This window comes from Nothobranchius furzeri, chromosome 11 (assembly GCF_043380555.1).
Source record: "Nothobranchius furzeri strain GRZ-AD chromosome 11, NfurGRZ-RIMD1, whole genome shotgun sequence".
Taxonomy (NCBI): Eukaryota; Metazoa; Chordata; class Actinopteri; order Cyprinodontiformes; family Nothobranchiidae; genus Nothobranchius; species Nothobranchius furzeri.
This window is the reverse complement of record NC_091751.1, coordinates 52,089,662-52,233,840: the sequence shown is the minus strand read 5'-3', so window position 1 is coordinate 52,233,840 and position 144,179 is coordinate 52,089,662. Positions and strand designations below refer to the sequence as shown.

Sequence of the window (144,179 nt, the reverse complement as noted above, 5' to 3'; positions counted from 1 at the left end):
GGCGGGGGGGGGGGGGGGGGGGGGATGGGGGGGGGACTACCGGTGCATCAGTTCTCAGGCCTAAAGGTTGCCCACATCACAGCTGAGATTCAGACGGCAGGTTTTGCCCCGGATTGGATAACCGAAACACTACCACTGACTTGAACTGTGGATGTTTTAACACAAATAATAAGCCTGGAAGAGCTTCTGCCATGTGCTGAAGTCGCTAATGCTAATGGTTAGCTTAAACTAGCTGAGACGTCCACAGCTGATTCCCAGACATTAAATCAACAACAGCCTTCCCCTGTCAGTGAGTTCATGAACGCTAATTCAATGTAACATAGATCTGTGACAATCAAAAGCGAATGCAGGAGATCAGGGACGAAATTTTGATTTCAGAAGTGGGGGGGACACAGCAGGCTTGTGCGGATTTGGGGTGGGGGGTGTTATGTAAAGACCCCTTGACACGTCACGTGCCCATCTCAATAATTTTTCCATCCTCTATATATATATATATATATATATATATATATATCAAAGTTAAAAAATGTACAACTCTATTATTATTTTTATTTATTATCATTATTGAAGTGCAGTTTTGGCTGTTGACAATGGATAGGCCATTGTATTTATTGTTTTGGGTCTTTTTTATTGTTTTTGGTGCAACATTTTCTAACAGGGAGTGAGATTCCTTTTTTATTCAATTTTTTTATTCATTTAGAAGTTCTGGTTCTGGACATTTCAATGTTAAATGAAGGTTTATTTGTTGCATTTTAAAGGGTGTACTTGCATTATTATGATATATTAACATTATATTAGTGGTTATTTTGGTCTAGATAATGTTGACAATATCGTTATCATCAACAATTTGTTGGACAAAATATCGTCCAGCAAAATGTGTTACTTTCCCAGGCCTAGTCAAAAGTATAAAAATTATTTATAAATAAATGGTCCTCCTGAGATCTGGCCGTTTGTTCATTTGCTGTGTTAGAGGACATGCTGAACTAATGTTTTACACATGATCATCACCCTAACATTTGAGTGTATAAAAACATATTAAATATGTTTTTTCCCTTAAAAGTGTTTAAACAGTTGTTGCATTTCAACACACAAAAAATAAATGGAAAAAATAAGATAAATCTAATGAAAAGTGTACATCTTTGACATTAAGCTTAAAAAAATCTGTTGACGATGATGATACTGTTCATTTTTCAGAGCTTTTTAATGTGAAAATATACATTGCAATAGATAAGTTTACAATAAAGTTAAATGATAAAAGTTTTGAAGTTACACTTCTACTACTACTAGTAATAATAATTATGATGATAATAGTAATAATAAAAAATAATTATTATAATAATACGAACAAATTGTGTCTGAGGAGTCAGTTATGTGGAGGAGATGAGTTTGTAAAAGTTAGTTTTGAGTATGTGTGTGAAGGAGGAGGTGAGTCTGAGCTTAATGCAGGGGTGTCACATGTCCAACTTACGTTTTGACTTTGAAAGAAGTCTCTTATATCCACTTTTCGTTTTCTTGACATGCTGCCTCCTGGCTGTGCCTAACTACCAAAGACTCACAAATGAACACTTATTCAAATGTTATGTAGCGTCTAGTTGACGATGTGACTCAGTACCGGTGTTCCCTAGCGGCTCCAAACTAGCAAAACAACGTGAGCACGTTCTGACTGTTTACAACTTGAGTGACAGCAGCAACAGCCAATAATACGTTAGCAAGTATCAGCAGAGCCAATAGATTAGCTTTTGGGCGGGTCTAATAGTAAACCGGTTTCCGTTTCGGTCCTAGTGCTCAACCAAATCCATTTAATGGAGCGTAACATTGATTTTGGACAGAAAAAAGTGCAGGGGACCAAAACTGCCTTTTGAAAAAGTGGGGGGGACATGTCCCACCCGTCCCCCCCCCAAAATTACGTCCCAGCAGGAGATAGATGTTGGAGACTATTTTCATGTAGCTCAGGAGGTAGAGCGAGTTGTCCAGTAATCGAAAAGATTGCTGGTTGGTTCCCGGCTTTGACCAGAGAATGCTGCTGTTGTGTCCTTGGGCAAGACACTTAACCAGCCTTGCCTGCTGTTTGTCAGAGGGACCAGTGGTGCCAGTGTTCGGCAGGCCTCGTCTCTGTCAGTGTGGCTACAATGTACCTCATCTCCAGCAGTGTGTGAATGTGTGTGAATGGGTGAATGACTGATTGTGTTGTGAAGTGCCTTGGGGGGTTGCAGAACCCTAAGAAGGCATTATACAAATACAGGCCATTTACCTTTTTGCCATGTTCAGCCTGCTTGAAAAACTTAGAGTGACCGATTACAATCAGAAAAAACATTTTTTTTTTAGTCAACCACACCTTTAGCACATCCATGCCTTCATGGAAGTGCATACGCATTTAAAAAGTATTTGTTCAGTCTAGAGTCTAATTAGAATATTTATTTAAAGATCCAAGTGAATAAAACATCAATAATAAACAATAAAAGTTCAATTTTAGTGGAGCAAACTCTGAGTCAGCCCAGCTGAGAGTGAGATGCAACACTCTGTGATCTAACTGACAGGTAGTCACATGATTCATGTAGCCGTCAACATTTTCAAACACAGCTCTGTGCTGTCAAGCTGCTGAAATGGTTTCAAGCCAAATGCACAGCGGGAGAAGCAGCCTTTTGCTGCAATCTTCGGTAAATATTAACCAATAATCTGTAAGAAATATCATGTTACATTTATTCTGTTTCCTATAGAAGCTGCAACAGTTTTTGATTAAAATGTAACTAGCGTGCAATTTAACCAGCTGTGCCTTCACAAATAGAAAAAAATATATACTGACCATTTTTTTACATCAAGTCAAATATGTTTCAAAACACATGAGAAAGTCTACTAAGGTTCATCCATATTTTAAAGCCTTTGCTTCAGCTTTTTTTAACGTGGTCAGGGTGGATGTTCTCCTCTGTCCTGTTTAACCACTGGCTTATTTATGAAGTGATCTGTCTTCACCCCTCCTAACAGATCTGCACATGACAAGCAGAAGATATCATTGTCTCTGCTCCCAGGGCATGTTTCTGTTGTCTGAAGTGGTCCTGATGCCTGGACTGAACTGGGAGAAATGAGAGTCAGAGATTCTGGCCTCTGTGTCTGGAATCAGATGCAACATTCAGCACCAGTGACACAAAAGCAATTATATATTTTAATAAATTCATTTATAGTTTTAAATATTTCAAATGTGTGTAAGTTTCAACTAATTTAAAAAATAGTAGCATGCAATCAGTTGATCAGCATCCTGGGAAAGACCAATGACTATAAAGAGTCTAAAAATTGGTCGTTTGCACAAAAAAAACTGGACATTTTGTTTTTGAAAGTGACTTTGTTCTTCATCCCTTAAGACCTGCACATCCTTCTGAGAGATAAACAAATCATCTTTCTCTCTGGCACTTCTGTCGCTGCAGTAATCCTCCTCAGTTTGTGTGGTGTGATCAGACACTAAACAAGTACTAATTGCTCCAACCTGCTACACTTCATGAGCATGTTTGCGCCAGCATTGCATTAGCACTGCTTGCTTTGTGAATCTGACACTGAAAAGGCGCAGATAGCGGAAGGAAGAAAGGAGCGACCTGCTCTTGCAGGGAATTCACTTTAGAGAGTCCTGAAGGCAATGAGAGAAAAACTGTGTTATGGGAGATCTGAAGACGCCTCACAATAATTTCAATCACACAATTATTGCTCTAAATGTCACAAATAGTCATTTGATGCTCGCATAATGTAGCAGATGGAGAATAAACATAAATTTTGCAGATTAACCAATGTGATGCCAGAACTGTAAACCTAATTATATTCCATATAAATTTATAGCATAAAAAACCAATGCAAAAGGTCCAGTGCCAAATAAATGACAAGAAAAAGAAACACAAAAAACACCTTTACTAAACAAAAATCAACAGACCGTGATATAAAACTAACCATAAATCAAAGAGAACATCCAATCACAAAAACAACAAAACACAACTCTAAACACCATCAGGGTCAAACGCCCGTTTATGTAAACAAGTACACAACACATGACATAGCAATATTTCATAAAACAGCAAGGTTTATTGATTTTATTTTTTTGCAATTCCAGGAGTTGGATCTCTTGCTTAAGAGTGATAATGTCTCACTGCTTTAAGTGTCTTATTTTCATCTTCTGTTTATTGGGTTTTGCCTGTAGGTTCATCTTTTTGTTGTTTTACTTTGTTTAAAAACTGAGCTGTACCTATTGCCGATATTTAGAGCTGAGCCATTTTTATTTGCAACCATTCAACCTATAAACCTGTTTAATTTACGAATCAGTCATATTGGGGCAGCAGTAGCTCAGGAAGTAGAGCCGGTTGTCCAGTAATTGGAAGGCTGCAGGTTTCATCCCGGCTCTGCAAGAGAATTCTGCTGTTGTGTCATTGGGCAAGACACTTAACCCACTTTGCCTGCTGGTGGTGGTCGGGACCGGTGGCGCCTGTGCTTGGAAAGCCTCGCCTCTGTCACTGTGCCCCAGGGTAGCTGTGGCTACACTGTAGCTCATCACCACCAAGGTGTAAATGTGTGTGTGTGTGTGTGAATGAATGATACATGATTCCCTTTCTGCACTTTATAAAACATCTAACTTATATCTAAAGAACAGTCAATATAATTTAATTATAACTCAGTTTCATATCTTACAGATGTACTAATATATGTTAATCAAAATACAATCAAGGACCTTCTTATGTTTTTCTTGTTAAATATGATAATTTTTATGAACAAACAGATTGAAGTTGGATACAAAAACCACGTCCCTCCACTCTAACACAGAGAAGTAATTATTAGAAACGATATATAATTCCTTGTATTAACTTACCTGGAACTGATCTCTGTAAGGAGGAAGAAACAAAATCGGTGTCTCAGAAATGTCCTTTTTTTATTTATATATATTTTTATATATATATATATATATATATATATATATATATATATATATATAATCCCACATTTACATTTTTGCATTAAAAAGGAGAATTACTTAAATTTGTACTTGTTTTCCCAAAAAGTGCCTAAAACAATAATTGATTGCAACTTTAGTGGCTTGTTTTTATAACATGGACAAAGATTAAATTAAATTACAATCAAGGGTCATGAAGATACATAAAATTAAGTCATACGTTTTATTAAAGCTTTTCCTGAAACTCAAAATTAATTTGTTTTCTATCTGTTGAGAAAAAAAACACTTGTTTGGTTGTTAGTTTCAATTTTCCAAGATTTAACACATCTTTTAACAGAAAAATCTGTTTACACCCTCATTACATTCACATGTGGCCGATCCTGTTTGTCACAGCAGTGTGTAGAAACAAATATTACGTCATAGACATCAAAACTACATGACCAGCGGCAGGTCTGCAAGGAGGAAATGGGGGGCAACCCCTGCTGTAGCTCCTTCAAGTGCACACATACACACCCACACACATGTGCACACCATTTTGAAGGTAAAATATTGCATGGCTGTGCAGTGGCACAGTAGTTAGAGCTGTTGCCTTGCAGCAAGAAGTCCCTGGGTTCGCTTCCCGGCCTGGGATCTTTCTGCATGGAGTTTGCATGTTCTCCCTGTGCATGCGTGGGTTCCCTCCGGGTACTCCGGCTTCCTCCCACAGTCCAAAAACATGACTGTTAGGTTGCTTGGTCTGTCTAAATTGTCCTTAGATGTGGTTGTGTGTGCATGATTGTTTGTCCTGTGTGTCTCTGTGTTGCCCTGCGATGGACTGGCTCTCTGTCCTGGGTGTACCCTGCCTGATTGCCCATTGACCGCTGGACATAGGTACCAGCCCCCCCGCAACCCTACGTGGACAAGCGGGTTCAGAAATTGGATGGATGGATGGATGAATATCACCATTGCAAAGCAGAGTCAGTAGTAGAGCTGCATTGATGTTGCCCAATCAGAGGTGAGCTATAATAACATCAGGAAACTGGCTAACTTCTAGTTCCTGAAAAAGGAGCGCCAGAGCAGAAAAAAAAAGAGTGAACTTGGTATCTAAAAGTATCAAAAAGTCACAATTTATTTTTAGAAGCAATTATGGTACAAATGAAAAAGATAGTTTTAAAGTGTTTTTGTGGCTGTTTGTTGACTCTTTACATATGGGCGCTGCAGCTATTTCCTAATGCTGTGATTTCTTGCACACATGGCAATAAAACCCTTCTGATTCTTATTCTGATGGGATTTCCAACCCCCTTCTCCACCCCATATGTAAAAATTTCCTGATACGCCACTGGCAGTGAACCAACTTTTAAGTTTATGATCAGGAGTAAAAGTACAGCTTTTTTATTTTTATTAATTTAACAACATATCCAAAATTTATATTTAAGATGTAATTTCAAGGAAATCAAGTGGAAGAACAGTTGAAGTATCTTAAAGCCTTCGGACCTGGTGGCTGCTGAAGTGGTAATCACTTCATCTGAACCCTAACAGACACTGATTATTTATTTTCTATCTGGCACTAGTTATTGCAGCTGCAGGCCCGTGCCTAATAACAACTGTCATGCCAAACCGTTTTCCTCTGATCACTAACGGTTAGTAGCATTGGGGGATTAAAGATATTACAGTTTTATTGAGCAATGAATAAATGAATTTTAATGCCAAAAATGTGTTTGTTTGAAAATTCAGGCTCTTCACTTAAGGATTTCTTTGAAAAGTCTTTGGGATTTTTGTAGCGTTCCCTTTCAATAACACAGCTCTACTTGTAGAGTCAGTCAGCAGTGTGAATTTTGGACACTGTTGAAAGTTCTTCTTTTCACTCTACTCCAGTCAAACTCTGTTGCTCCCTTTCACCTCCTAAATAAATTTGAATATCAGAGTTATGAAAATAAATGTTTTCATAAAAAAGTTTAAAACTTTGGCAACACTTCTAAGAGATTTGAAGATGATCTCCGGTTTCTTGTCAAAATCAGACAAGAAACCGTGAAACAGATTTTTCTGAAACAGGATGCAAGTTAATAAATGAGCTCTTTCAAAAGATGGAAGATGTGTTAATTGCAAAGCATGAAAAATGTTTCAATCTTTTTTTTCTTTTTCTTTTTTTTTGCCAGGAGCTTGCATATAAGTGCAGATCATAATTTTAGTGAAAACACCTTTTTTAACATTTGTAAATAAGTTTATTTATGTGTGATGCTAAGTTAACTGGCAGATGGAAGCAGTGAATGGAAAATGAGCTCTAAAGAAGCACACATTATTTCACTCACAGAGACAAATATGGATCAACCGTCGGAAATCGCAAACATTCCATAACACAACAACTTCCCTTGTTCATATTTTGCTGCTTAGTTTAACAAATCTTTGCAAATCTCAGGTGCATCAAGGACATCCTCCTCCTTGCAGAAGCTTGTTTCTTCTTCTTTTCTTATTTCATTGTGTCCCAGAATCTGCACATGGAGAACAATCGGAGCACATGGCGTGTTAGAAATCCGTTCTGGCACTAACTAAACTGTGAAAGTAGGACTGGCAGAGCAGCCATATGCTCCCTGCCAGAATTGTGCTTTATTTTACACAATTACGCACACAAATGCACCAATGTCCCTCAAGAGTGAAAATAATGTTTTTCCTGCCTTTATAACTTCCATTGTTACCTGCGCTCTAGCTTTAATGTCAAGAAAATCCTTAGGTTATAATGGATGGAAAACAATCAACATCTTTTCTCACAGCTGCTGTTTTACTGTGTAATATCAATGTCTAAGTCATGTGGGTCTAGACGAGGGGCAGATCTATACTTCATCTCCAGGTGCATAATTGCTGACATTTTAAATGACATGCCTGTTTTCTGCTCTTTGGTAGACAAATGTCCCTCAAGAGAAAGGGGACATTTTCTTATGAAAAAGCCACAATTTGTCTTCTTTTGGCTAAAATTGAAACCATATATGTTTTCTTAACATGTGCCCTCTTTGGCATATGATTCCTGTGCCATATATGCTTTCTGTGATGGATAAAGTCATTGAAAACAGCTAAAAAAGACACCAAGGAATGTTTCTAACTGCAGTTTATGTTTATCTATATATAGAGATGAACATAAACTGCATATATATATATATATATATATATATATATATATATATATATATATATATATTATATATATATATATATATATAACTGGTTTGTGAGATAAAATGAGAAATCTCCTTGTCGGTGTTGCCTGACTCCAAATAGAGCCATCCTCCAATCGGAGACAGAAAAATCCAGGTTCCAGTGACACCTGGGCAGTAAAACGGGCTGCATAATGATGGATTTATTTATGGTGTTAATGTATCTGAGAGGAGCTCATCTGTCACCATGTGTGCTTGACAGGAGAAGATAAAGATAAAGTTTTGGAGTCAATGTGACATTTTTTATCTGTCATTCCTCCTTCATTCTCATCTTCTGCTGTATTTTTCTCACACTGTTTTCACAGGGTGACCATGAACCTTTGGACAGGAGCAAAAATATAACACCTCCAAAAATATATATATATTTTTTTTTTGTTTTTTGGGATGGGGTGGACTGTTGTTTATCCAGGATGACTAAAAAATGAGTAAACGTTGTCACTATGCAAGCCTACGTCATCAGGTAAACTGAATAAAAAGCAAACTTTATGTAATTTACGTGTATATTTTCCATGTCATTTTTTTACATGAAGTCAGTAAAATATCCAATTTTAAGGTAACCTGTTCTCATGTTTATGTTTATTTTAGTTGTTACAGTTTTGATTCTAAAGATTTTAGTTCTATCTTACTTTTTTAATTCGGTGATTACCAGAGGTGTGACCAAGTCACTGCTTTGCAAGTTGCAAGTAAGTCACAAGTCTTTCCAGTCAAGTCTTGAGTCAAGTCCAAGTCAAAGACAACCAAGTCCAAGTTGAGTCCGAAGTCAATTATCTGGAAGTCCAAGTTCTGAACTTTGAATTTTCAAGTCATAAATCAAGTCATCTGTCCAGCTTCAATTTAATGACAGTGAAAATAACTAAATTCCAGAAATAAAGCTTCTCAAAGCTTCATTTATTTGCTCAAACAAGCAGAAAGTGCAACTGAAACTGATTATAAACAAAGTGCTGCTGCATTTAGCGGTACAATATCAAACCCAGAACGAAGAACGATTTATGATTTTTGTCCATGTCGTGTCACTTTTGTGCTAGCATATCAAATATGCTCAAGTCATCATCAAGTCAATAGATGCAAGTCGATTCAAGTCACAAGTCATTGGCGTTCAAGTCCGAGTCAAGTTGTAAGTCTTTATAGATTGTATCAAGTCTAGTCAGAAGTCATTAAAATAATGATTTGAGTCTGACTCAAGTCCAAGTCATGTGACTCGAGTCCACACCTCTGGTGATTACTATGACCGAGAATATTGTATTTTGAAAATTTTTTTTTTTTGGTGCACACCGTTTCTTTTTATTGTATTCAGCCCAAATGAAGTGCAAATAACACACGGGAGATTTGATGCCTCCTATAGTGACTTCTTTGAAAGTCGTAAAAACAAGATTTACTAAACATGCTTATTTCAGATAACATTATTTTTGGTTCTTCATCATACACAAATCAAAAATGGCTTGTTTTTATCGTTGCTGCCGCCTTGGTTGGAGCAACTGCTGATGTTGAAGGCGTCACTTCCGTTTATCTGCGAACAGCAGAGGACGATATCGCCCTCTACTGCCCGACTCTTCTCCATTGATCGCCAAGTCCCATGAGTGGTCCAGTGTTAAACCAAAAATTTAATTGGATAAAAAAAACACTGAACAACCATAACAAAGCTGCTTGTTTTATGTTTTGTATTGCCATTTAGATAAATTACAGATGTGATTTTATCATTTTAGTCAAATCTTTTGTAAAAGTTTTAGCTGGTGTTTAATGGGGCAATTTTTTTTGAGTTTATCATATAAAAAACATAAATGGCTACTGCAGTTTCTGTGCTTTAGCCTGTAATCCATAAATGTAAGAGCAGGCATGAAGAAGAGAATGACACCTCACCCCCCTGTTGCTTATAAGTGAGAAATTCTAAAGCACTAAAATGGCCCATTCGCAGCCAAAGACTTTGCTCTGTCTTTCATCACTCGTGCACCAAAGCTTTGACGTCTCATTTCTTCGCCTACGTCCATCATCTCTGTTGGTTTGCTTGGAGAGTTTTAGATTTTTCTTGGCAGGTTTTGCGTTATCTCGCTGACCAGCAGCCAGACAGACAAATAATTATTTCTGCGCATCACATTTCTCCTTGGCAGTCAAATAATCTAACACCCAAGGCAATAAAAAAGATAACAAGACACCCAATACATCAATGTTTACATTATGTCTTGGGGAGACTTATTTCTGTGACAGACTTTGGAAGATGAAGCCAAAATTAGATTTATAGCCCTAAACTCCTGCCAGACATGTAAGTAATGATTACCAACACTCTAACAGAATCTTGATCACTTATGAGTCTCTGTTATTAGCAACTCCAAGTTCACAGTTCTCCGCCTTGTTTGGCACATGGAGTCCATTGTTGATTTCCCTTTCTCTGTGGTCCCAGAGTTCAGTGCGAGACCGTTGGCTTGGAAATGACTGGGAGAGAAAGAGAGAGAGCTGTGACAGGCTTGAGCAAACAATCACAGGATGATCAAAGCTGGTGAGTTGAAGAGAACACTGGGTATGAAGGGTGGGGAGGTGCTGGAGGAGGGCGTTGTAAAAACACATCATCACAACACAATGTTTCTCTTACTCAGGGGAGGAAATGTGTATGTGTGGGGGAGGTGCAGTCATGATCCAATAATCAGACTTATACTGTACTAAAACAAGGAAATTGCTTTCTAATGTGTGCATAAATTCATAGTTTAGCTGTACCGCAACTGCTCCAGCCTTAAAGAGGCAGTTCTTTACTTATTATTTTAAAAAAGTATCGACTATGCAGGCTGAACACAAAAAATGGTGTCCTACACCTATTTCCTGCATTAGCTTCTGATAGAAAATGGACCGTGTGAAACGCTAGGATTTGAAAAGCCTACATCCCACCACACTGTCACTAAACATGAATAGACTCACCCATCTTAACTCGCGACGGGGAAGGCTGTTGTTGGTTTAGTGTCCAGGAAACAGCAGAGAACGTCTTGGTTAGTAGAAGCTAACCGTTAGCTTTAGCAACTTCACCACATGGCAGAACTCATTCAGGCTTGTGTTATTAGTCAAGATAAAACATCAGTGACAGAGTCAGTGGTAGAGTTGCATTGCTGTTAGCCAACTCAAGGCAAATCCTGTTGTCTGACGCTAATTTCTCCTCTAGCTGAATTCTCCATGCTGAAACAGGTGCACCGGAGCTTGTTTTCCCCAACTTAGAAGGCATTCACTCCTACTTTAGACCACTGCAAATGTATTAAAGACATAATGTTAGTGCATGAGGTGTGGCAGCTAGCAGCTAAATGTGTAACAATATTCCAAACTTTGCCATCCCTGCGGAGACTATTATGGGTGGGATCTGTATCCCTGTAGAGTAATATATATGTGTCATCATCAGTCAGTCTTGGGACTATGAGATGCAGAGAGAATTAGGCGGACAACTGTAACGGGTGCACATTGGAATGAAGAACTAACAAGAATGAGGCAGAATAATTAGAAGTGGCTGAGTTCTACATAAACATTGCTTTGTGTCTTCTTTGCAGTTTGTGCAGCTTGAGTCATTTTACCATTTTAGACTTATTCAATCTAAAGCAGTTACAGATTTTATTTTGGTTGGCTTTCCTTTTTTAACTCAGTTGACCTTAAACTTAACTTTCTAGAGGATTTATCTAATAACAATTAGACTACAGCTAAACAGCTGGATTTTTTTTATTATGTCTCTTGTTTAGAATTTGTGTACATTTGCTAAAAGTAATGGTCCTAAACCTAATCATAAATCTTGCTTTGAAAAACAAAATGTTTAGCTCTGTTGTTGAAGGTTTTGTACTATTCAAATGTTCATTTTCAAAATATATGGACTGTTACTCATCTAAGCAACGTTATGTATCTATGGAGCATAGCATTATATTCCTTTTCGGTTCATTCAGTTTTGGCTTGCTTTTAGCACCCCCTAGTGTCTGTTTGTACAACCGAAAGCAAAACCAATTTCCTCGCTGTGCGTTCATCTTTTTAACTCCTTAATCTAACAGCTGAAATGTCTCCCCAGCCTTTTATAGTGTCTACAGGAGTGATTCATCACTTAATTAAACAAATCAGCTTTTTTCATGATATAAAACATGCAGGAAAAGTTGTTGAACCAGACTGTGGCGCCAGTTATGTCACCTGCCAACAGAGCGGCCTGCCAATCCTAAATTGCAAGTGGAATATTCTGGCCACAGGGGGTGAATGGTGATGGGTATCCTTTCATTAACCCTGTAAAGGGTCATTTTAGCATATATTGGCTCAAGAAAACTATTTAAAAATATCAACGTGTTGCCAAGTATCCCTTTAATACAACACACATTATAATGGAAATTCTATTTTACGTGTCCCAATAAAAAAAAAATCCTCGCAATTCAACTCTCTCCTGGAAGAAAAATATCTCTCAATTCCCTTGTTTATGCTCTTATCCTTGTAAAAAAATCCCTTCTCCAGGGAAGGATCCCCAGACATCTAGGGGATTGTCATCCTGTCAATTTACATAAAGCCCCTTTTTTTTATACACTTGAAAGAAGTCCAGTTGTCTTTGTTTGAACTTGCTTGAACTGGAGTCAGAAAAATCAACATTAATAATTATAAAATAAAAATTTTGACTCACTCACATGAAAACAGTGATGGCTATAGTAACCTATTTATTGTATTTACTCCACTGCACATGTGGTATTGTACTCTATGAGAAATTTGTTATTATGCATAGAACTATCACTACAGGTTTTGTGATTTGCAAATAGAATTTGGTTAGGTTGGGTGTGACATCACTGCCAAATTTGATCCCCTTCTTCTGACGTAAAAGGAGCTCAGCCTTCTCTGCTATTTGAGCACAGATTTTTGTTTCACTGTGAGCACTAATCTAATTCAAGTGAAGCAGAAGTCTTGTGTTTGCTCTGAGGAGCAATCCCATCTGCCTGGGGATTGTCTATGCCAGAAGAGACTTGGTGAAACCTGAATTTTTTGTTTGTGTGTGTGTGTCACCAGCTTTGGTGATCAACTCTCGAATTCTCAGAGGTACTGTTGCATGTTAAGATTTCCAAAATCTTCAAGGTGAGGGGCCCAGCTCTGTTTGAGTCTGACTGCAATGGCTTTTTATCAGAGTTCTCTCTTGAATCTTGGCTGATTCATGAAAGCATCACTCTGAAGGCACCATCAGAATATCAGTTGGGACAATGAAATGCTGGACATTGTCTTTTACCTTTATGATTTGACGGGTAACAAATTATGCTTGGTCATCAACAAGCCTGGAGCTGGGGTTACACTGTTTTGGTCCTAAAGTTATTTTCCCCAATCTCTTTACCCAATCCCACAACCATGGGCATTAAAGACCCGTCTACACTCCCATGGAAGTACCACACATCTCACTGCTCCTTAACATGCTTTTAAACGTACCAACCATGTCCTTGGCAGAATCTGGATCCCGTTTTCCTTCGGGGAGAGTGAAATGACACCTCTTCTGAATGAGGTCAGAGTCAACACAAATTAAATTCTTTATCTGTCCGTGCTCTGGAGCATTTTCTGGGGCAGGCAAATGATAGCTGTGGTGGTGGAGCAGAGGCACCTGTGGCTGATCATTTTTGAGGTACCTTTCCTTTGGATGAACCCTTGTCTGCTGAGAGGCATTTGCTGGTGAAGTTTTAGACAGAACACAGCGATGTTGTGTGGCACGACCCCAAGATGTGGTGTAAGAACCATGTCTGCAGTACCACACCCCTCCCGTAAGAGGCAGTGTTACCTTTTATGATCCCATTTTGTAAACACTGTTGTGCTTTTCTAAAAGAAAGAAACTATGTCTTAATTTTTGTGCCAACGAATATGCACAAAGGACATTTCTGGGTCAATTCTTACCCCAATCCATTCCCTTAATGTACAATTAAAGTACCACTAAGGAGAAGTGTGCTCCAATTATATACTTCCAGTAAGTTCAAACCTTTTCAAAGTGTGCACTCCTCTCCCACTTCACATCTAAGTTTGGCTGACAGGTATTTGGAATAACTTGTCTGTGGAGCTTTTCAGAGTGCCCCAGATCCATCATTGCAGGACCATTGAGGCTCATTGTCTGCATCCATTAGCTGTATCTGTGGTGGACCCTTACAAAAGGGGCTGGTGTGAAGAGGTTCACTGGTGCATGGGTCCCAGTCATCATTAATCTGGTGCAGGCCAGAGCAGAAACTCTGTATGCTCAGCTATATCAGTGCTCTAATCACTGGTACCACTTTCAGGGTGGGACTGTGGGGAGTAAGTGTTTGATGGGGTTTAGGGGCAACAAAAGGCCAAAAGGTTCATGAAGCATTACTTATTTTCTTCTACAAGCTCAGAGCCCAACCAGCTCAAACTAATCATCAAGCTTTGTCTATTTTACATGAAGGTCAATTGGTTTTCTTTTACAGTGCACCTCTCTCATTCATTGAACGTGTTGATATTAATAGTCTTTTCCTCTCTCTCTCTTGCACAGTGTTAATATCCACATGAATAAATTATAGACTGCACAAAAGGGACGCTGGAGTTTGATTCCCTTTGCCTTCCCTTGAATGGATTACATTGTTCCTCATTACTGCTGTGGGTCAGTACCTGCTCTGTATCTCTTTGTTCATCTACAGGAAAACGTCGGGATTTAGAGAAAACTCAAATATGAATGCTCTTTTTCTGCAGATTTATGAGCATTTACATTTTGTTTATGGGCTGGAAATGAATATTATAGGGGGGGATGTGTCTCTTTGTGGTGATAAATATTAATTTCTCAACAGATGCTTGTTTTTACTGAACAATATATAGAATTTGTGGATTTTTGGGGTGCTCCCTGTGCATTAGTATTGCAGCACTAAATAAAACTACCTTCTAAAATAACTCTTCACTCTGTTTACATGAAAGTTTTGTCTGAAGACTGGAGTAGCAGTAGCTCAGGAGGCAGAGCAGGTTGTCCAGTAATCAGAAGGCTGTAGGTTTGATCACGGCTCCTGACAGAAAATCCTGCTGTTGTGTCCTTGTGCAAGTGACACAACACATCTTGCCTGCTAGTGGTGGTCGAAGGGACTGATGGGACCTGTTCTCAGAAGCCTCGTCACTGTCAGTGAGCACCAGGGCAACTGTGGCTACAATGTAGCTCATCATCACCAGTGTGTGTGAATGGATGAATGATACACTGTAGTTTAAAGCACTTTGGAGTTCTGATTCTGAAAGGCACTATGCAATTGCAGATCATTTATAAGACTGCAATATATAGCCTAGAATCTAGACCATCATTTGTCGAAGAAAAATAATTTAGCTTTGCATTTCGGTCTAGCCATGCTCTGTAGGGACCTTAACAAGCCCAGCCAGGATTGTGGCTGACCAATCACAGTGCATTTATTCAGAAAAAACATTTTATGTGTTTTTATGTTTTCTGTAGTTCTTCCACGATGAAATGGCAGACTGCCCTGTTGACTGACATCCCTAGCTTGTCATGATCTGAGGTAGATGTCTAACCCAAGACATGCAGAATCAGAGACGGAGACTAGATAAAGGGGAAAAAAATTCTTTATTTTTTATGAAGGAGAACTAAGGGCGCACTGGAGGTCCAGCGGATGGGGAGGAAAGGGGAAGCAGCGTCTAGAGGGAAACTGAGGTCAGTATTGGGAATTGTAGTTCTGAGAGGGATGTTTGAAGATGGGACTTATGATGCGGAAGTTCAGGAGGGGTATGGAGGGGGAATGAGCCGGGGTGATATCCAGAGCAGAATAAAAACGGTCCAAGAGGGTGAGTGGTGATGAGAGGTGATGAGGAATTAGATCCGAAGAGGGAGCGGGAGCGTGGTGGAGAGCGGGACGGCTGAGTGGAGATAGTGATCCAGGAAGCGAACCGGTGAGAAGTCCTTTACTGTGACGGAGGAGGATCCAGAGATGAAGCCAACCTGAGGTAAGTTATTCAGACAACAATCCAAGTTAAAATGAGGTTTCAATAACAAGCACAAGAGTCGAGACTAGAGACAAGAGAAATACGAAGGGCTAGAGACTACCAGTCAGTAGTAATCATCCGGCATCGAGTCATGATCACCATCCTCCTTTTAAAGCCGACCCGCTGATCACACTGATGAGGATCAGCTGTCGCTCTCTCTCCTGCAATCAGAAACACTCAGAGATGGTGAATGATGAGAGAAGTACTCTCCCCGGCTCATGACATAGCTGTCCAATCATAGTGCTCTATTGGTTCGGTGGGCCAATCACAGCGCTCTATCAGCCAGGTGGGCGGGATGTTACTGCAAACCAGGAGGGCCACAGCTCCGTAGCAGTCCAATCACAGCGCTCTATGTTATTGCAAACTAATATGGCCACGGCTCTCTAATTATAGGTCTCTATTGGTGTGGTGGGCCAATCACAGCACTTGGTAGGCGGGATATTACTGAAAAAACAAAGATGGTGGTGGCTCGTTTGAACTGGCTTTGCCTTCAAATTTGGACTATTGTGACTTGGGCTTCTCTTTGAGTCACGTGCAGATAGAGGTACTTACGTTTATTTAGAAAAATAATGACGTGTGTGAGTACATCACGTTGTTTGTTATCCAGTAGCATGATGGGACAGACAACTGCAGATCGCCCCAGGACTGAGAGTCATTCATGGACTGTGTCCAGACTATATATTTACATATATATTTAGGCTGACTTGCCAGACTGTGTAATTTATATAAAAAAAACTACAATTGTACCTGTGAAATATTTGCTTTGTTGCATTCTGATTGCTGAGCAGGATTCTTGGAAGCATTACCACTCGGATGCGAATGTCCTGCTAATTTGCATACAAGACCTTGAAGATCACCGAATCCACTTAGCTGTAAACATTGTATAAATTCTGAGAAAGCAGAACGTAAACTGATCCTTTAATCCCAATATCCAATATTTTTTCCCCTCATTTGACTGGCAAATGTTTTACATTTTTTTCTCTTTTGCCTTTTTCTCTTTTCTGTTCTCTTCCAGATCTGTAGGCATCTCAGCCAGAACATCTCCCACTGGATTTTGTGGGTGTCCTCTTGAGCAAAGCGAGCTCCTATTGGTCTTTCAACCACATTCTACCCACACACACACATCCAAAGGTTCTCGTCTCTTCTCCAATCGGTTCCTTTGAATTCTGGCAGTCAGTACAGTGTCTGAAACACAAAAGCAACATTCCTACCTTAATACTGTCCCCGGGTGCACAGAGATGAAGAGCTGGTATTGGCAAAAAAAGGAAGAGTGCCACTGCAGAAGCCCCTGTCCTCCTCTTTTCTTCACATGTTGAATGACGAAACCGCAAAGGAAGATTCAAGTCAAGTGTTTGGAAGCCAATAGCTTTTTTTTTTTTACTTTATCCAAACCCTGCAGGGTGACTGGTGGAATGAAGCCAGCGATTTTCTCACATCATCCAGATAATAGACCATGTGTAGTGTTTGATTTCTAATCATGCTTATTTATGAAGTGCTATAGGGTTTATTAATAAGCTAAAACTCAATATCAGGACAGAATATTGCCTGAGTCTTCTAAAATAACTTAAAATATGGTTCATTTGATCACATTTGCCTGATCTTTTTTAGATATTTGTTATTTGGAAAAAGAAGAGTTTAATGACATACTTATTCAGGTGCATTCAGTTTGTTGTTCTTTAATTTAGTAGACATAATTAACACGGTAACAATATAAAACGATTTTATCATCTCTATGAAACACATCAACCCTGTTTAATGTGACAATCTAAAGCATCATCGTGTTAGGGATTTTATCAATATGTTTATCAATAACCCATTTGCTGTAGTCGAAGAGAAAAGGAGACAATCAAACAAGGCAACCAGTTATAACTGTGGCATATGCATGAGGCAAAATGCCCCGAACATCTGGTCACAGACTTTATTTAAACAGAAAGATAAGAATGGGAGTGAGGTCATTGTGTGAGACAAGAATGTGTGTGTGTGTGTGTGTGTGTGTGCGTGCGTGCACGTGTGTGTGTGTGCGTGTGTGTGTGTATGTGTGTGTGTGTGTGTGTGTGTGTGTGTATGTGTGTGTGTGTGGGTATGTGTGTGTGTGGGGGGGGGGGGGGGGGAGAACAGTGTGTGGGTGTGTCTGAGTGTGAGAATGCTTCAGGACATTTGTTAACAGGATTAAAGCAATGAAATATGAAATTTCCATAACACATCCTCTCTGTGTATTACCTGGTATTTCATAAGAAATGCAGCAAATCAGATACATTTCAATTTACTGTAGGCCACCATCAGTCAATAAGTGCATGAGTTTCTGTTGTCTCACCTAATAGACAGATTAAAATCGACAGACCTTCAGGGCACAGGCATGCATGTGTGTATTTCTTGTGTGAGTTTGCCATTTTGATTATCATATATGTTGATTTGGTGTCTTTGCTGTCAATTTGCATCTCTTTATTTTTATGACCCATTTTGCATGTTTCGGTTGACATTTTTACATCATCATGTGGGTGTTTTGTTCTCAGCACTGTTTTGTAGCACTGTCATTTTGTCATTTTGTGTCTAACTTGGTTCATTTTGTGAGTCACTCTTGTTGAGTTTAGATCTGTTTTTATCTATTTTTTGCAACTGTGTTGATTCTTTGTGAAATTTGGGTCGTTTTACGTTTTAGTTGCGTTTTGTTTGTTTTTGCTAACTTAAAATTTTCATATTTGCCTCTTTAGCTTCTTCTGTAGATTGTTTTAATATCTTCCTTTTTGCCTTTTTTCTGAGAAAAGAAAATTTGTTGATAAGATACAAGAAATTTTATGCAAGAGTTTGACACAAAATTTTCCTTGACGTGCCTTTCCAGTGGATGCGTAAGCGTTGCACCCCAAAAGCACACAAATGCATTGCTTACACTTTAAGTCTATTCTTTTGTGCCACATTTCTTTAAAGCCATATTACACAACTTTCTTATGTTTTTAACCATCTAAGGCTCAAAATAAGTTTTGATGAAAGGACGAACAACTAAGTCCTTCAGGGGTACTTCTGAATTAAAAAATGTTCATGAAATACATATGTGGAGGAACCAGGTAGGTAGGTTTTAACGTTGCAAATCTGCAACCCTTGCCTCCAGAGGGTTAAATCTTTTTCTTGAGCCAATATGTGCTCAAATGTCCCTTTACTGGGTTAATGAAGACGTGGCCAGAATATTGCTCTTGCAATTTCAGAGTTGCCAGTCTGGTCCCTGTTGGACTTATTAAAGTGGAGCTGACGTGCCTGGTGCTGCAGTTTGCTTTCAGCATGTTTCCTGCATGAACACAGCTGACTCATTTGATATAGTGATGAATCACTCCGGTAGAAACTAATGAAGACTGGGGAGGCATTTCAGCTGTTAGATTAGGTGTTAAAAAGGCTATCGCACAGCAAAATGAGAAAGGCTGGGTTAAGTTTAATTTTTACCTCCAATTTAGTCTCCATAACGACTAAAAAGCATAATCATCAGTTCTAAGAGGGCTAAATTTACCATTGGTACTTTAATGAAAAGCCCTATCAGTAAAAGGACAGGAATTATTCTCAATAGAGAACTACCTGAGGAGCACTTTTGTGTTTCATGTGCTTTGACGTAAGTCTAGAACCTTCCAAAAAGCACAAATCATTTCAGTTTGTAGAGCATGTCACTCTTTTAAACATGCCGTTTTGGAGAGCAAACCCACTACGGCACGTTTTTGCCTGTTCTTCTCCTATCCAGGAGCAAAAGGCTAGTCATTTCTGGGTTCGGAAGAAAAAAAATCCAATTACGAGCACTCCAAATAATTTCCTGCACCTCTTTTTAAATTGGTTATTGGTGAGAGCTACAATAATGGAAAGACTCATTTTAACCCTGCAGTGATAATTCAAGACAATTGAAATCTTTTGAAATTCCTCTTTTGTTCTTTTGATACTGTTTTCTTTGCTGTAAAAATCCAAGTGACCTGTGATAGTACCATCAGTATCACATGAAGAGTGTGGAAGCTCCCATATGGTTGATTCTGAAGTACAAGAAGGAAACTTAACCCTGATGTTTACAGCTGTTCATCAACAAATGCACTATTTAATCTCATGTAAAGATGCATTTTGTTATTTTTACTTTAATCAGAAAAAAAATGCCTTATCCTACTCTTTGGAAGGTTTGAAAAGGTCTATGAGGTCTGATATATATTCTGCTTTATTTTTGTCTGAACGAAACAAGAAGATTATCAGAATTAAACTTTTTTTTCAATTTTTTGATTGATTTTATTTTTTCTGTAACATGCAAATTATTTCCATTTGCTTTGAGTGTGCCATGATTGAAACTTTGTGTTGTCACCAATGTGACCTGGATTATGTGGGGAAGAAAAACATCCATCCAGCCATCTTCATCCGCTTATCCGGAGTCAGGTCGCGGGGGCAGCAGCCTAAGTCGAGAGGCCCAGACTTTCCTCTCCCCAGCCACTTGGGCCAGCTCCTCCGGGGGAATCCCAAGGCGTTCCCTGGCCAGGTGAGAGACATAGTCTCTCCAACGTGTCCTGGGCCTACCTTTAGGTCTCCTCCCAGTTGAACGTGCCCCAAAAACCTCACCAGGGAGGCGTCCAGGAGGTATCCTGACCAGATGCCCGAGCCACCTCAACTGGCTCCTCTCGATGTCACATGACTATAGGTGAGGGTAAGAACGTAGATCGACCGGTAAATCGAGAGCTTCGCCTTCTGACTCAGCTCTCTCTTCACCACGACAGACCGGTATAACGCCCGCATCACTGCAGATGCAGCACCAATCCACCTATCGATCTCACGCTCCAGCTTTCCCTCACTAGTGAACAAGACCCCGATATACTTAAACTCCTCCACTTGGGGCAGGACCTCATCCCTGACCCGGAGAAGGCATTCTACCCTTTTCTGAATCAAGACCATGGTCTCAGATTTAGAGGAGCTGATTCTCATTCCAGCTGCTTCACACTCGGCTGTGAACCGCTCCAGCAAAAGCTGAAGATCACTTTCTGATGAAGCACACAGGACCACATCATCTGCAAAAGCAGAGACCTGATCCTCAGGCCACCAAAACGGATGCCCTCCGCACCTTGGCTGTGCCTAGAAATCCTGTCCATAAAGGTTATGAACAGAATCTGTGACAAAGGGCAGCCTTGGCAGAGTCCAAATCTCACTGGGAACGAGCCCGACTTACTGCTGGCAATGCGGACCAAGCTCTGACACCGGCCATACAGGGACCTAACAGCCCATATCAGAGGGCCTGGTACCCCATACTCCCAGAGTACCCCCACAGGGCCCCCTGAGGGTCACAGTCCAACGCCTTCTCCAAATCCACAAAACACATGTAGACTGGTTTGGCAACTTCCCATGCACCCCCAGGATCCCCCTATGGGTATGGAATAGACCTTACCAGGAAGGCTCAGGAGTGTGATCCCCCTGTAGTTGGAACACACCCTGCGGTCCCCCTTTTTAAATAAGGGGACCACCACCCCGGTCTGCCAGTCCAGTGGGACTGCCCCCGATGTCCACGCAATATTGCAGAGCCGCATCAGCCAACACAGCCCCACAACATCCAGAGCCTTAAGGAACTCCGGGCGGATCTCATCCACCCCTGGAGCCTTGCCACAGAGGAGCTTTTTAACCACCTCAGTGACCTCAGCACCAGAGATTTGAGAGGCCAACCCAAAGTCCCCAGACTCTGCTTCCTCACTGGAAGACGTTTCGGTGGGATCGAGGAGGTCTTCGAAGTATTCTGCCCACCGATCCACAAAGTCCTGAGTAGAGGTCAGCAGCACACCGTCCCCACTATAGATAGTGTTGGTAGCGCACTGCGTCCCCCACCTGAGGCGCTGGATGGTGGACCAGAATCTCCTCGAAGCCGTACGGAAGTCTTTCTCCATGGTCACACCGAACTCCTCCCATGCCCAGGTTTTTGCCTTGGCAACTACCTGAGCCACGTTCCGCTTGGACTGCCGGTACCCGTCAGCTGCCCCTGGAGTCCCACAGGCCAAAAAGACCTGATAGGGCTTTCTTCAGCTTGACAGCATCCCTAACCGCTGGTGTCCACCAGCAGGTTCGGGGGTTGCCACCACGACAGGCACCGACGATCCTGCGACCACAGCTCCGGTTGGCCTCCTCAACAATGGAGGCACGGAACATGGTCCATTCAGACTCAATGTCCCCTGCCTCCCCCTGCCTTCAAAAGAAAAACATTTGAATGTGAAAACACAACCTGATAAAATGAAATAAAAAACAAAGTAAATCTAGAATTGATCCTTCCAGAGAGTTCTCAGTCTGTCGGACTTAACCACGGAAGCTCCAGAGACACAACCTGGCAAACTATACCATATAAGTAAATAAATAATACGACCTCGACCCATGGATGGAAGTCAGCCGTGGAAAGCGTTAGGACCAATCAGAGCAACAAACATCAAGACGTACGTAGATCGATAAACGGAGCAGTATACACTCAAAGAAAGCTTTTACCTAAACCTTGTATTTTCTTATTTTTAACTCTAATTTGTAATCTTTCATCTGTTTATGAAATTTTATAATTTTATGACTTTATTTTTTCTGATGTTAATCTATTTCTGTTTAGAGATCATTATGATTTATGACTTTGTTTTATTTTGTTTTGATCTTTGTGAAGCACTTTGTGATTCTATGTCTGTGATAAGTTCTACATAAACAAAATTTACTTACTTACAAATTAAGTTATTATCAATATAAGTTACAAGCAGGTACAGAATCAATACACACAGAGGTCGTGCTACACCTTTTGTTCTCATTTTCTCTCGTCTTTTTCATGTCTCCAATAAAAATTCGCAATTTATTTTTCATTAATTTGTCATTAATATTTAGTCAAAACAAGCTCATCAGTGTGTCTAACAACATATTAATGTTAGAATTAAACTATTTCACTTAAAGTAGGAACATTTTACCAGCTGCGTTCTGGTTCTGCTGCTGGGCTGTGATAGCCTAGTGAACTAGACCAAATTCTTGCTTTGCAAATACATTTATTTAGTCTGGCTTGCCAGGCTAGGGCTGTGACCCACACACGCACTCTGAGCCGCTCTCCACAGCTCCTCAGCATGCCAATATAGAGCTGATCATGGTGTCCAAGTCTGAGATAATGCTCAGACAATCTGAAGTTATTTTATTATAACTATATTTAAGCTATCATGCCATACCATAAGTCTTATTTTGTGAAAAAGCATAATAAATGTGGGATGTTTTTAGTTTGGTAAGCACCTTCCTTGGGTAAGACCCATCCAAGACGGTGGCCGGTAACTACAGCAGCTCAAATACGCAGTTCCAGTCCACGTCACAGCCACGTAAATGATGTCTGTGGTCATGTCTCAAAGAAAAACTCAAGTTTAAATAGTCTAAAGTTTATGCCAAAGCCGATTCAAACAAGTCCCTTCCATGAGCCGACTCCATCTTTGCAGTTTTCTTCTGTCACAGCTCTGGTGCTAAGCCCACCCATTGGCTGTGTTCGAGATGAGCCAGTTCTACGCAGATTACATCAGCGGTGATCGGCGAGCAGTGCATGCCGGTTAGATTTGTGTCCGAATTGACGCCGACTTGTTCTGACGTCATGCATACGTAGGCAACGATAACCTCGTGAGATCAAGGCGGCCGCAGATTTTGGAGCAAGGCGCTGCAGTTGCTCTGCACCAGCTGCAAAACCTAGGGCATGACGGGAAACGCCTGGCTCTCACCTGATCTAAGATCTGATTGGTTCATATTCTGATCCAAACATCCGGTGGTAGAACATGAAATGTTAGTTTGGTCACATGTATTCTGTAAATCATGTTACGTTGATGATGACAACTATATAGGCCATAAAGAGAAATGTGTTTTGTGTTCTTTTGTCACGTTTCCTATGAGCACACTAAACCTACAGCTGATAACCTTTACTTATTATTACAGTCATGTCTTCATATACAATATATGATATCCACAAGCACGTGAGGATGTGTTTCAGCTGCTAACAGGCACCAGAATTGAAATTGAAAATAACCAAGTATGAACGCTAACGCGATTTCTTCATCCATCGTCTCCCGCGAGCAACACATGCAGGAAATTGTGTCCGACTTAAACGCCGGCTTTCAGCCACTCCCCCTGCTGCTTCTGTCTGCTCTCATCTGTTTTCCAGGGGAGGCGCAGCTCAACTCGAACACGGCCATTGCCTGTCTACAAACATAGAGTGCTGTGATTGGCTGGACCTAAAATTGTTTAGGCCAATGAGAGACCTGCTAGATCTCCAATGAAACAGCAAAACCAACCTGCAGAGGAAACTGTTTTGCTACCGCAACGGTTTGGCTATTTTTCTAGGCTACGAGAAACTGACATGAGAGCAACCTCATCTGACTGCTTTTGATGAAGAGGAGCCGCTGTTCTACCCCACACTTCCCCCGGATGAAAGCTTTTCCTGGCTATCCTACAAAGGAAGACTATTTCAGCAGCTTGTGTCCCAGATTCAAGCAGGGGATCGACAAAATGCTGAAAGACCTTTTTTGTATGAAGATTCTAGTCTTCTTAATCTCCAAAACTCATGTTTTAAAGCTTTATACTTTAGTAAAAAGGGATTAAGTAAACATAAATGGAAGATTTAGACCAAGATCTAACTCTTCAACTCCTCAGTCACCATTTTATTTTATATTTTTTTATGATGCATCCTGCTTTATAATCATAATTTCAGTATGCAAATAAACAGAGCTGGAAACAGAGCATGCTTGTTTGCGTTTGGTACTAATTTCAGGTTCAATCATGCATACAAGGAGTTTTATTGAGAAGTAATCTCATCCAGAGTAGTTTGCAGAATTCCACTCTGTGTATTCAGTAGGAGATAAGATTATCCTTAGTGGTGTACAATGGCTGCTTTTAGAGCCAGTGGAGATATTGTCAAAAGAGATTATATATGTAATCCCATTTCAGACTCTTCTTCTGTAAAATACACAAAATATACACATTTGTGTGCTGGAAAAATTGAGCAAACAGAAGATAATATTTAATCTTTGGCGTTTGGGAATCATATTGTATTCTCCTGCAGCTAAAGCTGTTGCATATCTGCATGCCACTCTAAATTAAAATATTTACAATGTTCATAAAAAATGAAGACCATTTTCCTGTTGCATTTTTTATTGAAAAAAGCTGAGTGGCATTCCACCTGCAGGCCTTTAGTTTAAAAAAATGCTTTAAAGTTACATTAAGCTGCACGGAGACAAGTCTGGGTCAAAATTTGACACGAGCATTGGTTAAAAAAATGCTGTTTGCAAGAATTCAAGAGCAACGCAGTGCAACCAGGCAGTAAAGTAACCCGTCCAAAAGAGAGGGGAGAGAGAGAGCGAGTCAAGCGTCCTTTTGCATTCTGGGTTGTGACTGTTCACAGCATCGTGCCATTAGTTGTGTTGGAGCTCAGATCGAGATGCCTGCACAACAAGGTCATTCTGCTACATTCGCGCTCTTCCTCTTGACAGAGTGGGAACATTCCCTGCCTCCATCTCGTTCTAAATCTTTTTGATTTAACCTGACTAATTGAAATTCTTTACCGCATCCAAATGCTGTGTTTTATGGGGTCATTTTGCATGTGAATGTTTAATGACTCTCCTGTAGCTGACGGTATACTGAGGAGTTACTGGCTTTGCTTAGCCAGTTTCATGACTAATGTGTCTTAATGACGTCTCTATGGTTCCTGTTTAAGACGCTAATGGGCAGTAACAGATCTCAAACTGTGGTGCGTTATATAAAATTAATTACTGATTCCAGCCTGTTGTGCAACTGGTGTCTCAGTCATTGGACACCTCGTTGTTGCCTGAGATAAGAAAATGCATTAGACTGTGCACCTTTGTGCAGGGTGTCAGGTCCTCATCACGCTCCACCCGCCGCAACACCTGCACATGACCTTCTCCCTGCCTCACCATTGGACAACAACCACAGTAAGACCAGTTAAATACTGCTTTCACTCACCACTCTGATGCTCAGTCATCGTCTCTCCACGATAGAGCTCCTGATCCGTGTGTTCATGTATCCACAAATCTCCAACCAACCATTCGCTTTACCAACCCGTTCCAGTTCCAGCCCAGGCTTAGCCTTCCTCCTCTCCTTCCATCCCTAGCTCCACTCGCGCTCACAGGACGCCATCCCATCCTCTCTGCCAGCTGATCCGCTCTCCCCTGCCCTCCTTTAGGTGTGGGTCTCACTGTCACTTCCCCGTTCCTCGCCTCATCGCCCTGCGACACTGACAGGGACACGCTAACATGCATTTTGATTAGGAAATTAGGCTAGCAAATCTTACTGAAGAAGAAAAAGTTGCATTGTATAGACATTGCAATTGATAGCTGCATTGAGAATTAATGATAATATAATTTATTAAGGAGAGAAATGCTATCCAGACAAATCTAATTCTATGCAAAATCAGCATCTAAATCTACATTTTTCATTTGTCTGCAATGGCAGTTTCGGAAAACTAATTAGCTTAAAACATTTTTCACACCTCTTAACAACGTTCTAACATAGTATCGCTATAAATATGGTTTGGAGAATTAAAAACAATAATAAAGTGGTTCTCTTTCATTTAAACCTCCACCAATAACACGTTTTGGACCAAAAGCCATTGGACCATCAGGTTGTCGGTCTTCCCGAACTGCCTCACTTCCCTTGGTCTTTCATTCATTACGGAATTGCATATTTAGCAAAAGAATACTAGCCTGGTAATCCAGATTAAATAAATATATCATTTAGTCTGACAACGCGCCATTGACGGCTCTGTTCGTGTGGCGGGTTCTACCATTGTCTTTCAACAATCTCCTCATGCGACTGGACAACGAACAACGTGATGTACTCACCGCAACGAATGTCGGTCAACGAGGCAGTCCGCTGTTTAAAAAGGCTATAATACATTCTTTTTCTAAGTAAAGGACTTAAATACACCCATCTGCTTCTGATTCTAATAAAGTCCAAGTCCAAATAGCTCAACATTTATGCAAAAACTGTTTCAAATATGCTGTCACCATCTTGTTCCACTCTGTTGCATCATCCTGCCAACCAAACCAATAGAGTTTCTTGATTGGCCCACAAAGCCAACAGAGGGCTGTGACTTGGCCCACCATTGTGGACCAACCACAGCGCTCTATCAGTTTGAAGCTCTGATAGAGAGCTGTTATTGGCCCACCAGAATGCTGCTAGGGGCCGCAAAGGTTCCAGTGGAACGTTTCTAGACCCAACCTTGCAAAGCAAGAGTTTGGTCTAGTTCTCTATGCTAACAAAACACTACTGGTGTGAGAGGCTCTCCGCTCAATAATAGAGGAAAACAAGACGGCTGCTACCACTTCAACTTTTGGACAAACTACTAGTGAACCAAAGACAAAAACTGTCACGGACATCAAACGACGTTTGAACCTAGAAAACAGGGACTTATGTTTAGAGCTCTCTTCTTTCATCTGGCATCATGGGTTTCTGGTTCTTACGGAAGATACTTGATTAGCACGTCCCCAACCACGGTTACTTCCTTCCCATTTGAACATCTCATTTAGGAGATGAAAAAACTACTTAGAGATGAGCAGAGAGACTCAGACTCATAGGCACCCATGGAAAATACACACTTTCTTGTCTAGAGTTGTATGCCACAAATGCATAGCAACATCACATCGCCATCTGTTTTTAGCTACTATTTACTATCATTAAAGGTGTGGAGCAAATATGTTCCCACTTGCTCTGCATCCATGTGGTTGTCTACCAGGTAACAATGTTGATTTACAGTTAAACTAATTATCAGATGGATAAAATCATTCATTCAAGCTCCTCCTTTCCCTCCTGTCTCTGGAGCTTTACTGTACAACACTGATGTTCAAGCTGCAAACACAACACTAGAAAAAATGCACATGATTAGACACGCAGACATTGTCTTTCCTTTGTCACATACTTTGTTATTGTTTGTGTGCATGGCCAAAACCATTTCCAGTATGCTGCACACACTGATAACAAAGTCATTTTGGATGTCTGCGTTCTGTGTTCGGGGCTTTAAAACCCATGAAGATGAATTATCCATCTTGGCAGGCGTGCATTTCTGCTTGTTTATAAACTGAGGAGTTTATGAGCTTCGTAGTTTTGGCAGCTCTGTCCTCATCTGTCTTTTTTGCTCTGCTTTTCTTTTACACAAGGCTGTGCCTGTGCATATAGGAAGGGACATCAAAACCAAGCCTCTGTGTGGTGTGTGTGTGTGTGTGTGTGTGTGTGTGTGTGTGTGTGTGTGTGTGTGTGTGTGTGTGTGTGTGTGTGTGTGTGTGCGTGTGTGCGTGTGTGTGTGTGTGTGTGTGTGTGTGTGTGTGTGTGTGTGTGTGTGTGTGTGTGTGTGTGTGTGTGTGTGTGTGTTTGATCTACCCCAATTTCAGCAAAGATTAAACCAGTTCGGTTGGCTGAGCATAACGATACAATAACATAAAGCAAAATAGATTTTAAAAAGTATTGCAGATAATTTGTATAGAAAGCAAAATGCAGTCTGAAATTTTCAAAAAGCAGGACATTTAATAAACGGTGCCACATGGGAAATGCAGGTCCTTAAAGCAAAATCCTCTTGGCATCCTTCACTGTCACGCCTCCTGCTTTTTATGGATGTTATTAGCCGACGAGACAGCATTTGCTCTCATATCAAATATTGCTGCAGTTGACGCATCAGAGTTTTTCCCACCAAAGGACACCTTGTGCAGAGATACCTCAGAGACACGACCAGCTGTGAGTGAGCAGCAGCATTCAATGCCCCTGGGAATGAGAGCAAGTTGGCCTTTAATGGCTTGAAAAATATCCTGAAAACAATGTTGTGGCTTTAGAGGCTTCTGACAGGCTGATTAACATCACTTCAGTAAACTGAAGTCAGCCTACAAATAGTCTGGTTCATCCTAGGGAGCTTTTTAAAAAAGTCTCAAGGTATCACAGACATCTGTGCAAACAGCAGATCTACACCACACAGCTGTCATTTGCTTATAATGTTCCTAAAGGTGCAGAATTCATTTGAAATTAAAGGATCTTCTGAAAATACTGAAAAGAAATGAAGTGAAACTCTGTTATAGCCGCAGGAGAGAACATTTTATATTAGTTTAAGCTAAAATGTTTCCTTAGGATGTCACTTGAGCTGAGATAGAAAAGACAGATTTGAGAACTCCACATGGAGTCAAAAAGTCTAAAAGTTTCAGGGTTTGGTAGATAAAAAATGGATACATTTACAGGTAATAAAACTAATAAATCTGATTATTTATTTCAATTAGGATGGTGTTTCAGTGAAGTGCACTTAAAAAGAGCTAAAACGGAAGAATAACGCTTCTAAAATTTCCAGTTTTAGATTAAAATCAGAATGTTTCTTTTCAGAATAGAATTCAACTGTCGAGAACTAAAAAACAATTAAACGTTAGCCTATTTGCTGCTTTTTGCAGATGATGTGGTCCTGTTGGCTTTATCAGACCGCCATTTCCAGCTGGAGCAGTTCGCAGCCGAGTGTGAAGTAGCTGGGATGAGAATCAGCCCCTCTAACTTCGAAACCGTGGTGTTGAGTGGGAAAAGGGTAGAATGCCTTCTCCAGGTCAGGGATGAGGTCTTGACTCAAGTGGGGAGAGGATCTTGGGGTTTTGTTGATGAGGAAAAGTTGGATCACTAGATCTATAGGTGGATTGGTGCTGCGTCTGCAGTGATGTGGGCATTGAACAGTCCTGTCGGGGTGAATAGAAAGCTGAGCTCGAGCTACATTCCTACCCTCACCTATGGTAATGAGCTTTGGGTAGTGACCGAAAGAATGAGATCGCGAACACAGTTGGCCAAAATGAGTTTTCTCCGCAGGGTGTCAGAGTGTCTCCGTTAGAGATAGGGTGAGAAGCTCGGCCATCAGGGAGGGGCTCGGAGTAGAGTCGTTGCTCCTCCACATCGAGAGGAGCCAATTCAGGTGGCTTGGGCTTCTAGTCAGGATGCTTCCTGGAGGCCTCCCTGGTGAGGTTTTCCAGGCACGTCCAACTGGGAGCAGACCTAAAGGAAAACCCAGGACACGCTGGAGGTAATACATCTCTCAGTTGGCCAGGAAATGCCTTTGGAAGAGCCGGCCCAAGTGGCTGGGGAGAGGGAAGTCTGGGTCTCCCTGCTTAGGCTACTGCTCCCGTGACCCGACCCAAGATAAGTGGATGAAAATGGATGGATCAAAGTTCTGCACTTGAATTTTTATGGATGAAACTTCAAAATCAAATACAAAATTTCCAAGAATAAATGTCAAAAAGTCTATGTCTAAAATAAGTTATCTTGTGGTTGTACAGTATTTCTTCCATAATTTTACTCCTACAGCAGTGCCTATAATTTAATTTTAGTCCAAATATAAACCCTGCTTTAAAGCTATTAGCTGTTGAAGAGAATTTTACTGTAACAGTCAGGAATATAATTGTCACCTATAACTAACTCAATCCCCTTATTAACAGTGAAGCACGGTAGTGGCAGCAGCATCATCATGTGGGCATAATCTGCAGCATGGAGAAATGTTAAAGTTCACACAATAGCTCACATCACAAGAAAATATGTCATTAAACTGAATAGAAAAGGAACAAATATTTCTCAAGTATCAATATAAAAACCGGGTTTTCCAAATGAGCGATAGCATATTATTAAAGTCACGATGAAACAGTTAAAAAACACCAACATCAAGCTGTTGAAATCACCTTCGTGGAGACTGCAATCTAAATAAAGATTCCTGGTGAGACCTGAGAAAGTACGTGAGTGCACAGAGTCCTGTGAACCTGATTAAGTTGCCTCCGTTCTGGCAGGAGGAAATGGACCAGGGAGAGAAGCTTTGTTGAATGCTAACTGAAATGTCTGACCTGGTGTTAAATAATTTAAAGGCAATGCTGCCAACTTTCAACAAAGCATGTGCAAACATCCAAATGGTGCCCAAAGGAAGGAGAGAAAAGCTGAATTGAATGGTACAATTAAAGTATTTAAATGGCAGGGAATATTTTTCACTGTGTGTTTAGATCTCATGAGTTAGGATCTTTACTCTAAAGAAACGTGTTGGAATCATGAGTTTTCCATGTTTGAGTGGACATGCCAGCTGCAGCAAACATGCCTAGAAGCCACCTCAGCTTTGTGGGTCAGGGCAGAATCTACTCCTACTAGCTCTATGTGTCTGTGTTTGCCCATAATACAATTATTCCATGGAATAAACACAAGTCTGGCAGTGTACAGTGTTTTTTTACATGGTGCAAGCCATGTCTGTTCTGTTTACTGTGAAAAACTGCTTGTGTGGATACAGAGCGAAGAATGGGGACATAAAATACATTTTCTAGGGCTGCACGCAGAGGCATGTTTTGAAACATTTAAATGTTGTGCAGCAGCCTACTGTCCTCATCGCCGCAGATACTGAAGGTTATTATGGCCATAATAAAAGAAAGAGATGTGTTTTAGAGAAGCAGCCCAGCTGATGACTTCCAGTCTTTATAACAACATAAATAAAGATCTCATCCAGATATCTTCCTTAACCAGAGACTCGAGGTTAATGTTCAAACCCGTGTGGCTCACCTGAAATCTCCCTTAAGTAAAAATCCACGTCTGCATTTTCTATTTCTAACCAGTGGTGGCTGGTGAAATAATTTTTTGGTGGGGCAAATTTTTGCAAGTCAGTTTTCAGATGCGCTTTAACCACATATTACCACTAGGGTACGCTAAAGTACTGCTCCTATTCATCACACAAGATTAAATTAGAGCAAAAATGTGATGTGTTTTCAGTAATATGGAACACCTGTCTGAGATCCAGGTTTGATCTGTGCCAGGCAGCTCAAAGACGAAGTGGGAGAAACCCAACAAACACCGGCGTTAGCCTAGCCTGCTAACCAGGTATCCTCTGTCCAGGAAAAAGGTGGACCGTGGAGGGCTTCTGGTTGAACTGTGACTCTGGTTATCTGTGCATGCTTCAGGTGCAAAATTCTGCACCCAAAGGCTCTCCTTTGTTTTCTAGGGAAAGGTGCATGAGCCAGTTAAAGGAAAGCTACAAATGTTTGCGCTCCAAAGAAATGTGGAATACATCACACAATCTCGGCCGCGGTAGAAGAGTAGTTCTTGCAGCTGATGAGTAAGAGAACATTTCTAAACTACACTTAAATGGGCTTTGTGAATATGAAGAAGGCATTCAATCGCATTCCTCAGGGGGTCATTTGGGGGGTACCCTGAAAGTATGGGGTACCAGGTCCTTTGATATCGGCTGTTAGGTCCCTGTACATAGCCGGCAGTGAGTTGGGCTTGTTTCTGACTTAAGTTCGACTCTGCCAAGGCTGCCTTTTGTCAATGATTCTGCTCATTACTTTCATGGACAGGATTTCTACGTGCAGCCAAGGTGTTGAGGGGATCCTTATTGGTGGCCTAAGGATCCCTGCTTTTTGCAGATGATGTGGTCCTGTTGGCTTCATCACAACATGATGGGTGAAGGTAGCCTAGTGAACTAGACCAAATTCTTGCTTTGCAAAGTTTGGTCTAGGCATGCTCCATTGGAACCTCAGCAGCTCCTACCAGGACTCTGGCTAGCCAATCACAACTCTCTAGAGGGGTTTCAAACACATAAAGAGCTGTGATTGGTCCATAATGGTGGGCCAATCATAGTGCTCTATCTGCTTAGTGAACAAATCACAGAGCTTTATCCGCTTTGTGGGCCAATCAGGGCACTCTATATGCCTGGTGGGTGGGATGATGCAACAGAGTGAAACAAGAGTATGTCACATTCATTGTCCAGTGGAATGCGGAGATCATTTGAAAGACAACGGTAGAACCCGCCCCACAACCGAGAGCCGTCAATGGAGCGTGGCCAGACTAAATAATACATTTATTTAGTCTGGCTTGCCAGGCTAGGGTGAAGGTGCTCTGATTAGATACCACGCTCCTCCACATCGAAAAAAGCCAGATGAGGTGGCTTGGACATCTAGTCAAGCCAGGCACACTGTGCGACTTTTTAACTCATAGAATTCAGCTCCATCTCAAATTGGACGACTTGAGTGATGTTCTCACACTGTAAGACCTGACTGCTCACACTGTACGTCTGGTAGCGACACATCGGACCTAAAAATATGCTAAAAATAGCAGTTTTTACACAACACACTGGACTTTTTATTGTGCTGTTATTGATGTCAGTTGTTCTTCGGGATCGCTGTAGGAGGACACGGGGATTCCAGGGGGTTGGAGGAGGACGAAAGAAAGTAAATCAATGTTTTATCAGTTTAATTTGACACAAACACACTTTCTTGACAATCCTTGCCATTGTGTGCAAAAGAAAAAAAATGTATAAATAAAAACAAATGTGTGTTAATAGGGAAATAGCTGGCGAGCTGTGTTGACGCATGCGCTGTGAGCGTTTCTGGTACTTTTTAGGTTGCAGCTGTTCTCAGTGCTATTTCAATAGTGAGAGACGAGCAAAATATCAAACACGCCATAAATCTGGAGAACTCACAATTGCTTATTGGGAGTTGGTCACAAGGTGTTAATCTCCTTTTGTAACCCCCTGTATACTACGCGATGCACTACACCAAACTTGCCCCCAAGCTGATTCGCACGAGGGGAAAATCGGCTTAACAAAAAACAAAAAGTCACACAGTGTTCGCCCGGCTAAAGGATGCCTCCCTGGTGAGGTTTTCCGGGCACGTCCAACCGGGAGGAGACCGAAAGGAAGACCCAGGACACGCTGGAGGGACTGTTTCTTGGCTGGCCAGGGAACACCTTGGTATTCCCCCTGAAGAGCTGGCCCAAGTGTCGGGGGAGAGGGAAGTCTGGGCTTCTCTGCTTATGCTGCTGCCCCAGCGAACCGACTCCGGATAAATGGAAGAGAATGGATGGATGGATGGATGGATGGATGGATGGATGGATGGATGGATGGATGGATGGATGGACTTCAATGCAGATTATACTGCATTTCTAGTCTGTAAAATGTATAGATCGTTCAGTTTAATTTTCTGTCAAAAGTTCTAACTGATAAAACTTTTCCCAGCAGGGACAAGCAAGTTCCTGTGTTGCTTTTGAAGAATCTTTTTGCCTTAGTCTTGATGCTAAAAGGTCAAAACAAAAGCAGCAGGTACTTTTGAGGTGGGAGAGAGAGAAAAAGGTGGTATTAGGAGGGAATTACTCAGCCAAAGGGGTGAAAGCTAATTTACCACCAATCCAGCTGCTGAGAGCAACCGGGGCAACGTCACAAGATAAAACCCAAAATTTAAACTATTTAATACATTGAGGTATTTGTATTATTTTGACCTTATAATATAAAAAAAACCACCACTAAAGGGGGCTTGTAATTTGGTGCTCTTTGACGCGTGTCAGAGCTGCTTCACAGTAATGTGCTGTTATTCATCCAATAACAGGCATTTTACACATGTCAACTAATAATACAGTGATTAATACATACTTAAACTGATGTGCACTCTCTTATATCTTTGACAGTGAAAACTGATGTTCTCTAGAGTTTTCTCACTCTTTCTCTCTCTGGCTGATGGCTTGTCACTCACACACTCAGCTCTCCTTACAGATGGCTGGATACAATCGAGTCAGTGGACAGGAAAGTCTGGGCCGACCCGGCGGCCTCTTTTCTCCTCCATATCAACAGTAATGTAACAACCCCATCGTACAATCAGCAGCACATTGATCTCAAGGCCATCTTGCCTTTAGCGCGTTTATAAATCACTGATCGTGGAAGTCCTTCACTGCCATCACTACCCAAGACCACAGAAACCAATTTGTGCTTGTTGGAGGAAATTATCCGGTTATTGTGAGAATTTGGCCGAGGGACCCAAAACCTTAATGACAGGAGGGTGATGGAATGTCAAGTGTTTAAAAGCATGAATAATTCTAAAAAACTCTTGAGGGATTGTTTTTTTTTTTTGTTTCCCATTATTCCCTTTTTCTGGTCTTCTTCCCAACTCACTTTTTGCATATTCTATTTCACAGGAGAATAAAAATCACAGCAGCACGTTACTGCTCCCCTTAGTCATCTCAGGAGGTGTTAAAGAAATGTTGAAGCATACGTGTGTGTGTGCGTGCGTGCGTGCGTGCGTGTGTGTGTGTGTGTGTGTGTGTGTGTGTGTGCAAAAAAATGACGTCTGGGTGATTTTCAATGCGTGTGGTTTATGATCACATGTCCTTTTGTGGAGCACGTCAAGCATTCATGCAAACGAAACCACGGCGAGATGAGAAATGCCTCTTGCACACTCCCAGGCAGCAGAAAGTGACATTGAATGCTTGCGTACAAGCTGAAAACCTCGTGCTCAGCTGATAGGCATATCAGGGAAGAAACAGCGATCATCATTTTTGTCTCACCCCTTTGTCGTTCTCCCCCCAACCCACCGCCAACCTCTTCTCTCCAGCTCCTCTGACCATGGCGGCGTGGACTGAGACTAATGGCAGCACGAAGAAACAAGAACTGATGAATCAGTGTCGCTAACAGAGAGAGGAGGACAATATCTGCTGAAACAGAAGGTGAGCTATTGAGGAGATATCAGCCTGAAGTCAGTGAGAAAACAAGGAGGCTGTAGATCAAGGTGTGGGTGCTATCACAAAAAAAAAAAAAAAGGGACGATACTGTGAGAGGAAACACAAACTCATCTGATGTTGCACTTAGAGGACAACTGTGCAGGAATCAAGTAGATTGATTTTACACAAGTGACTGCATCTGTACACAATTTTTTTACATGGTGGTTGTGCCCTGGTGTGCACTCTCTGTCATCCAGACTACTTACTTATTCATTCAAAGGTAGCGTGCAGGGGCTGGGGAATCATATAAAATATGCTCCTGCTGCTCAGGGCCAAGAAATTTCTATCGATAGCCTGAGTAGCATCCATCTTTCCAAAGTCCACCAAAGGTCAGGAGCAGCATAACTCAGAGGCTGGTTTGCATTGGGTTCTGGTTTGTATTCTGCATGTTTACTGGACCCACCCCTCCACCCCCCACACCGAGGCTAGCTGGCTCTGCGACACTTGCTCAGCCATCTACACACACACACACACACACACACACACACACACACACACACACACACACACACACACACACACACACACACACACACACACACACACACACACACACACACATGCCTGCACTCACACCACCAGGGAGCTGAGGAGGGCTGTCTTGTAAATCTGCTGCGGTGAGGAGGCGCTTGGTGGAAGCATTGTTTCATAGTCAATAAAAAGTGGCCCTGGGGTGCTTGTTAGAACAGCAATCTGCAGCCATTTTCCTGTGAAGACCATCCCCCGAAGAACCCGGAACATTATAAGTCAAGTTCCTCCTCCCGTTCTGAGTTTATACCATGCATAGAAGAATAACACTGAAATAATAATCCGCCAGCACCTACTGCAGCACCTAATGGAAAGCTGGGGGAGTCGCAACACGAGAGCCAGGAGAAACAACGCTTACAGGGCGAGCAGCTGATAACATGTTTATTATTTTGTGTTCACTTCTTTTTTTTCAGCTCACATGTAAAAGTGATTCATAGGAATTGGCAGATGAGACCGGTGTCATCTCTCGTCCAACTTAATTAGCTGTGCAAATAATTTTCTCCTGATTTATATTCCCAGTGTATGACTATTTTTATCCATTTGTCAGCTAGCTAAAATGTGTAAATGAGACACCGCTTTTCAGCAATTATTCCACCCAACCTCGGCTGGCGCCATCCCGCAATGCACGATGAAAATGTGCCTTTCACATAATAGTCATTAATTACTGCTCAGTCTGTCAATGTCAATGGCTATAATCTGAAAAACATGCATGTTGGCCTTTGATTCCACATCTAATGCATTCCAGCAGCACTCCCAACTCAAAGCAGCTTCTTTTACTTGATATTTTTTTGCAGTATTACCAGTGCATGTCTATAAATTGTGGAGGGTTGCATGTTTTTCAGTGTGGATTTTGAAGGAGCTGTGCAGCAGCTGCCTTTATGTCCTGGGCTCTCTCAGATTGCGAGTGTACAGTCGGGGATAATCCATGATGTTGTGAAATTGGAGTGGGGTGCTGGAATATCAATTCTTTTTTTTTCTCTCTCCCTGCTGAGGCTGGACAAAAGCAAAGAAGAAAGACACAGGACTTGAGGGCTTGGTGGATTTGAACCAGTTTGAGCAATCTCAGCAACGTAGTGGCAATACAGCAGGGTGGGAGTAATCCAGAGGTGAGTTAAAACCAGCGGCATTTTAAGCCAACAGCACGCAGAAGCAATGGTGCCTTTTTTGATTGTGTTTTTGGTAACTTCATACAAAAAGTTTGCAAAAATAAAAACTGTTGCAAAAAAAATGAATAGTTGGATTCCTATCCTTTAGAAAAAACTTCATGAAATGTGCTGATTGATCTGCCAGGGATGCATGACAGACTCTGTCCGGCTGCAGATGTGTATATTACGAGGATCAATCCAATTTCATTCCTCAAAAAAGAAAAAAAAAGGAAGCAAGTACATGTCCAAAAAAATGTCAAACTGTTCCTTTAATGATCAAAACCATGTTCTGCTTCAATGCCCACTTTGGAAACTTCTGAGCTACAAAATGAAGCCCTTTTAAGATGTTGAATCACTAAACACATGTCTGCTGGCTCCAGATCAAAGCAGTGAAAGTAGTTAGCTGAAAGTTAAGCCTTCTGAGAGAAGAGCAGAAACCAAAAAAAAGGAGCGACTGAGTCCAGCAGTTTGGTTTGGAAAGCTCTGGCAGAGCACATCTGCAGTTGGAACAACACCTGGAGGTCACACGGTTTGTTGTTTAACATTAAATCCAGCTCGGCGTGCTAACATTTTTGTGTTGATACTGGCAAATGGAGTGAAGAGGTATGCATACTCTGAGATAAGAGCAACCCACCACAAGGTCATTGCAAAACAAGTCTTCGGGTGTTCTTAACAGGGACAGGACCGGAAAATGAAAATCAAACAAGCTGCAAAGAAAAGCTGGCTGATCACTTCTAAGTTTCATTTGAAGACCAGGCGACCAAACGTGTCTCAGTCTATTTCAGCTGAATGTTAAACTTTACATGTGCATCTGTTTAACCTGGAAAATGTGAATAACAATCAGGCCTGGGTGGAACAGGTGAAGGGGGAATGCTCCCCACACAACAGCCGTGGTGTCACTCTGACTAATAACACATTCACAAGATCCCTAAAATCATAATTTTGTTCCTGGTGAGATGTTCAGGAGGAAGATGCTAGTTTGACATTTTGCTCTTTAAATGACCTCAGAGAAAATAAGATTAGTTTAGATAAGATTGATGAGCTAACGACTAGTCATACATGGGCACCAGTTCAAATCGAAGTTTTGTTATTCTGGCAAAAATGAAAAAAACACGTGAGTGACATTACTATGGATAGCTAGCTCTGGCACTAATCATCAGACTGCTGTCATGTAACCAATCTCAAAATGTACTTTTTCAGTTGAACTAAAGTGGTTTGTTTTGCAGTCATGCACATTTTTGTCTCAAAATTTATCAGGACGTATTTCAAAAACATTTTAGTTTGTTTACAATTAACTCCCAAGTTTGTTTATTAATAAATCTGCAATTGTTTTAAACAGAGAAGAATTGGATAATGTTAATAAATTGAGAGAAAACTAAAGAACTCAAATGGCCTGTATTTGACACATAGCACCATCTAGAGTCGTAGAACCCCCCAAGGCACTTTACAACACAGCCAGCCATTCACCCATGCACACACACACACACACACGTAGTGATGAGCTAGAATGTAGCCACAGCTGCCCTGAGGCACCCTGACAAAGCCGAGGCTGCCTAGTACTGGTGCCACTGGCCCCCGTGAACACCACCAGCAGGCCATGTGGGTTAAGTGTCTTGCTCAAGGACACAGCTGGGGCAGGTTTTGAACCAGCAACCTTCTGATTACAGGACAGACACTTAACTCCTTTGCCATCCTGACCCACATCAGTAATGAATCCAACCCAAGCAGCACAAGATACTGGGTTTAGATAGTGTTTCTGACTTTTTTCAACAAAATTAAATCCAAAATATCAAAATAAATGTGTTATTCTTCTCAACTTCTCACCCAGTTTTCAAGTACAGTACTCGGAACGAATCAGAAAACAAGTGCTGAATGGATTTGGGTGTTCCATGATGTTCAAGTTCAGCTCGGGGCAAAAAAAAACAAACATAAGATTTAATGTTTATTTGTGTGCAATATCTGAAGACAAATGAGCAAAGGAATAAATGATTTATTTTTCCCTCTGGCCAACAATTCTACACTGAATTACTTTTGTTTTAGTCTATGAAGCTATTGCTCTATCAGAATAAACGGTTCACAATCTAATTAAGCCTCTGCAGTAAAGCTGAGTTAGGTTAAAATAAATAAAGAGGCAGTGATTGCTCTTGTTTTAGCTCCAAAATATGCTTTTTATTTGGATGTTTGGGGTCAGAGATGTATAATTTGTGTTGCAGTACACATAGTTATCCACAAGGCTTCATTTCAACACCTTTAATCCAGTCTTAAAGCTGATTCATTCATTACTGCCACCATCCCACCCAACATCCCGGTTTGAATGATTTTTCCGTTTTTGGTACAAATTCAACAGTTGTGCTGACAAGATCACTAGTCCTCTATTTCACCGTGATTTTATGAATTTTATACAAAATACTCGTAACTTCTACACATTTATCACCCAGAATTTTATTTATTTATTTATTTATTTGTACTTTGTAAAGAAATTTGGGAAACAACATTTTTTTTTGTTTTCAAATTTTTGTTGTCATGAAAAGATAAAAACATGCAAAAAACTTGAATTTTGTTTGTTCAAATTTTACATTTACAAGTTTGGAACTTTGCACTTCTTTGTAACACTACATCAAAAGAAAAGAGAAAAAAAAAACTTATGTACACGCATCTTTTTACAGTGAAGAAAAACTCCAAAATATCAGACTAAGGCAAAAGAAGTGTACATAGATTAGACCAAAACAGGTTGCTGCTGTTGTAAAATATTAAATCACCTCAAATAAAAGTGAAAAAAGAAAAAAATAAAGAAAATCTGCTACAAAAATGTGATTTACAACTCCCTTTATTTGCAACCGGCTGCATAATTTTACGTATTTTCTTGTGTGTGAGAAAGTCTAAAAGTCTAGAATATTGTACAGTGCTGCTCTCGATCGTTTTTCTCCCCATCCAAGCTAACAGATGTTCTATCATCCTTAGATTTATTTAAATAATTTTCAAACAGGAGCATTGTGTAACAAAAAGGAAAAAAAAAAAAAGAAGAAACATGTAGAAGCATACCAGAGTGTAACATACTGTTTGAAATCACTCCAAAAGTCAGTACCATTAAAGCCTTGAACATAAAACTAATCATTTAGATCCAAAACAAATGTACAAAAAGGCACATTATATCCCAGTGCTTCTGTACTGTGAAATTCAAGTTTAACTGAGCGCATTCAACACCGCCAGTCCGAGTGGCGACAGTCCCCCAGCACCCACTCCAACATCCTCCTTAACTGGACCACAGCCTATGCCTAAGCTTTCAACAGCATATGTATGCGGAGACTACAACAATAAGCCTAGGTTGGTTGTTTTTGAAAGAAATTCTGAATCAATGTTTTATTATTTGTATCTTTTCAGTCACAGTTCTACCACTCTCAGGGAATATCAGAAGCTGTCCTTCAACAGGAAAATCTTTCCTTTTCTTCATGTGTTTTTTCCTGTTTAATCTTTTTATCCTTCGAGATGTGCCTAGTCGTCGCCTCCGCCGTACATGTCTGCCAGTTTTCTAAAGCGAGGGCCCCATTCGTTGAGATAATCGTAGTCCTGGTCGCCCCCGCTGCTGGAGGAGTTGAGTGAGCTTAGGGAGCCGGCTGTGGAGCCGCTGCCCTCGTAATCAAACACTAGCAGGGAGTCGTATGGAGGAGCAGTGGGGTCGTTGTCTGCTGCCTTCAGTCCCTGAGCACACAAAAAAAGCACAGTTAGATAAGATTAAACAGCATCTGCACCCTAAACTCCAAACTCCAGCAAGTAGGAAGCCACATAAACATCGCTCCCTTCCAAACAGGCTAATCTTCCCTAAAACCGTTCAAAGGGTCTCCCTCTGCTTGTTCAGGAAATGTGGTTCTCGTCCAGATTAATCAGGCTCCACTGTTCCTGTCTCCCTCTTAGTTGGGATCCTCCTGATGTTTCGAGAACATCGGATTATCTGCAACTCGATCAAAAGCCAAGGCTGAGCATGACTAGCATCCTTAGCGTGCCTCCCCTTCTCTTCCTAGCCCCTGCCCTCAGCTCTAGTACCATGTCAGCTACCATCTAGCTCAAAATATCTTTAATATGTTTCCAATTGTAAGCAGGGATGAGGTCATGCAGGTGTTTACCATCCATGCGCGCCTCTCGTGTTAGACATAAAAGCTTTGCCGTTCCGATGGGAGTGATTGGTTATTTGGGAGTTCGTACTTGACATTCCCAGAAACCCTCGTGGCGTCACGAGAGGTCTTTATGGATTCTTATAGATTTCCAGCCTCATTCACTAACAGGTCTCAGGAGACTTGATGGATTGCTAATCTAGGAGCTGAGATGTGCTTTGGCCATGAAGCACTTTTGGATCCAAGCCCAGTTTCTCTCTCATCGCTAGAACTGAGGACACTCACCAAATAATAAATGAATTAAAAGAGGTACAGGACCATAACACAGAAAGGAGACCTCAGCTCATTGAGAACCTGTCAAAGATTTATAGTTTCCTCTACACGGTGACAACGCTGCTGAAATGCTCTCAAATAAAAAGATGGATGGAATTAAAGTGCCTGGGCACTTAGCCATTATTTTCCACTTGTTAGCTTTGGTTAAGTATTTGCTCAGGGCCGCGATGCTGATCATTTGGTGGAAAATATGACAGATGGGTAGTTCATTTAAATTACAACCACATTAGCTCCGCCAGATGTAGCGTCCTCCATCTCGCAACTCAAAAACTCTGCTGGCAGTTTGAAAAGGTTGGGCCTTTTAATGAGCTCGGCATTTAAAAAATAACAGAAAACTTCTGAATAGCCGGGCGAGTCGTAAACTGATGAGCAGTCATCGCTTTTTTAGAGTGTCTCTGTCTTGGAGATAAAGCGGTGTAATCAAAGCTGCTGCTATCTCAGTCCACACACAAAAACCTTGTGAGGACTCAAACGAGCCATTGTGCACAACAATGAATGTAATCACTTCAGCCTCGTCTCCTCCAGTATCCACCTGCAGAGAGCAGAGGTCATGCCACATTGGTGCTAATGTCTTTAATGTAACCCCCGCTCCCTCCTTGTGAGAACAGGCCAGAAGTTGACTAATGGACCTTTATTTGTCCAACTATGGGGTTAATGTCCTTATGCTAAACCCGCGCCTGATTTTTTTCCCCCCTGTTCCTCTAATTTAATTAAGAGCCCCGAGCTCTGGGGGAATGTGCACAATTCAGGATGGAGATGAGACATGCTCCCTCCCCTCCCCTCCTCTCTGTCTCCGCTCTCTCCTGGCAGCGCGCCATATCAGTTAGGTCATTCTAACTCGATGTGCACGCTGCAGCTACCATGACTTCGCTTTCGCCGCAGTCAAATGTGGGACTACACACGGATCAATGCTGCCCGCTTCCAGGGAGCGTTTTCTGGGAATGATTGTCAAAAAAAGTCTCAACAGCATATGGAAATGACACCTAAGGACCGGTGAAGAAACACAGCGTACACTTAAACATATTCAATTTCGCCCCATGTCGGCTGTTCCGACAACTTTATCACCTGGTTTCATGACTCGTGATCAGATGAAAAGGAATGGCTCCCTGGGTGAGGGGATTGTGAGAGATAAACGGTGCAGCAGAGGAGCTGAAAGCGCAAGCTCGAACCTGAAAACAGGGGCACCATCCAAAACCAGGAGCAAACTTCATTTGTAATGCTGTGAAACTCTTGTCTGTTGGAGCTTGTGAAAAATATATGACTCCTCTTTTCATTTTACATTCTCCCTTCATGCTGGAGTCAATGATGGCCTCAGGCAAACGAGGGCACTCTGAGCGGCGCACGCCGATGGAAAGCCAATGCTCTGCTTCTCTCATCTTCCATTACTATGCTGACACATCTCCATTTCCGCTTTGGAGGAATGCAAGGAGGAAAACAATTATATCCGACTGAGTTAGTGTCATGTATATTCTTTGGGCTTCATACAAGTCAGAGAGGATATATGTGAAATTAGAAGAGTTGGTCCCTAGTGGGAAAACATGAAAACAAGTCTGTTCCCCCCCCACCACAAGGCAGGCAGAACTCCTTGATGCTCAGTCATAAAAGCCAAATATTTGATTTAGATGCATATTTTATTAAAAGATGCTCACACAACTTGAAAATAAAATATATAACTTCCAACTATGAATCTTTTATTTGATCTTTTGTGCAAGAATTTATGCAGCCGAGGCACCGACACAGGGCGCCCAGGGCGGGGGGGGGGGGGACCCCCACCTCCACCCAGGCTCACCTGGAAAGCACCCAGGCCGCCGCAGCCGACCACCGCCCCTGGGCAGAGGACTCCTCGCCCGTGTCACGTGGACCTCGGGGGATGGGCCGTCGGTCCTGCTCAGTGGTCGGCTTTCTTTGCGAGGTCACCCATGAGAACGGTGGGAGGGTTATAATCAGATTTCCATCTTTCATCATATATGTTCAGTTTTCCAAGAGTCTCATGGAAAACCGAGTGACATAAATAAAACTTGTATTTGTTTTGGTCAAAAAAAAAATAAAAAAAAGAATTTATGCTGAATTTTTTTCTTTTTACCTCATTGATGAAATCTCCGATGTCTCCAGGATGGGGTGCTGCTGTCCTCATCGGGTACTGTGGCTCAGGGTGGAGGGGTCTCTCGTCTAGACGCCGGATTCCCACCGGCTTGATGGCGTCGGGCTCTAGTGTGTCTGGCTGCTGAAGCTGACTCAGGTCGTAATCCTGAGAAACACGCAAACAGATGGGACTTAACAGAGCAGCGCGACAAGACCTCAACCCGTGTGCGATTATTTAAAACAGATAAACACATTCTATGCTGTAAAGAGCAAAAATCGAGTTCAACTCAGGGGAAGGGGGAGAGATTTGAAAGTTGAAATGCAGAGTGCAGAGATGAGGGAACGCGAGAGAAACTTTAATCTTCTCGTCTGTGAGGCACGAGTCCAGGAACAACTTGACACATAAAAACGAAGCAGCACTGAAGGGGTCCAAGCCGAGGATCACATCATACGCTGCAGAGCCTCTGAGCTTGTGTCGTGTGCAGCAGGAAGGACGTGCAGGTGACTATTTCCCTCTAATCAATGCCCAGACACAGGATGGTGGATATGCATAAGCCATTGCTAATCCTATTAACACTACCAAGGCAACCTGAGTGGCATGCAGTTTGTGCAAAGTCACGGGTGGAGGAAAGAAGAAAGAAAAACAGGATGAGGAGGAAAAAGTTGAAGAGCACAGCAGCAGAGCTGAATGACTGGATGCTATCAGGGTGACGGCAGACATGATAAAGAAAATACCATTTGAGAATCAGTGTGTGCCTAATAAGCGTGCTTGATGGATTGTCCCTCTTTAAGAGATTTTCGGTAATCCATCCATCTCTAATACCCCCCCTCAGAATTGTCATTGCTCTGCTGCAGATGTACCTTCAGAGGAGGAACACATCTACAGACTTCAAGCAAATAAACCCTGAGCTGCTGCATGCACCACCCCCAACACCAACAGCAAGTAGGCCAAATGCCACTTATTTACAGTAGACTCACTCCCAGCTAAAAACAATGACTACTGCACCAGCGTTTCTTATCAAAACATCTAATTTAACCAAATCTGATGACTGTTGGCTGAAATAGTCGACGCCAGCAGATTTATTCATCATAAAAAACGTTCCTGGGAGCAACATTTAGTTCTCAGTGAAATGAAGCGGAGGGGGTTGTAACTTGGCGAAATCCGTTTGTCGGATTTTTAACAAAATATCTGCTTTTCATCAAACAAATCAAATGTGGCATGATGTATAGCAGTGCTCTTTAGTGAGCGCTGTGTGAACACTGGCGCCTGGTGAAATGGCTGCACCCTGCCACTCATGACCCACATTCAAACATCACCATTTCCCTTTAATCTGTGGTGAGACAAATGGGACCAAGTTAATCATTTAGGACCGTTGTGAATATTGCATGATGCCAATTCCAATGAAAGCGCACTGAAACGTGTTTGGATTACCATTAAAAACTAAGAATCTTGGGATAAACAAGCGATTTGTTCCGGCTGGTTCTGATGCAGCTTTTTTTTTGTGTTTAACTGGGATGATAGCGCAAGAATGTGAACAGCCTCTGCAATTAAAACAATCGTGTTCGACTCAAACAGACAACTATGTAATAATTATGACGGAACTAAAATATTCATGCCGGTCTTGAAATCCCAACTGTCGCCTAGAATCCAACATGAAGGCTAGAAGGATGGTGGTTTGTTTCAGTAGATTCTGGCATCATTTGGACTGATATTACCCTTGCAGCAGCAGCAGCAGCAGCACCACTGAGAGGCTGAGGCAACTCGTCATGAAGGGTTTTAAACAAACCCCGGGGTTTGTCAAAGAAATTAAAGAAACCTGTCAGTTTGTTAAAATCCCCTGGAAGTTAAAGAAACTTCCTTGTACGAATTTGACGCGATTGGGAGAACATCACTTGCATTTTATCTACATTTCATAACTAAACTTGATAAAGCAATGGGCTCAAAATATACCACATTTTATTTAGCTTGGAATTGAACTAGAGACTGTTACGGTTCATGTATTTATCTATGCCAGCAGAAGAAGGATCCTGCAGCTTGTTAACGCAGCATTACAACAGAGAACATATGTGCTGGTAACCAGATTGGGTGCTCTTTAGCAAGCTGTTCTCCCCCTTTATCCCTGGGTTAGGTTGCATTAGTACACAAAACAACTCCTTAGATCCAGCTTTCAATTAGATGGTGAATAAATATGTTAACTGCTACAATGGCGAATCTGCATAACAGCTAGGTTACAACACTTCTTTCATGCCTCTTAACCTTCTAACACAGAAGAGCTATACATATTTTGTGGAGATTCAAAATAATGAAGTGGTTCTCTCACGTTTTTCTAAAAACCTCAGCCAATAACACGGCTCGGTACAAAACCAACGATTGGACCATCCGGTTGTCGGTCTCGCTGAACCGCTACACTTCCCTGGGTCCTCCATTCATTACACACTCGTGCATTTTGCTACAGCACACCACTGGTGTGAGAGGTTTTCTGCTCAATATCAAAGAAGGAGGAACAGCCGGCTGCTACCTTTAAGAAAAACTAGGAGTACTAAAATGAAAAACACCATTTGAAGTCACAAACTACAAAAAACGATGTAGAAAATGGCGTCTGGTGTTTAGTGTGCTCTCGTTTACTGTAGCAATGCGTGTTCCCATATCCGGGGGACGTGGCCTAGGGATGATGGCTGACGGGAGGGTTGAGAGTTCCGTGTTTGTGTTTAAAACCTAGCTTGTTTGCAGATTCGGTAAAGCAGCTTTCAGTTTTAAACCAATACAAAGAATTTGATATGGACTTCATAATTAATAGAATTCAGTCACTAAAAATGTAAAAAGTAAACCCTGTGTTACAATACATAGCAATCATCAATGCTATGTAGTTATTACCATGACAACACTGGCTCCTTTTATTTGTGACGAGGATAAAAACAGATGTGTCATTCTATATGTTGCATAAGCAAAAAAGTGGAAAAAATGTAAAAAAAAATATAACTATCAATTGAGGGATTTTTATAGGTTAACTTTACTCATATTTGTAAACATTTGCAAAGGTCTCTTGTAAGAATAAATGCTTTGCAAGTTGTACTCTGGGGGAAAAAAAAGCTCCTGCGCCTGTTTCAGTATGAAAAATTCAGCCGGAGGAGAAAGTGGCAGAACACGGCAGAATTTGGAGTCTTATTTCCTGATGTTTGGACACCTGTGGTTGGGCATCGAGCATCTATTGGAACCATCAGTTTTTCCCAGAATCATTCAAATTTTGTCATTTCGATTCCTAGATTTAATTCCCAGTCCGCCGTCTGGGAGAAGAATCTGTGGCCCATCTCCATGAAAAAAAGAACGTGATATACAAATTGTGATCAACGTCTTTCAGAGCTGATGATACCAGCTGTCTGTCGCTCGTACTCTGCAGCTCGCAGAGAGGAATGTGAGCAGCATCGCGTCTGGTGCGGTTAGCTGGCTCATTTAGTATAGTATTTGAACCTTGTGCTTGAAAAGAATCGGAATCGGGAATTTATAGGAACCGGAATCGAAACGAGGAACTGGAATCATTCAAATTCAGTTGATGCCGAACAATTATCACGGCTCCGTTTGGCTAACAGCAACATGACTGACTTACGACGTTGATGTTTTATCTCTACAAATAACACAAACCTAAAGGAGTTCTGCCGTGTGGTGACATTGCTAATGCTAACAATTAGCTTCTACCAGCTGAGACGTTCTCTGCGGTTTCCTGGATGCTAAAACAACAACAGCCTTCCCTGTCACGGGTCAAAATCGTTGCGTCCATGAATGTTAAGTGAATATGTGACGTAGATCCATCAGGATTTTCAAATCCCCGTGTTTCTCCATCCATTTTCTATCAGAAGCTAATGCAGGATGTAGGTGTAGGAGACCATTTTCATTTTCAGCCTGCATGCCAAACTCAGAGTGACCGATTATAATCAGAAATAATGAAATCAGAAAAATTACTTTCTGTGAAGTTGACCTTTAAGAAACAGAACACTCATCTGTTGGTCCAACCACCTTATTTTTTTAAGACCACGTCCCGTCAGAGCAAGCTGATCACCCGTCTGCCGTTTGATTAAACAAGGGCTTTACAAACCAATACCAACCAGGGCAATGGCAGCAGCAGCTACAATCACATACACCGAGAGCACCCAATGGTCTGACACTTCAATTTCCTCCCCTGCGGGAGATAGGGAGAAGAGAGGTGGGCATTATAAAGACTACATCTCTGGAAAGTCAGGTCCATTTTTTACCCAACACTGACTCCGCATACAATTCTACAGACAAGCCCATTTTCTGCTGGTGCTCTGGCCTTTCTATCCCGTTCAAACTGGAAGCTTGTTTCCTCTCAATAAATCGCTGCAACTGCTCGATTCTGAGGGGCGCTTTATCGTGCAACAGTTTCCTTCTTGACGCGTTCTGGTCCACAGGTTTGTGCCATTTTATGTGCGAGTCGGAGTATGTTAATAGACAAATGGGTGTTCTCCCTACTGCTTAATCACTGGCAGATGTGTAATGGCTTTCCAGTCATATTGTTACCTTAGACAGGGCTTCATTATTGCACCACAGCAGATGTCTGTCTCTAAATGACATCAGCTCACCAATTACAAGTCTCCGAGGGTAATTTGGCACTGCGCTGGGTCAGACTGGGGTCTTCCGCACATTTCAGCTATACCTAAGCCACTAAAGCACTTCAGCCAGCAGCAAGAAAATGGCCCATTTGGTGTAATACTGCCTGTTTTTATGAAATGATTCCGTTCTGCTAACAAGGGGTTATTAGGACAATTGAATTCTGTGCGAGTCTGATCAGTGCAGGAGGATACAGAGATGGGACATTATTGATGCCTGTGGCACAGCATTTCTATTGTTTGTGTGTGCATTAGGGCTGGGAAGCAGCGAGATGTTCCAGCTGACAAAACATTTCCAATATTTCCAGAACCAATTGGATCAAAAATGTGTTTGCCTTATTGATTCCAGCTTTTGATTTCCAGCTTTCTTTGAAGAAAAAAAGAATGCGACTACTTCCAAATTTCAATAAAAGTCCTCGGACCTTTTGGCTGTGAGGTGTATTTGGGAGCAGCATAACAAGCAGATTTAAATGTATGAAAGCTTGCAGAAAGAATCTAAGTGGCACTCTTTTGTTCTGTTGCTGGTTCCGCCAAACTGTTTCTGTGCAGCAAATATGTGACCAGAATATTTGTCACAGACAAAGGTAGCACATTTACCTTTTATTGTTTTTTTTTCCCCATCATGGCACTGTAACACTTTGAGTCAATTGAATTGTTTAACATAGTTTGCCCTTTTTACAGCTAAAGCTGGAAGGAAAAGTCCAGACGGCCATTTTAAGGTTTAGAACTAAAAGGGTTCAAACCGAAACTCACCCACTGTTGCATCATTGATATAATTAAGGTAACAGCTCTAAATAAATGTTTAACACTAGAACTCCCAAGGCAGTCATTTTGACCGTTTTCATAGTTTGATGTGTAATAACTTTAGTTAGATGGATCTCATGTTGTCCTGGCTTCCTGGCTTTTCCTATTTTTATTTGTCCTTAATTTTTGCTTCATTTCCATAAAACAATGTATCAAAAAATAAATATAGCTATTTTTGTCTTTGTCTCCCACAAGCCATCAATTTGACGGCTCTATTGCTTACACGGTAAAGTTTTCCCGTGGGTAACGGACAGCGTCACCGTTGCTAAGCGACCAACTTTCCAGCCCGCGCGCGCTCCCTCTCCGTTCATACTGCGTGTGAAATAGTGGCTGAAACAGCTTTTATAAGAATGTTCTCAGTGAAACAAGCATGAGAAATGAAGCTGCTTCAGGCGGAGAGGGGAAAGTTGATGAAAACTGGTCAGTAGGAAGCGGCAGAGACTCTGACAGCAACGCGGAAGACGATCTGGGACCCCTCGCCCCCACCCACGGAGAAGATCAACAAGAACAATAGAGAGACTTCTTTTCAAGGTTTGGGTTAAAACAATATTTTCTTACTATTTTATTAGGTTCACACATCCATAAAGAGTTCATTGATAACGTACTTGAACCATTTTGCTCCACAACACCATCGTCAGCCTGCATTTAATGGCCAAAATGACAGCCGTCAAACTGACGGTTCCTGGGAGTTCTAGTGTTAAATAGCACTGACCCATATCAATGGGATAGCAGTAGCTCAGGAGGTAGAGCGGGTTGTCCGGTAATCGGAACGTTGCAGGTTTGATCCCAACTCTGACCAGAGAATGCTGATGTTGTGTTCTTGGGCAAGACACCTAAACCGCCTTGCCTGCTGCTGCTGGTGGTCAGAGGGACCGGTGGCGCCTCTGTCAGTGTGCCCCAGGGCAGCTGTAGCTACAGCTACACCAGACTGTGAATGGGTGAATTACTGACTATGTTGTGAAGTGCTTTGGGGGGATGTATAACCCTAAGAAGGCGCTATACAAAAAAACAGTCCATTTACCGTTTGCCAATATCAAACTGGAATAGATTGAAAAAGGTTGGATCGTAATAATTGATTCTAACTCTTGAAAACCAGAATTGAATTGGTTCTTGAGATTTTAAACTGCAGAGTAAAACAAGAAACCACTACTATGAGGTTGCCATCACTTTCCAGAATTTTCTACAGGAAAATTGGGAAAATTAAGAAAAATGATCATAATAAGACAAATGTTCTGGATTCTTCCAACGAACGGCCTAAATGTCTGTTTCTGACATGATTCTCACCTGATCCTCCTCTCCGCCGCCCTCCTCGTCATACTTCAGGATGTTGTCTCTCACATCATCCTCTGGATCGATGAGAAGCTGCTTGGCCTGGCGCTCTTTATCGCGCCGCTTCATCCACACCACAAACATCAGCACCAGGACTGATTGAAAGAGCCACAGAGAGAGCTTGTGTTACAAAAATATTATAACTTGGACACTTTCACGGAAATTTAATCGGATGCCATGTTTTAGAGCTTGGATGTGGGCCTGATCGAGGCTATCTTTTTGGTAAGCCTGCAGTAATCTAGTGATATACTGGATAACTGTCTTTATAATCCCTGTGTTCCCTCTTTTTTTGTGCAATTTAGGAGTGAGACACTCACTGAGGAGGATGATGATGCAGAGCAGGATGGATATGATGGCGCCCGTCCCCAGACCGGCAGCTATGATGTGTTGCTGGTCGGTGCAGTCCCCGTTAATGTCGCACTGGCACACTTTAATCCGCAGGTAGGAGGTGTTGGACATGGGCAGGCTGCCTGAATCTGTGATTATGATTGGAACATCATAGATGCCACTTTCAAGGTAGCCAATCTTTAGGCTCACCTGAGCATAGTCACCTGAAACACGGAAAAAAGAAAGTGAGCAGTGACCTTAAACCCATTTCTTCCTAGTCAGAAGGAATATACTTGAAAGTTTGACTCTGCAGATTAAGTGACTCAGCATGTTTTCATATAAATTAACACTATTTGTTTCAGAAATAATTTCTTTTATTCCAGGGGGGATTTAATCCAAACTTGCACCGATGCTGTTCTCACCACGATTACACTCCTTTTATCACAAACATGGAGTGTGAAGTCCTACCTGGAAGTTGCATCAGCATATCTAATCCAAAACATTGTCCGGATTTGGATTTGAAGCTTATAAATTTTCTGAATGCCTTTTTGATAATGCTTCTTAGGCTAAATTCCCAGCTGTGATAATCCAAACGCCATTATCCTATTAAGATTTATTTGCTGTGTTTCAAACTCACACCAGCAGCAAACACACAACCAGCGAGTTCCCTCCACTCGTGGTTTTGTTTCAAATTAGCATAAATAATTAATGACTGTTTGGCAAGATTAATAGATTATTAAGCCGCGTCTCTTAACTCTGACACATCTATAGCGTGCTGTTTACACACATTTGAACACGTTTCAGAGTTGCTGGGGCTTATTATAGATTAATCTTGTGAAGCTTTAACGACTAAAAGCACTGAGTGCTGTACGCGTCGCTTTAGATTCTAAACTTTTCTGCTTAATTATCAAATATTTGCAAAAATGAAAAAGTTAAACAAACCCCATTTTTTATTAGTAATAAACATGGAAAAGTAAAGGCGAAAGAAGCTGAATCATCTCTTATTTCCTGGTAATTGCAAATTGAAGATTAGTTTAATCTTATTACCCAGGAGAAGGGTTAGAACAGGACAACTGGCGCAGTTTGAATCGGGACTAGAATTTGTTAGGTGTGTTTCCACTGTCGGAACTTCAGGGTAAAGTCTGGGAGGGGGAAACTGACCGGGAGATAAGATGAAATTCAGCCATTTCAGGGCTTTGCGCAGACGTCAGTGATGTCACTGATCAGCGCCAAAAAACGCCCACAGTTACATTCAAAGTTTCATTTTGTCCAAGTACAGCAGTTTTATCCACTCGGAGTACCAGGAGAACTGCTGTGTGATAATGATGCGTGTGTGCGTGTTAACTGTTGAGTTCAATGACCAGAGGAAGTGTAATTTTTGACGGCGCTCTGCGAGACAACAACGCCCCATGAATTACGTCGTTGTTGGGGGGACTGTGTATGGCTGGTGTTTGAGGACAGACAGGTATTTTCCCAGAACTTTGAAAGATTTCGACGAATAAATGACCGGAAAAATGACCGGTACACACTGTACCCTAGGAAAAAAAGTCCTGGTGTGCTGAGAGGTCAAAAGTAGAACCACTTAAAGCACTGGGTACAACCGATCACTAAACCAAAAGTTTCACTCAGCGCCTCTACCGGCCATTTCCAAGTACCTAATCCTGTTTGAGTATTTTGTTGGGTCCTGAAAAAGAGTACCCTGAAGTTCCAATACTGAAAACCCGTCCTACAGTGATCTGTATCTTACCACTGATTCTTGTTATAGTCCAGTTCCTTCTAACTTCAGACGGCCGGTGAGCCAACTCAAAGGCGAAAGGCCCGGCGTTTGGGCTCAGGTCCCCATCCACGGCGGTGATGTTGATGGCGTTCGGCTCCGGCTTTTCACAAATCTCTTTTTCCTGAGGGAACACTTTGGGTGCGTTGTCGTTGATATCCTGCAAGAAGATCTGGAGAGTTCCTGTGCCGCTTGCTGGAGGATTACCTGTGCAAGAAAAACAAAACACACACACACTCATCACACATAGTACGTATTTATGAGAAATCCCCCCAAAATTTACATATGGAAAGAAATATGTGCAACCGAAATGCTGGATCTTATTTTGAAATAATCAGAGAGACGGAAGAGAAAACTGAAGTAGGGAGTCTCTTCTAAATACCCATTTACCCCAGAGGGAGGAGTCCCATAGAAACTGCATACTGATCTGAGAATCTAATCTCAAGAGAGGAGGTGGAAAGAAAGAGTTGCATATGAGAACATTCGGTGTGTGAGTGTGTTTGTTTGTGTTACTGAAGAACGTCTTCCTGACGAAGGACACGAGATCAGAATACTAAAGCAGACAAACAGAGCCCACTGTCGTCCCACTAGGGCTTCTCTATGTATTCACTCAGCTAAGAGGCTTTTTTACCATTCAGGCCACGCTCAAAGGAGCTAGTCATCCAATCCTGACCCATTAATGCTGAGAAACCTCTTTATTGGCGGAGTTTTTAAGCCTCTTGGCCTAAGCTGTGCCCCATAGAACAGGGTAAACCTGAACAGAGGTAAATCCCTCCAGTGCAGACAAAAGGTGAAAACATCCCCACGTTGGATGATTCTGTGATTGTTCGCATATTAACCTTCAACTGAGGTGGTCAGCATTGCAGACTTGGCAAACACTGGATGTCTGGTCGCCCTTCAGGCTCACGGGGCATTTTTGCACCAGATATGGTGCTTTTCTGAATTAGCCTCAGGTGGAAAACATTAAAAAGTAGTCAACGAGGATTCTAGGAGGAAGACTGACCTTCAAGAGCTAGGCTAAATCACACATCCTTCAGACTCTCTTTTCTTTAAAAAAAAGAAACATTAGGTTGTTCCGAGTGCTTGGGTGGTAACGGCAATAAAAAGGTGCTTTTGTAACAGTCTGCCTAAAATGACCAGACCATGTAACCAGTGGCATCACAAAAGCTCAACGAGGCATTTTTGGAAACGGCACGAGCACTTGAATGCTTACATACCGCTGTCAGTGGCCAGGAATGTGGCATTGTACAAACTGTTCTTCACGTAAGGAGACTCTCGGTCCAAAACGGCAATGGTCGTGAGCCGACCGGTGTTCGGGTCAATCCTGAGCCAGTTGGCTGGATCGAAGAGTCTAGAGTACCTGAGATGGAGGAGGGGGGGCGTTAGAGTCAAAATAGTATACTTCCTGCAGAAAATGCAGTGTCCATGCTCAGATTTTTGCACGGAGAGCAACCTCACAGAAGAAAACCGGCTTCTTTATACGACTGTCTCAATGTAATCTACAATTTCTCAGACTATTTTCAGATAGACAAACAATTCAAAAGCCAAACAGTTCTTATCATTAGGACAAGTGAGGATAAATGAAAGACACATTGGCTGCTCATTATCGTTTTTGCATAAATAATAAACAAATGAGAAGTAGAAGATTTATTTATCCATAACATGTGTGTGTAGGTGTGTTAACATGTATTATTTGTAACATCATAACACGGGGACTGATCCAGGCTGTGCAAGCTTTCATTAATCTGTGTCTACTGTACTTTTTGCTTTCCTCTGTTCTTTGGAACCAATGGATCCTTTTTCAAAGCAGAACATTCAGCAGACCTTCTCAAAGTTCAGCTAAGGATAATATCTGGAATAGGCAGTTTATATCAGTTAGGAAAATAAAGCAAAACCATAAACTTCTTGACATCCCCCCCCCCCCCCCCATCCCAAGATTTTTCAACCAATTAACTATTACCTAAAAATAAAACAGCTAACTCTTCACTTCACTCCTAATGAGTATAAATAACAAACCAATCTCTGTTATGTAAGAAATTCAACTGACCTCTCATTTAAAAATATTTACTCTAATAAAGTTCCGTTCCTTAAATAGTTCATTCATCAGTGAGTTTAAGTTGGACGAAACCTGCAAGTGTTGCACTTAAGTTGATTATAGTGATGCTTTTAGAATGATGGGGCTTGTCTCTTCTAATTTTAATTGAGAAGCTGTAGTGATGCAAGTGGAAAAAGATGGAGTGCTGAATAAATACGTTGGTATTGCGTATCTGTGAGATTGAGACTATATTTAATGTGTGACACTTCAGCCGCACAGTTCTCATTTCACTGTTTACTGCCTTACCTGATGGATTGCTGCATGAAGCGATCAGGATCCTGTGCGGTAAAAGTGGTCAGCGTCGACTCTGGCATCATCCCCTCTTCCAGTTTAATTAGTTTAGGGTTGGGGTCGAAGTAAGGGCTCTCGTTGACATCAATTACCCGGATGGAGACGGTGGCAGTGGACTGCCTGGGAGGGTGAATGCCTCTGGCCAACGGAACCTCGTTCCTGGCTTCCACCGTTAGCACATATGTTCTACTGATTTCATAATCAATAGGCTGGGAGCAGAGCAGAGAGAGCAACAAGGGTGAGTAAGAAAATGTGAGAAAGTGAATCACAACGCTTTTTTTTTTGTTGCTTTCCAGTAATCAAGAGAAGAGCACACAAATATTGTCCCCTTCAGCTTGAAGAATACTTCAGCAAAAAAGACTCAATCCTTTAGTGATCCACTCAAGGACACAAATAAAAAAGCTTGTGAAGAGCTGCGCAACTATTTTATGTTATCTGAAATGTGGCCTTAAATCAAAATAGTTAGAAAAGTTTTTTAAACAAATGTTGATTTTGTGCTGGAAACCTTCATTTCCAGTTTTTAAAGAAACAAAACACATTTTTTTTCAACGGGAATCATAAAAAGTTCATTAGTTTGCTGCCTTCGTTAATTAGTGACATTTGAGAGGCGTTCACGCTCACTGAACTCATTGTGTTCTGAATATTCTCTGATGCGGACGTGATTAAAGGGTGGGCTTCGAGGAGGAAGTCTTACCTTGACAACTGTTACCAGCCCCTCATTAGTAGTCGGATCAGTGGGCACCGAGAACCTGCCAGTGGGGTCGCCCCCGGTGATTTTGTAGACGGCATTCCAGGCGGGTGTGTTTGGCTGGTCCTTGTCAGTCACCGTCAGGTTGGCCACAATAACGTTCACGCGGTTTTCAGGCACCTCCCCAAAAAACTGCATGAATAAACCATGATGCGAAAAAGAACAGCGAGCTGTTAAGTGATGCTGCTGCGACGGTAACAAAATAAATAAATAAAAAAGCACACCAAGCCCTGGCTCGCACAGCACAGCAGGACCAATCATGGGTAAACAGACATCTAAGGTAACTTATCATGTTGCCATGGTCATCTTTTTCTTGCTGTGCTTCCCTGATAGCACAACAGCAAGCATTACAAATTTCAGTGATTTGCAAGCACAGTAAGTGCCTCTTTCACGGAAACAGACATCCCCATAGTTGCATGTGTCAACATTTGAAGTGGGATATAACACTTTGCACATGGCTGGCGACTTGTATACGTGTATGGTCCCAGAAGTGCAGGGCAAGCAGAACCAGGTAAGTGAGCAGAACTGACAGATGAGTGCATATATCCTCACTAGGGTGAAATTGGGGTCCTTGTGATGCTACTGTAAAGTGGAGACTACTGTGTTGACGTCTCAGACATGAGCTTGTTTCTTACCATCTCTGCTGTAAACTCTGGGGGGTTGTCATTAATGTCAGTGACTCTGATGACGGCGGTGGCTGTGTTGGAGAGGCCAAACGTCGGGTTGCCCTCCATGTCAGTAGCCTGGATGATCAGTGTGTACTGAGGCACTTTCTAGAGAACAAGAAACAATGAAAAAAAATGAATATATAATAATAATAATAATAATAATAATAATAATAATAACCCATACACACACTCGTGTGTGTGTGTGTGTGTGTGTGTGTGTTTTATTTAACTTTAGTTTCATTTTTACTTATACTGATTGTCACTTTAAATATAAAGCTGCCTTCTTCCTTTTGGGTTATCATGAGTTTGTGTGTGAAAAGTATGGGATGGGGTGTAAAATGCTGGTGCAGATTATTTAGCAGACTTGACATCAGAATGTTAAATCTAAATGTTAAATCTAAATCTAAATGCTAAATCTAAACTAAAATCTAAATGTTAAGTGTAAATGTTAAATCTTTAGATTTAGACCTAACATTTAGATTTGGATTTACATTTAGATTTAACATCTATGCTCAACATTTAGATTTAAGTGTAGATTTAGTATTTAGATTTTGGTTTAACTTGTTTATTTAAAATTCTGATTTAGATACATATTTAACATTTAAGTTTAGATTTAACATTTAGATTTGCTGAAATTATGTGACATTTAAGCATTATTTTAAATGTGATCAAAGTTGCTAAATGTAGGAAAAAATTGTTAAATATTCAAAAAATGCGTGCTAAACAATTTGCATCAGCATTTTACACTTGGCATTCCATAGAAAGGCATACCTCTGCAATGAGTACAATCGTAAAGAGGACAAATTATTCTTTTCACATTAAAAGCCGCTCAGGTGATGGACCAGTTGCTAGGTAATGAGAGTCAGGCAAATTACTTTCATGGTGGCAACTTGAGGACATAAAACGGTGGCCTCAGGGTGGGAGTGATTGAGCAGCCACCATGCCAGATTGCCCTCACTAGAATTGAACCGGATAGCTCCGGCGGCATACACCATTTTATTTATTTTTCTCAAACAGCCGTGCGATCCCAATTTAACGAAAGAGCGGTAACATGAAAAATGGAGAAGAAGAAGATGCAAAAAGCTTTTAAATAAATAAATAGAAAAAAACAAAACAATGCGAGGATGGGGGAAGAGAAACATTTAGCTGCTCAGCGATGCACAATGCCTCCTTGTAAGAGTAAATAAGTGTGAAACAGCCAAGTCCACTTCTATTTCTCATTTTGGTGGTAATAAGAAGTGTTTACTTCGGCTCATTAGTTCTCAAACTGTATGAATATTGCGACGATACTCAAGCTGTCAACAGTTTTAAAAACCCACGGTCTGTTTATGCAAAAATGGGAAATAATTTGTTAATAGAGCAAGAAGCAAATGGAAGACAGAACATTAGCTAATGGCTGAGTTTGGTAGAGAAAGCTAAATCATAAAAACAAGAATGGAAAAAACCAAAGATGACCCCAAAAAAGTGTTGAGTACCTCTCTGTCCAGGCCTGCTGCCACTGTAATGATGCCTCCGGTTTTATTGTTGATGGTGAACATGTTGGCGGTCGGACTCTCCGGAGTCTGAGACAGAATCTTGTAACGAAGCATACCATTGGCTGTTTTGGGGTCGTCTCTGTCCACAGATGTTACAGTCATAACAAATGTTCCTTTAGGACAGTGAAAAAGGACATAATATGTAAATAGTAGTATGTCATCTCCAAGTTTGGGTGATATGTAACATTTTTCCAACTGATATCAGTCAGTCCAGGAATCCACCAATCACAAGTGTTCATAATCAGTTTGCAGTAGCAGACGACAAGACAATCATGTGTGAGATTGTTGTTTTCTGAATTTCATTGGCTCTTTGATGCATCAGTAAACAAGTACTACATGGCAATTGCTTCAGGCTACATAATTGAGAATATGGGGTGGCACTTCGGACCTATTGGCCAATAGATGAAGGTTTTGCGTCAGCAGAGGGGATAACCCCTCACCTGTCAGATCAGGCAATATTCCAACTAAAAGTTTGAAGCAAGTATGACAATTCTACCAGAAATTATGTTGTGGAAGGGACAAATATAAAGAGAAATTTGAAAGGTTTCTGTGGTTTAAGCCTCGTTAACTATGGACCCTTTTGGATCTAAAAAGACTGACGAGGTCTCCAGTTATGGTCGTATCCCTTTATCTTTGGAATGACAGGAATCCCAGCTTTCTAATGATGTATAATATCAATATGCACATAGAAAGTGTTGCAAAGATGATGCTGGTTTAACCTGGAAGTATGCAATGTCCCATCTGTGAGACTAATTCATAGGCATAAAAACCTGTGCTCTTACTAGGTCAATTATCGATAAACTCATCTAGTCACCAACCCTGGTCACCTCTTTTAAATGAGGTCCTTTGACAGATTACATCAGTATGAATTGATGCGCATGCAGGACAAGAGGTTTTACGCAAGATCTCACCTGGCTTGGAGCCTTCTGGAACAGTGCCATTCCAGATTTGATGGGTGAACTCAGGTCTGTTGTCATTCATGTCAATCACATTGATCATAATATCGATTGGGTTTTCAACCTGGTTGCCATTCAGGTCTACAGCATGGGCTCTCAACTGGAGGAAAACAAACAAAAAGCCAGGGCTACTGTTACCTTTAAACAACAACAACAAAAAATAAATAAATACATAAAAATAACAAGCATCCCCAATCCGTTAATTGCGGGCTTCTAAAAGTACAAACGACAACAAAAGCATCTTTAATCCAAACTAGTGGGACCAAAAGGGATATTTTTTGCACCGCTAGTGATGCATGAATATTGTACATGATAAATGATGAGTCATGTAGCTAGATGCCTGCCACAGTCAACAACACAATAATAAGGTCTAAATGTATTATTAATGAGGCTTTTAAAAGCTGATACAATCCAGGTTGATTCATATTGCATTATTACCATCACATTAATTCTGTCATCTAACACTAATGATACCGTCTCATATTTTAAAACAACAAAGGCCTCTTGAAATGCATTTATTCTCACTTTATAAACACTCATACCTCATAAATCTCTGCTAGCCAATTAACTATAGCATATGAAGGCATGAGCTAACACAAATGCAATATCACACAATAAAATCTTAAGCAAAGCATAGTTATGTCCTTATTGTGGTAAAAATAAAAATAAAAATATTAAGAATAGACCAATTATTGATTTCTATTTTACACAGAATAAAAAAGTTATTTTGGGGAAAATATTCTAAAATTTCAAAACATTTTAATGTATTGAAATGAAAAACAGGAATAATTTAACTGCTTCAAAGCTCAGGGTTATGTTCATGTATCCAACACATGAATCTCTCAAAATCCTTTAAATTCTCAGACGGATAAGTCAGATTTCCAGGGAGACTCTAGTCTTTATTGAGTCTAAAGAGACTGTTTAGGCTACATGTGACCTTGAGTGCATGCCAACAGCCAGGAATGTAAAACACTGCCAACAAGAATGCATTTTTCTTGATTAAAAAAAAAGAGATAAAACACAAAGAAATGTTTCAAATCCCAAGGAATTCATTAAAGAGTGAAGGTTTTCAAAGAGTGCTGTGTTTGACTCACATGGAAGCTAGAGATTAGCTCCCGATCCAGGGGTTTGTTGACCGACAACTCTCCAGAAATGGGGTCAATGGTGAAGATCGCAGTTGGAGGCTGGTCAGCACCTGGGCCGGTCACACTGTACCGCAGAGAGCGGTTTTTGTCGTGATCTGATCGAATCTGTGCATACAAAGTTTCAACATGACATCATCGTTCAGGATTAACCAAATTAACGCCCCTTTATGACATCTAATCTTGTTCCTAAACCAATACGTTACTACTTGAAAAGTCAGTTGCTGTACAAGCACAACAAAGTGTGTAATAAGTGTCCACATAGTATTGAAGTTCTGTCATAGTTGGACTGCCTGTCCATGTAAGCCGAGACCCTCTGAGCACACACCCATGATCCATCCTGAGCAAACCGTCCATTTCTCCTTCCTGATATCACCCACTGTAGCTGTGACGCATCCTTTCAAATATGGCAGATTATAAATAAGAACATTTATTGATATCATAGGATTTAGCACAGAGTAAGGAGGTAAGCTTAATGTGCTGAAAAGGGATCGACTTCTTAGCCGTCCCAAACATTTCCTGTCCTCTGTTTGGCACACACACCTAGCCCTGAGCAGAGCTGTTGCTAAGAAATTGAGCTGCAACACTCCTTGAGCCATGGATGAAAGTAGAAAATATTAAAGTCAACCATTAAACAATTATTCTGCTGTACTTTTCAGACTATTGCTGCTTCTATATACTGTAATAGTGCAGACCATCCTAGGAAAAAAGAAGGGGTGGGTGTTCTAAACGTTAAGACAAGACTCATGTCTCTCTGCTCCCTGCTGCCCCGAGTTGAGTTCAGGACAATAGGCAGCCTGCAAAAATGTCCTATCAAGCAGAAAAGTGTGTGTGCTTTGAAGCTGGAAGACTGATGTCTGTGTATATGCAGGCGGCTGAGTCAAAGACATTACCCGAACAAGCTCTAGTGGGAACGGGCCTCGTGAGTTCTCTGGGACATTGATTGGAGGAATGACCCAGTCTCTCTTCATGCGTTTCAGTTGGCTCTCCACTTTTTGAGGTGGAAAGGCTATTTCCCTCAGACTCTCGGACACATCTGGAGGGAGAGCACGTTCCTGGACCTGGCAAAAGAGAATGATTTAGTGATCTTGATATGCAGGGAGGCAGAGTTTTAGATGCCCTGGAGGTAGAACTAGGAGGCAGGCGATGCTGATCTGTGGGCTGGTTTGCCACGGACAGAAATAGCCCTACAACAAATTTCCACAAAATCCACTGACTCATGGCACCTCCACCACCACTGTGACATTGGTGGTTTGTGGTCTGAACAACTACAAGATCCCACAACATGTGATACCCACATTTGTGGTCCTTTTGCAATAAATTACTGTTTTTGTAATCATTTAACTTGGGTCAGAAAATGGTGAGATGCTTTATTTCCTCAAAGCTATGATTAACATGTGATGAGTGGTTATAGAATTTGACTTTGTGGTGTTTATTTTTTGCCCATTTGAAAAGTTGACCTAGCTATGTGGCAGGTTAAAACGCCTCAACAATATTAAAGAAAAATATTGGCATCTTCAAGAGTATAGACACATTTAAAGGAGCAATATGTAAGAAGTGAAAACTGTCTAATGTTTATATAATTTTGAAAGGGTTACATTTAAACAGACTTCCTTAGCTGGCTGGGGGCTTGTCAGTTTTTCTCCTTTCAAAAGAACTAAAGAGGGACGTAGGTTGTCAAGTCTGCGCTGAGCCAACGCTACAGTGGTAGCACTTGTAATTTGACACCAGCCAACTAAAGACTCCAGAGTAGTTTAAAGAACTGGAGCCAGTAAACAGGAGCGGCCTAGAAGTTATTTCTTGTAAACCTAAAAAGCCATGGCACCTTTTTGATTGACCCCAGGGCAGCTGTGGTTACATTGTAGCTCACCAGAGAGTGAATGCGTGTGTGAATGGGTGAATGACTGATTGTGTTGTAAAGCACCTTGGGGGGTTCCAGGACTCTAGAAGGCACTATATCAAATGCAGGCCATTTATCATTTAGAAAAATGGATTGCAGTAACCACATTTGACCACAAGATGCCATTCTAGCTACACTCTTACATATTGCACCTTTAAGCAATAATACTTGGGTTGGATTAAAAAATGCACAAAATAAAGTGTTCGGTTCAACAGAACATCCAATGCTTCATTAAGATACCTAAAAAAAAAATCTGCAAATCATAAATATTCCACAGTTTCTGTAAAGTACGTGTCTCTTGAATGCATTTGTGCTTTTTGTTAAATATTGCTTCTCCCTTTTCCAGCCTCTTTCCTACCACCACACACAAGCACGCACACACTAACATTTTAAAGTCTACTATTATCCTTGCTAACCATTTTTCACTGACCTAAGTATCGGGATTTTTTTTATTACCCACCATTAGGGTAAAAAAAAAAATCTGCTTAGCAACAAGTTATTAGTACTGCCACTGTGAGTACATTAGTATGCAAACATTAGAAATGTACCCGTGAGAATAAAACCTGACCTTACTGCAAAGACCAACACCACAAGCCAACCAATAATCCTTTTCGAAAAGGTTAATAATTAAGGAAATTATTATGATTCTAAAAAAATAGACTGACATTTTCAAATGTTATCCAGTATACACAGATTCCAATTGTAAGTTCTGACTGTCTTTGTAGCTTTAAATCAACACAACACACATTACCGTGTGCCTTGAAACTCCTCAGAATTGCCTCTTTAGTCGTACTCTTCCAACACTGGTTAGTTTAAAATGGCAGATTTCTTCTTATGTGCTGATAAAACACACCCACACAGATATACCAGCTTCCACAATGGATCTGCCATCCTCCCTCAGCTGTAATGAATAAGATTTGAAACAAAGGAGGATGGAACCTGAAAGCCAGACTCTATACACGCACATGGTCCAAATTACCTATGCGGCTTCAGAGGCTAAGAACACTGAAGTACTGCCAAGAAAAAAAGTTAAAATACTCTTGAAAAAATAAAGGAGGAAGGAAAAACAGGTATGGAAGGTTTATAAATAATGTCATATGGCAAATAAAAGAATAAACTTTTATTCTTAAACTGACACGTTCTTTTAGCGTTGTCTAAATGTTGACAGCTTGTTAGGCAGCTAACTGTTACAGACTGCAAAGTGCCTTGTGCAAACACAGAAATTAATTACCCCGTTTTCACCTTATAACATGACTCGTATGACTCAGATCCCACAATCCCCCTCCTCAAACATCTGGGGAGTTGTCAAAGAGCTTCCACTAATCATGTTTGAAATCCGATTATACTGCTTTCACGCGTTCAAAATGCAGAGGCAAGAGACCAGATAGTGACGGAACATGCCTGAGAAATATCTATTACCCTATTAAAATGGCTGCAAGTGAGACCGGTAATTATTTGGAACTTGCATCTGGAATGAAGAATGGCATGGTGGGTTTGCTCAACCCAAAAAATAAAAATCGGTCTCTGATACGCTGGAGGTCTGCACCCATCCTCATGTTGCAAACACTCTCCATCTTCAGATTACTTCAGAGTCTCAGAGAGTGCCGTGTTGAGTGATGGCCTTAGTGTTTAGAAGTGTGTAGGAAGAATTACGTGTGCGTGCATTTGCCCTTTTGGAATAAAAAAGAAATGAGTCTTTCAGTTCCTGACACAATCTCTCCTCTCAGAATGTGATGCAAAAGCAAACGTTTCAAAGATGGAGATCGTAGCCAAGAAGGTTCAAACTTATGTTAATGAGGAGATTTTTTTTTGGCTGTCATTAATTAAAATGTTTTCCAAGGCTGGTGCATTAATGGTGCCTTAAAAAACACAACTGCTGATGTGATTAAGTGGTGCACTGATTGATGACATGAAATGTGCTGGAGGAGATAGATAAGCACTCGTGACCTCATAAACACTCGAGATAGAGAGAAGTCAATCTTTGAATTCATTAGAAACAAATCAGGACTAATCCAACAACTTTGAAACAATAAAGAATCAAGCTGAGATTTTGTACACAGATGAAGCATCAAGGAGACACTTAGAGCTGCTAACTCACAATCTTTGGCCAACTCAGAGCTAGGGCTGGGCATTAGAACTATAATATTTATTACAAAAATAAAATTTCCTCAAAAGACTTGAGAAAGGATCGATAGAACTTCGATATAAACAGTTGAGCCACATGGTTCGGTAGTAGGCAGAAAAAAATGTGGTGCTATACGTTAATGTTTGTGTACCTTAAACATCCTAATAAAGGTAACAAGTTACATGGCTGGTAAACGCTGGAGAAAAAAAGAGCATCCTGGATGACAAAAAAGAAGATGGAGGACAAAGTAAATGATGTAACTGAAAATAAGGGGCTGAACAGTTCAATGGCGTGGACGTAGTTTGGCTAACATCATAACTGCGATGTTAACGGTGTTGAGCTCAGGTTGTGACAAAGTCAGAGAAACCACAGATCCTTTTGAGCTCATAAACCAGTTCCACCCACTGGAGCAGCAGGATGTAGAACTTCATAATCCCAGACATGAGCAACTTTGAAGAAATTTACTTTAGCCACCATGCAAATAACATTTAATTCATGTCTTCTTTTCAAAACGTACTCAACTAGAAGAAAGACCAAACACACAAAGATCGACAGACAAAACCAATCGATCCCAGCACAATAGATTGCTACAGCGAGTACAGAGGATAAATAGAACTAAAATGTCTGTTCTTTCTGAGCGTAGATGTCTTCTATTGTTTTGATTTTCTTATAAAGTTAAAAATTTCACTGATGTAAAACATTCTTTTTGTATATTATTTATTTAAATTGCTTAAACGGGCATTTTTTAAATGTATATACCGATGCCTGTTTTATTGAGGTATATTCTCCTCCAACGCTTAAAGATTTTAGTTTAAAATTAGTGATTTTATGAATCCAAAATATAATATAATGTTTGATGACATGTTCATCATTTAAAAGTAAACCTTTAAATAAATAAATAAACATTTTCAAATCTCATTCAAAACATACCAAAGAACTTTCAAGATTGATAAAAGTAACAATTTGTTTTATATTGTGATAAATATCGATATTGACCGATATGAACATTTATGTCGTGATATGAATTTTCTATATATCACCCAACCCTACTCAGAACAATAAACACTGACTTAGCTAAAGCGACAAGTACATGATAGATTGTTTTTAGTAGATAATTACGGTCAGCTCTAAGAACGATAAAAACGTCTAAAAACACTTTCCAGCAATAGTTTAAGTTAAATGAAATGACCAACCATCAGTATTGACTTTAAATCTGTAGTTTATATAAAATAAATGACTCATTCTTCCTGATTTTATCTTTCGCATCCAGAAACATCCCTCAGTAACCACTTGTACAAGTATATAATAAGGATTTAAAGAGCAAGTCACCCCCTACCAGAGTATTACTCCACTCCCACTTCCTGTTTGAAAAATGCAACACATGCTGTTGCCTAGCAGACCGAGAGGGTGCAGCCGCTAACAAATACACACACACACACACACACACACACATGCACACACACACACAGACTCACAACGACATTGTGACATCATATGGTACCAGCTAACGTCCTAGGGTACCTCTTAGCCAATAGCGATGGCAGATTTAAATTAAAATGCAGTGCAGTTTTTACTTGACAATGGCGCAGCACCGACAGATTTAGGCAGAAATTTTAAATTTCAAATAAAATGCACTAAAGTGCAAAACTATTGACTACAGCTTCTGCAGCACGATTAGACATTTATATAGTTTATCAGGGGGAAAAAAGTTGATTTGGGGGTGACTTGCTCTTTAAAAAGAAAAGTATGCTGTTCTTTGTAAAACAAGAATCATTAGTGCATTTGTTGGTGCTCATTAAGACACCAAAATGTAAAGATTTGAAATCAAGAGCAATACTCACCAACATATGCAAATAAAAGTGCCATTTATCCCCAAAGAAAGCAGTGAAATTAAAGTAATACACAGCTGGAAACAGCATGGGTGTATTTGTGTGTGTACCATTGCTGAGCACTAATCTGTATATATCATCACATAATTCATAGTCTTTAACTGTAGTTACAACTTCTACAAAACACCACCCTCGTTGCCGTTTTTCCCTAAGCCTCAAGGTAGACAGTCATTACAAAGGAAGTGCATTCTTTGTTTTTGTGCAGTTCCTCTGATCCTCATCCAGCTGCAATGCTGACATGTGAACACATGGTCACTTTAACTAAAGGCAGATGACTGCTGAAGGTAGCCAGCAGAGCGATTTGAGGGGCTCGCTGAAGCTCAGACAGATGCTTCCAGTCTGCCAAAGATCCGAAAGGAAGTAAACTCTTGCAGGCGACAGGGCCTTGACCTCAGAAATTTCAACATGCACCGTTTTTTATTAGCATGCACCTATCCAGTCTCATACAACACCTGCTGCATATTAGGAAAGCAGTCACCTATGTACAGTATATGGAGTGTGCCTAATAAGATATTTGATGTAGGAGCAAAACTGATTGTTATTTGAAATGTCAGTAAGATCAGACACCAATCAGACAAGTCCGAACGTTGCAAAGAGGCTGAGATGTACTCACCTGTGTGGGAAACGTCACTTTGACCCGGGTCATCCATTGCTGCTGAGTGGTAGTGTCAACAGCTGTGATCAGCAAAGGTGACGCGAGGACTGGAGTGTCCTGAAGAGTCCTTGCAGCATAAACGACTCCGTTGGCCTCTATCCGCAAGTCAGATGGATTACTGCATTCAAACCGCACCAGATCGCCTCGACCACAGCTGATAAACTTCACTGCAGGAAAGAAAAGCACACGGATTTAAGTTTAATATCAGACTAAAAGAAGGAGAAAAAAAAGGACATAGCTTGTAATATAGACTAAAGTACAGGAAAACAGTCAGCCAGACTGAAGCTCCAGAAAGGTTTCCTGATTCTCATTCTCGCTTATACATTATTCACTTCAAGCTGTTGCCCAAAGGTATCGCTCAAAACAGGTGCAACAGAGGAGAAGGGAGGGAGAATAAACTTAAAGGGAAGGAGAAAAATGTGCTTCTCAAGGGCCATTTGGAAAAAAAAAATACATCAAAAGGCTGATGTGTCCAGTATACCTGTCCAAATAATATTTAAACAATATAGAACCAAATAAGGTCTGGTTTTATTTTCAGTAAAAGGCCATTGCATGTGAGCTTTGGCCCCCTGTGAAATACGAGGATGCTCTCTGCAGACGACTCCGATCCTCTGCTCCTTCAGAGACAGATCTGTGTGATGTTTATTTCATAAGCAAGAACAAGCAGAAATCAAAAACTCAGACAGGTGGCTCATCGGGGCTCGAGTCCCACAGGTGCTTTAGTGGCAGGGGTACAACGCCGCTTCGTGTTACATCTGAGTGGCAGTACAGTGCAGCCCATGTGCCTCGTGCATATGCATACAAAAACAAACACACACACGGAATCTCAACACCTTTGCGGTGGGAACCTTTAGTGTGAAAACGTTTCCCTAGAAGCATGCCTATTCTTTACAGCATATGGAGACCATAGTATTATCATATATCTTTCAAATGACGGCTCTGCTCAAGTCGCCATGAATTATTGAAGCAGATGTGGAACTACTTAACAAGAAAAGCCTGGAAGGTGGGTGCCTAATCTTCTTTTGTGCTGCTACCTTGGGGAGCCACTGATGTCTGCAGAGCATCGCATGCACTTGGAGAACAACGAGTTCCCCTGGGCTCAAAGAAAGGATGCAAAAGACTTGCTTGGGGTGTGAAGAAAACCACAAAAACATCACATCCTGAAGGTATTAAATCTCTCCGTGAAAAGACCGTATTTAAAACAGTTCTTGCATAAAAGCAAACCGGACTTGTTCTTTTTCAGCTGCCATTCAACCAAATGCTACTTAACAGCACACAAGATGAATAATAAATATTATAAACCAAAATGTTTAACAATAGAGATCAAGGATGACATATTTCCCCTAAAATACATTTTATACTGTCCATCTCTCTTCCTACCTACTTTTGCTCAACTCCTCTGGACCACTTAGTCTCGTCTTTGAACTTGGCAAAGCTGACACCAGATAAATGACTCTCTCTTTCTGATGGGTTGCCTTTAAAGCCAGGTGCCTGTATGCCCAAAGCCCTCAGGCAATCACCAGCCATCTCAAGTCAGCAGCAGATACTCAGACTAAGACAGAATACAGAGTAAGGGACTGTCAAAATAACTCACAATGCAGCAGAAGACCGTCAATAAATTTAAGAAGCTTTGCAGTGTTCAAGGAGGGTATAGTCTCGACTTAGGTGGAGGAAAGAAAGAAAGAGGAACTCTATTCTGGTTTCTCAGCAAGTATTAACAGTTCAATGAATGATGGACTGCCAAAAAATATTCAATTATGTAAATTAGTTGGAGCAGGAAAAATGGTTAAAAAAGGAGGGCTGAACAATCTGTTATTTTCTGACTCAAAGCGGTTTCAGATAACGCGACCATGTGATCATCAAAGCTGTGTTTTATTTGCAGTGCTTCTTACTGACTCAGGATCTCTAGTGTCAACAATGTTACACACCTAGGGCGTTCTCCATGTGTTGTGGTGGTAACAATTGGTACTGACGTTGTGGGATCTCGATGTTCAAGCTGACACCGTGGTGAATCGGTAACAAGCTTGTAAGGACTAGGTGTACTTGGTTGTTTACCAGGACAATATCATTTTAAGGGCGCTATTATGGTAAATATTATTGTTTTGCGTGGCCTAGAAATCTAGAAAGATTGTAGCAAAAGCTAAATGATTTTGCTCTGATGTCAGTCTAGCCACATGCCATTGGAGCCTCAGCTGGCTTGAACAGTCTTGTGTCTTACCTATCATAGTGCTCTATCGGTTTGGTCGGCCAATCAAAGCACTTTATCGGTTTGGTCGGTGGGATGATGTGACAGAGCGGAACAACTAAGATGGCGATGACTCATTTGAAATGGCTTTGGCATCAACTTTAAACTATTTAGACTTGGGCTTTGTTGACTTAAAGTTACAATATGGAACATTTATTAAAAAGCTATATTTAAAAAGACACCTGCAGGGCGTTCAGAGGTGTGCAGAATGGATGTACAGTTTCTCCTTTAAAAGCTATATTTAAAAAGATAAATTGCCAAATTTTTATTTAGTCGGGCACGACACTGTGTTTATGTTTACGTCTACCAGCCACTAGAGGGTACTGTAAAAAGTCTGCTCAGCAAGGCAAGGTTGGGACTGTGTAAAATGGCAGACTACACAAGTCAAGCAGCTGATTCTGAGCCCAGAAGATGTTCCAGCGGTAAATACTGATGTAAAATAAACAAATTAGAAGAAACTAGTCCTTATCCTGTACGATTTGTCTCTGAACATGGTGCTGGAACGTGTCAGCTGTGAACCAACATCCCAGCAGATGGAAAATGAGTCCTGTTGTTGCATTACCACCTCTGAACACCAGAGTCCACCAGATCGTCCGTGTTCCATAGTTAACCTTAAAGAGCAGATAGAGATACTGTATTTTCCGCACCATAAGGCTCACCTGATTATAGGGCGCACAACCAATCAGCGTCCGAGTTAAAGGGCGCACAGCCAATCAACCCCGATGTCCAGCGGCTGGAGTTCTTTGGTTAATCCATCCGATATGATGGTGAGCTCCATTATTCATGCTCTTCACCTGGATTTTAACAGCGTCGGTGAGATGGGCCCGCATGGAGTCGCAAATCAGCATGGCTGGAGAAGTGTGGAAGAAGCCGTCCCGTCTTTTGGTGTACACCTCCCACAGCCACGCCGCCATCATGTCCTCATCCATCCAGCCCTTCGGGTTCGCCTAGATGATCACGCCGTAGGGAAACTTTTCTTTGGATAAAGTTTTCTGCTTGAAGATGACCATCGGCGGAAGCTTCTGGCCATCAGCCTGGCAGGCGAGCACGACGGTGAAGCAGGACTTCTCATGGCCGGTCGTCCGCACAGACACCGTGCTGGTCCCCATTTTCTACACGGTCCGGTTCACCGGGATGTCGAAGGTAAGCGGGACCTCGTCCATGTTGGTGATGTGCTGGGGCTGGATGTTTTTGTCTGCCATGTTCTTAGTGCAATAGGAGTGGAACAACTCTAGCTTCTCAGTGTAGTCGGCGGGTAGCTACTGCGAGACGGTAGTTCTGGTGCGGATAGAAAGCGTTCGCCTCCGCATGAAGCAAAAACACCAGGAAGGGCCTCCTATGAAGTCTGCAATGTCCATCTCTCGTACTAATGCTGCAGCTTTGAGACGAATGGAGACGGTGGAGATGCTTCTGCTCGCCGCTTGCAAAGGGTGGGCGGTGCTACGGGCCGGCTCTTTGTTTTCCTGCAGACGCAGGTGTGGCTGGCTTCACTTACTTCCTTAATAAATGTATAAAAGGTGCATCTGTATTAAAAGGTACACTGACGGTTCAGGGGAAGATCAAAGGTTTTTAATAGTGCAGAAAATAAGGTACCCAAGTTTGCTTAGAAAAAGGATGTTTGTGCGTCTCATTCAGCATTGTGTGGCAGACTGTTGAGTTGGCTGACATGCGTAGCAGTCATTGTCACGTTTTCCAATGTCCAATAGCATGCGGAGACAGTTTGAAAGACAACTGTAGATTCTGCACATGACTGAGATTTGCCTATACGTCATGGCCAGACTATATTTTCGTATTTATAGGATGACTTGCCAGGCTATGGTGGTCGTCCTCTATTTCTGTCGCATATTTTCTGTCCATCACTCAGCTCTGTGTGAGAGAAAGGAACAGTAATGTTTCTGTACGTTGATACAATTGTGCAGAAGATTATACTGAAGAAAATCATAACTAAATCTGAAATCCTAATTTTGGCCAGAAGAGATGTTTTACCAAAATCGTTCACCCCTCGTATGAAGGTATGAACATGGTTAATGATAGTTTGTCCAATGCTGTTAGCCATCTCTACATTCTTTCAGTGGTTATTAACTAAAACCTGTTTTGTTACAAATTCTATAAATTATCAGAACCTGTAGCAATCCATTATATGGTTATTAAAAATATGGTTACATTCACGTCTTCCAATACCATCCTTTTTGTTTACATTACCCACTGTGACACTTGACCAAATCTATTTTTGTGACTGTGCTCATTTCTCAACAACAGCAGTCCTTTGTGACTTGTTCATACCCAAGCCTCCTCTAGCGGTGAGCTCAAGCTCTCTACCATTGTCTGAAATTTGGCCTTCAAGTTTCCTATGAGAGACTCTTTAACAGGCAGGCCCCACAGCAATCACTACACCAGCTCCCAGCAGGTACAGCCATTTCCAATTGTAATGTATGGGAATGTCCTGTGTGTGTCAAGTTTAAAATGGGCTCTGGTGGTTTATGAAACCACAATAATGACACAGCAGCAAGTTATCTATCTCAAGATGGACGGGCTCCCCAAGGTACAGAGGTAAAAAGGAGATCCTGCTTGCCACACCCTATCACACATGTCATCATGGGCACCGTGATAAAGGTTTGAATTGGACAGAAACGCCGATGCAGCACTGAAGGGAATTGGGGGCTGGGGTTAAAAAAGGGGGGAGCAAGAGGGGGAAACGGGCATGTCAGCAAAAAGGCCAGTCCAACTAAAGCCGTGATACGGGGCCTAAAATTACCTCCGACTCAATGATCCCATTCACAGCCTCCATACAACCCCCCTTCCCCCCTCCCCCCTTGCTGGACAACACAAAAAACCCTCTAACCTTTCCACAGTCCAAGAGTGCCCCTCTATTGTCTGCTCATCACGTGATCTCTCAAACTCAGACAGACACAAATAGTTGGAAAGAAAAGGGGAGAGGCAGTGTCACATTTAATATGGAGTCCTTGACTCTACAGAGGCAAAGAAAATGTTCCACAATCTCATTTTTAATGCCAGCCTGCCAACTGCACTGACTCGCTGCAAGCAAGCAGACTGAACTCCCTCTAATGTGGCGTTAATGTGACAAGACTGAAACCTCTCATGTGAGATCATCCCAATATGCCATCATTTATTCTGGGAAGTGAGGTCACTGACAGTTGAAAAATACTCGGCATAGGTGTTTCATCAGAAGCTGCCGTGACAAAATACCCCAGTGCCAATCTGCGAACCCAACCCTGGCAAACGAATCCAACACCCCCGAGCAAATGCATTATTCACAAATTAATGTGACCAGGTTTAGTAGAGTAGCTTGCAGTTGGCAGTGACACAATACAATATGAAGCAAAGGCTCCAACTGAAAGTGCTGTATGAGATAACTACGCCAGCACCACTGTTTGTAAATATTCTGTTGAGCCCCGATGGGGCTCGCACTCCAGCACCTAATCCAAACTGCTGTGATATGAAATTCTAATTCTGTCTTAAACTGGGGAGAACATATTAATTTGTGGCCAGCATTCTCTAACAGTCTACAGATTTTTTGTCCAAACACCAAAATATCCGTGACAGCACATTCTGTAATTGTCCAATTATTGCATGAACCGCTAAAAGCACAATGTGCTAATGGAACACAAAGTAGGATTGCTGCTTGCTATGCGTAATTGCTCATGCATATGTTTTGTTTTAGCATGGTGGATATTGAAAGCATATTTTACAGCTTCAAGGCTGATAAATAACACTTTTGTGCAACCTTGTGCATCAGTTTTCCTCCTAATTGCAACCATTTTCAAATAAATGATGAAAACTTAAGTATTTTGATGCATCGTTTCAATACTATTGTTACACAGTCTTGATTTGAAGCATCAATTTACTTTATCACATTCCAGGGTTCTCTTGCAATCTTTAAAACTGTGCATGCATCTTTTTAAAGAATCTTAAATGTACTAACAAGATAAAAACATTTGCCCAAAAATACGATACTCCTTGGAGACTCTAAAACCTTTGTAGCTCAAGCATGAATCTGGCAATGATGATACTTCATTTTGCAAGACTAAGCCCTTGAAGGCATTCCACTAATGCGTGGCACTTCAAACACACATCTTAGCATTTATGGCTGCATCTATAAGGGATTTGCATAAAAATGTATTATTTTTTTCTGTATTTCCAGAAATTAAGGAAGCTAAAGAAAAATTGCATCAAAGTATAAGCACATGCAGCTAAACAACAGGCTCATTCTTTAAGGCGGACTGCAGAGACGAATCTCCTAAAATATGCTTCTTAAAAACGCTGGTTCAATTAGAGAATTATGGAGAGGCTCTTGAAATGTACTGATACTACCTTCTCGTATCACAAACACCCACATTAGCATACACACCGTGGAACATAAGATCTATAAACATCTAAAATAGCTATATCCTTTCCAGCTAGCAGTCTCTTCACACTGATTTTCATGCTTTCATGATCCGGCAAACTGGCCCTAGGGAAAGGAATACATTCATTTGTTTTGATGTAGATATTTTTTTTCTACCACAATTGAACTTTTATTTTTCTGTTTATCCAACCACCTTATTTAGCAAATGCTGTTTTCAGAAATTCTCATCAAGCAAATAGTAACCTACTGTTGTTTAGGAGAGCCCCAAATCTTCTGTATTGTTCTTGTGAACTCTGACCTTTCCTGCAGACTTTCAAAGCATTCTTGTTTGTCTTTCCAAACTAAAAGCACAATGCAATCAATCACATTTGCTTTCTGAAGCTGATACATGTTAAATGCATTTAATTCCAGTTGCAAAACACTTATCTCAAAATAGAAAAAATAAACATGCACAATAGGTCTCTTTCATTGCAAGCATTTATTTAGCATTTGTAAACGAATCTCTGGGTTAATAGTTAATGCGAATAGCAAGGAGGCATTAGAATTCTTTAAGGGCTTTGTTGAGCAAACAAAATTGTTCTGCGTTTTCCGGCGCGCTGACAGTCGAGCATTGTGTGGATTAACGTGCCACTGAAGCCAAGAACTGATAAGGCTAAGCTACATCCTATCCTTTTGCAGTTATCAGCACATAGCTACTGGGATTTTGCTCCGAGTTATTGAGACAAGAAGCTTGACACACAGGCTTCAGAGGGCATTTAACTGACCACCACTGCCAAGATGTCAAATGTCCTTCAAACATGGAATTTTTGGGTTGCTTTGTTTTGCCCCTTCAAAAAAAGTCTTATGAAATTATTGCAACATTAAATAAATTCATTAAATTTAAAAATTCCCAGAAATTTTGAATGCTTCATTATTCTTTTCTCATCGAGTCATCAAAGTACAATAAACAGTTTCATGCATAAGAGAGTAACAAATCACAGCGGCTTGACTTTTGTTTGATGAGTGTAATAAAATACTAACACAGTACCCCGTTTTTAATGAGCCCCAGTGAGCAGAGCATCACACACCAAACTTCTATGCTCTGTGGTGTTGTACATTATGTCTAAAGCTAACATTGTGTCCTTTTATAAAGGTTACACGTTTAATTGATCTCCAAAAACTAATTCACATTATGACAGCAGGCACTGGTCATTTATTCTGCCGACAATGGTAATTTATTCAATCTAATAACGCTGTCAGGATTTTATCAGTAACAGGACCGGATAACTTAAACCAATCACAGAGAGATTAGAAGCTGGAGGTGCACTGACAAAGAAAAACATTTTTTAAATATCAAACTAGGAATAATACAGCTTTAAAGGTCTTCAAATGCATCATTTGTATTGGTTCTGTATTACAGAGGTCCTCTTTCAGGTGGCCATTCACTGCTATGCTGCACATTTTAGAAAAAGCTCCACATCCATCGCTGCAATGGGATTGTGCTGCAGCCGAGCCATCTCAGGCGTTTTCTGCTGGACAGAAAGTTAAACCCCATCCCTGAGGTTCTGGATGGGTCAGATTACAATAAATCAGACATTTCTTTCCACTTTACATCATTATGCATTACAAAAACAAAGACAACTTTCATAAAAGAGCTCAGATAATACGCACCTTCAAGGCTGTTAAAACCTAAATTAATTTTGGAGAGTGAGAACAACTCATCTAATTGATTTCATGAAGTCAGCAAATGACGGGACTTTTGTAGCAGCCATTCAATACATTGAGGACTTTTCTTAAATTAGATAAAAGAGCAGGTGTTGCATTGTTAAATTTTCTTTGCAGGTTACCATTAAAAAGTTAAAAGACAAGTATATAAAAGAGAAACCTGCCAACTGCTACATCAGCTAATCACCACGAGTCCCCTTGCCGGAGACTTCAAGCTGAGCTGATGTTGATCACGAGGGTCAGGCACTAAAACTGCCTCAATGCAACCTGTAATGTGACATTATTAGGGTCTTTTGATCTCCAAAGCACAGACTCAGAGGCATTTAGTTCTTCCCCTTGATCATTCATGTCAAAATACCATCACAAAAATCAAAGAGACAAAAGAAAAAAAAAAAAAACAAGCAGCGACCAGAGATGAGATCACCTCTGCTGGCCTTTCTAAGGTGTCTTGCAAGACACTTTAAATAACATCAGCACAGTGGCTCCTTTCTGTGTTTCTGCAGTGAAAACATGAAGAAACTCACTCTGTGCGTAGAACTGCCGATGCTACATGCTGTGCTTAAAGCTTGAGAGCTATATATGTTGCTCAGTGATTTATAATTACGCTTAGAACAAGCAGTTTAGCGGAAATAAGTGTAGGGGTGAAATGCAGATGTGTGAGGAAAGCAAGTTTTAGTTAAGGGTAGAAGCAAACCCTGAACACTAACATATTTGCTGGGCATGCAGTATCCATCCATCCATCCATCGTTGTCTGCTTATCCAGGGACGGATCGTGAGGGCATCAGCCTAAGCAGAGAGGCCCAGGTTTACTCTTCCCATCCATTTGAGCCAGCTCTTCTGGGGGTGATCCCAAGGCATTCCCTGGCCAGCCGAGAAACAAAGTCCCTCCATCATGTCCTGGGTCTTCCTTTAGGTCTCCTCTCAGTTGAACGTGCCTGGATAACCTCACAAGGAGGCATTCTAACCAGATGCCCAAGCCACTTCAACTGGTTCCTCTCAATGTAGAAGAGCAATGAATCTACTCTGAGCCCCTCCCAGATGACCAAGCTTCTCACCCTGTCTCTAAGGGAGAGCTCCGACAGCCTGCAGGGAAACCTAATTTTGGCTGCTTATATTTTCAACCTCGTTCTAGGTGAGGGTTGGAACGTAGATCAAATGGTAAATCAAGAGCGTTGCCTTCAGTCTCAGCTCTCTCTTCACTACAACAGACCAGTACACTGCCTGCATCACTGTAGACGCAGCACCAATCCGCCCATCTATCTGGCAATCCATCTTTTCCTCAGTCGTGAACAAGATCCCGAGATCCTCCACTTGGGGTAGGATCTCGTCCCTCCTCTGGAGATGGCATTCTACCCTTTTCTGATTTAAGACCATGGTCTTGAATTTAGAGGAGTTAATTTTCATCCCAGCCAGTTCACACTCTGCTGCGAACTGCTCCAGTGAAAGCTGGAGATCATGAGGCGACGGTGGCACAGGAGTTAAGTGCTCGCCCCGCAATCGGAAGGTTGCAGGTTCGAGCCTCGCTCAGTCTGTCGCCGTCGTTGTGTCCTTGGGCAAGACACAACCCACGCTGCCTGCTGGTGGTGGTTGGAGGGACCGGTGGCGCCAGTGCTCGGCAGCCTTGCCTCTGTCAGTGCGCCCCAGGGCAGCTGTGGCTACATCATAGCTCATCCCCACCAGTGTGTGAATGGGTGAATGACTGATTGTGTTGTAAAGCCCCTTGGGGGATTCCAGGACTCTAGAAGGCGCTATATCAAATACAGGCCATTTACCATTTACGTTCTGATGAAAATGATCACAACATTTGCAAAAAGCAGAGACGTGGTCCTCAGGCCACCAAAACGGATCCCCTCAACACCATTGCCGTGCCTAAAAATCCTGTCCATAAAAGTTATGAACAGATTCAGTGACAAACGGCAGCCTTGGCGGAGTCCAACCCTCACCGGAAATGAGCAGACTTACTACAGACAATACAGACCAAGCTCTGGCACCTGTAGAAAAAAAAAATCAGGCATGCAGTAAAAAACACAATTATGGATTAATAGACCAACAAATAAAGAATTTAAAGAAATAAGAGTGAGACATCCGTTCAGCTGAATAGGAATTGTATGTTTGGAAATGCATGTATTAACAAAAAATAAAACCCGAACACGTTCCGAGACAATTAACAGACAGACAGGACCTTTACCGGGAGACAACAAACCACACACTTAATTAAAACTTTGATTTGCACCGGGCAAAGGTTGTGCAAATGAATGTTCAAGAAGACAAAGCTATTTCCCAGGAGATTGACCACAGAGGAAGCAGTTTGTACGCCATCAGTTTTGATAAGATTAGCACAGTTGTTTATTAGAATGTGATTAAATTCTGACAAATTGCCCAACCTCTTGTGTCACTACATGACAAGGAGTTCATCTAATGCTGAAAGGAAGCCGAACAAGCCGCTATAAATAATAACCAGGATGCATGACGGCATCCTCTCTTTGCACATGAGCACCTTATGCACATGTCAGGGTATTCAAACACCTACAATGCATGGTGGCCAATAAGTCACATAAATTACTACTCAGACCAAACACAATGGCAAAGGTAACATGTAATACTGAAGGCAATGTAACGGAATAATAATTAGGCTCGCATGAACCACTTCCCACATTCGCTTAATGACTCATATTCACACATTCACCAGTGAGGTGAAGTTAAAGCAGCCTGCATAACCAGCTAATAGAGGAAAACAAACCTATGAATAGAACATATGACATTTGCTGATTATTGGACATGCTTAGATTTCTAAATAAAATTATGTGCAAAGCATATGAGAAAAGGACACATCCACTGGGTGCAGGTCAAAGCTCTCGTCCTTCACTAAGGAGTTGCTTCTATAATTATGAATCTCTAAGACTTAAAGCCCAAATTCACTGAAAAGTAGTTTTTACTTGTTCTTTTTGAAATATGATCAGTCACTTTGAGTTTCACATGCAGGGTAAATGTGAAAATAGTCTTCTACCCCTATTCCCTGCTGATAGAAGATAGACGAAGAAAAACTGTTCAGAAAAGTCTGACAATTGTTGGGATGTGCCATCATAGATACCTCACATTTGATTTCAATTCAGGGTAGTCCATGTTGCCTCCTCGTCAACATGCGATTGCACCACATTACCACCAGAGTGTCCACTTATAAATGACCCAAGGCTCACATGTAACTTATGTTCCTGCAACATTTTGCAGCTGTTTTTCAGTACTTATTTATACTAATTTATGAATGTTTACGAGTCGATTTCGAATCGGCACATATCACAAAACGATGCATCATTTACAAGGTGAATTGGTACACCTGTAGACAATTGCATGTTGAAAATTAGCCTTCGTGGACTCACCCGTCTTGGCTCGCGACAGAGAAGGTTGTTGTTGATATAGCATCCAGGAGAGAGCAGAGCATATGTTGCGTTAGCAACTCCACAATGCAGCAGTACTCCTTCAGGCTTGCAGATAAAACATCAACATTACGAAGCATACAGAGTTGCATTGATAGCCAATCGGAGATGAAATGTCCAGACTCCAGATCTTGCAGTGTTCTGCTCAGGCTCACTTCTAGTTCCTGAAACAGGAGTGTGAGAGATTTTTCCCTCAGACGTCAACTCACAAGGTATTCATTCATACTGAAGACTACTGCAAATGTAGAGATCTTGGTCTTTAAATAATCTCACTATGAAACGTGTTATTTACTCATTCAGTTTAGCATTTTAAAATGCATTTCAAGATCTATAAGGTTTGAGTGAACATTTGAGCCAAACCCCTAGAGGCACTCAGAGGACCTGCAGGATCTGAGGATCTACAATGACTTTATATCTTGAACTTTCAGGTGCAGATTTTTTTTGTTACACCTTCTTTAGCTTTATATTTTATTCCAGGAGGCTTTAGTGCTTAAGCCGTAAACAGTGCTGCAGCATGCCGTCTGACTCATGACAAATGCAGCTCCCGGCACCAACTGGTAGCAAAAATCCTAACACACATCTGACTATACAGATCCTGATTCCTAACCAGTTTTCATTTTCAAATAATTTCTGTCACTACTGTTTATTTTGATTGGTGAGCTGATGTTATAAAATAGCCAAAACATTCACCATTGTTTTCTGATTAAATGGAGATGTTGAAATTCTGTTTAGCCAAGATAAAACACAAACATTAATCAAGTATTCATCAATTAGAATAGTTGTATCATTTAATTAGATTAAAACTAAACTGTGACAATGCTCTCCTTGACACAATTATCTGAATCCTGTGTTATCTGTGGGTGAGCTTATACCAAAGAAGTGTTTTCAGGGATGATAGTTTAAATACATACTAATAAAACCCACACTCCTAAAACACCTCTTAGTAAAAACAATTATCAGGAGAAATCTTAATGCATTTATAGTGGGAGATATTTTGACATCAGCTATTAGTCTATCTTGCTCATTTTACAGATTTTATTAGGAAACATTGATGTAAAAAAGCGAGAGACACTGTGGAACTTGGAATTTACAAAAAGCTATGCAAAGAGATTTTTTTCCCCTCCCTGAACTGGCAAAGTTTAAAACTAGGAAAGCGGGGCTGCTGGTGTGATATGTACGCATTCTGTCTTTCCTTTAAAGCTCCCTAAACACTGTTGTTTTAACCCTTTCTTTCTACTGGACATGAAAGCTGCGTTTCACGTGCAAGTTCCCTTCCAATCGGGAGCCTTTCGTATGCAAAACCGGAGCGAGAGTGTTCCACGTCGCTGGTCCTGCAAAGTCACAAAATCCTGGAAGAACTGCAATACCATGCATGATTTTAGAAGTTCACATAGGAAGGAGAAAGACAGCTACATGCGTCCAAAAACGCCTGTGGTTTATTTTCTGCTCTGTTTACATCGGCTATGGAGGTTTCACAGGAAATTACGTACATTTACCTGCATGTGACTTATTTTGAAAGTTTCCAGATGTTTTACACTGGCTGGCCCAATCTAAAATAAAGAATGTGACGTGTTTTGTAAGCGTAACGCTAAAGAGTTTTCAAATGTAACGATTGTGTCCCTTTGTTTCTGGGATGCATTTAAAACATTACTTTGCATCCTGTGGAATGAAACCCATCTACTATCAAGGCACCTAAACATCACAAAGTAGGCTTCGTGATGCTTTGATGTGCCGTGGAAAGGAAGCTTAAATTTTGTTATTTGTTTGACAGTTTTCATTCAAATAAAATTAAATTTCTATGTACAACAGTTACATTTTACTAGTTTAGGCAAATACCAGTATAACCAAAGATTACTGTACGAACCCTAACCCTAGTACCCACATTCAGCAACTCACTACTAATGCACAAGCGTTTACTAATGAGCGCAGCTTGATGTGCTCTCTCCCTTTACAGAAACCCAAGCCATGCATGTTTTGCATAGCTGTTGTCAATCAAACCCAAATGCAAATTACTAGCTCAGGTAAAAACTGACACAGTCCACTGCATCCAATTACAAACCAAACTGCACACACACGCACACACACGCACACACACACACACGCACGCACACACACACATACACACCCCGCACTCTTATTATAAGCCCAAATAAAGACGTGGACACACGTCTCCTTATCCTACTAGATCCATAAATAGAATTACAACATATGAAGAGTGGTCATGAGTTCAAGATCATTGATAGAGACAAAGGCTGATGGCATTCCTGCTTCGGCAAAGTCAGGGAGAAACAAAGAGGAGGCATCTGAATCCTGCTTGGCCAGGAAACAAAAGCAGCAGACAAAGGAAGATGAGGCTGGCAGTCTCTGGAGAAGACTATGCTGTAAGATCTGTGCTGCCTTTGTGCCTCTTTCAAAGTAAAGAAAGTGATTTATTGAGTCACAAATACAAAATGGATATACAGAATGGAGTTTTATTGATGTACATTGTGCAAAAGTAGAACGATGCTGTAAGAAATGCTGTAAAATTTCATAATACAAAATGCGTTAAAATAAAAAATACGGTGATGATAATTACTAGCAGTAAACCCCCTTCATAACAGCAGAATAAACCAAGCTATGGGCGACTGCATTATTAGATAGAAAAAAAATAATACTGCCAGAAACAATGAAGACAACAAACAAACAACCTTAAAAATGCTTAAAGAAGATGAAAAATCCTAAGAAAGAAGATTAAAGATAAGTCCAGCGTTCCAATAAAAAGCTTTCACATCACCACAGAATGGCTTTCCTGACACGTGACCACTTTTTCTTCTACTTGAAGAAAGCAAACAGAGAGCAATGCAAGTTTTTGTGTAAACACACACACACACACACACACACACACACACACACACACACACACACACACACACACACACACACTCTCAATATGTCAAGTAAGCCGAGCTGTTCCCTCTGTAGGTTGTTGGTTCCAGGAAGTATTCAACCACAGACAGAGATGTATCTTCCTGCTAAAATACTTTGACCTTTTTGACCCCTCTCCCCCATGTAGCTTGTGTTCAGAACAGATCAAGGCAAAATCAAAAGAAGTTTGTTCTTTGAATGGCTGTGTGTGAAGCTTACATTAGCAAAGCGACTAACGTTTGTTGTTTCAAGGTTGAACTTATGTTATGAAATGATTGGATAAGTATGAAGATGGAATTTCTTTGTTTTCTGTTTCAGATACGACACAAGGTTCTGCATTTGTCTCGTCTACAAATCGGCATCTTTATAATTACAGTCGTGCTTTATTTTAATGCAGAGTTTCAGACATCAGTTTGTAGGAGACACTTTTCTATTACAGCAGCCCACTTTCATTTGCATGACTGTGTATCTTTCTCTTCTTCTGAGCTATTTCAGTACAATGTAGCCCAACAAATGGTAATGCACCGCATTGAAGTCTAACCTTCACAGGTTTCTTTGTGAGGAACATTAAATCGGGAAGGAAAAAGTATGTCCATCAGTCAAACCGCGCTAGGTCAGTAGTTATCAAAAAAAGAAAGCAGCAATATAAATTGTAACAAAGTAATCAGATAAAAATAAAATAGCCTTGATTTTTCATATCTGCATACACTCCACGAATCATATCAGCAGCACGCTGATATTTGCAATCTCTGGACGGCAACAGTTGCTCTGTCCAACTGAGACATCAGATGTGAACAATTAATCTTGGCAGCAGCCCAGAACGAGAAGCGTCTCGTCTCACATGCACTATCTGTTGCGGTTGAGCATTACCATGTGTGGAGCGAGGCTGTACGAGTGGACTCTGTTCGAGGAGAGCCCTCTTACTCCGATGTAATCAGCCAAAGGGAGAGGGTTTAGAGAGGGATCTGTACAGCTGTGCTGTACTCCAGACACAATGACTCCCAGATTAAGGAAACTGGAAGGAGGGAGGAAGGGAATAAACGATCACAGGGAAAGAGGAGGGGGGGGGGGGGACTCCAAACACATCTGTCCACAGTTTGTCTGCAGCTATAACACCAAACCACAAGCATGGTCGTGTACAAATCGGTCTCTGCCTGGAAAGGCTGCCGGAAGAAATGTTTCCGGACTGTGCCTTTTTAACAAGAAGACTCGTGGGAATACTCTGTCGCTTCTTGGTGAAAGCGATGTTAGTCAGGGTCACACTAACATTGACAGTGGTGGCACAAACAAGCAGGTGGTGCAAAATGTGAAACACAGCAGACAGCTTCCCATGCTCCTACGTTATCTCTGCTCCTGTCTTACAGACAAGAAGCTTTTATGTGACACTTCAAAATGGTCCAGTTTCAAAATGTCATTTATTTTTTCTAGAATGTCACGAGCACCCTGATCTATTATATCAGTTACATTCTTGCCCAAATACAGTATTCTTCCAATTTTTTCCATATATTTTCTGCGTCTACAAAGCTGTGAGGGTTTGGGTTTTCAAGCTTGCAAAATTCAAGAGATCGTGTTACTTTCACCTGTCAGCTTTCCAAACTCAAACAGGGTTACTGAGAAAGTCGAGGATGAAAAAACAGATACGGTATGTTTGCTTGGTACTGTCCCATCATTCTGCTTCAGTTAAACCTTTCAGGCCGACAAAAAAAAAAAAAAAAAAAGCAGGTTCACGGAGTGTTAAGCAAACAGTGAGCAGATTCACCGGGACAACATTCCCCTAACGCTGGAACTTACTCAAGAGCATCTGAGGCAGGGGGAAAGATTAAACAACAAACCACGCTGAAGCAACCTGATTTTGTTACAGCCACCATTCTGCCTGCTCTTCCTACATGTAAAATCAACAAAATATATTTCAACTCTAAATACTATTTATGGCACACTAGGAAACTTTTTCGTATATTTAAATAATTTTCTTGAGCTAGTATGCGCTAAAAAGACCCTTTATTAGTTTGCAACCACAACCTCTCTTGATCTTTGCACTGAAGTCTCACAAAGTCACGCTTTACGGTAAACCTTGTTTACGCATCGGAACAAACAAGCTACACCTGGTTAGCTTTTACTGTAACGTGTTCATCATGGTGAAGCCTTAGAGGAGACAAAGAAAACTAACTAACTGCTAACTACTTAGCATTCTCCTCTTGATAATTACAAGTTTCTTTCTTTGAAATGGAATGGGCTACTATTAGTTTACCTGTTGAATTAATTATAGATTCACAAAGACAAACATAATAAAGTTTATCTTTTACTAAATAGAATATTTATGAAGAAATTATAATGTAGCCATAGAAATACTACTTGGTGTATATGTTGTGTGTGTGTTGGGGAAGGAGGGGTGTGTGTGTGTGTGTGTGTGTGTGTGTGTGTGTGTGTGTGTGTGTGTGTGTGCGTGTGTGTGTGTGTGTGTGTGGCATCGACACATACAGGGAGTGCAGAATTGTTAGGCAAGCTGTATTTTTGAGGAATAATTTTATTATTGAACAACAACCATGTTCTCAATGAACCGAAAAAAACTCATTAATATCAAAGCTGTGAAATTGATATTTTTCACATGGGAGTCAATGAGGATTTGCTCGCTTCTGACACCAGCCCCCAGCGGATGAGGGTGGAACTGCAGTTTATTTCACTTCTGCACTGGCCTCACTTCCAGACCCGCATTGTGGGGGCTTGGTGTGGAGGTGTTGGTGTGTGTGTGTGTGTGTGTGCTTGTGTCTGCTCTGTCTTCTCGATCCCCAGTGAGTCGTGGTGGATGGCTGCTTATACTGAGCCAGGATCCTCTGGAGGTTTCTTCCTGTTAAAAGGGAGTTTTCCTCTCCACTGTCACTAAATGCTTGCTTAGTATGAGGATTGCTGTAAGGTCACTGACTAGTGTCAGTGACCCGATTGAGACTGCTGGGCTCCTTGTATAGGAAACTTTTTTACTGATTGGCTTAATGAACTGACCTGAATTAGAATGTTTTCTTTGTGAAGTGCCTTCAGATGACTCTTTGTCGTGATTTGTTGCTGTATAAATAAACTGAATTTAACATAAAGAGCTCTAAACAATTACAAATAATTTGTTGTTCAAGTTCATTTACCAAAAAGAAAACTAAAAGGATGTTACAGAAAATGGAACTGTTAACCATTTTTGTCTTCTTTCATTACACGTGAAAGGTCAAAGTTGGATAAAAATGCCTCAAAAATGGCCGGCAGGCACATGACACAGGAAGGATATGCTGTTGCTTCTTTGTTGGAAACAGTTGTGAGGATTAAATTGTTCCAGGTGGGGTCCTATTTCTTTAAAACTTCTCCGTTTGGCCTGCAGGTGTAAGAATAGTGATTCACAAGTCTGAAATCGATCCAATTTTTTTTTAAACGCACTAACAGACCAGCAGGAATGATGGTGGCTGTATCTCCTGGTATGTAGCCGTTTTTATTACTTACACCACTTCCCCAGCTAAGGCTGTTCTCCTCACTTATCTACATTCCTCTGATTCACTAGAGTGGGCACAGGAATTAAGTTATTTATTTCCCCCCCACTGGCTTAATCTCATTACTTTCATTGGTTGATAAAACTCTGTCCTGACAGTAAGCTTATTATTTATTGTTCCGAACAAAGAGTGTGTGTGGAGCAGGTGTGTGACCGTGCTCAGATGAATGTGGTAGGGATCAGACGAGCTGACCGGGAGTGATAATAACATTTCAGTTATTTATTTATTTATTTTTGTTTATATCTTCTGTGGTGAGATGACACAGGTGCTTATGAGCCAATATGTTCTTCGCTTCTACTTCATTTTCCCTCAGACCAAACGGGACAGATCTGGCAATATAAAAGAACAATGAAGACGTCCGACCTCATACCTTGCGTTGTATGAATTCAATAACGTGTCCGTCGTTGTTGATGAAAGGGCTAACCCAAACTCTAACATCCTAGTGTGTTAAAAGTCCTAATGATCCTCCACCATCAGGTCAGCTGGGCTGTAACTCACTACGTCCACATCCTTGCCGGTGTGAACTGTAATTCCAGTCTTAAGGCTACACATAAATGTCTGAAACCGGCTGACACAGCAGAAGTAAATAGCACCTCGCTGATGCGTTTACAGCTACATCATCTCCTCAATGCCAGAGCAGAATTTGGGGAACCAAAACCTGCCACGATTTTTTTTCTCTCCTCCTTTTTTCAAGTCAAGCACAACAGTAACCACTTTTGCAGATTATTCACCAAAAGCAATAATTGTTAGCAGACTTGAAGCTCTTGATGAATGCAGCATAATTAGGCACACATGTCATAATATGAGATCACAGACCGCTGACCAGCTGTGTTGGTGGAGGTTGGGGAAACTTTTTTAAAACCTCTTAACATCTGGTTCAAATCAAAACACATCTGACGCATCCAGAGTTTAAGAACTAAAGGCCCTGTACTTTGGAAACTCTTTATTAATTAAAACACTGACAAATGCATTGAGAAACGTTGCCTGACATGTAGAAATGCTGACAATGTATTTATGTGACCACATAATTGAAAAATGGGAGAGACAACCCAGCAGCTGTTTTGATTTAAACCATAAACACTTTTACACTAAGTGTCATCCTGAATGGGTCTAGATAATAAAAATGATTCACTTTCCTCTGCATTGAGTTGTGTATGATATAGCAGCATATGCATCATCAGATAAGGTCATTCTTTTATCATTTTAAAATACAAGAATGTTGCTTGATTTGTTCTTGAAAATCACTAAACCACTGATTTACTTAGTGCTATGTGAAAAATAAAAGCCTCTTTTAATGGTTTAATGCAGATTTAGCTCATACAGAAGTGTGTGTGTGCGTAAATAAACCAGTGGAAGGTGTACGGTACTTCAGTCCAACAGAAACTATAAAATATGACCATCATTCTAGGAATCTATTGAATTTATAAACTGATATCAATAGAAAATGTAAAAAGCTCCCTGTCACACTGTAGTAAAAGCTTCATTTATTAAGTGTAAAGGCCAATTTTACTTCAAAATGCATTGCTCTGAGTTAAATCTTTGCACGAAGAAAAGAAGAAAGTTGTAAAAAGACAATACTGCACAGAGAAATCCATTAAGTGAAGCCGCCCAACATCCATTACTATGCTGTGAAAAAGGTGCTGTTACATTCATTAAACTGCACACAAAAGACAGGGAATATTAAGTTTTAAAAAGCAATTATCAAACCCTGAATTAAACTCTACTTTTTTTCATCAAATAAAACCAGACAACCTGGTGATAAATCTTAATCCATGTTGACAACAAGCAGGTTATTGTAATACTAATATAGGTTATTCTCCTCCTTAAATCCTATTTGCATTGCATTTTAAATAATGATTCAGAAAAAGAGTGTTGATTCCATTTTTAGTAGGACAGATTAAGCTGTGACACTAAGAATAATTTTAAAATAGCTTGTGTTTTTATTTTATTTTGCAAAATCTAAATCACGTAATGCCAGGAATGGTTAGTTGATACCATTAGAAAATCTGGGAAAGGGCGTTGTCCATGAACCTCAGCATGTTGCTTCATCTTATGATACACATCCCCCATCTTTTGTGAACAGGCACAATACCGGTGTCAGAAAGAGGAGGGGGCACTGCATGGCTGGTGGGATGGATCTGGTTACCTTCCCAACCACTGCTTTAACATCATGTTAGGAGGAGCCCCAGTTACGTAGCAACAGGTCTGTTATCGGGGTTTCTACTGTCCCAACGTACCTATCATTTAGATGTAAACAGAAAAAAAAATCCTGGTGTAAAATAATAAAAACCACATTAACTTTAGCATTTAATTTTTTTGATTTTAACATCATTTCTTTGTAGAGAAAACACAATTTCACACCGCATGTGTAGAAAAATAACTAGATCGTCCCTCTAGTTTGCCCACTCATTTACATGATGTGGGCGTAAAGGGGTCAAAGATCACCCACATCACAAATCCTTTTGAGTACGCGCTCACAATGGGCAGGAGCTGAATGCTTTTAGCCTAGCGGCAAAGGGGAGAGTAGCTCCTCCCCTGGTGCCAAGTTCCTCCATTCCTATTCCCGCACCTCTACAACATCCTGTTATTCTGAGTTCACCATTTGAAAAGGTTAGTCTGCACTGTAACCTGAAGCGCTCTACAACATATCAGGTTTTCACCACATAAGGAGAGTCATGAAAGAGAAAAGAGAATAAAACAAAAACAGACACACAAAGAAGGGGTAAGAGCCGAGCTCTGATGGTGGTCGTTTTATTGTGTTCTGGTCCACGGCAGACGCTGTGAAGCTCTTTTCAGCTGTAGTATTTAAAAAGCGTCCATTAGGAACAGTGTCGTCCCTACAGATCTACAAAAGAAAGGAAATTAATCAAGACTTAAACGTGCTATTTAAAATGTCATCTTTCCATCATTTATTTCAATAAAAATTAAACAGTTGTACTAAAATCGCAGTAGATTACTATTAGATATTGTCTGTCTGCTATTTTTATTTTTAGCTCGACTTCTTTTGACCTCCACTTGTCCACATTCTTGCATTTACCGACACTGCACAATAATCTGCCTTGTCAGGTAGAACCAGGCAGAAACAGAAGGAAAAAGCAGCCATTTTTATTCAGTTTTTGAAAGAACCACAGAAAACTTGGAGGTTCACCAATTACAACCACTTTAAAAGATTAAAGACAATTCTGGCCTCTTAGTGTATAAAAAAATAACTTGGGGCAGTTTAAAACTTTTGCACTGTCCCTTCTATATTCCTCTACATCCCAAGCAGAAGAATATAGAAGAAAATAATAATGCATATTTAGCATTCCTGCAGACGGGATGCTAGCAGATATTGTGCTGCATTTTCTCGCCTAGAGTTGTGCAGGAAGGGGATAACATGACAGCTGTTGCAATGCGGGATACTGGGAAGACCTGGAAGCGCTAATGTGGACAGAGAAAAGAAAATGACCTTCTGCATCACTGGAATCCGCATTAGGGGTTTATGGGCATTACAGAACCCCACAGACTTGCCTCAGTGACAGCTGCACAAGAGAGGTTTACAACCCCAACACAAACAAGAAACAGGAACATGTTCAGGTTTCCAATGTTTGGGGCTGCTCTGCAAAAACTCAAGTACATGTCAAAGCCTGTTCCTGTCAGTGGGGGGCAGTCTTTGGGATATGAGGAACAAGGCGGTATGTGGGATACAGATGCCAGTGCTCTTGCTGGTCCTGTAACTTTGTTATGGAAATGGAAAATATCAAACAGACAGAGATCAGTTTTGTGGTGGAGACAAACTACAAGGTAAAAAGGTAAATAAATCTCCACTTCAGCTGTTGCATCTTTTGTTTTATGAATTTTGTGCTTTTCATTTTAAATATCTTTTAAGCTGCAACACAAACCCGGTCAAGCAGTCAAAGTTCTCCCAGTTCGAACATCTTGTCTGTATATTTAAATGGTGGTTTTCTTTTTTGGAACTCTTGGAAGTTTGTCCCAAAGTTGGTGTGGTAGCAGCTGGCCGTTTCTCCTTCACTGATATTATTGAGCAGCAAACCTCTCACACCTAAGGTGTTGTGTTGCAAAATGGGAGAGCATGTAATGAATGGAGAACCCAGAATAATGTGGACGCTTAGTAGTTAGGTGAGACAGACAAACCGGTCGGTCCAATCGTTGGCTTCGGACCGGGCCGTGGTACTGGCTGCAAGACAGACTCGAGGGAACCACTTCTTTCATTTTTTCAGTATTTATTTATTTATTTTTTTTTTTACTTTAAACATTTTTACTTTATTCTTTGTTACGAGGCATAGAATAAAAAATTTGTTTTAAGCTAACTTTTTACCAGATTTGCAGTAGTAGCTTTCACACCCATTATTTTCCATTGGTTGTTCTTGGTTGCTTTTGAGAAGTGTAAACATTTGACCTAGTATAAACTCGACAATTCTGGTCACTTGTTTTAGGACTACACAAAAGACCTTCCGCACTGGGAGCATACAGACTAGTCACCAGATGGTAGGATCTTTGAATATTTGAAACTTTCATTCAACAATGTCAAAGATGTTTTGGGTGTTCAAAGAAAGATGGGTGTAACTAAGCTGTCAAAACTAATAATGACTCACTAAAGCTAAATTGCCAGTAATTGTTTATATGTGGGGACTAGAATAAGACACTGAATGCATCACAAATGCATTGAGTTACAAACAAGGAAATCATGATTCAACATTCCCAGTTGAGATCGTTGATGTTGTCCTTGCATATGTCCCACTCTATCAGGCTAAGTTCCTCAGCTGAAACAGACCAGTGGGACCCGAGCTTTGAAGATCAATGAAACATATGGAACACGCCAAAGTGAGAATGGCTGGCGCCCCCTAGTCATTTAAAACACACACAGACAGCTGGTCCAGTGAGGCGTGACAGCAGAGAATTCATATGGATTTTAATTCTCTTTTTACGGTGGTAGAATTGTGGACAAATTGTGGAGTTTCTCTGGTAAGAACATTAAAGGTTTTCTTTTATCACTCTTCTAGCAGAGACCAGGTCAGTTTAATGAGGGGCAATGTCCAGTCTGTGCTCTTCCTCATTTTAACTGCGTGCTGCCTCAGAGCACACGTTGGACCCTCAGCCACATTAGGGACATCTGGCCCTTCCATCTACAAACATGGCCCTTAATGGGCAATTACAAAGTCTAGAGGCAGGGAGTATGCTTCGATTTATGGTTCCTATGTATCCAAACCCAGAATCCTCTTGTCTATCAAAGCCACATTAGGTTATATGAGACACAAGGCCCATCAGACCCAATAAACCTTATCCTTTCCAGAGAACAGCCATTAAACCTCCTCCTTGCATGCTAGCCCCAGCCATCAGCTCCCATTCGAGCAAATTAAACAAATGATTGCCATCCTAAGTATTACAATTAAAGCATAGAATAACGTGAAAAATTGAAGCTCATTAAAGCTCAGCTCCATGTAGACTCATGCTGAGCTGAGTAAAACTCAATTATAAATCATTTAAAAGGCAAACACCCAATGTTTTGTTTCACCCGTTTAATGACAGGCCCATATGCAGTCCCACAGTAAACGACCGAGTGATCCAAGCTTTTCTTCTAGAGAGGGAGAGAGGGGGGTAGTGTTGCACGGAGCGATTTTGGTTGCCAATGACAACATCTTTTGCCAAGTTGAACCCACTTCATTTTAAGCCATTTCACTCTTCCTCCTTATTTCATTGCAGCTGGGGGTCTCCTGCCTTTGCAGAGTCCCCTCCCCATTTTGTTACAAACACAACCACGTTATCCATGTCAAATCCATTGGTGACAGCCTGAGGGAGCCAATATGGAGGCATTAGATTATCTGTTTTTTTCCCTTCCTTTTGCAGAACTCACGGGCCGAAAAAGATTAAACTATTTTAAAGAAATATTTTGAGACCAAAAAATGTTCCATCGTCGACTTGTAGCAAAACCCTGTCAGTACCAAGGTGTTTCTGTGCTAAAGCACTCTTTATGCTGTGCTCTGTGCAATCACAGACAAATACCTAATCTAGAGCCATATAAGATTTTATAAAATTCGGAAATACCCGCACAGGAAAGAGGAAGACACTGAAAATTTACATGCGTACACCCACATCACCTTCCCTCCTTTTTTTCCCCCGGCCTTTTTTTATTTCAGCAATTAACACTTGCCAACAGCCTGTCACTCCGCTGTTCGGAGCTGCAGGTGTGAGGAGACCAATGTGTGACCTGATGAAAGACACACTCCCCAACAGTCATTTCCACGCACTGATAGGCCATTCTTTATATAGTGTAGCCTAAGGAGGTATGCTTAACCACCGTCTGAGGCAACACACACTAAAAATGAACCAGACCACCAGCACAGCCCACTGGTCACACATTAGCCACAGAAAACCAGCCATTCCACACCTGATATGATAGTAAGTCACAGGACTGAAGCGCAGACGGTAGTAAGTCACAGGACTGAAGCGCAGACGGGAAACGTGAGAGGGGGGAGGCAGGGCAGAGCATCACAGGTAGAAATACGAATCACCACCAGAACAGCACTTTTTCTCCCACTCTTCCGCATGTGCAACCAACGGCCAAGACTCCAGAAGTGACAGTGAATACTAACAATACGAGCTAGTGTCTCCTGGGCCTTGGAACTGCAGGCACAGTGCAGAATCATAAATGAGCGACTTTGACAGAAAACACATAGGCTTATAGAAAAAGGAGAAAAAATAGCGGGGTGAAGGATGAGCAGCAGAGGAGGCAATGAATTTAGAGGTTGGGGGATTTTTGATATGACAGGGGGTAGTTATTTGCTGGCAGCAGTAAGTCCTTTACCAACAAAGGGCCTTTCATATTTCCTGTGAACAGACACAGAGACCCCCATTAATTCCAAAGGAGGTCTCATCTCTGGCTTCTCCTCCATACATAAATTACTTTTTATACCCGTCCTACCATTACTACACAATGTTCACAGCATAACGAGTGAAATAAATAATTAAATAGCCAAACATCTTTAATGTGTTAGGGCACTCCTAAAACAGTTCTGTCAACACTACCTCAGAACACATGTGCCAACATTTGCTTTGCGTTAAGCCACAGTTCAAGGCTACCCCACTCTCTGTCACTCTTGTGACTCCGTTCCTCCTTCTTATGTCAGTCTGCCCTCCTTATATGGGAGGAATGAAAAAGCACTGCCCAGCTGTCACATTTTTTCAAGCAGATGAAATGAGCAGAAGACATGCCAATCCCCACTTATCCAAGACAGAATGGAGCTCTGCAGTGGCACACAGCTGCCTGTGTACACAAGCTTTAGACTTCTTGGTGGTTTTGGTGGAAGGCCTAATAAAACGGCTACAGAAGCATCATCGCTGCAACGATGTGTGTTGAGAATGGATGGAAAGAGGTGGACAGGAGAGAGGAGGGAAAAAAATATATATATATATTTATTCATGTGCCCTTTGTCTGGAACCCTTATTTCAAATGAACTTGAATCCATGGTGGTGCATTAGGATTTTCCAAGCACACTGAGGGCAGAACAATAAACGACAGTCAAGAGATCACAGACAGGAGGCCAGACACCGTACTGTTGGGAATGTTCCACGGAATGATTATTCAGCTGTTAGGGAACACTTCCTGCTGCACACAAGGCTGAACCCCCCCACCCCCCATCATATGGTGCTGTGGGTTTTATTTCTGTTATTCCAATAATAAAAGTAACAAATGCCACGCCACTCAAGTTGTAAACAACTCCTAAAACGTAAATAAATCTTCCCCAACTGTTCTGTCATTCTTAATAGGTCCACCGATAAGGTTTTTCTATTGCCGATGCTGATATATACACACATAGCAGATGTGTACTGACGATTTTCATGGCCGATATCCAGACATTTTTCACCTTATTTTCATGCTAAAATGTTACCAGTTACATCATTTGGTACATAAAACTCCTGAAGCTGAATGAGTGCTTTAACTTTGAATTTAACTAACTTTTAAATCTTAACCTTGTGCACTCCTCAGCGCTAAAGTCAGACACCTAAAGAGATATTTTAGACTATTTATTATGCAGATGTTATAAGTGAATGTAAAAACACATTTAAATTAGTGATGGACAATAGATCAGCATCAATATCGGTATCGCCCAATGTTAGTCATTTTTTAACACACTGGTATGGGTTCGATAAATAAAACCAGGCCGATATTAACAACCGGTATTTTTTCCAGCTCGTCTCCGTTTGTTTGCCTGTTTCAGAGGGTGAGGGGGGTGATGTGTAATTATTTAGTCATGTGAACAGTGAATGACATCATCTCAGAACCGTAAATGTGTGTGTTGTGTGTACATAATAACGTAAATTCAGCTTTAATAATTTTCATTCTATACAAAATCTGCTGATCCTAGAAGCATTAATGTCAGTATATCGGTTATCGGCCATAATAGTGATCTCAATATCGGATATCGGTATCAGTCCAAAAATGTCATATCAGCGCATCACTAATTTAAATTAAATTCTGCACCAGCATTGGGCTGCTCAAGGACTTTAAGGCCTTTACTAAACAACAAATATTGCCCGATACATAAAAATAATTATAGTAGTCGATAAATATTGGCCCGACATATTGGCCTACTCCTAACTCCTTACTCTGAACATGGCTGACTGAATATTTTAATGTATTATTTATTTATTAATTGTACTTCGGTTCTCAGACAGACCATTCGAAGCTACAAATAAACAGCTGCAGAAATGTTAACAGTGATGCATGCTTGCATGTATAGTGTGAGAAATCCAGACTCTTAAACATAATGGATATTATTGCAGACCTGTTTGCATCATCAAGGGCAACAGATTTCTTTTACACACCAATAGCCTACACATCTGGAGTCATCTCACTTCAAATTTTTATATCTCTAGAAAAACCTCCAGATGTACAACTGCAATATATTCTAATTACGAGGACATGGATGATCATTTTGGCAGCGTAAATTAAATAAAGCTAATACACAGCATGACAGCTAATGAATAAATACTCGCCTTCAGTCAAACAGCCAATATTTCAACAGATGCGTGTCAGAACAATGGGCGCCAATGTTGCCCACTACTACAGTCTCTCCGCACCAAATACAGCCCGGTGGAACGAAACAAAGCAGAGCTTGTGTCTTTTGACCTCGGCTCCACTTGACAACACATTCTTGGTCGGACGGATGGAAAACATTCAACCCAGTTCCCCACTGTCTTTTTTGGTGTTTGAGTTTCTTTCCTGCTTTGTGTATGTGAAGGCGTTGGTACAGCAATTTTCAGCAAACACTGGAGTAATGATGCCGTGTCAACCTTATGGTTTATGTTTTCAATCCTTGAGTGCATTCTTTGGTTGGGAAACTTTTGAACTGAAGAACTCCTTTGTTTGCTACTTTTGCATAACCAGCAATTGTTGCAAAGTACTACTATGATTTAATTATGTGCAGAATGAGTTGATTAAGCTCCAAAAATAATCTAATTCATTGAAGACCTACAAAACTTCAGTCTAAAACCCAGATGTCTGACAGACTCAAGTAGCCAGAGTTCTCAGAGTTTCTGATTGACAGTTCCATCAAACACTGACAGATATTTTAAATTACATACTACATCGAGCAGAGCATTAGGAGAGTGAGCAGGTTAATGGAACTAATGTCTCAATCCATTACCAACATCCACAACCACAGCACTGTATGAGAAACATATTTAATGCCATTTTGGTCCATTTTCTCTTCACAACTGTCGACTATACAAAAACTTAGAAAGTGTCATTTTATCCAAGTGACTCAATTTCCATATAATTAAAGTGATACTATGGAGTTCTGGCTTGCTTTTAGCACCCCCTATTGTTCAGTTAGTAAAACCAAAAATGAAACGTGTCTCCTTGCTGTGCATTCATCTTTTTAACACCTTAAAGGTAACACAGAGGATGTTTCTGAATTTCGGGAAAGAACTGCCCTCTCCACGTTTTGAAAAAAGATAAATGTGTATGAGAGAGAATGCCCAGTTATCCCTGTGCAGACTCAGTTTACAACTTCTTCTAGCAGTAATCCAAAATGAATTTCTCCAAATAGCATGCCGAACTTTAATTTACCCGTTGAGCAGAAAACTGGTGACAGAGAAGTCTGTGGGGAGCCCAACATTCGCTTTGCACATGCACAGGAAGTGAAAACTACCCAGCAACGAGCACATACGATGATGGCCTTGCGTGAATGGTTCGCCAGAATGATTGACAGTTATGTAGACCAATGGTTCAGATGATCCACCCAGAAGAAAAAGACTCACTGCTATACCTTTAATCTAACAGCTGAAGTGTCTTACCAGCCTCCATTAGTTTCTACAGGAGTTATTCATCAATAAATCAAACAAATCAGCTGTGTCCACTATCGAAAACAAGCAGGAAATGTTCTGGAAGCAGACTGCAGAGCTTGTCAGCATGTCAGCTCCACTTTACTAAGTCCAACAGGGACCGGATCGGCACTCTGAAGTTGCAAAGGTGGTATTCTGGCCACAGAGGGCAGTAAGGGTCTGGGTGACACTTCATTGACCCTGTAAAGGGTCATTTTTGTGCATACTGGCTCAAGAAAATTATTTAAAAATATGAAAAAAGTTGCATAACATGCTTTAAGTAACTGGTTTAAAGTGTAGCATTGGGTTCCAGACCACAAAATGACAGTTCCATGAGAATCCCCGATGAGATAAAAACAAGCTAAAATTAAAACTTACAAAGTTTACGTGTCTCATGTAGTCGTTAAACCACATACGGCTAGGGCTGCAACTAACGATTATTTTCATAATCGATTAATCTGTCGATTATTTTTTCGATTAATCGATTAATCGGTTTGTTATTGTTTAGCTATTTAACCTATACAAGTGATGGATGCATTTCAGTTAAGAAAAAAAAACATAAGAGAATTGTGCAGTTGACTGCAATCTATTTTATTGCACATGAACACAGTCAGCAGTATAAAATGAGCTAAACAGTGCAAAATATCAGTCCAGAATATTTTTTTAGCATTAGCTGGAAGCCTGCTCCTTCCACCATGGATAGTGGCCTCATGTCTTTTACCAGCATGTTTAGAATAGAGTTTGTAAGTGGTATGAATTGCTGGGGGGTGAGTGTCTTGTTCCCCATGTAGTTGTCCATCGTTGCTTGTTTTTTTTCTGCATAAGAAACACAAATAGACTGAAATAAGTACACATATAAAATAAAGCAGCACACACACTACAACACTAAATCAATATTATATTATTTGAATTAATTAACAATATACAGTGATCATTTATTTTGAGGGTTACGTTCTACAAAATAGCCCGCAACAGGAGATATTCAGAAAAAATTCTAATTTTTTTACTATTAAAAAGCTCTAAGTAAGAAGCTCATGAGGTTTTTAGTTTGAGTCGGGAGTGTTTAAATTAGCTAGAGAAATGTGAAAAATGTTTATTTTGTGTAATACTGTTTAAGAAACATGATAAAAATGTGTTGTGAGGCGTTTTACAGCGTTAGACGGTAAAACAGCCTTTTAATAGTAAAAAAATGACTTTTTCTGAATTTCTCCTGTATTTAAAAATTGAAAGCGTACAACTATGCAGCGTTATATTCACCTGGACACAGCTCGTCTGTAAATTTTTCACCGCGGAGTTGTCCTTTTTTGAATGAGGAACATAGTTATGGGTTTGTGCCGTTTTTCTCTTAACGAGAACATTCTTATAAACAGACGTTCTGAATTTGGCAAGCGCATGATTCACAACACGGAGGACATTCACGATGGCATCTAGTCAATCAGAAGTAGAACACCGTAGACTGACGCGGCAAAAAAACATGTTTAACATCCAGTATAACGAACTCAGCTAAAACACTAAGTCCAGCTTGTTTATTTTCTGTTACTTACCAGGCTGGCTCTTCCAAATGACGGCTCACTTGACCGCGGTGCTCTTCCTCTGCTGCATCAGCCCCCACATGTTTTCGTCTCAAATGTTCACTTAGGGACGTCGTGCTTCCGTGCTATGCTAGATGGTTTTTGCATATTTTACAGGTCACCCGTCTTTTCAAGGCATCTAGAGTAAAGTGCTGCCATACTCGTGAGGTTTTTGTCCGGGGTTTCTCTTCAGTTTTGTCGCTTCTATTTTTCTTCCGTATTTCCTCTTGTTCCGCCATCTCTCACAGCAAGATGAGCGTCAGTAACGTGATACGTCATGAAAACCGAGGGCACTCATTGGCTCATTTCTTCTTCTACGGCTCCACTGGTAGATCAGTGGCTCATTACTGCCACACACTGGCGGCAAATTTAACAGCTTGTAACCGATGTCAGATTGTGGTAAAAATAGACTTTATGCGGTAAAATATGATTATTAAACAACTAATCGATGACTAAAAAAGTTGTTAACTATTTTAATAATCGATTATAATCGATAAAATCGATTAGTTGTTTCAGCTCTACATACGGCCATAATGCAAAGAGAATATAGTGGAATTTTGATCCAATTTCAAATAGGGATTGACATTCAATTGCGGTTTGAATGTACCCAAAATGATATTTTTTAATTTCTCATTATTCTGTTGCTGGCACTTATTTACTTGCAGTCCCAGCCTGAGGTATAAGCTTTACCAACATGGAGCTTTTCATAGCCAAAATATGCACTCCTACTCAGCTCCGTTACCCACAGGGCAAGATTTCTGCATTTATTTTTTGGGGTACAAACCGTACATTTTGATAAGTAATCCATTTGGGTATTCAAATAGGTTATGCCTGACACACAAATGAACCCTACTGGCATGCAGTGCACACATGCACACACAATCCTCCTCATTATTCCTTTTTGCATCATCATCATCACCATCTAGCACTCCTGCCTCAAACACTTCAAACATTCTTGAGGTTCTTTTAAATAATTACTACGGATTGGTGGAGAAAATGTTGGTAATTCCGCTTTCGTTCTTGCTCCAAATGCCAGACTGAAAAAGAAAATAACACTAGCAATGTTTAGGCTGCACACTCTAAAGGAAAACGTACAATATTGGAATTATTCTAACACAAGGGGTGCTGTATTATAACATGTTTACGGTAAAACTTCTTTGTTTTCATCTATTTTTTATTTCCACTGGGATGGTCCTGTGATCCCATATACAACTAAAGGACCACATTCCCATCAGAGTACATCAGGCAGAGATAAGCTCCTCCAGAGTCAATAAAAATGGTTTTAGTTGCACCCCATAAGGGACAAAGTATGATTATGAGCACAACAAGGGGAGCTGGGAAAAAAATACCATCATAGCATGTTGATCCAATATAAATGCATGCCTCCCACTGGGATTTAGAGACTGGGAGCTTTGGGGGAGGACAAGGCTGAAATAACAAGTGCTCAATCTTTTCTGTCTATGGCTTTATTCCTGCAGTCCATACAACATTCTTCTCACACTTTATTTTATTCAAGAACACGTCTACTTGTTTTACATTTTTTCCACAGTAACACACAATTAAATTCAAAAATATGACCGAAAGATAAAGGATAAAACTGAATACATTTAAAAAACTGATAATTTAAAACAACTGTCCCACCCAATGAAATACTGGCAAAGTAAATGCTTCAATTCTGTTTGGGACCAGATATAACCCTCCCACTGTCCCAATGGGTGTGACCCCACGAGAAAAGTTGACCATTGAGCAGGGTTGATGGTTTATCCCTTGGGTCCATGTGGCAGGGGTGAGGAGTGAGCACCACCTCACCCCTGCCACGTGGACCTCAAGGGATAAACCATTGGTCAACTCAATGGTCAACTTTCCTCGCGGGGTCACACCCGTTAGGACAGTGGGAGGGTTTAAAGACATTAAGTGGAAAAATCAAAGAATTTGAGAAAGAGAGCTCAACTCAGGTCCTTATCTTTAGAGGCCCAATTCCATTTTACAAGGCCAATGGGAGCCAGTCAGCTTTTAGCAGATTAGTTTAAATCTTCTTGTATTTCATCTTTTATATGCTACCCCATAAACCATGCAATGCTTGTCAGCCTAATTTTGTTTCAATGTTCTTAGAAAAAGTTAAACAGCCAATTTCTTTTTAGAAGTGCACCTTCTCTAATGGAAATAAGCATTGATGGAAGAAAAAGTCCCAGCAAATGTAATTTCACAATTTAGGAATAATTCTAGTTCCTGCACATATAAATACAGGAACAATGACTACGGCGCCGATGATAAATGCAGCTGCTTTTCCTTCCTGATTGAGTCGTATCAGTCTTTATGCTTCCTTCCTTTTTTGCCCCGTCATCTGCACTTCTTCCATAAGAAAAAATAAGGACTTCAGTTCTGATTTGAAGAGCATTAGAACCAGCTAATATATAGAGCCTACATAATCACTTCACAGTGTTTTAGGTGGGAGATTATGTCTGACAAATATGCATACACTCATCTGTAAAAAAAGCTTATTTTGGCTTTGAACCTCTAAGATTGAAAATACTGATGTTAGCAAAGCCTCGTTTTAAGATGTGCGTTAATCCTTCAGGTACTTATTGCACCACGAGTTCTCCCAGAGACATCCGCGTGACAGCATGATTAAGTGTAACGCCACTTTTACAGTTGTGCTCTTGGGAAGTTTTTCAAATACTGCAGCAAAGTAATTATTTAAATTTAAAAAAGAAAGTAGACAGTGAAGTCCCCCCCCCCCCCCCCCACCCCACCCATCCCGGGTTTGATTCAAAGTCCAGCTTCTTAATAAGCTCAGTTCATTTTCCTCCTGTGTCTGGTTCTCTCTATCACTAGTGACAGGCATGAAAGGTCAATAACCTTGGCTCTTAGCCCTCATATGGTTAGCAATACCATGAATTAATGGTTGAGGCTGTTATTCCGAATTCTTCCAAGTCAGTGGAACGAAGCTCATCGTCTACAAAGGTCACAGTGCTTAGATCGCTTAATGTAAGAGTGAAAAGCTGACGCAGGTCCTAAAAAGGATTGAGAGTTGTGTTGTTGGGGAATAATCAGGTAAAGGTTTTTAGGACGGGGTGTGCTGGTGGGTATATGCACTTGCTGTACACATACGCCTAAATATTAGCAGACCACACTTATGGAGTTTTCATCATGAAAATGTTTATTTGACAAAGCTCCTCAGACGAGAAGTGAAACTTCTTCAAGAAACCAAAGAAGTCCTGTTGCCTTCATTTGAACCTTTGGATTATCAATCTGGATCACTGAGAACCTTCACCAGCCTACCACCATAGCATTCCAATTCATGTCAACAATAACATTTCTTCCATGTGAAATATTTTACTTCCAGAATCAGAATTCTGGAAATACAAATTATTTTTTAAAACGTATTCCAATAGTTTTAACCCTTTTATACGGCCAAGGTCCATATTTAGAGACTTCTACTCACATCATAAATGATGAAGAGACCATGAACAGGAGTTTTAACTTTTTATTTTATCTTAATGGGACATTATTGAAAAATAAAATAAAGAGAAACTTTGAAAACTGAGCATGCTTTTAAATATATATATATATATATATATATATATATATATATATATGAAAATTATCTAGATTTTTGCCACAATTGCAAAAAGAGCAAATAATGCACATTTTTCTTTTTTAATTTCATTTCCAATATGTGGTGCCATGATGTCATTTTCATTAGGAAATCGATAAAATATCAATTTTTCACTTAACAGAAAACAGTTATTTTATTTAACTCTATCTGTTCATCATGCAGGAAACATTACGAGTTACCTACAAGAGAAATACAAATCAAAAGCCAAATTCAAACTCATCTGCCCTAAATACATCCACATAACTGCTGCATGTTTCACCGCGTAACATAATCATGCCTTTTATATCAACAAATCTTCTGTTTGCAGCAGTCAGCTCTTCAGTAGGACTCCTAACCCCCACCCCAACTCATGTTCTGCTTTAGTGGAAATGCTACAGGAAATAAACTGGCGACATGCTGCACACTCTTTAATGCCTCAGTAAATATCGACAGAAGAACAGATAGTATAAACTCGGACAAGGCTGAGCACAGAGCGATCACTTGTTCACTACTGTGTAGTGTGCACTGAAATGGAGACTAGAAATTGCTGCAGGTCAATTATAATATCTGTGGTGATGGAAGACACTAGTGTCAGCATGGGCTGGTAACAGTAGATCACTTGAGACAAGTAATCTGGCAGGCAACATATGCTCATCTGATGAGACAACGGTTTGGAGGGGATGATGGAAATCAATAATCCCAACCACCAGCCTAAATCCGCCAAGCTGAATGATCTGTTTGCTTTTTCTAAACACATATATTCAAGAATCTTTTTAACAGACCACAATAACTCACTTTTAGTGCCATTAAAAACCTGCAAGAACCTCTGCAGCTATGAATCAAAACTACTACCACATCACCACAACGGAACATCACACACATGACTGAAGCCACGAGAGAACCAAGGTCACTGCAGGAAACAAACTCAGTTGCAGAGTAAAACAGAAAACTGCTACAGTATTGTCCTTGAATTACCCAATTACGACACATCAATCACCGCAGGGAGACAAGGGAGCTCCCCCCTTCCCCATTTTGAAGTTGACGGGAAGAAACGCGGAAAGGGAAAACATGGAAATAATTGGTGGAGGTGATAGAGAGCTGAATAAAAGGAAGATGGATCGAGAATGTCACACGATTAGCAAAATCAGAGGCTACTGTCCAGAAAAGAGCTGGAGCATTGAAATTGAAGCTTGTGCTGGAACACAATAGTTTGCGCAGCCTGCAGGAGGTAGACCTCTCTTCCCAGCCAGGATACTGGTCTTTGTGAACACAGTTACAGTATCTGGGTCAGTTAATGTTTCCCTGCATCAAGTTTCTCCTTTGTTGTCAGAAGAATACTATGCAAATTCATGTAGATGCTTAAACGAAACATAGGGTTCGGAAATTGATGTGTGCCACTTGCATCAAGAAAAAGGTTAAAAGCAAGGCTTTGTCTTTATTTTCCACATTTGCACGCACACACTCATTAATATATTCATTCCAGTATTAGCTTCCATGTCTGACGCTGCACACAAAGACGTTGTTGCGCGCCTGCTGCCTCCCCTTCACAGCTATGCGAGACAGGTACCGATGTCAAATCTATGTCTGAGCCGCAAATGAACACAAGGTTGTCTGTTTAGAAGCGACAAAAGGCAGCTCTAAATGTACCGCTATAGGAACAAAAGGTTTAAATGAAAGAAGAGAAAGCTGTGGGGAAATGGGAGTGGCTCTCTTTCATGTGCCTGCCAATTTCACACATGACGACGAAGCTCTTTACACTCGTGCAGCTTAGCATAATGAGACAAACAAGCACAGCTGAGAGAGAAATGGGGCAAAAATTGTACAGCGTCACTGTGCAATAACCAGATAAGGGAAAGAAAGAAAAAAACAGACGTGTATCCTTTTTTTAAGGTTAAAATCAGTAAAAAGAAGTGGAACCGTTTTCTCTACACGCCAAAAAGGGCTGTCCCACAGAAGAAAAATGGCACTGAAATCCACAAAATCAGCCCTTGAAAAAGCAAACAGTTTACTCCATAGTGCTGATGTATTGTCTTCTAGGTGCAAGCTGGCATTTTCTTTTCCACACTGCTTCTAGTGTTTCACTTGTGAAAAATAACACTCTCCTAGTTTCACACAGCCATATGCAGAAAGTCAGGTCAATATAGCTATTTATACACGACCTCATTATACAGCAGGGTCATGCTATGTGCTATCTGTGTGTTCTTTCAAATTAAATAATATAGATCAAAATCATCGCATAAGACGCAGTCTCCAAGAATGAGATTGGATCCGTTTCATGTAATGACCCAAACCAACCGGGGGGATTGGTTTAGTAGAATAAATAAACCCCATCTCTTCTTGGCTGATTTTTAGGTGAAAGCTCACACTTCAGTTTTAAAAACCTTTACAGCAGCGCATGATAGATGGAGAAGCTCAGGTGGGATTCAGAACCAAATTATCCATAAACATCAACACACGAATGAGTGAAGGAGAAAAACAATGAAAAGGGTTCACTTCAAAATCCGATCTAGTCCTTGAGATTATTTTAAGATTTTTCATGGAGTTATGCTCGACCCCACCAAAGGTAAACCTGCGCGTCTCACCAGTCAGCCAGATTACGTAGCACTAGTCGTTTTCTCTCAAATCCAAAGTTAACAAAGGCAGATGGTTGCGGAAGTGGTCGTCACCAGAATTATTTGTTCACAGCTTCAAGAGCTCTCTGGGCCAAGCAAACTAATTATATACCAAGGACAAAACGCCCTACACTTTCAGGCTCAAGTGAGGAACGCCTCAGCTGAAGCCCAATGTCAGTGACATGTAGTCCAGTGCTGGTGTTAGAGGGCGCAGCCTGTAGCTGGTAAGAGTGATATGAGCAGAGGTGATGGGAAGCTGTGAAGTAAATATCTGCTCGCTACAAAACACTGTTCTGACATTTAGGTATTCCACAAACACCTGTCTGCCTCCCAATGTGGAGGGAGAATTCTAACTTACAGCAAATATAAAAAAGGTCAGACATTTATAAAATATATACCATCTTATTCTGTCAGATGTAGCACCAGGCATCCTGTAGAGGTGGGAGATTTATGATACATCAGAAATTTCTCTGAATGTGAACCATGTGAATTCCACCTATTTCATAATGTAACTCTAGATTCACAGCAAAGCATCATGGACCATGAAGAAAAACAAAGTTAAAAAACACACACACACACACACACACACACACACACACACACACACACACACACACACACACACACACACACACACACACACACACACACACACACACACACACACACACACACACACACACACACACACACACACACACACACACACACACACACACACACACACACAAATGGAGAAAGGGAGGCTGGGATGAATTATTGTCCCAGTCCGTCCCCAACACTCAACTACCAAACTTCATTAACGTTCAGCTAACAACTAGCAGTTAGCGGTTTGGTTTTACTCAACACTCTTGCCTATCCGTCGGGTGGTTTTAACTTTGAAATAATGATGATTTGAAGAGGTAATCTATCTGAAAATCCACTTTGGTAGTGGCGGTGGCCAGCAAGCTGTCCGAAATCACGGTCACAGAAAAAAATCATTCTTACTCGATGTTTTAGAGACCCTGAAGATAACATCAATTAAACTCTTCTTTGGGACGACGGAGCTAATTCCTGTACCTCTAGCAGCCAAAAATGTGTTTTCACATTCTAGGCAATATCAAGTGCAGACTAGATGAGGAAATTACATTTTAACAACTGTGGGGATTGAACTCCCCACTAGCTACTTGGAAAGATTGGGGATTAGTGTTTACAGTCCAAGTTAAGAGGGGCTCTGGATTGGAGACTACCTGTATGGGGAGAGGCGATGCATAATGATGCAAACTGGCCCCATTCAGCCATTTGGACAGTCTCTTTGACTCACTTCCATCTGGCAGGAGGTTCCGATTAATTTGGACCAGAAACTCACCACAAAAACTGTTTTTTCCTCTCTGTAGTTGGACTCAGGAATGACAATCATAGAACTGCCCACTCCAGATTCAGTCACCTGTGTTGGCACCTGGACTGATCCGCTCTGACCTGTACCTACACTGACTTGTATATAGTAGCTGCTTCTCTAATTATTGCCTCCCTATACTATTATTATTTCATTGTGTTTATTTCTTAATTCAAATTTTTTCTCATCATTAATTTTTTCTTGCACCAATTACTGCAGCAGTATGTTGTGATTTCTTGCACAAATGGCAATAAAACCCTTCTGATTCTGAGTGAGGCCAAAAACCATATTGGGAGTATTTTGATGAGGAAATAATAGTATACCATGGTCAAAAGCTTCAGAAAGTGGATTTTGCATGATGTAGTCCTTTTAACTGATCTTTTTGCTGCCATTGTATTTATTTACAAGAAGAAAATATTGAGATGTGCATTGCATGTTGAAAATCTGCCAAAAAATATTCAGACCACATCACTCAGCCCTACTTAGCCACATTTACTTGAAATAGGAATCGTATCGTCATATGATCTAAGTACTGCAATTAATTGCAAAAAGACAAAAAAATAAAGATTTTTGTTACCAATCATCACTCATCTAACTCAGACTCTTTTTAGAATGTAGGCAAGGCAACATGCATAAGGTTACTTTCCAGATCTGCATAGAGCCAAGATTCAATCTGTCGTCACAATATGTGGTGGGTATCTGGGCCAATGTGTTCAAAACGGGAAAAAAAGGAAGACAAAAAAATAATAAATAAAGAAAATGCCAGAGTGACAGTGCAAAACAATCTAATTTATGTACACGGGATACAATAAGGAGCAACACAAACCCAGCCCCAGTATGTGGGTGATGCCTCGGCTGGGTATTGAAGCACAGCCTTCAATACAACATATTGATCTTAGCACACAAAGACCCTGAATTTATTGATCCACCTTAAGAAAAAATAAAGGGGGATGGGGAAATGAACTACCCTTTCAAACAAACTAAGTGAAACAGCAGCCTAAGCTTTAAAAATCAAAAACAGAGCCCATGAAAAACAAAATAAAGATGACCACAAGTTTGCTCACGATGCCCCATGGTGACAAAGAAAGTATGTGAAGCATGCAGCAGCTGCACAAGCTTCGCAACGCCTCATGTTGCTCTTAAACTATTTTTTTTTCTCCAAATCAAGGCACGAGAGCTCTTAAGATCATCATAAAATAATATTCAAACAATACAAAAGTCTGTTTGTGGATTCAATTATTAATCTGTGGCAGATTAAAACATACCTAGTGCAGTTTAAAACCAAGATTTTGACAGCAGGTCATTGTTTCTAGCAGAGGTTCTATTCTTGTCAGTTCCTTTATTTATAATGCTTTTAGAAGACAATTAATAATAATACATCTGAAAATCCCCCAATTCTGAGATCTTCATGTTTCCCAGAAATGTGTCTGTGTTTATTTCTCTAAAGATGGACGATCAACCCTTAAGGTCACAATACCACAAGGTAAAATAAGGTCATGGATTTGTGGCCTCCCGTGACATGTCAGGACCTCTGGAACTGGTCTGTCTTTCTTCTCTACTTCATCAGGGAAATCCCAGCAGCCTCATTTCCAATCGGGAGACCAGAAAAAAAAGAGTTGACTTGTCACTGAGTACTTGCCCCAGTTTACATGAGCGGGTTAAGCTAGGTCACTGCTCACCAAATGCTGGGGCCCCTAAAAACACATGTGAGAGTGTCCGGCTTCAGTCGACAACATCAGAACCTCAAACAGAGCAAAGAGAACCAGAACATAAAACCGCTCACAAGTAAAACCAAAATGTACATTTTACAAGTATGTTTTTACGGTCAAAGAGGGTGAAATCTGGTTTGTTCAAGAGGTTAGCCTTGCAAAAACACAGCAGGGGGGGGGTAATTATTCTTAATGATAGATTAGCTGCAAATTCCTAGACATATTTATCCCAAGAGAGCGTTCTTGTGGACATTTACGCTAATTGTTTCAATCACATTATTAAACTGGTCAATTGTAAATCCCTGAATCAACCCCCAAAACCAACCCCCCATGGATTTGCGGCGCCAACTCACAGGACTCGTTTGTCACCTTCACATTTAAAGCACTTGAACCTAAGCCAAAGTGTACCATTAGCATACCTATTTCTCCATTGCCAGAGCTTGCATAATTGTCAAGAAAAAAGTACAAGTCCAGGTTGAGGGGTGGAGGAAAGAAAAATGAACTCAGAATAGAAAATTGAGGGTAGAGATTGCAGAACAGCAGAATAAGAGGACCTATTAGGCTCAATTAAGCATTTGGGCTTTTCATTAACCTACTTTTATGGAGGGAAACCTCTGCTGAATAATGCTCAGTCTGACTTGCTTTGCTTCTCTGCTTTAAAGACTTCATCAAGACAGAAAGAAAAAATGGCACAATGTGTCAGCTCTCCAAAGCCACCAGAATTTCATTAGACACCCAGGGGCAAACCACCCGCAGTCACAGCCTACCTCCGATTAAATGGAATCTAGTAAAACAAGTCACTTTATCAAACATCTAAACAAGATCAGAGGAAATACTGCCCGGATGTGTAAAGACTTCAGCTTCATGCGTTTATAGGAATAATGTGTGGTCATTTCTCACCATTCCGTATCAGACACAGGCAAATATTTCAGGTATGAAAGCAAGGTGGTTTTGCATTACAAACAATGAGCTCAATCTCCCTTTAACGGATCACTGGAGGAGAGTTCTCATAGAAGAAGCCTTGTCCTACTGGGCCATTCATTTCTACAGAAACCCCCCATGGAACCAGTTAAATGTTAGCTCTTTTTCGACGCCAACCTAACTGCGTGTAAATTCGTTAGCTGGTAGGCCACAATTGGCATTATCAAATCCCAGGAGGTCTTCCTTAAATTGCATACAATGCCTACTGTTTGCAAGGCAATGGCCACCATTTCCACACTGAGCACAGGATGTGTATTCTCCCAGTGGATACAGGGAAAAAAAAGTGATGCAATTAGACAGAACTAAGTTATCTAGCAGTTCGCCCCATTGTGCCTAAGATGTGTCTGGGATCAAAAGGAAACATAATATGAGCAGGATTCTGATCACTGACATCCTACACGATCTTCTGATAGTATTACACAGATGCTCGAGCAGATCCTATTTCAAATAAGCCCACTGAACCGACGTGCAAGTGGTGAGCGTTCATCAATAACGCAAGGAGACGTCCATGTCTGCTGGAATTAGCTGAGTGTGTTATTTATAGCGTGGTAAAGGCTGAATATTTTATTGTAATGCTTTCAGACTTGTTTAACGTTCTCGCTGATGTTTCAGTCCATGTTTGGGGCCTCTCAGGGCAGAAATGGCAAAGCTAATGAAAAAAAGTACCACAGGTGGCTATAGAAGCAACACTTTGAATGGGCTTCAGCAACTGGTCACAAACAATATTCCGAACCAGCATGGTGACAGCGAAGCAGGAAAACTTTAGGAATACTCCTCACTGTGGGGGCTTTGTCTTTCAAAACGTGCCACAGGAGCTTCTCATTAGAGAACTGAGTTTCATTAACATCGTCCCACTCTGTTTGTGCCCTGCTGCATCACAATGACACAGGAGTGCCCCTCTCGGTCAAGGAAATCTCCTCACAGCAACAACTCGCTGGGGGATGGGATGACGAGAAGAATAGAAGGGGGTAGAAAGGGGGCCAGACAAAAGGGAACCCGATTACCCCTGGTCACGGCTCATCCACATGCCAACACAGGGAAATCCATCACCTGCAGGATCAAATGGAAACTTGTGCAAAGAGCAAAGCTCAGTGAGAGTAGTACCCACCCATCTAACTACTTCCCTTTCTCCTTTTTTGTCTCATCACTGCCACCTTTCCCTTCCACCTCTCTGACTCACACCAACAGCTACGTGTAAGTTTTAGGCCCACACTGTGAAATCCAACACGAACGAGAATGCTTTCTGGTCAGAATGACCTCAAAGCCCTATCCACTCTAATGACACACTGGTGATATATTCCAGATTTTATTACTGCCTGTAGACCTGTGCATCATTTCATGGTAGGTTCATATTTGCTAGCATCATGCTCTGACGAAGATGTGTTGCTGCAAAATGGACAAAAGCAAATATCTGTATAAGTTGTACACATTTATGATCACAGAAACTGCATTTAAGTACCATTGGAGTCAAGCAAAATCCTTTAAAGTCCACAGAGATAGCAGAAATCATACATAGCAACGCCGAGGCAGTAATCCAACACAACTGCTAAATAATGGCAATTATACAATAAAAGTAATACACAAGGCCAAGAAATGGAATTTTTAATAACTAGATTACTTTCTCAGTTAAAGTTGCTTAAGTATTTCAATCTGTTGGTAACTGATTTTTTTTTCATTGCACATTATGAATGTCCCAAAGTGCAACCAAAAAGTTATTTTTTTAAATCACAGCCAGAAGTTTATATTCATCTAAAAAATGCTTATGCATGTGCAAAAAAGGAGCAAACACAACGTAGAACCAAGCCTTTATAAATCGATGCATGTTACGAGCCAAGCATGAAGAAAAGCAAAAACTCAAACAAGGTGCAGAAAAGGGAAAACGTTAGAGGCTGGTTAACGAGGCAAACAACATGAGTAGCAATACCGCACAACTGCACCGAAGCTAATTGTTTAAATATGTCAGCCTTGTTCAGATCCTCCCCCTGAAACTTCACACATAGAGGCAGACAAACTGAACTAATGCACACGCCAGCGTAGAAACACACTCAGAACAGGCATCCTGCACGAAACAAGAATTTTGGTTCTCCACCACTCACCGTGGAAAAGAGGCCATCCTTTCTCTGCGATATCTGGCACCACGACAGTGTATAGATCTTCAGAGAAGCCTGGCCTGCATGGTAGGGCACCCCTGGCCTCCACTGCAATCTGTAATGGGGTGGGGTAGAGGGGTTAAAATGAGTCATAAATCAACCTTCAAAAATGCACTCTGTTGTCTCCAGAACCTCTTGCTCACATTCTGAATTCCCCCCAGTTGTACAAAAGCATCTGTTGTTTTTATAGTGGGGGCTGCAATTAGGATAATGAGGCCAAAAGGGTTAAGCATTAGCCAAAAAACACGGCTAGGCAAGAACAAGCTCCATTTGTCCCAGAAATGGGGCCCAGGAACAGGGATGGGGTCTGGCACCCCCCCCCCCCCCCCAATCAACACACCGCTCTGGACAAACACCATTCACTTTGAAGTAGAGGAACAAGGGAATAAAAGTAAATGCTAACAACCCACAGAGCAGGGAATAAACATTTGTGTGTCTGAATAAACACTTGAAAACTACCATTTCTTTTTATTTTTCTCAAAGAGAACTGCCAGAAAACAGCTAATCAATACACTCCCTTTTTGTATTTGTGTGTGGCTTCAAAAAAGTAAAACCTGCTCGAGATGTCTTTAGAATGGATTAAGAGTGGTTGCAGATAAACTGAAAAACACATCAAAATAACTGAAGCTCAATATTTCTTTAGGAAATTATTTCAGGAGGGGGAAAGGAGAAAAGTGAAACTCTTATGAACACAGTCCTGGATTTTTTTGATTTTTTTGATTTTTTATCCTTGCATGCACTGTCAGGAGAAAGCAAAATGAGGAGAGTCTTGGTGAAAAAGAGCACTGTGCCATTTCTAATCAGAGGACTTGAAATGGAAAATGCAAGCACGAGGAGGGGGTAGAGTATCCTCAAATCATGGCAGCAGGTTGTCCATTTGTTTTTAAATAAACAAATGTTAACACACAAGGCAACCGAACTGCTGTTCTTCCTTGAACAGGGCAGAGTTGTAATGCAATCAAGACAAGAAAACACTAAATAAACGCAACAATACCTGTAAGTTTGTTTTTGTAATGTTAAGGAACATAAATAGCCCTTAATGTGTACATAAACTGGATTAGACCGACAATATGGAGTAGTGCGCTTTACATTGTTAATATAACGACTTCCACCAGTCAAGGAGCGAATTAACGCGAACATACTGCAGCATTCCACATAAATATTAAACACTAAAACTAAATATAACAGAGAGACATGTGGGTTAATCAAGGCCTGCGTCGATCAACTCAACAAGGGACACTCGTAAATTCAAATTATCCTCAATTTGATTAATTCGAATGCGCGTCCGGTTTTTGGCCTCGTTCGCGTCAGCGTTCAATAAAAATCAGCCGAGAGCGATTAATTGCAGCTAAAGCCAGGCTCCAGCGACTTTTATCGGCAATTCTAGACCATGACCAGCAGTGTTTTATTTTAATTCTCAGCTGCAGGCGGTGCAAAGTGCCCAGCGAGGAGCTACCAACTCGCCGCTTCGTAACTCAACAAGCAGCATCAGCAGCAACAGAACCGTGAAGTGTCCGGCAGGAAGTCGGCTCCGGGATGACATTTACCTGCAGTCCCGCTAAGACCAGCAGCAAAAGCAGCCCGCTGCCCTCGTGGAACGGGTACATTGGTACGTCACTCCTTTATTCCCTCTCGCTTCGGAATCCGTAGAATAAAAGATGGTCGGTTTTAATTAGGAGGAAAAAATCAAGAGAAAATCCCACTGGATTATGAGTGGCCTCGGTACAGCTCCGTGCTCGACAAAGGCAGGAGGAGCGGCGGCGGCAGCATGAATGTGTGAGCCTCCTCCTCCTCCTCTTTCTATCTGTCTATCCAGTCCGTACTGAGGGAGAGCACTGCCTGGTACTGAGGCTGCTGCGCCCTCCCATCCAGTCTGGCTCACAAACAAAACCAACCCCGGCCGCTAGGCAATAAGCCGCCCACCTCTCTGTCGCCCTCTTCCGGTTACGCATCAAATGTAATTACTGGGGCCCAGAAAGCCGCCTCCTCTCATCGCCCCATTATTTTTCTTTTTTCTTTTTTCTTTTTTTGTCTTCCCATTTTTGTTGAAGTACTTGAAGATGCGGCTCTGATGGTGTTCTTGGAAAATTTATGACTGCAATTCCCCAGCTTGTCAGCTTGAAAACGTAGGTAAAAGGAGGGAAACTGCTGATAGGGCTTTAGGACTCTGATTATTATCAATTCAAACCAATTATGATGGCTATCTTTTTAGTAAAAAAAATGTCTTCAGATTTTTCCCAAAGGACATTCCTTAGCGTGTGCAGAAAAGGCAGCAGAACTTAACAATGGTTTCTGTGTTTTATGGTCTGATTTCACCGCTGCTCGTGTTATTCTAGTAGAATCTCCTGGAAATAAAACAATAAATACATTAATGAAAAAGCCAGCCTTCGAAAGGAATAATAAATCTCATATGTAATTTATATACAGCATCTCATATTTAGATATTGCCCCATTTTTCCTGTAACATTTGAAATTAGGTATTGTATTCCCAATCACGAGACACCACATCCTTTATTGTTTTTCATTAAAATTCCATCCATCAGCTCCTAGCTCCTCAGAGAGAAGTGAGTTTTGAATGTCACAGGCATCAGTAATTCAGAATTCACTCACTTGTCTGACAACCTGCATAAAAAGCTGCCCAGATGCTATTGATCATTAGCCCTGAGATTCTGATCACAACCTCCCCTAGATAATTGCTGTTTACCGCATGTTTGATCTTGAGGATTATTAATTGTCAATGACTTGACGTTAAATCTTTTTGTGCCACCCGTCCCTGGTGTTTTGGTACATGCACAACGCTCTGCCTAATAAGGTGTCTATTTCAGAAAGAAATCAATTGCTTTGGAGTTCTGAAGTTCACATTTGGTTTGTTTCCCTCTCCACTTAAAGTCAGAATTTATAAGTAAATATTATTTTTTTCATGTTCTCTTAGGAGAATCAACGAATCATTTCTTAATATTATCTTTTCATGTGTTACAGGTTAAATTACCTGCTGCTGACACCCAATTAACTACACAGAGATGGCTCTGTGGAATAGAGTGCACCAGTGACACTGAAGATATTTCAGTTCAGTGGATAAAACAAATACTTATTCCATATCCAGATAATAAACAAAGGCTGACTTTTGGCTCACTTTCTCCTGGGTAATATATTGTTTTCTGCTATTGACGTTTTGTGCTGCAAGTGAGCGTGTGTGATGAGCGCAATGCTTACTATTACAAATCAAACCCTCTGGTCCAGAAAATCTGTGTGATCCTACCTGTAAGCACATTCCAGATACAGTCAACCGCTGACCATATGAGCAAATGTTCATTGTTTCATTTTAATAAAAATCAAAAATGCATGTTTCATGCTTGTGTCACTTATTAGCAATTTCAGGTGTTTTCCTTTTGTAAAAGTTATAAATAATTACTATTTTACATATTAAATGGCTTCCAGAACAAGTAGAGTTTACTTCAATAGGTCAGCTAAAAACAATGTGAGATATATAGATAGATAGATATTAAGGGTGGAAATTACAATTTATTAATTAGAAAAAACAATTTACCCTGGGGGCGTAAAAGTACTGCGTCAAAATGTATGCCCTGTATATCAATAAATACCATCAAACTGCACTTCTAATAATGTGTGTGTGTGTGTGTGTGTGTGTGTGTGTGTGTGTGTGTGTGTGTGTGTGTGTGTGTGTGTGTGTGTGTGTGTGTGTGGGTGCGTGCGTGCGCACGCACCCACACACACAGCAGCAGCAGTAGCAGATGATCTGTCACCCTTAGTCTTTAGCCTGGTGCGCTGCACAGTCATCATTGTTCACTGGACCTCAGGGACCTGCTGGGGGTGTAGGGACTAAGAAGATCACCAATGTAAGATGGTGCTTGTCCATGTAAGGCCCTATAGACCAGAACCAGGATCTTGAAATGAACCCTGAAGTTGACTGGCAGCCAGTGAAGCTGGAGGAGAAGCGGGGTGATGTGGGTGTGTTTGGAGGACTTGGTCAGAAGCCGAGCACAGGCATTCTGAACCACCTGTAGACGGTTCAGGGAGGTTCTGCTCAGACACGTGAAAAGAAGGTTGCAGTAGTCTAAGTGTGAGGAGATGAAGGAGTGGATAGGTGTTGAAGGGATCCGTTTTGGTGGCCCGGGGATCAGGTCTCTGCTTTTTGCAGATGATGTGGTTCTGTTGGCTTCATCAGAACCTGATCTCCAGCTTTCGTGGGAGAGGTTCGCAGTCGAGTGCGAAGCAGCTGGCATGAGTCAGCTCCTCTAAATCCAAAACCATGGTCTTGAATCAGAGAAGGGTAGGAGATCCTGCTCCAAGTGGAGGATTTCAACTCATTCACTGCCAGACGTTTCCTGATCAGTAAAGCCCTTTGCTGCCAGCAATTTTCAAAGTTTGGATTTAAAATGACAACTGTTGTCTTCAATGGCAGTGAATGACTTAATCAATTGCTTTTTAAGAGTGTTTATTGTGCATTTCTTCAGTGTTTATGGTGCATGTGTTCATTACATTCGTGTTTATTAACTCATTCACTGCCAGACGTTTCCTGATCAGTAAAGCCCCTTGCTGCCAGCAATTTTTAAAGTTTGGATTTAAAATGACGACTTTTGTCGTCAATGGCAGTGAATGAGTTAAGTATATCAGGGTCTTGTTCACAAGTGAAGGAAAGTGGAGCGTGAGATTTATAGATGGATTGGTGCTGCCTCTGCTGGCTAGTCTTTAGAGATAGGGTGAGAAGCTCAGTCATCCGGGAGGGGCTTGCAGTAGATCTGCTGCTCCTCCACATTGAGAGGAGCCAGTTGAGGTGGCTCGAGAATCTGGTTAGCAAGCGTCCTGGACACCTCCCTGGTGGGGTTTACCGGACACGTCCAACTGGGAGGAGACCTAAAGGAAGACTCAGGACATGCTGGAGGGATATGTTTCTTAGCTGGTCAGGGAACACCTTAGGATTCCCCCGGAGGAGCTGGCCTAAGTGACTTGGGAGAGGGAAGTCTTGGTCTTCCTGCTTAGGCCCTGCGACCAACCCCGGATACATAGTAGCAGCTCAGGAGGTAGAGCCCGTTTTCCAGTAATCAGAAGGTTGCAGGTTAGATCCCAGCTCCCACTAGAGTATGCTGCTGTTGTGTCCTTGGGCAAGATTCTTAACCCGTCTTGCCTGCTAGTGGTGGTCGGTGGGACTGGTGGTGCAAATGTATGACAGGCCTCGCCTCTGTCAGTGTACCCCAGGGCAGCTGTGGCTACATTGTAGCTCATCATCACCAGTGAGTGAATGTGTGTGTGTGTGTGTGTGAATGGGTGAATTGGCTGATTCTGTTAAGTGCCTTGGGGGGTTGTAGAACCCTATAGGTACTATACAATTACAGGACATTTACCATTTTAAGTGTGTGTGTGTGTGTGTGTGTGTGTGTGTGTGTGTGTGTGTGTGTGTGTGTGTGTGTGTGTGTGTGTGTGTGTGTGTGTGTATGAGTGGCAGTGCACTAGTTTGAGAGTGTCTGCGACGGAGGGCGGAGCGGGCAGTGCAGAGGAAGCACGCTGCTGCACAGCTGGAGCACATCGTTAATCAGAGCTCACCTCTTGTATAAAAGAGGAGGAGGAAGCAGAGCAGGAAACATGCTGGAAGTGATCTTTACAGTAAGTATACAAATAAAAGTATAAAACTACAGCCTAGAGGCTCTTTTATGCAATGCTACGAATGCAGAACTTTGTCAAGCAGGGATTTATCAGCAGGTCTCCGATGTTCTAAACTTGCTTTCTGGAATGCCCCCCAGGCAGCTGGCAAACTAGCAATAAAAGTGAGCACGTCCTGTTTACAACATGGAGTGACAGCAGGAACGGCCAATGACATGTTAGCAAGTATCAGCAGAGCCAATAGATGAGCTTATGGATGGTTCTAATGGCAAACAGGCTTCAACACAAGCATGTGTTTTCCATTTGGCCCTAGTGCTCAACCAGTGTCTATTTAATGTTGCGTGATATTGTTTTGGGGACGGTAAAAAGCGCAGAGGGCAAAAATGTACTTTGGAAAAAAGTAAATGTCCCCTCTTTCAGTTCAATAAAGTTAACTATGCAACAGAGGGAGTATCTTCACTTCCTGCTGTAGAGTAAATCTGTTCCAATAGAATGAGTCTCAAATCCAGCATTCTGACTCTCTATGTAGTCCAAACAGGACAGAGTTACTCCCACCTACTTCTGCACCATGGGTCCCCGGAAGAACGAAAAAATGAATGCAAGTCAATGAGGCTAAAAACTGCATTTTTCCTAATTCCGCTTGTTTTGTGCCATGGATTTCACATATGATGTCCGAGAATTTTATAGACACATTTTGATACCAAGAACGCACTTATTTTCGAACAGAGAGAAACTCTATTTTAGGTTTTGTGTGAAAATAAGTCCAGGACTACAAATGCACTTCACGAAAGTGATGTAATCGAACCAGACACGGAGTAAGCTGAGGGAAGTGGGCTGTAAGTTCAGCAAACTTCCCACAGGAGGAAAACACCATAAATCTGGTCATTTGGTAAGTAGCAGCTACTTTGGAGTGAGGAGATAATGTGGGGACGTCACACATGCAACGTGCCTATTTCTAGTTTGTAGTCATGCTAATTACAAACTTTTACAAGCTGATAAATTTCAAAGTACATGACTGGCATGGTCAAAACACCCGTCATTACTTTTCATTGAAATTGCAGTACAACATATGTGTGATCCAGGGCGTAAGGCAAAGCGGATTAGAAAATAGCATTTTTAGCCCTGTTGACTTGCATTTGTTTTTTCGTTCTTCTGGGGACCCATGAGCCGACCGGAAAGGGAGGAGACTTAGGCTCCCTATTGGGAATATATGCAAAATTAACAGCATGACATTTTCAAATTTTATCTGCATCTGAAGCTCGAGTCTGACAGAAATGTCCTAAAGGGGGCACATTGCACAAAACTCATTTTTTGCATTTTTTTCTTCATTGTCTCTATAAACAATTCAAACATGAAAACAGCATCCATCTATTGCTGTCGGTGTTTGGTTATAGGAATTATTTGCCTATACTACACCATTTCAAAAACTCCCCATTTGTAACGTTACAAACGCAAACATTTGCAGCAGCTCTACTCTGAGACCCTCCGGGATATTGGAGCTTCTCAGCTTCTAAGTGAGGGAGGGGTGGGTGTGGCTAACTCTAGCTTGTTTTTTTTAAGTGACAGAGCCCTGAAACGGCTCATTCTGGAATATACTGAAAATGTCAAAGTTAAAACTGCTGAAACCGATTTTTGTGAGGCGGGATTTTGTGCAACAAACTTCATAAACATGAAACAAGCTGGAGCACACTAGAGCTGAAATGTTTATTCAGTGGAGCACCTACAGCATCAGCGTGAATGATGTGCAGAGCACTTTGTTTTCAGTCTACTTCATAAACACGTTTTGTATCAGCATGGAAAGATTATAACTTAAGAAAAAATGGACACGTGTTTCCCTCATTTATTCTAAATACAGACTAAGAAGTGGTGTAGCAGATTTAGGATATTTTAAGATGGCAGCAACACACTAGTAGTAGTCTCGACTACGAACTGAATAGCCCTTAGCTTATCAATACATAAACACCATTTATTTAAACAGAGGTTGTTCAGGATTCTATGGTGAACTGTACTATAGTAATTATTAATAATGCTTCACAAAATCTGATTTCACAATGTCCCAAAAATTTCTCAAAGAAATACGACAGACTATAAACATATTATTGGCCATAATTCTGTCAAATTCAATCTGCAAATCTTTATTTTTTGCCGAGACAGAATCGACACGAAAGATCAAACTGCCTGACCTGTTGATAATTCATACAGCATTTTGTACAAATTGTTAAATCTATGTAATCTAATCTAATTGAGAGTGGGATCAAAATGCTCCATCTCCTTGATTAATGCAGAGGCGGTTATCTTTCATCAGTGCTTGTCTGGGCAGGGAGGGGAGGAGGCGTTAGTGGGAATCCAATTTGGACCTGGCGCATTCAATCAAACAATATCATGTTGCATGATGCATAATACCAATCCCAGACCTTCGGAGAATTATGTGTGCAGCATGTACCTTAATTCGGCATTGTGCAATCAGAGGAGAAATTTACCATCAAGGTCACTGTGGAGTCTGGGGATAATATATTCTCAGTCCTGAGCTGTCTGGTTGTAGACAGATAATGTTGTTTTGCAGGGCGTGTGTGTGTGTGTGTGTGTGTGTGTGTGTGTGTGTGTGTGTGTGTGTGTGTGTGTGTGTGTGTGTGTGTGAGGCCGCCGCGTGATGCATGTTGGTCGTAATGCTGACACTGCACTTGACTCTCATAAGCACAGGTGTCTGAAAGCTGGTGGCCTGAGAGGAGTCCTCCATTCCAAACCTTTTACTCGGCACAATTGGATGTAGTGTGGAGCGCTGCAGCACGGTGGCCTTGATGGCACTGGAAGAAAAATGGACGAGGTCAGCAGCACTTTCACATCTGCTGACTTGGTGTTGGTACAGGAATATGACACAGTATCCCCTCTGCTCCCACACACTCCTGAAACATAGTGCTCAGTCACTTCTTTTCAAAGCCAAACAATAGTCAATGACATTCTTGCAGGCACCCTGTTTGTTTCGAGTTTACCGAGACCTAGATGCAGTGTTTTTGAAATGCTGCTGAGCATCAGTATTCAGTCATCCAGGGAGAATATTTGCTTTCTTTCATTTAAATACACATATGCTCACCCCTTTCGAAAGACAGCTAATTACCTTGTCACTGGCATTCCCATGCAAGGCAAAGGTCGCTTTGGAACAAATTAGTGAGTGGAAAGGAGCAACGTAGTCTTCAAAGCCATTATCAATTTCAATCAAGCTTCTTTGTTATGCATTCAATAAAAGATCTCCAAGGACCACTGTGCTGCTCTGATTATGCTACTCTCACGCCAAATCGGCTCATTCACTCCTTTACACCGTTAGAACCATGAGATGTGATGAGTGAGAGGGAATAGATGCACCTATGTGTTTTCATGCAACTGTAAATTCTGCTCTACTATGAAGAGTTGCTTCTGTGTTTCACCAGAATATTACAGCAAGTTTTGTGCATGTCGACCTCCAAAATTAGCATGCAGTGCGCATCGCGCGGACCAAAACAGTTGCACGATTGCTGGAAATTTCCGATTATATTTTGTTGAATACAAAGTGCCAAACCACGTCAGAGGCACAAACATATCTGCTGAGCATTTCTCTGTAGTTTCTTGTGAAAAGACGTGTCAGTTAAACAGCTTGGTGCCCCGCACTTTGTTGACAAATGGATGCAGAATGTTGCTTCGCAAGCAGCTCTGGCAAGCGTACTGAGTCACGGGGCTTTCACGTGTGTGCGTCTGCCCCAATTTGTGGATTGTAGTTTTATTTTCTTTTTTGCCAGGAGCCACATCTGCCTGCTGTGTACTGGTGTGGATCACAGAGCTAATAGTGATTGATTGCCTGATTAAAGGAAATCGTGTTGAACTCCTGAGCAACCAAAGAGGAGAGGAAAATATATTCAATTATTGCTGAAATGAAAGTGTGGCTATTGATTTTAAATGACACACGTGTACAAAGACAAATGTTAGGACTTTTCTTTGACAAACCATTTGCCAAAATAGATTTTTATATATCCTGACTATAAATGTCTTATTAAACAGCAGATTAAACACAAAATTATAGCAAAAACATGTATACTAAGCAGATGTTTATTCAATTGCCCCAAATGTGATCCACTGTTATTGATAATTCATTGGGGCCATAGTGATGGATAATGGTACCGTCCATCAGAACCATCAACATAAATATACTGGACAATTCCTTTCCTTTGGCTCCAATATCACGTTTTTGAGGCCAAATGGGAGGTGGCCACCACCGCCATTTTGACCGTGTCACAGGTTCCGTCAAGCCCAGACAATTCCAAAAAAGGGAAGAGAGGAGGAGCTGAGGGTGGGGCTGTAAGGCTGGGATCAACTGACGACACCCGGTCGAACTAGCTACAAGCTAACCCTGGCTAACTCAAAGCTAACGCGGAGGTGGGAGCCAAGCTAACGGATGTAGCCACCTAGCTACAACCGGAGCTAACTTTGTGGAACACCCATCGACCGCATGGAGTTGAGGTGGAGGTTTGCGGCACTTTTTCATGAGAAGTACCTTTCTGTGAATAAAAAAATATTAAATCGGTAAGTTTATAAGTTATTTTCGTAATGAAAATATATTTTGCTTTGAGCAAGTTTCCACTATTTTTAACGTACCATATTTTCTGGACTATAAGTCGCTCCTGAATCGCACCAGCCATTAAATGTTTAATGAAGAAGAAAAAAAAACATGTATAAGTCGTATTTTGGGGGAAATTTTATTTTTCTTACAAAATCTGAGACCAAGCGTTTCACATTGCAAGACAAGTACCAGTAACAATAACCGAATAATGCACCGCAGCAGCGCGCCACGGTCTCCAGCAGAGGAAGGCGTGTTTGAAACCCTCCCAGCGGGACAGGGGAACTCATTCTTGGGTCGGAGTCGGCCCGCAGCAGCGCGGTGTAGCCTACATATTTTGTTATATAAGTCGCTCCGAAGTAGCAGGACCGGCCAGACTATGAAAAAAAGTGCAATTTATAGTCCGGAAAATTCGATAGTTATTAGTATTTGAGATAAATTAGCAGGCTAAATACATTTCATATATTTCCAAAACGTAATACTTGTTTGTATCTTGTACAGCCAAGTAGCCTTTATTCTGGACTCAGTACAATTCACCAAAAGTAAAGAGACATTATACAGATGAAGTAAGCGCAAGATAACTTACTGGAAGAAACAGAATCATTATCATGAGAACCAGAACAAGACAGCCTGATAACAGTCATGTGAAAATAACAGTTAAAAAGTATGTATGTGTAATAGAAATAAAAATGTATTAGAATTAGTGTAACTCACTGTGATCCAAACAAAAAATCAGCCATGGCTGATTAGCAATAATGAAATGAGGTCTGGGAGTTTTGAAGTTTCATTCTTTTATTACATTTTTTTTCTGAGATCTGTTAAAAGGTCACCATGGCAGCCTGTGTGTCTTCAACATCAGCTACACAACGCAGCAAGTGTAAGTTCCAAGTACCGGTCTTGACCACTTCATGTATGGTTTTGTACTTTAAACAGCTAGGCCAAACCTGTTATTTTTTTCTCCATAGCCACGACCTGCCAGAGGACCTCAGGGCCGCAGAGAACGTTCATGTTTTTAAGTCAAGACTCAAGACCCATCTTTTTAGGTTAGCTTTTATCTAAATATTTACTACAGTTTTATTTCTCGTTTTACATGATTATATTTTATTACTTGCTTTGCATGTTCTATATGATTATATTTTAGCACAGTTTTATTATTTAAATTATTATTTTACTGTCTATGATTTTATTTATTACTTATGTTCTAATTGTTGTCATTTATATTAGCTCTTTTATTAAATTTTTACTCATTTTAATCCAGTGTTTCCTCTGTGGGGGCCCTCTGCCCTGGGAGCGGTGGTCGACTGTAGCTTCCTGGGCGCTCTATAGGTGGGGGTCTATGCTCCCCCTCCACTGAGCGCCCTGACTTAGTGTGGAAGACCTGATGCTGCCGGGACAGACGGCTCCTCTGATGGCGTTTCCTTGCGTTACCATACTTGGCACATCTGGACTCAGCCTAATATAATTTTTACTCGTGTGTGTGTGTGAGTCTGTGTGTGTGTGCGTGTGATTGCATATGTTTGTTAATGTTTTTAACCTGTTATGGGAATCTGGGGTCATTTTGTAAAGCACTTTGAATAACACTTTGTTTGAAAAGCGCTTTAGAAATAAAATTTGATTGATTGATTGATTGATTGATTGATTGATAGCCATTTGGATCATCGGTGACAGCTGAGTGAGGTGTGGTGCCCAGAGAGCTGCAGAGACCCTCTGAGACAACCTTGGCCTCCCTGACATCTGTGTCTCCTGGTTCGGTTGGGGCGGACTTAGGTGGAAAGACCTTCTCCCCTTCTTTTTCAACTCCATGCATGGAAGAGCAGCTCCTGATGTCCTTCTCATCCACTGTGGCAGCAATGACATGGGGGTGGTCAGCAGTGTGAAGCTGGTGAACATGAAGAAGGACCTGCACCGGCTTCACCTTCTACACTCTCATATCACACTGTTGAGAACTGTTCTTCCTTCACAACCCAATGTTCCACTCACTCTGCAGCTCTCTGGGCCCCTTTTATTACCTTAAGTATTTTTTAAATGTACTGACACGTTTTGTCCTGTTATTTTATAAAATGTGATGTAAAAAAATAATGTTTCTGCTCAATTACTGGAATTTCTTTGGTTAAGACAACAAAGGAAGAACCATTTATGCCAAGTTGTTTCTACAACAGGCCTGTTTTAAGTCCAACAGTTTCTTAGCAGCCAATAGAAATGTGTTCTTTACTAACTTTACTTGGTTTAAAAATCTTACTAAAATAGTGCCGTATTGCAAAACCAAATCATACTTGTTATGTAAATAGTAGATATTTTTTACAGATAGATATTTGTGTGCTAAAAAACCATAAACTTAAATAATTTGTCATTCTTTATTGAAAAACAACAAAATACAGATGAGTGACTGGCCGCCAGCTGTTTTTGTTCTCCTGCCAGATGAGATGATGGTTACAGGTGTGAGGATGCACCTTCTGTTATAACCACATTAGAGGAGTTGTCAGGTAACTCCTCTGTCGTACAGTGGTGAGCAGCCTGGCTGAGGAGGAGAGAAGGAAAAACCACACAGAGTAGAATACTAACTAATAATTACAATTTCTTGTTGTGTAGCTCACCTTACGTGCACTTTAAAACCTGGACCTGTGCCTGCTCACAGCATCCCGTTTGTCTGGTCTTTGGAACTGGGCACAGAGAGGTTCTGGAACAGGAATTTTGTCCGAGTACTCCTGATATGGGAGAGGATCCACCACCACAGAGTCAAACAGCAGGTCCATAAGCTTGTGCACATATACTGGAAAAGGGTTTTCAGTATTACAATAGTTCTCCATAACCATCATTTTCTGTTTTATCATACAATATATGACATACATGAGGTTGGATTGGTCCTCAGGGCTCTCACTGTGTAGTCTCCATGTTTGTACTTTGGGTACACTACAGCATATCTCAGCTCACCAGTTGCTGTTGCTGCATGTGAGCGTGCTGCATTTTCGTTATAGATCATTGCAGCAATTTGTAATCTGAAATAATCAAATAAACAAACCATATAGATTTTACCAAGACCAGTCCTCTGTTCAGGAATACGATAAAGAAAGTGTACCAGAGTCCTCAATCTTCCAATTTATCACATTTCAGTTACCTCTGTTAATAATCACGCCCCTGAAACATTAACAATAAACTGCAGTTGATGACAAATCCCAGAAGAGTACCTTTTATTCACCTTTTAAGAGTGCATTATATATACTTTTGGAAATCCTTTAAGCTGTTATAGCAAATTCAGAAAACAAATTAGCTTAAAACATTTTTTCAGGCCTCTTAACAACCTTCAGACATAATATAGCTATGATTACACTGTGGAGATTATAAAAAGAAAAGAAACAAACAAACAAACAAACAAAAAAGTGGTTATCTTGCATTTGGCTAAAAACCTCTGCCAAAAACACATTTTGGATCGAAACCAACCACTGGAACGTCTGTTTGACGGTATTGCTGAACTGCTGCACTTCCCTGGGTCCTCCATTCTTTACACGCTTGCGTGTTTAGCATCATGACACCACTGGTGTGAGAGGTTTGCAACTCAATAATATCAAAGAAGGAGAAAGAGTCGGCTGCTACCACTTCTACATGTGTTTAAAAAGGTGTTTTCAATTACATAACCCAAACATTTGAGCTCATGTTTGGAATTGTTTGAACTGCTGCCCCAGATCGAGCCATGAAAATGTGAGTAAAGGCTGAATCTGTAATAGATTGGAACCAGACCTGTGCATTGTTTAGCTACAGATGTAAAATTGGTGTAGCAAAGTAGCCTATTTAGAGACCAAGTACAATTGTTTTTGCAATATGTTTGCTGTAGTCTCTAGTAAACAAATGTCTTGTGATGCAAACTATGCTAGGACCAAAGCTCTGGGGCACCTGTTTGAGGAACTAGAAGTTAGCCAGAGCAGTCGTATTCTCTGATGTTCAGACATCTCACCTCTGAATGGCTAACAGCAACATGACTCTACCACTGACTCAGTTTGCTTTGCAACATTCACATTTATTCTCCACAAATAACCCAAGCCTGAAGGAGTTCTGCCATGTTGTGGAGTTGCTAATGCTAATGGTTAGCTTCTACAAGCAGAGACATGCTCTGCTCTCTCCTGGAAATTAACTCAATAAGCCTTCCCTGTCATGAGCAAAGATCGGCACGTCCATGAATGCAAATTTTCAGCGTGATGTGCAATTGACTGACTTTTCTCAACTCAACTCAAACTTTATTTAAAAAACATCTTTCAGGCACAAAAGTGACACCAAGGTTCTGTACAGACAAACAGTAAAATAGAAAACGTGATTAAGAGAAACTAAAAACACAATAAAATGAAATAAGGGTTGCAATAAAAATAACATCTAAAAGTAAAGGCCATATCATACATCTTTAGCCTAACTTTGAAAAACCGCCACTAAAGTAGAACCCCTTACAGAGTAGGGTAGCTCGTTCCAAAGCTTTGAACCCACCACAGAGAACGCCCTGTCTCCTCTTGTCTGTACCGAGGTATACAGCTGTTGCAGCATCTTCAAGTACAACGGCACCAACCCGTGCAATGATTTCAAATCTAATAAAAGGGTTTTAATACAAAGTCTAAAATCAACAGGCTAAAAATTTTGCCTGCCACATTTTGCATAAGTTTCAATTTCTGATCCGAGGTTTTCCCCATGTATTTTTTTTATAGGGGCTTAATGCAGGAAATAGGGGTAGAAGACTATTTTTACATTCAGCTTGTATGTGAGACTCTAAATAACCAATCATATATCTAAAATAACAAGTAAAAAAACGGTTTCTCGGTGAACTTGCTACATAATAATAAGTAGATTCGATGTAGATCAGTGGTCCCCAGATTTTTCAGATATTAACCCACTATATTAAATTGAAAAAAAAAATCACATAAAATGTTCTATTAGAAATTATTTATCAGATTTATTTGATTTCTACTGATCAATTGATGATTCCAAACTTTATTTGTGATGCACTTTTGGTTCAACCAACATCGGGAACATCTGGCCTAGATTGTTTGCAGAGACAAGTTTACTGCCACAATCTTTTACGGTACTTATGTTGTTATTGCAACAAATACAAATAAAACAGGATACCAGTTTATGTCTACATCATCCATCCATAGCACCTACGAGAAAAGGTTCAATCAAGCGAATGGAGACTTTAAGGGCATCACCTTTTTGGCACATCCGAAGATCCAAAGCTAAAGAAAATGCAACATATTATGGAGCATGTTCATAAAACAAAAGAAAACAGAACGTTTGACTTCTGTGTCGATGTTTTTCACCCATCGTCAAGAGGAAATGTAGCGTTCGCCATGCAGAAACTGTTTCCATGCACTCAGAATATATGCACCTCGGTGACTGGAGACTTCATCCCTCTCTGGCAGAGCTGCTCATGAGCAGACTAGGCTAAAAGGTTGGAAAGCGCGCTGATACAGGCTTGTAGAATCACACTTGGCCAGAGATACTCAGAGTGCCCCGAGGCTTTCTGCACTCTTGGATTGTGCACTCTAGCAGAGAGGGACGCGCTCAGCTGTGTCTTAACTTTGCCAGAAAGCCGCTAAAGTCCAACTTCGATGACTGGTCAGTCTCCCTCGGGGGGAATTCACAGGTGGTCAGACATGGAACTCAAACAAACTGCTCATGGCAACATGTTGAAATGAGACAAACAAGACGCCAAGAGTCTCTTTTTAGATCTAGTCTCTAAATGAGACATTTGTGGTGTGTTACTGCTTGAAATTTAGCCTATTTCAGGTTCTGGCGCTGATATCTTACTAGTGCATTGAAATATTTAACTTTACGGCAAAAACAGACCAGATTCCGATCATTCAGAACACATAAATCAACTTTTGCATCATTTTTTTTTCAGCAGAAGCATGAGGAAAACCTCACTTTGAGGGTTGATGTTGTTATCTGAGCTTGTATGGCAGAATTGGAGAGCTTGTTTAAACAGATAGTGTTATCATCTTTACATGACAGATCTGTACTCTAGCTTTGTGCACACACAGACAAAAAAACAAAAAACACATGCAGAGTCAGCCTGCAGGTAAAATGTATTGTTTAATTATTCAAAGTGGCTTTTTATTACCAGTGACATGTTTTGTGTGAGCGCGCACCCATAATCTACATAACATTAGGCAAGCACAGATGCGTGAATGCGCATAACAAAACATCACCTCAGTGACAACCTCATGTTGGGAGATCATTATTTTCAAAGTGATACATCACAGTGTTTTTTTTTCTTTTTCATTTTCCTGCTGTGAGAATATTCTGCAGCACAGAACACACCAAACGCCACCAACTCCACGGCTCCTACAGCAACTACTCAGTATTCACGCCTCAGAGGCTCATTAAGATTTGAGGATCCCTTTGGAGTCCTTGCTGTTCCACCTTATCATTACTGATTTGCAAAAGAGACAGGCTCTATGGTTTTGATAGCCCAGCTTGTCTGATTTAGGAGGGGGAAAGGACCAGCAGCTTGTATGAGCACACGGGGCTGGAAGGGATCTATACGTGGGCTGTTTTAGCCACTAATCCATCCTAATGTTTGCTTCTGCGATCACGTTGGACATTCCTGTTTGATGGATTAATTTGGGAGGCGATCAGGGAATGCAAAACTCCTTGTGACCACAAGGGTAAAGAGATTAGAGCTAGGTTACCTTACTGAATATTTTCCTCTCTTTTGTGTTGCTATCTTAATGTTTTTAACTGAGAGGGCTTGGTTTTCACATTTACTACATAGTTTTTGTGCCAGTTGCAGAGGAGCCTGATTATAAAAATGTGCTTGTAATTGCTGTGGGCTTAAGAGGGTGGTAAAAGGCTGGCTCAGGCCCTGAGTTTGTCAGATTCTTTAGAGAGGTGCTGTGTGTTCATTAAAATGATTAAGATGTTGATATAAAAAAGAATCCAGTCTTAAAAATAAATGAGATATACAACTCTGAAATACTTTATAATTTAAGGTGTCCATCTGTAGCATATGTGGTAATCATGATAATAATGGCATGAATTGCAGAATTAACATCAATTAAATTAAGACTAATGAATTTCAAAATTGACAGAATTGGTGATTTGACATACTGTGTTTTAATTAGACTAAAATATGATCCTAATTCATAGTAATTGCTATAGTACCAATTTCCAACACAGTTGCCAGCGAAGATTAGCATCTATATTTTTCCTTGCCAGTGTGAGGAGGATTATTATCTGGTGCGTTATGCTATCTCCACAACTCATTAGCGGTCTGCGGGTTATCAAAAGAGGCAGTTGTCGTTTTCATTAACTTAGAAAGTAATGCAGCAGAAGCACCTGAACAACATGGAGTTGTTGCTGCAGGAGCAGTGAAATAGATGAAAAGAGCTTCATGAAAGCAGAATAAATGCTTTGTGACCTTGGATTGTAGGAAAATCATTTAAAAGCATTGAGAGAAAAATATGAAGAGAGGGAAAGAAGAAGGGCATTTGTGGCCAAAGCAGCAGATGTTAGTGGCAGGTTGCTCAGAGCGAAGGGTGCCTCATTTGGCTCGCTCAGGAGGTGATCATGAGACATATTGCATTTATTCCTGCCACACACACACACACACACACACACACACACACACACACGCACGCACGCACGCACGCACGCACACACACACACACACACACACACACACACACACACATACACACACATACACGTGACTGCTTTTTCACCCGCATGGGAATTTGACATGGGTCAGCAGAGCAGAGATGAGTTTGACCGTGCAATATTCCCAGTGTTTATTTATGTAAAAAAACGTACATTCAAAGCGCCTCTCTCATTCCCAGCTGAGCTTCACTGGTTCATGTAGTGATCCTTCGGTGACTCACGACACTGCTGGAACACAGTCACACACATCACAAGTAATCTTCACAACTGTCCAGTTATTTCCAGCTTATTTTTAACTAAAACATGTTCTTAACATTTAAATCCATACAGCTATTATGTGTTATTCATACATGAGCATGATCAGAAAGAAGAAATCTGAAGGATTGTTTTCCCTTTCCAATCGGTTCACCTCCTCTCCCACCTTTCTTGGTATCTAATTGGGTTTCATTGATTTACTCCTGGATGATGCTAGCTTGGCCAATTCTCTGCTGACCCTGCAGAAAAAAATATCAGCCAGGCTGTCTAACAGGCCCTGTACTGTGCCACACACACACACACACACACACACACACACACACACACACACACACACACACACACACACACACACACACACACACACACACACACACACACACTCCCAGCACAAGCAGTGAATGATTGTGTCAGTGAGCTGGAAGTGAGTCAACCTGCTGCTGCTGCTGCTGTGGCCCTCGCAGCAGAACCCAAGATTAGCGTCACAGTGAAACAACACGGGGGCAGGGTGACGGTGTGTGTTGCGCCCACCGCACTGGGGACTCTAGAGTGGCTGCATGAAGGGAGAAACTGATGGGATCCAACGCTGCAGCCGTCACAGGTTCGGCGGCACCGGCTCTCATCTGCGCCCAAGCAGCCATGTGTCACCTTGAGTTCTCTGGAGGAGGTGTCTGGACGCAAACCTGCTGGGCCAGACGGGCTGTGAAGAACGAGGCAGGATGAAGGCAGAGAGGAAGTAGAGCTCACCGTCCAGATTTCTGTAAGCGACATCTGTGACTTGAGTAGCTGAAAGAATTTGGAAACAGCCCAAAAATTATAAGACCTACATCTTGCATACAGAACATTAAAAGGGAAATAATGCCCTGTCTATGTCCTTTTAAACTCCTGTCCTCCTTTTGCCATGCATTATAAACGGCTGATTATGACAGCGACAGCTCATGTGCAGCATGGGAGATTTGTTATTCAGCTCACAGGCATTTCTGTCCCTCCCTCTCACCACCTGCACACACACACACACACACACACACACACAAGCGAAACGTATTGCTCACAGCTGCTGTGTCAGCGGGATTCTGGAGCCAGACAGAGGGGGATATTACAGGAATCAGCCCTACTCAACTTGTATTCACAATCATGTGATGCAAACCCCCAACTTAAATTAAGCTTTTGCTGTTTGAGATAAATTTCTACTTGCAACATCAAACATGCATCACTATGAAGAAAAATGCAGAAATCTGAGAACATTAAGAAGACACACTATGGGGGATCTAAGGGGTTTACTGCACACACACACACACACACATATATATATATATATATATATATATATATATATATATATATATATATATACATATATATATATATATATGATATGTATATATATGTATATATGTATATATATGTATATAATATATGTCTGTATATATAATATGTATATATATGTATATATATACATATCATATATATATATATATATATATATGATATGTATATATATATATATATATATATATACATATCATATATATATATATATGATATGTATATATATATATATATATATATATATATACATATCATATATATATATATATATATGATATATACATATCATATATATATATATATATATATATATATATATATATATATATATATATATGATATGTATATATATGTATATATATGTATATAATATATGTCTGTATATATAATATGTATATATATGTATATATATGTATATAATATATGTCTGTATGTGTTATGTTAAGGTGACTTCTGAATATATTTTAAGTACTTTGACTTTTAACTCCATGTTAGCTGATCAAAAAAATTCAAGTGCAAGTGTACTGAGGCAACAGCAAGGTCAGCATCATTCTTCACCTCCAAAGTAAAGATTGGCTGCTGTACACTGAGATGAAAAACAAAGCAAATTATATTTAATTAATGCATTGATTGGTACAATTGCTCTGACTTAAAGCGATGATTTGGTTGTTTTTATTTGTGCTTCCATAAAAATCATAAATGCTATCATATCCATTGAAGACGGCTTCGTCTTTTCATACAGGACTGATGAGCTAACGGCTAGTTAGGGAGCTTCCAGGATTAGATTTGCATCCAAAAACAGTACAGATTTCTTGCAGACATTTACATTTCAGTAGGTTCTATATAGGCAATTTTGCTTCACATTATGGACTTTACTGTTGTTTAGAAACCGTACCAGCTGCACCTTTGTGCTACACTTCCTGTGGAGTCAGGAGTCAAGTCCTGAAGGAGTTTCTGAAATATTCTGCCAAAATAACCAAATGATGCAAAACAAAAGGTGGTTTAAAGGTTTAATACAGCCAAAGTTACTTTAAAATTGGGCAAACTGTCCCTTTACGTTTAGTCATCTTGACTATAACCAGATGTAACACTCAAAGGTGTGAGCATGCTCGTAAATAAACAACAACAAAATGTTCCAGCAAAATCAGACCAGAGATTTTCAGGTATATTGTGTTTGTTAGTATCTTGTCTACACAGTGATGACCATTTTGATCAATGGTTAATTCTTTAGATTTCTGTTTTTCCTCTGTGTCTATCAGGTGCATTGTGATTGGGTCAAAGGTCGCTGTTTAAATGCTCATGATTAGAACATGTTTTTGCCGTTTCCTCTGGCGTTTGATGCATAAAATACATGGTTAAAGTTCCAGACACTCATTCTAAATCATTTTCTGAGTGGAGAGAGTGTTTTCCCCATGCAGGCATGTTTTTTTTTTCTCTGAGTACTTCCAGTTCTTTCCACAGACCAAAAACATGCATGTTTTAATTCTCAGCTTTGATTGATCCACAACTGTAAGTCCCTTAGGATAATAGCTGAGTGAATAAATGTAAAACTTCTTCTGGCTGAAAACTGGGAGGTTTTTGAGGGCCTGTTACTTGGTGATGCATGGTTGTGCAACAAGGCCTAGAAAGAAACAATGAGAACTGATGCAACCTTAATTTTTCAGAATTCAGATGTAGAAATATGTTACAGTGTAAATATTTTTAATGAAAACATCAAACTCAGGATATTTTGTCATCAATAGTTGTGAATTCACAAGAAAGGATTTGTTTTTTTAAGGCCTAAATGACTTTCAAGCCCTTTACTGGGAAAAAGATCTTTGTGTGTTTTTTTTATTAAATTTTTTAAGATGTTCAGACAGAAGAAATTCTAACACCTAAACCGTGCGTGGGAGACAAAACCACTCAAAAACTATAGTGTTATAAAAGCGGCATTAGTGCTCAAAGAATCAGCAAAACTGGGTGTCAGCTAGGGCCTGCACGACTTTATTTTTTTTAAAGTCGACAGTCAAGTAATGAAAGTCGAGTCGACTTCGACTAGTCGTTGATGACGTCATACGCCGGAAGCGGCCGGGGGGGGGGGGGGGGGGGGTCGTCGGTCGGTAGGTTCGCTGGAATTTTTTGACAATTAAAATTGCGCCCACATTTTCTAAGTTAACACATCTCTTTTAACAACGGTAGTTTCTGCATCCTACTTCCGCCCTCTCCCCCCTCCCCCTGCGAAGCAGCCGCAAACTCACTGATGCGCCTGCAGCCTCTCGGAGTTCCTGCTGCTCTAAACATTAAAATAATTATTTCATTTTCTGTTCCTCACTTCTGATTACCTTCAATGGTGTCTGTTTGTTGCAACCACCAGGTACAAAAACTAACTTGTTTATATTTGACTATTTTTCTGTCCTGCCTGTTTATTATCTTCCTGCATCTCCTCTCAATCCTAAAGAAAAACTGCTACCTGCCTTCATATATATTCACCTTATGAGTTACATTTGAACTGCAGTTCTAAAAGATCTACCGACCGCAAAAACAGCGGAGTGCCGCTGCTCGCCGGCCAACTACAACGGGACCGTTTTTGCTGCGGAGTTCGTGCCGGAGCGGAGCGGAGCAGAGATAGTGGAATCTTGGGGGCGCGTCACCGGAGGACAACAGGTGATGCGCATCGCTCCGCAGCAGCGAAATGCATCAGGCACAAATAACAGACAGAAAACATGAAAGGAAATGAGCCGACATGAACGATCGTGTGTTTAATTTGTTTTTGAGGTGGTGACACCTGATTTGGCGGTGCTCAGGACGCAATGTCTGGAGCGCACGTCAGTGATCAGAGCTTTGCATGCACAAACTGGTTAAGATTAGGATGGGGGTGAGGGGAAGGTTAAATTGCAAGAGCGAAAAGGTCACAGTTTGGTTAAATGTCCGTTTTACCGCCGGTGTCAGTACCGCACAGCGCGTCGCCTCCGCCTCGATCCAGACGCGCAGGGGCTCGTCACCTGCTGTCTTTTCCGAGGACTGCATCTTGTCAGTCATTATCACGTGACAGCGACTAGTTGATGACAGGCATAAAAAGTCACTACAGAGCCGTGAAGTCGACTAGTCGACTATTTCGTACAGCCCCTAGTGTCAGCTGAATATTTGCGAGAGTGTCATTGATTTTAGGTGAAAAAGGTGTCTGGCTGCTGCTGTGTGTATTTTAATAACAATGCTAAAATCTATTTTTCTGCAAGTTCACTGAAGAAAATTGAGTGCAAATGAATAAATCAAGGACAAAAGGTGGAAAGATGCTGTACGAAATAAACAAAGAGTCATTCCAACAGATCCTTTCAAAGCCTGACACTGAAGCACTGCTCTTACACACAGTACTCCTCCAAGTGCCCATTATTTCAGCAGAGCTCACGGCTGAGCTCGCTAATTCGCTACAGCTTTGTTGCCGCTCTACCATTTAACTACGATCAAGTTGTTCACAATGTATTTCTGTTGTGCAGAGCAAATTTCTGGCTGTTATATAAATAAACAAGACATTAAAAATTAGTTTTAAACTGATCCAAAAAAAAAAAGGAAGGAGAACGGGCAGAAAGCTTGCGTTTCACCTTTTTAAAGTTTTATTGATTCTGTTTTTCTCAAAGATATTATTAACCTAATCGAAGTTGACAAGGTTAATGCGGTAAAGCCTGGAGTACACTCATACGGACTTGCAGTCAACTTTAAATTAAGCTCCATGTTCACTTCATTACTTTGCCTTTCTGGTGCAGCCAGATTGCAAACAGTAGATACAGCTGTATGTGATCTAACCAGAGTAGGTTAACTTTGCATTACAGCCCCTGCATTAAGACTGATTGCCCAACCTTGCACATGAAAAGGTTACATTAACCTTCAGCTTGAACCTGTCACAAGTTTTTTTATATCATTATTATTAATTCAGCAAATAAGTTGTGTAAATGTTTATACAGTGGTAACAAGGTCAAGAGCCCAAATGTTAATGTCATCATATTTCATTTACTTGGTCTCTTTGAGGGTCATAGATTATGTCCCATAAATGCATAGATTATGTCCCATAAATGCATCATTACTCCTGGATTTTACTTTCCCTTAGGATTGACTGGAAGTTGCTGTTTTAAAAGTTTCATAGTTTGGTAATAAATGCAACAGAAAATGATCAACAACTAAATCTTATAAGTACGTAAAAGAGAAAAGTGCAAGTTTTTAACCTTTTTTTTATTTTAAAGGTGTGGTTCACTCATTTAATCAGTACACTTGCAGTGGTGTCTATTAGGAATTAATGCCTTGGGGGAATAAAAGCTCAGATGTGCTTGTCTCAGGCACTAGCAGAATGCCACGTCAAAGGCGAGCCAAACACCATAGACATGATTATGTGGATGTGCCACTGGGCACTGGAGAGTGTAAAAGCATCGCTACCATTATGGATGGGTCCCTGACTAGCTAAACACTACTGGAGATTAAGTAGGGTGGGCAACTATGCCCGTTTTTTGTGTGGCCTATGGTTGCAACAACCAGCGTGCTATTGAAAACAGATTCAATAGAGATACTATTGACTTTTCTAGCCTACCTGTTGGGATTGTATATTTTTCTTTATTTAAAAAATATATAATTTAATTACATTTATGATTGACCTATCATGCCATATGTCTGATTTTGTAAAAATAACATAATAAATGTGTTTTTAGTTGGGTAAACACCTTCCTCAGTAGAAATAATTGCACTGGGGTTAAATGGAGGACAATACAAGATGGCTGCCCGCTGCTACACCGGCACCAATAGACAGCACCATTCCACGACTTGTCTACTTCAATGATGTCTGTGCTTAACATGACAGGATGGAGTCTTTTTTCCTGATATACTCCATTTTCTCTGCATCATGGATGCTTTATTTCCACAAATAACACAAGCCTGAATAGTTAGCTTCTACCAGCCTGGACACTCAAAACAACAACAGCCTTCCTCGTCTCGAGCCAAGACGAGTGAGTCCTCGAATGCTAAGTGATAGTGTGACGTAGATCTGTCGAGCTTTTCAAATCCTGGAGTTTCACAGTCTATTTTCCATCATAAACTAATGCAAGAGATACGTGTGGGAGACTGTTTTCATATTCAGCCTGCTCGAAAAACTCAGAGTGATCGATTCTAACCAGAAATCCTTTAACATTTTTCCTTTTGTACAAGGATGAGCCCAATCCTGCAATGGAAATGTAGATATTATGCAATGGAAATAAGCAGCTGTTAGTCAGGACCATGTTTGCTTACAGTAGCAATGAACCTTGGGGACACTATTTAAGCATTTGTTAGTGAGAATGCCAGGGCACGGACCCCTCAAAGTAAGACTGAAATTGATACTGACAGAGAAGCTCTCATGAATGTCATGGGCCTCTGAATGTGATGACAAATTGTATTGTGGGTAGAGTTTAGGATTCTGGTGACAAAATGTCATCTTGCATTAGTTTGCTGAAGATTGGCGGATCAGGCTAAACAAGGTGGCAGTGAGGTGGAGAGAGGCAGCCAGCAGATGAGTCGAGTTCACTCCTGACAAGCTAACACTGCTCATGTTCTGGAAGAGCCTGTGTAGCCGAGCAATCTTTTTTTTTTCTTTTTGCAAGTTTCTGGCTTTTGCACTTCTCGCTGTGAAGCACACGATTCAACAGTGCCATTTTTAGCTGTTAACTTGCTCTTTTTGCTTTTTTTCCCCTCAGAAAGTTAGAAGCTAAGAATTTCTATACTTTTGTACAAAAGAAAAACAAATATGTCACAGAAAAACTAGCCAAACCTGCTTCATTCAATATAGAATGAAAAAAAATATACATTTATTCTTCCAGCAAAATCTAATTTGCCAATTTTTGTAACAAAGAGTAAATCTATTCTTTGGTTTTCATCTTATTTCTCCTTTTTAAAAGTTTTTGATCTCATGCAGTTCATCATCTGAAATCAGTGAGCAACGCTTCATTTATTTTGGTTGTACCAATCTCAAAATAAAATGGATTAAGTCAGTAAAAATGCTGCTGTACAATCAGCAAACCACCAAGCTGTATTATTACCGAGAGGATTAAAATAATTGATTCAAACAATATTTTTCTTCCTTCATTTATCATTTTTATGCTAAGCTATTTCAGAAGTGTAATCCACTTAAACAAGTTTGAAGGCTGTTTTAGGTTTACTGAGCCCACACGCCTCTGTTCTCATCACATACATCCGTAAAATAGGTTTAGAGCTAAAAAAAGAATAAGTGGACATATTAGTTTCCTTTTCCTGGACGTAAGTCTGAAAATATGCAACAATCTACCATGAAAACCAGCTTTACGCCTCGCCATGCATTAACATCTCTATCGTCTGTCACAAACACCAGGGAATATGTGCTCAGCCTTCCAGTGAATGGGATGCAGAAAATTGCCCTTGCAATATTCTGATGATAATTTCATTTGCATTCAGAGTTTACAGTTTAAAGGGACAATGGAATATCTTTTGGAATGCAAAGCGGGAAAAAATGTTATCTTTATTATAGTTAATTAGATTTCTTATGCAAACAGTGACTTGTTAAACAAGCTTTGCGAACCGGTGTCCTTCATGGGACACACTCTTGTTTATGATTACTATTAATCCCACCAACAGGGTGGAAACAACTCGGTGTCTGTGTAGTGGCAGGGCTCCTCAGTCATGTAAAAATAATTGGTTGAGTTAACCCATTGGTATTGATTTTGGCGATGAATGTGTCGTTCATTGAGGAAAAGTAATGCTCTTCAGTTGCAGACTAATCTTGTGCATGTGGAACTGGCAGGCAAATAAAAAAACAAAAACAAAAGAACAAGTTAACTGGATGTCACCAGTGACATGTTGCATACTGTTGATGTGGAAAGTTACGCCCAAATGCATCCATTGAACATCTATTAACACGTCTTTCAGCAATAACAATGAAGCCGCTGCCGTTGCGCGTTGGGCCCGGGATGATAGGACGTATTGTATGATCCCTCTGAAATTAGCTGTCAGCAGCATTGATTTGTTAACAAGTTTGGAATCATCGACCCGTACCCGACTCTACAAGTGCCCTTTCTCCTTATTTACAAAAGCAGACAAAGGGAATGTTCTAAAGTGAGTTTAACAAGAATAACAGGGTTTCCTCATATTTATAAATAAATCCATGTGTCTTTGTTTGGAGAGATGCAGTTCGGAGGGTATTAATGTCCTGAGTTATTGAAAATCCCATACATTATAAGCAAATGATGATGTTTTTGTTGTGTGTTTAATTTTCAGTGCAAAAAATACCCTAATCAATCCGAATCCTACAACTCTGCAGCCTACATCACTGTTTTCAGTCATCTTCTCTTATTTCCAAATGACCCTTGATATTACATCTCTTCAAAAATGTCCAATTAAATGTGGCCATCAGATGGGGCAAGCATATCTGAAGAACACCAACTGCTTGCTTTGCTCGCCATTTTAATGAGCATATTTTTTGGATGCTTCTGTAGCCTTCAACAGTCTTCAATAAATTATCAGAAAGAAAAATAATATTGATATCTGCTGTTTTTGTAAGAGAACAAAAAGCAAGAGTTGTTACTACTACTACTACTACTACTACTACTACTAAACTTTATTTATATAGCGCCTTCACATGGCCCAAGGACCAAACAAAGCGCTGCACAACAGAAATGAACATGAAATAAAAACATACAAAACCATTAGAAAACCAACAAAAACGTGTAGAAAAAATCTAGGCCAGGAGGGAGCAAAAAGTGCAAAGCCACCCATTAACGAGACTCCTCTTGAGCAAAAGCCAAAGAATAAAAGTGTGTTTTCAGACGGCTCTTAAAATTGCCGAGCGTGGTGGCCTGTTTGACACATGTGGGTAGTTAATTGCAGAGCCTCGGCCCCAGTACCGAGAAAGCACGACCCCCCGAGATTCCAGTCTGTGTTTGGGAACGACCAGCAGTCCTTGCTCTGCTGACCGAAGGTTCCTTGAAGAAACATAAGGATGGATCAGATCAGATAGATATTGTGGAGCCAACTCATTTAAACATTTAAAAACAAACACCAGAACTTTAAACAAAATTCTGAAAGAGACTGGAAGCCAGTGAAGGGATGCCAAGACAGGCGTGATGTGTTCAGATCACCTGGTACCAGTCAGTAACCTGGCTGCCGCATTTTGGACCTTCTGTAGTTTTGCTATGGAGGCCTGCTTGATGCCAGCATAAAGCGAGTTACAGTAGTTCAGTCTGGTGGTAATGAAGGCGTGGATGACAGTTTCCAGATGTTTGCGTGAAAGAAACGGCTTAATCCTAGCTATTCTCCTGAGATGGAAATAGCAGGATCTGATTGTTCCATTGACCTGGCTGTCCAGTCTGAGCTCCACATCCAACTTCACCCCAAGATTGGTGACCACAGCCATCTCAAAAGGTGCTAATAAAGGAGAGTCAGTCCCTTGGGCACATCCATGTGTGTTTTTCAAGCCGAACAGGATAGTCTCAGTTTTATTCTGGTTGAAGAACAGAAAATTCTGAGCCATCCATAATTTGACCTCCTCCAAGCAGTCCAAGAGTGGTTTAAAGGAACTTGAGTTATTGTGTGATACTGGTAGATAGATTTGACAATCATCCGCATACAGGTAAAACTTGACGTGCCGACGAAACAAGTCACCCAGCGGGAGCAGATATAGGGAAAAGAGGAGTGGGGCCAGGACGGATCCCTGAGACATTCCACACTGAAAATCAGCAGTATCAGAGCTGTTAGGTGATTAAAAATTTTAATCGAGATTATTTGCATGAGCTTGTGATTAATCGCTGATTGTAAATGTACCTTATTGTTGTAACTTATTTGTCATTTAAGTATTTGGTTACTAAAGAAATACAGTCCTGTTGTTAGCACTGAAAATGTATTCATGCAAGTATTTTATTTTGAAGGGAACCTTCAGGAAATGCACTCTTCTTCGGTGACTGTGTTGTACTTGACAAGGAAAAAAAGAGACGTTGAAAGGTTTGATGAAGCTGAGCATTAAATGTTCAAGATAAAGACTCTGGCGTCCGTCATCATTTTAGAAGCCTTTATTCCACTACACTTATAGAGCAGGTTCACTGAGAAATAATTTTTTATTTATTATTTTTGAAAATGGTCAGTCACTCTGAGTTTAACACGCAGGCTGAACATGAAAATAGTCTTCTACACCCGTTTCCTGTATTGGCTTCTGATGGAAAATAAACAGAAAAACACTCAGTACAGAAAGGTCTGACAGATTTATGTCACACTGTCAGCGTTTTGCATTAGCTGAAGCTATTTTCTCCTTTGGTTGACTCCTATGTCCTCAAACACTGCAGATGTTTAAAGCAGCCACTACGCCACACTTGAACTAGCCATTAGCTCGTCAGTCTGGTCAGAATTAATCTCTGTTTCTCAAAGCTTAGATCTTCCTAAGGGCTATCCACATCAAACACGATGCTCATTGTTCTGTGGCAGTTACTGCTGTACACATATTTTAAGCAGATTTGATATGAATGCATAGTCAATAAAGTTTGTTTCTCTTACATTTGAATAAAACATGATGAAAGGGATCAAGCTTTGATACTCACAGGTCAGTAGAATAGTTGAAATGGGTTTAGCTACACGTAGCTAGTAAACATGGTTAAAATCCTCTTTTCAAAGAACATTTTTAACACATTTAATATGTTTTAATACATTTTCACCCTGTTGTGTTTACTGGCGATGTTTCAGAATTACTCAGGGGGGTCTCTAACGGCCTTTGCTGGATTTTCTTTGGACTGACAGTAAAAACTCCTTTCTGATCTGGCCCACTTCCTCTTAACAGTTGCATGCGTTTGAGCTCAGCATGTTGGAGCAAAAAAATAAAAAATGAAAAAACATTCTGTGGAAAACAGGAGTACAACCCAGATCTCACTCCTTAGAGGTGAGACTTTATTTTAGGGGTTGAGTCATAAGTAAAATAAGGATACATGATAACTTAACAACCCCAGATAAAACATGAAGTGTGTTATTGTTTCACAAAATATGTGAGATAAAAAACAGACCACTTGAGAGCATATATTTTTCAAAACTTTGAACTAAAACCTCCATTTCTTATTTTTCATTTCTACCCCCCCTCTATGTTTTTCTTCTCATGATGCACATGAGAATTTTCTCATACTTATGAATTGTCTGTAGCAATAACGCTACAAGATATACCTCATTGGGTTCAGGTTCTTTAGATCTGTTTCATCTGTGCAGAAACGGAGCCAGAGCCATGTTACTATGCTTTTCAGAATGAACGGAGATCACCTTTCTCCAAGAGAATAAACAGTGTCATAGCAACTTCACAACCAGCACAACACAGACGTTTCCTTTAACAATCTGGAACGTCAGCAGGCCTGCACTCCTCCAAACAACTGCCATGTTCCAATAAAATAAAAGTCAAAATAGTACTTCTAATACCAGCTAGAAGTATTGATCACCACTGAGGCTTTTTTTACTTGGATAGTCATTTTAGGGGCTGTCAGAACCGCATATGAATTGATCTGTTTTTAATTGTAAAGTTTATTGTGTATTTCCTAGGTATTCCCAAGGTTTTTTTGTGAATCGGGTTGTTCATACTGTAAATAAATCTGAGCTGATGTATAAGAAGAAAGCTGTTGGCTGTAGCTATGCTACTGATTTATTGAGTGATAAAAAAAATCTCTAAAATCCCTGCAGCAAGTAATCCTGTTTTTTAAATAAAATGTATCAAGAACTTATCCTTAAGATCAAATTCCTGAAAGTTACCAATTTGATGTGATCACTTTAATCAATGGAGCTCAGTGTAAGATGTATTAATTAAATGTTCACCAAATACTTTTGAAGTCATTGTTTGTATTGGATTGATTACAGGAATTGCTGTTCTTCAGTGTTTTTGTGTTCCATTCTGTTGTTTCTGTGCTAAAGAGAAGAAAAAAGGATATGTTGGATCTGCTGACAGTGGGAACTGCAGGCCATCATTTAAAACATGAAGGAGCAGGAAGGTCTGGTTAGGATCCACATCAGTAACAAAAGTCAAACTCAAAACTCTCTGGTAGAGGAGTCAGAAATATTTTCACCTTCTTTTTTTTTTTTTTTGGCTACATGACGAAGCTGCTGGTTAGCACAGTTACCTTACAACAAGAGGGTTCTGGGTTCATTTTCCAGCTGGATTTTTATTTTTTGCATGTAATTTGCATGTTGACCTTTATGCATGTGTGGACGTGGTCGAAGAGGTCACGTACGGAACAATATTTCCTATGACATTAGAGCAACTTTGGTGGATCATGTAATCAATCATGGCCTGACAATGAGGGAAGCTGGGCAGAGAGTCCACCCTCACCTAAGCTGGTTCACAGTTGCTTCCATCATAAGGACCTTTAGACTGGAAAACAGGTATGTCTTCAACTCTCTACTCCAGACTGTATTTACAGTACTGTACTGTATCACATTACCATATCACATGTACTGTATTGCAGGTTAGCTAGTGATCCTTTTGAAAAAAAATGGTAGTTTTATGAAACAGACTGTACCATTGAGATGTCACATTACTGTGTATGGTATACAGTACTGTAAAAAAGAACTAAACCAAATGTAATTTGTGGTTTCTTTTTCCTACAGAATGACTAGATGACCTTCTCGAGGTGGCCGGCAATGCCTGTTCACCCAACGGTTATTCTTTTCTTAGCTAGCCCCGGGGTTTTGGTCATAGTGGAGGCCTAGCTGTTGTTTTCAGAGACCATCTTCCATGTAGCTCTACAACCTCTGGTCACTTTGCTTCCTTTGAACTGCAGCTGAGTCGGGCGTAAGGACCCGTTCTACTGTGCTGTGGTCTATCGTCCACCTGGTCCAAATAGTTCTTACCTTCAGGAGTTTAGTGACTTTCTATCCTCCACTGTGAAGCTGTCCAGACTGGTGATGGTTGGTGACTTTAACATCCACGTTGATGATCCCTCTGATCACTTTGCCATGAATTTCTCCAGCCTTATGGACTCCTTCAGCTTTACCCAGCATGTTTCTGGCCCCACAAACACACCAGGGGGCACACTCTAGACCTTGTTTTTACCCTGAGGCTAAATGCTGACAGTGCTTGTCCTGAGGACATTTACATTTCAGATCACCTCTGCATTTTCTTTAACTTGTGTCCCTACCTCTTGCTCGCCGTCTGGTTAGTTCTCGTTTTCTTAATGAGAGCACAGCTAGCAATTTTTCTGCTGCTTTTGATCCACCCTGTTCTTCTGATAATGACCCAGATTCCTTAACTTCTCAGTTTAACGAGCACTGCCTCTTCATTCTGGACAACATCTGTCCTGTCAGAACCAGATCAGCTCCTGCAGTGAACCCTACTCCCTGGTTTAATGACAGCCTTCGCAGCCCAAAGCGCCAATGCAGAAAAATTGAGCGCTTGTGGGAGAAAACCCATCTCCGTGTCCATCTGCCACACCTAAAGGATTTTCTGACATCCTTTAACTCTGCTCTGGGACACCAGGTTGGAAAAATTGGAAACCCTAGCATCTCTGACTGCAAAGGGAACCCCAAGGTGCTGTTTAACACCATCAGCAGCATTGTCTCTCCTGCCTCACCTACAGCCTCCATCCACTCTGTTGCAAACTGTGAGAACTTCCTGTCTTTCTTGTGGACAAAGTCAATAAGGTTAGATCTAGCATCTCTCCTTCGGCCTTATCGCTGCCTCTCCCGACTCCAACCAGGCCCATCATTCTAGATAGCTTTGCTCCTGTTTCTTCGCCTGAGTTAACCAAACTAGTTAACTCTATGAAGACCTCTGCATGCCCCCTTGACATCTTACCCTCACCTTTGTTTAAAAGTGCTTTTCAGTCCATCGGTCCCAGCATGCTCTCTATTATTAATGCGTCTCTGGTTTCTGGTCAGGTCCCTGCTTACTTTAAGAACGCTGTAATCTACCCGCTTCTTAAAAAAATGAGTCTTGATGCCTCTCTCCATAGCAGCTTCAGACCCATCTCTAAACTTCCGTTCATCTCCAAGATCTTGGAAGAGGTTGTGGCTAAACAACTCACAGCTGCTCTTGATGAACATAACATCTATGATTACTTACAGTCAAGTTTTCGTAGAGCTCATTTTACTGAAACAGCTCTTCTTGGGGTCTCTAATGACCTTCTGACTCACAGTGATGCAGGGGACTGTTCTGTTCTGGTCCTGCTGGACCTGACTGCAGCCTTTGACACCATTGACCATCACCTGCTACTGGAGAGGCTGAGAGACTGGGTAGGCCTATCAGGAACTGCTTTGGAGTGGTTCTCTTATCTTTCTGAGCACTCCTTTTCTGTGGCCGTCTCCAAGTTTAGGTCCTCCACCATCTCCCTCACCCATGGTGTCCCCCAAGGTTCTGTGCTGGGGCCTCTGCTCTTCCTCCTCTATCTGCTCCCTCTTCAGCACATCCTGAGCTCCTTCAAAGGAAACTCCTATTTTTATGCAGATGACATCCAACTGTACATCTCCTTTAAGCCCCATGAGATGTCTAAGCTGCAGCTGTTACACACCTGCTTAGACTTTATTAAAACCTGGATGACTGGGAGCTTTCTACAGCTGAATGAAGATAAGACTAAGATCCTTATCTGTGCCCCAGACAAGCTGGTTCCCAAAGTCAGAGACTCTCTTGTTCAGCTTGCTTCTCACACCAAACCTTCCATCAGGAATCTTGGCATGACCTTTGACCCAGCTCTCACCCTGGATTCTCATGTCAGTTCTCTTGTTTGCTCTTCCTTCTTCCATCTCAGGAACATTGCTAAGCTGAGTCCCATTCTGTCCCACTCTGAACTTGAGGCTGCTATCCACATCTTCATCTCCTCACGCTTAGACTACTGTAACTCTCTTTTCACGTGTCTGAGCAGAACCTCCCTGAACCGTCTACAGGTGGTTCAGCATGCCTGTGCTCGACTTCTGACCAATTCCTCCAAACACACCCACATCACCCCGCTTCTCCTCCAGCTTCATTGGCTGCCAGTCAACTTCAAGGTTCATTTCAAGATCCTGGTTCCGGTCTATAGGGCCTTACATGGACAAGCACCATCTTACATTGGTGATCTTCTTAGTCCCTACACCCCCAGCAGGTCCCTGAGGTCCAGTGATCAAAGCCTACTGGTTGTGCAGCACCAGGCTAAAGACCAAAGGTGACAGATCATTTCCTGCTGTGGCCTCCAGACTCTGGAACTCTCTCCCCATGAGCCTGAGATCAGTGGACTCAGTGGTCTCCTTTAAAAAAAGCAGCTGATAACTCACCTGTTCAAGCAGGCTTTTGTATGACCTTCTTCACCACTCTCTCTTTATTCTGCTCTCCCCACCTATTCCACCTTCCTCAGGATCCACGGATCTCCCTCTTTCCTTGTCACGCTCTCTCTTTCTTAACTTTTTTTTATCACAATTGTCAATTTTTTGCTAATTTTAAATATATTTTAACCATTTTTTTAAATACATTTTTATATTTTTTGTTTTTGTGAAGCGCCTCATGATTTTCATCTTGAGAGGCGCTATAAAAATGATATTTTCTTCTTCTTCTCTTCTTCAGGCAATAGAAGAGGCATGCAGAGACATTGAGGTAGTGTCAAGCCATGGATGGATTCGCCACACAAGGAGCTATTTTCCCCGTTGCTTAGCAGGAGAAAATATCGCTTGTGATGTTGACGAGATCATGTGGCCCGACCCAAACAGACGGCGGGATCCATAATCCTACTCACGCACAATTGCCTAGTTTTTCCTTTATTTACAGGAGTGTTTTTTGTTACTGCATGTACAGTACTGTACTGTAAAGTATACTGTAGTACTGCAATGTGCAGTATTGAGTTGATATTATTTGTAACCTTTCAGTATGTTCATTTTTGATTATTTGGGGAAACCTTTGTTGTGAACAAACAGTGTTCCACTGAGCTTCACACAAAGCTAACTGAAGAACAGAATAAAAACAGTGAGAATGAAAGACTGCATTGTTTTACATAAAGTACTCTAGTGTGTTGCTTCCAATCTGAAAGTGTATTCACATGATGCAAGTGTGTATCATTTTGTCGTCAGTTTCATTTTGACAAAGGAATGTTAAGTGTTGATAACAGAGTTTAGGTTTTGATAGTCGAGTTTCAATTTGACACAGATGTGAATGGTATATTTCCCAGTGTTGTGTTATGTTTTGGCACAATGAACCAGCTTTTGCAAAATGTGTTCAAGCAATGGGCAAAAACTGTAATACACCTGTGCATTTCCCACTAACGCTGACCATGAAATAACTCTTTGGCATTCTTCTGGACCTTTCGCCAGAAACGGATGAAAACACGTCATGCAACTTCCAGAGGTGGATGGTGGATGAAGCTACTATGGAAATCCACCAAAAGGTATTATTATATTGTCAACAACAAAATAAATTCTGTGCAGTCAGCTGTAAAAACACATTTAAAAGGAAGCCATTAAATCAGGATATAGTCTAACTGTGCAAAAACCTACTTTGCACGTCCTACAGAAGTGGCCTGGACCGATGGACGCATTATAGACATGATCTGCATATCAATGCTAAGTTAATTGTTTGAAGGGAGTGGATCCCATTTGGACACAAATTTACAAGCTAACAGCTAATAGAATAGAATAGAATAGAATAGATTTTGTTGATCCCACAATGGGGAAATTCACTTGTTAGGGCAGAATGTACAGTTGAACAAAAGGAAAG

General features: G+C 40.9%; 1 protein-coding gene and 1 long non-coding RNA gene across 2 annotated transcripts; one reads left to right on the top strand and one right to left on the bottom strand.

Annotated features, from left to right (window-relative positions):
* Nucleotides 1-40,441: 40,441 nt before the first annotated feature.
* Nucleotides 40,442-110,912, bottom strand: cdh2 (cadherin 2, type 1, N-cadherin (neuronal)). Its single transcript, XM_015956829.3, has 16 exons — nucleotides 110,652-110,912; nucleotides 109,051-109,159; nucleotides 66,564-66,772; nucleotides 60,930-61,097; nucleotides 59,989-60,144; nucleotides 58,850-58,994; nucleotides 57,879-58,051; nucleotides 56,371-56,508; nucleotides 55,682-55,867; nucleotides 54,943-55,196; nucleotides 53,819-53,961; nucleotides 52,575-52,808; nucleotides 50,818-51,051; nucleotides 50,456-50,595; nucleotides 43,746-43,910; nucleotides 40,442-40,919 (listed from the first exon to the last, which is right to left on the bottom strand). Exons 1-16 carry the CDS (start codon nucleotides 110,709-110,711, stop codon nucleotides 40,713-40,715), a joined length of 2,721 nt encoding a protein of 906 aa, XP_015812315.3. The 5' UTR covers nucleotides 110,712-110,912; the 3' UTR covers nucleotides 40,442-40,712.
* Nucleotides 110,913-117,365: 6,453 nt separating this feature from the next.
* LOC139061923 (uncharacterized) lies at nucleotides 117,366-121,301 on the top strand. The gene is made up of 3 exons (XR_011515565.1): nucleotides 117,366-120,185; nucleotides 120,274-120,351; nucleotides 120,955-121,301. It is a non-coding gene; the product is annotated as an uncharacterized lncRNA (long non-coding RNA).
* The last annotated feature ends 22,878 nt before the right edge of the window (nucleotides 121,302-144,179 follow it).

Bases quoted from the DNA above. Each gene is read 5' to 3' on its own strand.
- cdh2 (XM_015956829.3), bottom strand. From the start codon at position 110,711: ATGTACCCGTTCCACGAGGGCAGCGGGCTGCTTTTGCTGCTGGTCTTA. The intron at 58,052-58,849 runs GTGAGATCTTGC...ACTGTCCTAAAG, and splicing joins TCCAGAAGGCTCCAAGCCAG to GAACATTTGTTATGACTGTA. The intron at 55,197-55,681 runs GTAAGACTTCCT...CTCTGCTCCCAG, and splicing joins GGCTGGTAACAGTTGTCAAG to CCTATTGATTATGAAATCAG.